This window comes from Phocoena phocoena, chromosome 2, assembly GCF_963924675.1.
Source record: "Phocoena phocoena chromosome 2, mPhoPho1.1, whole genome shotgun sequence".
Classification (NCBI taxonomy): domain Eukaryota; kingdom Metazoa; phylum Chordata; class Mammalia; order Artiodactyla; family Phocoenidae; genus Phocoena; species Phocoena phocoena.
Window position 1 is genome coordinate 95,816,898 of NC_089220.1, and position 119,979 is coordinate 95,936,876.

Genomic DNA, 119,979 nt, shown 5'->3' on the forward strand with positions numbered 1-119,979 from the left:
TCTGATGCCATAGACAAAGCTTTGTTAGTTATATAAATGGGGCTGTTAGCTACTTGCTTTTTCACCTAACTTTATTGTGTTAGTGCTTACAGACCTATCTGTTTTTTGGTAACAGCTTCAGTATTATTTTATCCTATGGAGTAATGGAGTATCATAATCTAATAAACCAACCTCCTACTGTTGGATATATAGGATATCACCAGTTTTCACTTCCAAAATAATGCTTCATTGACCCAATTAAAAATGGGCAAAAGTACCCTCAGACTTTGCTGGTGGGAATGTAAAATGGTGCATCCTCTGTGGAAGACAGTTTGACAGTTACACAAAAAGTTAAATAGAGTTGTTACCAAATGACCAAGCAAATTCACTCCTGGATATATCATACGTTCACATAAAAATTTATACACGAATATTTGTAGCAGCATGTAACACAAAAAGTGGAAACAACTAAGATATCCATCAACTGAGGTATGGATAAAGAAAATGTGGTCTCTTCATACAGTAGACTCTTCTTTGGCAATAACAAATGATGAAGTTCTGATATGTGCTATATCATGGAAGAACCTTGAAAATTTTATGCTAAGTGAAATAAGCCAGACACAAAAAGCCACAAATTGTGATTCCATTTATACGATAAGCCCGGGACAGGCAAATCCATAGAGACAGAAAGTAGATTAGAGGTCACCAATAGGTGGGGGAGAGGGGGTTGGGAGCGACTGCTTAATGAATAAGGGATTTATTTTTGGGGTGATGGAAATGTTCTGCAATTAGATAATGTACATTCTTGTGAATATACTAAAACCTCTGAAATGTATGCTATAAAAGAGAGTTTTATATTGTGTGCAATCATATCTCAACACAAATTATTTTTTAAGTGCGCAAAAGACTTGGACACTTCACAAGTGCAGATATTCATATGGTCAATAAACAGATAAAGAGGTGCTCAACATCATTAGGCATCAAAGAAATGCAAGTTAAAACCACACCGTGAATCCACCACTTACCCACCAGAATACCTAACAGTAAAAAAGACTGATGATGTGAAACGTGGGTGAGAATGTAAAGAACTGGACCTCCTCTGCTGGTGGGAGGATAAATTGGTACAACCACATTGGAAAACTGGTTGATAGGACCTACTATAGCTACACATACATATTAATTCTATTCCTTGATATATACTCAACAGAAATGCATACTTGTATCCTCAAAAAAACCCCATGAACAAGAATGTCACAGCAGATTTATTCATAATAGCCCCAAACTGGAAAAACCCAAATGTTCATCAATATACACTAGACACATAAATTGTGATATGTTTAAGTAATAAAAAAGAATAAACTGCCGATACATATGGCAGTAAATGGATGAATCTCCCAGGCTTAACTAAAATTATGTAATGTTTAGTGTCCGAAACCTCTGTCTATTCCATAAGCTGCATTCTAAGGTTTACATTAACATGTGAAATGTTACGTGGGTCAGTTTTTTTAATATCCTTTTTTTGGGGGGCTGCATTGAGCGGCAGGTGGGATCTTACCCCAACCAGGGATCGAACCCCGTGTCCCCTGCAGTGGGAGTGCAGTCTTAACCACTGGACTGCCAGGGAAGTCCCATGCGGGTCAATTTTTAACAGATTAAATAATTGTAAATATGCTTAATTTTCCCCTGATGCCAATACTAAATATATTTTGAAAACAAAGCACCTATTTCAAAAGATATGCGTGTGTATTGTGGAAAAATTAGAACGTACAGACTAACTACCATACCACCCCTCACCCATACTCTTTACCACACAGAAAGACCACAGTCAACACCTTGGTATGCACACACCTGAACACTTTTCTGAGCATTTAAGGAAGCCTGAGTATTCTAATTTAATGTTAACACATACATACCTTCCAGGGACTCAACACATGGAACCGATCAGCAGAACGGTGAGAAGTTAGAGCTGTAGCTCCAAGTGCTAAGGCAATTACATCCCGTCTAACTAATCTCCTTACCTGGGCTTGACAGCTCGGCTGCTCCCTTCCTTCCCACCTGCAGCTCCGTGTTCACGTCTGAAGCACGCACTGCAGTTTGCATCACTCACTCACCCCTTGAACCTTCTGACCATCCATGCTGCCAGGTGCCCTCAGAACCCCCGTTGACCAGTTTCTAGGGCTCAGTTCTCTGCCCTTTGCAGGAAACAGAGTTCAGCAGGGTTGGCCCCTGTAAATTCAGACCCCGCTTTACTGAGCAACCCTGACATTCACCTGTAACTGAAGGTTATCAGCAGCTCCTGCCTCTTCACAATCCTCACCCCACCAGCACCTCATTGTTTTGGCCACTCTTGCTACATTCAGCTTCGTAGAGCTGATCAAGACTGTGGGGTGAGGGCTCCCCTGCCCCCTTCTCCATGCATAAACTTTTCAGGCTCTGCAGGTCCCTCCGTCTCCAAACAGGATCTACTCCTTCCCAGGACTGAACCCTCACGAGCCCTGCTGCCTCCAGTAGGACTCTGCTCCTGCAGTTCCACTCGCCACGTCAGGATGCCCACAGGGTAGTGGAGGGAATGGCCAGCCTTACTGTCTTATAGCCTAGGATAAATGCTGTAAGACAGACAGGAGCCCTGAGTTACGGGTGCCAAAAAGGAAGGGTGATGGTCTCTTTGTGGCATAGGGGAGACCAGGAAGGGGCATGGAGAAGGCAGTCCGTGTGGACCAAAACCCAGCCAGCTGTCCACCAAGTAGCCCCTCATTCTGGCACAGTCTGGGAGCCCCATGCAGACAGAGCCTGAGCCAGGGCTGAGAGCATATTTACTTCCTCTCTAAAAAATTTTATATATGTTTTATGAGATATTATGTGATGCTTATTTTTTTTTTTTTTTTGCGGTACGCGGGCCTCTCACTGTTGTGGCCTCTCCCGTTGCAGAGCACAGGCTCTGGACGCGCAGGCTCAGCGGCCACAGCTCATGGGCCCAGCCGCTCTGCGGCATGTGGGATCCTCCCAGACCAGGGCACAAACTCGTGTCCCCCGCATCGGCAGGCGGACTCTCAACCACTGCGCCACCAGGGAAGCCCTTATGAGATATTATGAATCTATAAAGATTCTAGCATCTTCAAGTATGACCCTTAAAGAAAGGCATAAGACTTGTACACTTAAAATAAGTGTAATCTCCTAGCAATTAAAAGAATCTGACCCAATTCATTTGGTAATTTATTTTGATTAAAATGTCACAAACTTCTACTTCTTATTTCTTCATATACAATGTATCTAAATGAACTAAATTCAATCATTTGTAATACGAAAAGACATTACATATTAGTAGGGTGATGTTGCTTCATAATCATGTATTATTTCCACTCCTAAGATACATGCCCATGTTACAGAATCACAGCTATGGCCTGTGACTTTGGGGTGATGCAGAAGAGGCCACAGGCCCGGAGTGCTTATCAAATGATGTTTTATGCTCTGAAAGGAAGAAAGGAGAAAACTTGGGGGGAACGATAGTTCCCACAAAACTTGGGAAAGAGATTTCTCAAAAGGAGGAACTGACAAAATTCTTCCATTATTCTTATGAGAAGATCTTAAAACAGATTTGAATGCTGGTAAGATAGAGAAAATCAACTACGTTGCCTTTTCAAACTTATTTTTTTAAGTTATTGTATGAAAGATATTAAACAATGAAAAATTATGGCAAATATGCTGGCAGATAAAGTTTAAAGAAATCTTCTGGAGGATGAGATGATAAATGGCGTGGAAATTAAGCTTGAATGATATATTAGTTTTTGTGGTTTTTTAGTATATTTATTTATTGCATTTTTTTATTTTTGGCTGTGCTGCGTCTTTGTTGCTACGTGCGGGCTTTCTCTAGTTGCAGTGAGTGGGGGCTACTCTTTGTTGCAGTGCGTGGGCTTCTCATTGTGGTGGCTAAACTCGTTGTGGAGCACAGGCTCTAGGTGCGTGGGCTTCAGTAGTTGCGGCACGCGGGCTCAGTAGTTGTGGCTCACGGGCACTACAGCGCAGGCTCAGTAGATGTGGCACACGGGCTTAGTTGCTCTGCGGCATGTGGGCTCTTCCTGGACCAGGGATCGAACCCGTGTCCTCTGCATTGGCAGGCAGATTCTCAACCACTGCACCACCAGGGAAGCCCTGATATATTCGTTTTAAATGGATATATACATAAAAATACTTCTATGATTCATTTCAGATTGAATATTCTCTTAAAAATTAGAGGGGCCTGAAATAAATATTTTTTTACGCAGGAGCGTTCTTAGTAAAAAGAGTTGGTAAAACACTTCTGCCCCCATCAGGCAGGCATGGGGTGAGAGGACTTTGACAGGCCGCCATGGCCAAATGGGATTATTTGGAAGACTCAGCCCTAGAACCCATTTGTGGCTTCATAAATGTATCTGGGCTTCACACGAACTTTAGAAAACTTAGGATAAACTGTGTCCCTGGGTCTCACTCCCTCTGGGTGGACCGCTGTCACAAAACAGATCTAGACAAGAGGCACCTGGCAGAAAATACGAGACTTGCAGGAATTCTAGTAAAAGCCGGCTGAGATTCCAAAGGTAGCATTGGCCTTTCCAACCTCAGCTGGCGTGTGTTCTTACAAGATGACAGTGGCAGCACCATCACCACGAGCAAGAGCAGATGTGGCCCATTTGGGAGAATTCTTATTTTCTTCCTTAAATCACATTCCAAAGCATTTCCAGTTCCAATTAATAAGCCACATCCCTCTATGTGACCTTCATTTAGCTTTTGAAAGAAAAGTGCATTTATTCTCTTTTTTCCTGCTATAATCTATTGAGAAAGCCTAGTTTGAAACTGCTGGGGATCTGGATCATTTCCAGAGCATGTGGAGAGGGGGTAAAAGGAAATGTGACTTGAAAGAGATACTTGGTATCCAACATCAGGTGTGATGAATCCTCTCGGCTACTGAGGAGAGCCTGAAATGAAAACCAGAGGAAAAATGAGTAAGGAAACCAGGGCACTCTGCTTTATGGCTGTCTGGAAGTCAAGAGCAAGGAAAACACAACTCTATCTCCAGTGAAAAACTCGTTTCAAAATCATGTGAGATAACACACAAAACGGCTTTTCAACAGCACAGCTCCAAGGTGAAATGGTTTATCCAGGTCTTCCAGATCAGCTCTCATCAATACTCAACTTGCTCTGTTTCACTTCAGAAGTTAATTTCCCACAGGATGGACTGACTGTAAATCGATCTACTTTCTATTCTCACCTATACTCATGGCATAATTCTAAGACCAAACATGAGTGGAGCTCAGTATTAAATTTTTATTGCATTAATATTTCTTTTTAGTTCAGTGGTTTGCAAACCTTTTTGGTTTCCGGACCCCTTTATACTCTTAAATTACCAAGGACGCCAAACAGCTTTTGTGCATGTAGTTTTAACTACTGATATCTATCATATTAGTAATTAAAACAATAATTTTAAATATTTATTAATTCATTAAAATAACAAGCCCAATACATGTTAACATATTTTTATTGAAAAACTATATTTTTGAAAACTCAAAAAACTAGTGAGAAGTGGTATTGTTTCATAATTTTGTAACTCTTTTAAATGTATGACTTAATATGACAGGTGGAATCTTGTATCTGCTTCTGCATTCACCTCTAGTGCTATGTTATTTTGGTTGAAATGTATGAAGAAAAGTCTGCCTCATACAGGTATGTATTTGGAAAAAGGCAGACTTTGCAGACTCCCTGAAACCATCTCAAGAATCACCCTCCCCAAGGACCCTTGAACCAAACTTTGAGAACTGCTGCCCTAGTTCATTGGGCAAGAAACTTCAGGGATTAAAATAAGAAAAAATGGGCACACAGGTTCTCTCTTTCCATTCAGCCTCTGCTCCCTTGCATTTACTCAAAGACTGATGAGAAACAAGACATGCTGAAGGAACACAGAATGTGAGTCACGGTTTTGGTGTTTTTGTTCCCTTCCCACCCGGGGAGAAAATGGGTTCTGAAAACAGGGAATTTGACAGGGAGAATTCCTGTTGCTTTTCCTGGGTGCCTTTCCTTTGTATATTTGGTACATGTACTTTAATCCTGAATTTCTATAATGGTAATTAAACAACACTGTCTTATACTAAAAATTAAAAGACACATCCTTAAGGATCTCACCTGTACTTTGCGAACAAAGGATGGAGTCACTCTTTTCTCGAAGTCATCTATAGGTGTGTATGAGTTAAGGATCTTTATGATCTGCAAACAGTACATAACATGGTGTGAGGCCACAGAAGAGGACAACTCTGTCCATGAAATAATGGTTCCAGTGGTCTGGGAACAGTCGGGAACCAAAAGTGGTTCTTTCAGACTATAATCTGGCTCTAGGAACCATGTGTTATTTTTTTCCAAAAGAGAAAACAAGCTGAGAAGAGCATAGAAGGCAGCAAGGACATCCTATAATTAGATGACCTTAAGAGAATTCCCCATTTCCAGCCTCCTTCCCTGCTCCCACCCCCTCTCCCCACAGATACACATATGTGAGTATACCGGGCAGGGAATGTGTCATATGCATTTTTATGTTTTTAAGGCCTAGAGTTAGTATTTAATAAATGCTGTTAGATAAGAGGGCAGCCCATGGGAGATACGTATGCTCCCCAAAGAGCACAGAGAGGTGCAGATGCACCCCACAGCTGGCTAAGCCAGGAAAGGCAATGCCAATTACATGATCTGTGGGTGAAGATCAGGGAGACACTCAGCAAGCCTGGTCACCTGCACAGCAGACAGGGAGGTACAGCGTTCGTAGATTTCCTTGGCATCGCTGTCTGTGGTCTTCTTGACCTGAAGCAACCAGGCTGCCTGAGAGAGAGCTTCCAAGGTTTCCCTGGCCAAGCTGTTCTGCAAATTCTTATCTTTAAGCCATTCTTCTAAGTAGCTGATGTTGCACCTGGAGTAAATGCCAGAGGAGCAGAGAAGAGGGGTGACCCGCTTAGAACACTTTAGGGGAGGGTGCCGAATCCAGAGCTCACTGAGATCCTTAAGACTACATACAGCCCAGCAGTTTCTTTATTTGTAACAAGACGGGGGTGGGCCAGATGATCAGCTCTCACGATCCATGGTTCTAAGGATCACGATGGTCTAGGGTGAGGGACCATAAGAGCAGTAAACTTTGGAGAAAATCTCAGCAAAGAACAGTGACTACAATAATTTATAATCTATTAAAGTACCCTTAATAATAGGTTTGAAAATATATTAAAGGAAAAAATCATAGTGGTATTTGAAGAGAAGACTTACATTGGTATAAAAATTGTTTGATCTCTTTTCGCAAATTAGCAGAAAATTTTCAATTGGTAGAGGCTTTCTTTTAGTCCACTGGGGTTTTTATTCTTGTTTCTGTCACTGATTATCATAGGTTTATGAGTTAAGAGCCATGGGTTTTAATCCCACCAATCCGTTGTGTGAGCCTGGAGAGTTACTCAACCTCTCTTGGTAAATCAGAGTGTTGAGAACACTCATACATTGCTAGTGGGAATGTAAATGGTACAGCTGCTAAGGAAAGCAGTTAGGCAGTTCCTCAAAATGTTAAACATAAAACTACCTTCTGACCTAGCAACTCCACTTCTAGGTACTTACTAAAGAGAACTGAAAACATGTCCACACAAAAAATCATACACAGATGTTCACGGCACCGTTAATCATTATAGCCAAAAAAAGAAAACAACCCAAATGTCCACCAGTTGATGGATAGATAAACAAATTGTGGTCTATCCATACAATAGGATGTTATTCCGCAATAAAAAGGAGTGAGGTACTGCCACATGCTACCACAGGGGGGAGCTGTGAAAACGTTATGCTAAGGGAAAGAAGCCAGTCACAAAAGACAACATATTTATGATTCCATTTATTTTAAAAATGTCCAGAAGAGGCAAATCTATAGAGTAAGAAAACATATTTGTTGTTGGTTAGGTTGAGGGGGAGGGGACTCCCCAGTGGGACTTGGGTAGGGGATACGAGTGGCTGCTATTGGGTGTAAGGTTTCTTTCTGGAGTGATAAAACTGTTCTAAAATTACATGATGGTGATGGCTGCATAACTCTGTAAATATACCAAACACCACTGAATATACACTTTAGATGAGTGAACTCTATGGCATGTAAATTATATATCAATGAAGCTGTTTAAAAAAATTGAGTGTTGAACTAGGTGATCTCTAAGGTCGGTTCCAGCTCTGACCTTCCAGATTAGCAGCTCCCCATGGGTTATAGCATTGGGACAATAATGCTGAATTACTGTATTCTATAGGGATGTAATGAGTGTGAGGTAACATCTCTTGCACTGGTTATGCCCCCTTTTTTTGCATTGTCAATTTTGTCCCACTAGTTCTTATTACAATAGATTCCTAATGGGAATCCACTGAATTTTGAGCATGTTAATCCTCCCGCTCTAAACTCTGTGCTGGAGTTCTGGTTCTTGGTAAGATGGAGCGAGCACTCCATTTTGTTTCTCCCACTGAATGCAGCTATAAAACCTGGATGGAATGCCTGGAACAGCTATTTGAGGACTCTGAAAAGTAAACAGTAGCAGGTGGACTGGGAGAGAAGACCAGAATTTGAAGTATCTCCAAACTGACAATGAGTTTACCAGTATCTTTCCCTCTGCTATTCATTGGCCTGAACTCAAAGCAGCCTGAAACTCAGTACTGGGCATGGGTGCCAACAAAGAGCTCCAGGAGGAGCCCTCTAGTTCTGGCTCGCGATGCTGGAAAGGGGTGTCCTAATGCTCTGAGAGAGGGTGGAAATTCTGTTTTTCTTTTTCCTCCTTTTCCTTTCTTTTTCTTCATTCTCTCATGTGCAAGCCCCAAACAGTCCTATGGTTGTGGCAACAGAGTCCAGTAGGAAATTAAAACTGAGAGAGGGGAACTTTCTTCAGTTGGAGGAGTTGTGGCTCAAGAGGATGGCGTGAACTCTCCTTGCTCTTCCTCTCACCACTTGACCCCAGGTGGGGACATTTGCTGGAAGTGTGCCACACAGTGAGTTAAGTGAAGCCCCAGTTTTCTGTCTGGAGGACCAAAGAGGGGATCCCCAGGTATCTGGAAAGTACCAGGGGTACTGTGGAGAGGAGGAGCTTGGGAAAGTGACCCTCAAAGTTATTTATGAATTCTTGGACACACCCCAGAGCCCAGGGATGGATCTGACCCTCAAGAGCACACATAAACTTTGAGGACTAAACTATAGGACTGCACACCACCCAAGTTTCAGTCTGGCCGCTGTGTGTCACACATAAGACAAAACCAGGGCTTCCCTGGTGGCGCAGTGGTAGAGAGTCCGCCTGCCGATGCAGGGGACAGGGGTTTGTGCCCCGGTCCAGGAAGATCCCATATGCCGCAGAGCGGCTGGGCCCGTGAGCCAAGGCCACTGAGCCTGCAAGTCCGGAGACTGTGCTCCGCAATGGGAGAGGCCACAACAGTGAGAGGCCTGCGTACTGCCAAAAAAAAAAAAAAAAGAAAAAAAAGACAAAACCAAATAGCGTTACAAAGGCTTTGAAGACAGAACTGACATAGGAACCACAACCTGCAGAGCCTGAACCCAAGTGAGCTGATTATCAGATAAAAGTATCAACATTCTCCATAGGATTTAAAGACTCAGTGTCTCATAATATAATAATAAAAAGTGTCCAGAATACAATTCAAAATTACTTGGCATACAAAAACCAGGAAAATCTTAAGTCACATTAAACAAGGCAATTAATAGTATCAACTCTGAGATGACACAGATGTTAGAATCATATGATAAAGACTTTAAAGAAGCTATCACAAAAATGCTCCAAAAAGTAAGGACAAACTATCTTGAAATACATGAAAAAATAGAAAGCTTCAGAAAAGAAACAGAAGATGTTTCAAAAAAATGGAAATTTACAACTGAAAAATAACTGAAACAAAAGAACTCACTGAATAGGCTCAATAGCAGAATATAGATGGCAGAGAAAAGAGTCAGTGAACTTCAAGGGATCAATAAAGACTATCCAATCTGAAAAGTACAAAGAACAGAACTTTAGGGATAACAAAATAATGAAAGGTCTAACATTTGTGTCATTGAAATTCCAGAAGGAAAGGAGAAAGTGTGATGCAGACAAAACATTTGAAGAAATGGCTGAAAATGCCACATTTGGTGAGATCCACAAACCTACAGAGTCAAGAAGTTCAGAGAAGCTCAAAGAGACTAAACCCAAAGAAATCCACACCCAGATGCATCATAATCAAACTGTGGTAAACTAAACACAAAGAAAAAAAAAAACTTGGAGCTCAGAGAAAAACTATGCATTATTTATAGGGAAATAATAATTCAAATGACTGTGCATTTCTCATCAGAAACCATGGAAGCCAGAAACAGTGGAACACTTTTACACTGATGAAAGAAAGGACTGTCAACCCAGACATTGGTAGCTTATAAAAATATGCTTTAGGAATGAAGGTGAAATGAAGGTATTTTCAGAGGAAAGAAAGCTAAGAGAATTTATCGTCAGTGAACCTGCTCTAAAAGGACTACTAAAATAATTTCCTCAGGCAAAAGGAAAATGAAATCGAAATGAGATTTGGGGGGAAAATGAGACTTGAAACATTAGAAATGAAAGAATAACAGAAATGATAAGTACCTGGGTAAATACAATAGACCATTCTTCTATTAAGTCCTTTAAAATATGTTGGATGGTTTAAAACAAAAATTATAACATTGTCTGGCAGAGTTTTTGATGTATGTAAATATAATATATAAGACAACAAGCGAAGAGGGGAAAGGGGCCTATGTAATGGTAAGGTTTCTACATTCCACTTAATGTGATAAGATACTGATTCTAAAATGACTGAAAAAGGTAAGTATGTATACTGTAATTACTACAGCAGCCATTAAAAAAGATACAAAGAGATAGTGAAAAAATAGATAAATTTAAAAGGGGTACCAGAAATGTTCAAAGAACCCAAAAGAAGACAGAAACTGGAAAGCAGAGAAATAAAAACCAGAAGGAACAAACAGAAAATAACAAAATGGTAGACTTAAATCTGAGTATACCAATAATTACATTAAATTTAAATGGTCTAAAACTCCAATTAAGAAGCACAGATTGTCAGACTGGATGAAAAAATAAAACAAAAAACTGGACCCAAATATATGCTGCCTACAAGAAACTCACTTCAGATATGATACAGATAGGTTAAAAGTAAAAGGATGGAAAAAAAATATACTATGAAAACACTGATCCAAATAAAAAGTAGACCTTCAGACAAAGTAGACTTCAAAGCAGAGAAAATTACCAGGGAGGGACAAAGAGAGACCCCAAATAACAACAGGAGGGCTAACTCACCAAGAAGACTAACAATTCTTAGTGTGTATGCACCTAAAAACAGAGCTTCAGAATACATAAAGCAAAACCTGACAGAGTGAAAGAAGAAATAGACAACTCCATAATTATAGTTAGAGACTTCAACATTCCTCTCAATAATCAGTAGAACTAATAGACAGAAAATCAGCAAGGATATAGAAGAAATGAAAAACGCCATCAACAAACTGGGTCTGATCTACATTTATAGAACATTGTACCCAGCAAAAACAGAATATACATTCTTTTCAACCCACTGCATGGGGAAGAGTCACAAAAATAGACCTGGGTCACAAAAGCAAATATTAACAAATTTAAAAATAACTGAAATCATACAAAGTTTGTTTTCTTCAATGTAAAAATATTTATAAGTTTTTTTTTTTTTTTTTTTTAGGCCATGCCATGCAGCAAGTGGGATCTTAGCAGTTCTCCTATCAGGGATCAAACTCATACCCCCTACAATGGGAGTGTGAAGACTTAACCACTGGACTGCCAGGGAAGTCCCAAAATATTTATGTTTGTATTTTAAAAATAAACCTGGGAAAGTCTTGGGCAAAGTGGGATGGTTGGTAATTCTAATATCACAATCTATGGTATATGTTAACCTGGATGTACCTTGAGATTTTTTTAAAAACTGTGGTAGAAAATGCATTACATAAAATTACCATCTGAACTACTATAAGTGTATAGTATAGTAGTGTTAACTATATGCACCATGTTGTATAACAGATTCCCAGAACATTTTCACTTTGTAAAACTGAAATTGTACATCCATTGAATGAACAACAACTCCCTTTTTCTCTCTCTCCTCAGCCCCAGGCAACCACCATTCTACCTTCTGTTTCTAAGAGTTTGACTGACAAAGTATGTTCTTCAAGCACAATGAAATTAAACTAAAAATCAATAATAGAAAGGTAACAAGAAAGTCTCTAAACACTTGGAAATTAAACAACACACTTCTAAATAATCCATGGGTCAAAGAGTAAGACTCGAGGGAAATTAGAAAATATTTTGAACTGAACAAAAATGAAAATATATCAAAATTTGTGTGATAGAGTTAAAGTAGTGCTTAGAAAGAAATGTATAGCATTAAATGCTTATGTTAGAAAAGAAAGGTCTCAGAGCCAATAATCCAGGCTTCTACTTTAGGAACCTAGAAGAAGAAGAGAAAAATAAATGCAAAGTAGGCAGAAGGAATGAAATCATAAAGACAGTAACAGAAATCAATTAAATTAAAAAAAGAAAAGATAAAAATCAGTGAAACCAAACTGATACACCTCTAGCAAGACTGACCAAGGAAAAGAGAAGTCACAGATTACCCACAGAGGAGTGGAAGAGGGGATATCACTACAAATTTTGCAGAAATTAAAAGAATAACAGGGAATATTCTGAACAGCTCTATACACATAAACGCAACTTTGATGAAATGGACCACTTCCTTGAAAACCAAAAACTACCAAAACTCATCCAAGATGAAATATATAACCTGAATATTCCTACAACTATTAAAGAAATTGAATTCATAGTTTAAAGCCTTCTGAAAAAAGAAAAAAAAATCTGTTGTGGCTGCCACTCCTGAGGGACTAAAGCATGCATTTCTCATGCTGGCATTCTGCTTTGTCTTTCTAACCCATCTTTCTAGGTCCTCCCATCACTCCTGGTGCTCCTTTCAAAGGGAGCTGGTTTTCCTTCACTGAGGCCTGTGTTCGTTCCTCTGGTTCTGGGTCAGCTGGAATCCTACTTGTCCTTCAAGACCCAAGTCAATGCCTTTCGTACTCCCCCCAGATTCCCTCAGGCCATCAAGCAATGTTTGTAGTTGGGCCACATTATTCTGGTTCCTAACAACTGTCTCCGTCTCCAGGACCCCTACCTAGGTTCTTATCAAAGATCCCTGGGCAAAACAGCCACAGTGGAACTTGCAGCAAAAATGCTATTGTGAAGATGGTGAGATAAAGTTGCACATGAGATAATATTTTTACAATTCATGACTAGGCACAAAAAAGAATTACATACTAGGAAAATCTTTATATCTTCCCAGGAACTGGTCTGCCTCTCCAAGCCAGATGAGACCAGAGAGCTATGACATTTGGCTTTTTCTCCTGGCAGTCAGAAAGCCTAGAGCCAGTTTTCAAGCTACTCTGTCTACTGTTTATGTTTTTCTTTTCTGTGGTTTTGATTTTCCACTTGTGTTCATGTTTTGTTATTGTGTTCCTTGTGTTGTCATGGTAAAGTCACTGTAAATCCTGGTGCGCCTTGTTTATGGCAGGAGCTGAGTCAATATCTGAATGAATGAATGCCTCTTAAATGCATGTGCTACTTACTCAGACCAACACACTGGAAAGTCAGTACTTCTCTAATAGCACTTTCAATTGGTGAGAGGAGAAAATACTGAGCACCTATGGGGACAGATGTTCACTCAACTTGGGGACCTACTGATGGAATGAGAGTTGTTTAGCAAAGACTCTGAGGTTTATGGCTCATGAGGTTTATGGCTTTACTTTAAATAGGCCTGAATCCTACCTCAGAGGGCTACAGGGCATCTGCTCAGTGCTCGGGAAATAAACAGAAGTCTTTCCTCTCTCAATGAAGAGGAAAAAAAGCCCAGTCCTCCTGAATACTCCCTCACATCTGAAAACCACAACCTGGTATCATGAGAATTTGCCACAATGATTTGTAGGGATGTCCACCTCTAATGCTAAAAAGATGTAATGGATGCCTCTTGTTTATTTCTTGGCTTAATAAACTTTTTTGGGTCACTTTTCATTGTATCACTGCCATCATCACCATCCCAGTTTCTCCTATCACCTACAGGTGTCAAATCCCTGCACATATTATAAAAATCTTAAATATCTATCCCATATTATATGCTTTCTAATAATGTGACAGTGTTAATTCAAACAATAGCTAATGGTCTGTGTTTCCTTGCTTTAGAGACAAAGAGAAGTCAACACACCTCAAAACTGGATGACCATGTCCGCAGGATGAACTCCCAGTGCTTGGCCTGGCATTCCAGACCCTCCCAGTCTGGGTCTAACTTACCACTCTACTGCGGACCTGTTGTTCCCGACACAAACCTCCGCTTAATCTAGACGGAGCTATTTACTCCTGCCTGAGGACGGGTCCTCACTCAGTTCTACCACTGTGCCTTTGCCCACTCATTGCCGTGCCTGAAATGTTCTCCCATTTTTAATCACTCACACACAGTTTTCAGGCTTCTTTAACTTTTCTGTCCACGATAATCTCTCCTCTCTGAAGCACTTCCCTCACCACTTGTTTGTGACTTAATTATAGTGGTTTTGAATCATCATTTAGCTTCTCAATGGCAGGGATCAAATCACCCCTTCCTCTGTTTCCTGTGTCCCCCACCAGCAGTGCTAGTCACAGAAGTGGTGGTCAATAAATACTGGTTGAGTATATGATAACCACAGAGGGCCAGAATTTAAAATACACTATTACTAGTTCTTAGTAGAAGACATTCTGCCAGACTGTCAAGGTAGCGTGGGGTGGAGTGATGGGAAGAGGGCCTGGCATCAGATGGCTGACATTTCCAAGGTTCTAAGAGTCATCTTGCACACCCTCCAGCAGTGCAGCTCTTGTGGAGGGAGGGCAGAGTGTGTGGCCTTGGACTTTAAGAGCATCCTTTCTGGCCAGCCTCTCCAGGATTAGTGGTGCTTTATGGGTCTTACCTTATCTGCATCCCTTTTCTGCAAGAGCACATGTCCTTGCGCAGGAAGAGGCTGTTCAGGGTGACCGCCCCAATCAAGAAGAAGAGCTGCTTCACTGCCTGCCTCACGATCTCAGGGTCCAGGCCGTTCTGGCACATGGTACTGTAAAAGTAGCTCAGCTGCTGCAAGATGGAGGTCATTGTGTAGGCATCCGTGTCATCTATGCTGGATGACCGCTTCCGGAAGCCTGTGGGCTTCAGGCTGGAAATGCCCTGCAGACTCTCATACTCCAGCATGCCTGGCACTATGGAGAAAAACGGGAAGATTTTCTTGCACACACAGTGGGGACACCCAGAGAACATTTCCACTGCTCTCATGTGTCTGTTTCAGGAGGTGGGACATTTTCCACACGAGTTAGTGTGGATATAGCTGTGATAGAGGAAGTAAAAGAATGGAGGGTTGGGGAGCACCAAGATGTAAGGGGTGGATGGGGATGGACCGTCACCTACAGCAGGGCAACAGCTCCTCTTCTTTCAACTTCACAGGACAGAGAGCTGGTTAGCGTGACAACCCACGGTCTGGAACTACTTAAAGCCTAAAGTATTTAAATTTCAGAAAATTGAAGAAAGTATACAAGAATTTGAGTGAGGCTTTAGAATTTCAAAAATACTTGGCTAAGAACCAGGATTAGCCATATAAGTAGCAGCAGTTCTCCCAAGTCTTTCCCTTCGGGATGGATCCCCCCTACAGAAATAGAACTATGACCTGTGTACTTTTATATATGTAATCATTTTAGCAATCAAAGAATTAAAAATTGGACATTTACATCAGTAAATCTTCTTGTTTTAAAATTATGTTCTTTGGAATTACACATGCCGTGCACCAGATTTATTTTTTTAAGGTCTCAATGTCATTAAAAATATTTCTTGGTCATCGATTCTTTTCTTACCTATTATTGGTTGAATGTTATTTTCCATTATAATAATGAACTGATGATATATTCGAATAGCCACATCACTAAGAATCTGTCTGTATTCTGAAAGGTCAAAATTGTTCAAGCAATTCTTATTCTGACGCAGATTGTTATTCTTCATGAATTCCTGGAAGTAATTTTGAATATAAATATTAGAATAGGCCTACTGGGGGACAAGGGGAAGATGGCGGAAGAGTAAGACGCGGAGATCACCTTCCTCCCCACAGTTACACCAGAAACACATCTACACGTGGAACAACTCCTACAGAACACCTATTGAACGCTGGCAGAAGACCTCACACCTCCCAAAAGGCAAGAAGCTCCCCACGTACCTGGGTAGGGCAAAAGAAAAAAGAATAAACAGACAAAAGGATAGGGACGGGACCTGCACCAGTGGGAGGGAGCTGTGAAGGAGAAAAGGTTTCCACACACTAGGAAGCCCCTTCACGGGTGGAGACTGCGGGTGACAGAGGGGAGGCGCTTCGAAGCTGCGGAGGAGAGCACAGCAACAGGGGTGCGGAGGGTAAAGCAGAGAGATTCCCACACAGAGGATCGGTGCCGACCAGCACTCACCAGCCCGAGAGGCTTGTCTGCTCCCCCGCCGGGGTGGGCGGGGCTGGGAGTTGAGGCTCGGGCTTCGGTCGGATCGCAGGGAGAGGACTGGGGTTGGCGGCATGAACACAGCCTGCAGGGGGTTAGTGCACCACGGCTAGGCTAGCCGGGAGGGAGTCCGGGGAAAAGTCTGGACCTGCCGAAGAGGCAAGAGACTTTTTCTTCCCTCTTTGTTTCCTGGTGCTCGAGGAGAGGGGATTAAGAGCGCTGCTTAAAGGAACTCCAGAGACTGGCGTGAGCTGTGGCTATAAGCGTGGACCGCAGAGACGGGCATGAGACGCTAAGGCTGCTGCTGCCGCCACCAACAAGCCTGTGTGCAAGCACAGGTCCTTATCCACACCCCCCTTCCGGGGAGCCTGTGCAGCCCGCCACTGCCAGGGTCCCGGGATCCAGGGACAACTTCCCCAGGAGAACGCACAACGTGCCTCAGGCTGGTTCAACATCACACTGGCCTCGGCCCCCACAGGCTCGCCCAGCATCTGTACCCCTCCCTCCCCCCGGCCTGAGTGAGCCAGAGACCCCGAATCAGCGGCTCCTTTAACCCCGTGCTGTCTGAGCGAAGAACAGACGCCCTTCTCCGACCTACATGCAGAGGCGGGGCCAAATGCAAAGCTGAGCCCCGGGAGCTGTGAGAACAAAGAAGAGAAAGGGAAATCTCTACCAGCAGCCTCAGAAACAGCGGATTAAAGCTCCACAATCAACTTGATGTACCCTGCATCTGTGGAATACCTGAATAGACAACGAATCATCCCAAATTGAGGAGGTGGACTTTGAGAGCAAGATTTATGATGATTTCCCCTTTTCCTCTTTTTGTGAGTGTGTATGTGTATGCTTCTGTGTGAGACTTTGTATAGCTTTGCTTCCACCTTTTTCCTGGGGTTTTATCTGTCCGTTTTTTTCTTTAAAAAAATTTAGTTTTTTAATAATTATTTTTTATTTTAATAATTTTATTTTATTTTATCTTACTTTATTTTATCTTATCTTCTTTCTTCCCTCCCTCCCTCCCTCCCTTCCTTCTACTTTTTCTCCCTTTTATTCTGAGCCATGTGGATGAAAGGCTCTTGGTGCTGTAACCAGGAGTCAGTGCTGTGCCTCTGAGGTGGGAGAGCCAACGTCAGGACACTAGTCCACAAGAGACCTCCCAGCTCCACATAATATCAAACGGTGAAAATCTCGCAATGAGATCTCCATCTCAACACCAACACCCAGCTTCACTCAACGACCAGCAAGCTACAGTGCTGGACACCCTATGCCAAACAATTAGCAAAACAGGACACAACCACACCCATTAGCAGAGAGGCTGCCTAAAATCATAATAAGTCCACAGACACCCCAAAACACACCACCAGACGTGGACCTGCCCACCAGAAAGACAAGATCCAGCTTCATCCACCAGAGCATAGGCACTAGTCCCCTCCACAAGGAAGCCTACACAACCCACTGAACCAACTTTAGCCACTGGGGACAGACACCAAAAACAACAGGAACTACGAACCTGCAGCCTGCAAAAAGGAGACCCCAAACACAGTAAGATAAGCAAAATAAGAAGACAGAAAAACACACAGCAGATGAAGGAGCAAGATAAAAACCCACCAGACCTAACAAATGAAGAGGAAATAGGCAGTCTACCTGAAAAAGAATTCAGAATAATAATAGTAAAGATGATCCAAAATCTTGGAAATAGAATAGAGAAAATGCAAGAAACATTTAACAAGGACCTAGAAGAATTAAAGAGCAAACAAACAGAGATGAACAACACAATAAATGAAATTAAAAATACTCTACATGAGATCAATAGCAGAATAACAGAGGCAGAAGAACGGATAAATGACCTGGAAGATAAAATAGTGGAAATAACTACTGCAGAGCAGAATAAAGAAAAAAGAATGAAAAGAACTGAGGACAGTTTCAGAGACCTATGGGACAACATTAAATGCATCAACATTCGAATTATAGGGGTTCCAGAAGAAGAAGGGAAAAAGAAAAGAACTGAGAAAATATTTGAAGAGATTATAGTTGAAAACTTCCCTAATATGGGAAAGGAAATAGTTAATCAAGTCCAGGAAGCAAAGAGAATCCCATACAGGATAAATCCAAGGAGAAATACACCAAGACACATATTAATCAAACTGTCAAAAATTAAATACAAAGAAAACATATTAAAAGCAGCAAGGGAAAAACAACAAATAACACACAAGGGAACCCCCATAAAGTTAACAGCTGATCTTTCAGCAGAAACTCTGCAAGCCAAAAGGGACTGGCAGGACATATTTAAAGTGATGAAGGAGAAAAACCTACAACCAAGATTACTCTACCCAGCAAGGATCTCATTCAGATTTGATGGAGAAATTAAAAACTTTACAGACAAGCAAAAGCTGAGAGAGTTCAGCACCACCAAACCAGCTTTACAACAAATGATAAAGGAACTTCTCTAGGCAAGAAACACAAAAGAAGGAAAAGACCTACAATAACAAACCCAAAACCATTAAGAAAGTGGGAATAGGAACTTATATATCGATAATTACCTTAAATGTAAATAGACTAAATGCTCCCACCAAAAGACACAGATTGGCTGAATGGATACAAAAAGAAGACCTATATATGCTGTCTACAAGAGACCAACTTCAGACCTAGAGACATATACAAACTGAAAGTGAGGGGATGGAAAAAGATATTCCATGCAAATGGAAACCAAAAGAAAGCTGGAGTAGCAATTCTCATATCAGACAAAATAGACGTTAAAATAAAGACAACTAGAAGAGACAAAGAAGGACACTACATAATGATCAAGGGATCGATGCAAGAAGAAGATATAACAATTTTAAGTATTTATGCACCCAACATAGGAGCACCTCAATACATAAGGCAAATACTAACAGCCATAAAAGGGGAAATCGACAGTAACACATTCATAGTAGGGGACTTTAACACCCCACTTTCACCAATGGACATATCATCCAAAATGAAAATATATAAGGAAACACAAGCTTTAAATGATACATTAAACAAGATGGACTTAATTGATATTTATAGGACATTCCATCCAAAACCAACAGAATACACATTTTTCTCAAGTGCTCATGGAACATTCTCCAGGAGAGATCATATCTTGGGTCACAAATCAAGCCTTGGTAAATTTAAGAAAATTGAAATTGTATCAAGTATCTTTTCCAACCACAACGCTATGAGACTAGATATCAATTACAGGAAAAGATCTGTAAAAAATACAAACACATGGAGGCTAAACAATACACTACTTAATAACGAAGTGATCACTAAAGAAATCCAGGAGGAAATTAAAAAATACCTAGAAACAAATGACAATGGAGACATGACGACCCAAAACCTATGGGATGCAGCAAAAGCAGTTCTAAGAGGGAAGTTTATAGCAATACAATTCTACCTTAAGAAACAGAAAACATCTCGAATAAACAACCTAAACTTGCACCTAAAGCATTTAGAGAAAGAAGAACAAAAAACCCCCTAATTTTGCAGAAGGAAAGAAATCATAAAGATCAGATCAGAAATAAATGAAAAAGAAATGAAGGAAATGATAGCAAAGATCAATAAAACTAAAAGCTGGTTCTTTCAGAAGATAAAACTGATAAACCATTAGCCAGGCTCATTAAGAAAAAATGGGAAAAGACTGAAATCAATAGAATTAGAAATGAAAAAGGAGCAGTAACAACTGACACTGCAGAAATACAAAAGATCATGAGAGATTACTACAAGCAGCTCTATGCCAATTAAATGGACAACTGGAAGAAATGGACAAAACCTTAGAAATGCACAACCTGCTGAGACTGAATCAGGAAGAAACAGAAAATATGAACAGACCAATCACAAACACTGAAATTGAAACTGTGATTAAAAATCTTCCAACAAACAAAAGCCCAGGACCAGATGGCTTCACAGGCGAATTCTATCAAACATTTAGAGAAGAGCTAACACCTATCCTTCTCAAACTCTTCCAAAATATAGCAGAGGGAGGAACACTCCCAAACTCATTCTATGAGGCCACCATCACCTTGATACCAAAACCAGAAAAGGATGTCACAAAGAAAGAAAACTGCAGGCCAATATCACTGATGAACATAGATACAAAAATCCTCAACAAAATACTAGCAAACAGAATCCAACAGCACATTAAAAGGATCATACACCATGATCAAGTGGGGTTTATTCCAGGAATGCAAGGATTCTTCAATATATGCAAATCAATCAATGTGATACACCACTTTAACAAATTGAAGGAGAAAAACCATATGATCATCTGAATAGATGCAGAGAAAGCTTTCAACAAAATTCAACACCCATTTATGATAAAAACCCTGCAGAAAGTAGGCATAGAGGGAACTTACCTCAACATAATAAAGGCCATATAGGACAAACCCACAGCCAACATCATTTTCAATGGTGAAAACTGAAACCATTTCCTCTAAGATCAGGAACAAGACAAGGTTGCCCACTCTCACCACTCTTATTCAACATAGTTTTGGAAGTTTTAGCCACAGCAGTCAGAGAAGAAAAGGAAATAAAAGGAATCCAAATCGGAAAAGAAGAAGTAAAGCTGTCACTGTTTGCAGATGACATGATACTATACATAGAGAATCCTGAAGATGGTACCAGAAAACTACTAGAGCTAATCAATAAATTTGGGAAAGTAGCATGATACAAAATTAATGCACAGAAATCTCTGGCATTCCTATATACTAATGATGAAAAATCTGAAAGTGAAATCAAGAAAACACTCCCATTTACCATTGCAACAAAAAGAATAAAATATCTAGGTATCAACCTACCTAAGGAGACAAAAGACCTGTATGCAGAAAATTATAAGACACTGATGAAAGAAATTAAAGATGACACAAACAGATGGAGAGATATACCATGTTCTTGGATTGGAAGAATCAACATTGTGAAAATGACTCTACTACCCAAAGCAATGTACAGATTCAATGCAATCTCTATCAAACTACCACTGGCATTTTTCACAGAACTAGAACCAAAAATTTCACAATTTGTATGGAAACACAAAGACCCCGAATAGCCAAAGCAATCTTGAGAACGAAAAACAGAACTAGAGAAATCAGGCTCCCTGACTTCAGACTATACTACAAAGCTACAGTAATCAAGACAGTATGGTACTGGCACAAAAACAGAAATATAGATCAGGGCTTCCCTGGTGGCGCAGTGGTTGAGAGTCCGCCTGCCAATGCAGGGGACATGGGTTCGTGCCCCGGTCCGGGGATATCCCACATGCCGTGGAGCAGCTGGGCCTGTGAGCCATGGCTGCTGAGCCTGCGCATCCGGAGCCTGTGCTCTGCAACGGGAGAGGCCACAACAGTGAGAGGCCCACGTACCGCAAAAAAAAAAAAAAAAAGAAATATAGATCAGTGGAAAAGGATAAAAAGCCCAGAGATAAACCCACGCACATATGGTCACCTTATCTTTGATAAAGGAGTCAGGAATGTACAGTGGAGAAAGGACAGCCTCTTCAATAAGTGGTGCTGGTAAAACTGGACAGGTACATGTAAAAGTATGAGATTAGGGCTTCCCTGGTGGCGCAGTGGTTGAGAGTCCACCTGCCGATGCAGGGGATGTGGGTTCGTGTCCCGGTCTGGGAAGATCCCACATGCCACAGAGCGGCTAGGCCCATGAGCCATGGCCGCTGAGCCCGTGCGTCCGGAGCTTGTGCTCCACAACGGGAGAGGCCACAACAGTGAGAGGCCTGCGTACCACCAAAAAAAAAAAAAAAAAAAAAAATTATGAGATTAGATCACTCCCTAATACCATACACAAAAATAAGCACAAAATGGATTAAAGACCTAAATGTAAGGCCAGAAACTATCAAACTCTTAGAGGAAAGCAGGCAGAACACTCTATAACATAAATCACAGCAAGATCCTTTTTAACCCAGCTCCTAGAGAAATGGAAATAAAAACAAAAATAAACAAATGGGACCTAATGAAACTTCTAAGCTTTTGCACAGCAAAAGAAGCCATAAATGAGACCAAAAGACAACCCTCAGAATGGGAGAAAATATTTGCAAATGAAGCAACTGACAAAGGATTAATCTCCAAGATTTATAAGCAGCTCATGCAGCTCAATAATTAAAGAACAAACAAACCAATCCAAAAATGGGCAGAAGACGTAAATAGACATTTCTCTAAAGAAGATATACAGACTGCCAACAAACGAAAGAATGCTCAACGTCATTAATCATTAGAGAAATGCAAATCAAAACTACAATGAGATATCATCTCACACCAGTCAGCATGGCCATCATCAGAAAATCTAGAAACAGTAAATGCTGGAGAGGGTGTGGAGAAAAGGGAACACTCTTCCACTGCTGGTGGGTATCTGAATTGGTACAGCCATCATGGAGAACAGTATGGAGGTTCTTTATAAAACTACAAATAGAACTACCATAAGACCCAGCAATCCCACTACTGGGCATATACCCTAAGAAAACCATAATTCAAAAAGAGTCATGTACCAAAATGTTCATTGCAGCTCTATTTACAATAGCCCGGAGATGGAATCAACCTAAGTATCCATCATCGGATGAATGGACAAAGAAGATGTGGCCCATATATACAATGGAATATTACTCAGCCATAAAAAGAAATGAAATTGAGCTATTTGTAATTAGGTGGATGGACCTAGAGTCTGTCATACAGAGTGAAGTAAGTCAGAAAGAGAAAGACAAATACCGTATGCTAACACATATATATGGAATTTAAGGAAAAAAATGTCATGAAGAACCTAGGGGTAAGACAGGAATAAAGACACAGACCTACTAGAGAATGGAGTTGAGGATATGGGAAAGGGGAAGGGTAAGCTGTGAGAAAGTGAGAGAGTGACATGGACATATATACACTACCAAATGTAAAATCGATAGCTAGTGGGAAGCAGCCGCATAGCACAGGGAGACCAGCTCGGTGCTTTGTGACCACCTAGAGGGGTGGGATAGGGAGGGTGGGAGGGAGGGAGACGCAAGACGGAAGAGATATGGGAACATATGTATATGTATAACTGATTCACTTTGTTATAAAGCAGAAACTAACACTCCCTTGTAAAGCAATTATACTCCAATAAAGATGTAAAAAAAAAAAAAGAATAATGTAGACATGTAGAAAATTAAAATACTATCTCTTCTAATGATATTATCATAAGCTTCTACTATAACTCCTATACTTTAAAACTTAATGTCTGATTTGTATCGAATGATTTCTCGATGTTTGTGGTAGCATTTATTTTCTATAACTTACTACACTTGACGCTTAAATGACATGGGTTTGAACTACACGGCTCTACTTACATGCGGATGTTTTCACTAAATATGTACTATAGTACCACATGATCCACAGGTGATTCAATCTGTGGATGGGTCAACTGTAAACATTACCGTCCTGTTTATTTCCCTGACAAATATGTGCCTCCAGAGCTACACTTCATTGGAAAACAACTCCCATGGAAGCTCACAGAAAAAACTGCAAAGCACCCAAGGAAATGAACTGCTGTAAGAAGTTGGTAGGTGAATAAGTGAGATTCATAACTTTATAATTAGAGTATAGACCAATCTGAAATATTTTAAAATGTGGGTTCTGGGCTGAGTATTTGTCCCCCGCTTCAAATTTATATATTGAAGCCCTAACCTCCAGGGTGGCTATATTTGGAGATGGGGTCTCTAAGGAAGTTACTAAAGTTAAATGAAGTAATAGGGTGGGGTCCTGATCTGATAGGATTAGTGTTCTTACAGAAGGAGACAGCAGAGAGCTCAATCTCTCCTTCTACCCCATGCACTGAGGAAAGGCCATGTGACTACATAGTGAGAAGGTGGCTGTCTGCAAGCCCAGAAGTGAGCTCTCACCAGTGAACCAACCATGCCTGCACCCTGATCTTGGGCTTCTGTCCTCCAGAACTATGAGAAAATAAATTTCTGTTGTTTAGGCCACCTAGTCTGTGCTAGCAGACCAAGCAGACTAATACAATATGTTTAGCATGTTCAAAGAGATAAAAGAGAAAAAAAACCATTAAGAATAGGACATTATAAAAGGCAGAGGTGGAAAAGAACCATTGAAATTTTAGAAATAAAAATACAGTAATTAAAAACCACTCAGACAGGGACAAGAACTTTGTATACATGGCAGAAGGGGGTAAAGAAAGGATTTTTAAAAATGGTGTTGAATAATGCCTCCCATTAAAGCCTCACAGAGGCCAGTTTGTCTTAAATGGGCTGGTCTTCCCCCCTCCCCCTAACATTCCTTTTGGTTAGGGATTGGATTTTCTTTACTTATTTCTCCTTTTATTCAATAGTACCAGTAGGATTATTTTTATATTTTATTTTACTTTCTCTCCATTGGGACAACTGGCTATCCACATGGAAGAAGATAGGAGATCATTACCTCACATGTCAACTTGGGATAAATAATCATACCAATTTTGGATAAAAGCATAATTATGAACTCTAAATTTGAATTATCAGTTTAGAAGAAAGAATAACTTCATGATCTCAGGGTAGGGAAGAATTTCTTGAACAAGACATTAAATCAGGTATCATAAAAGAACAGGACTGACAGGTTTAAGTACATCAGAATTCAAAAATTATGTCTGACAAAGGACTCCATAAGGAAAAGTGGAAGATAAGCCACAATCTACCCATAATATGTAAAGAACTCTTGCAAATCAATAAGAAAAAAATCACCCTTGAGGAAAATGGAGAACAGATGTGAGTAGGCAATTTAAAAGGCAACCCAAACTGACTAGTAAGCACATGAAATGATGCTTGACCTCACTAGTGATCAAGTAATTACAATTTAAGTCAACAAAGTATCATCTTATGCCATGAGACTAATAAATAATAAAATGTCTGTCAATACCTACTGTTGGTAAAGGTATGAGACACTGGAACCTTTACATACTACTGGTAGGACTATAAAGTGGTATAACCATTTTGCAGAGCAGTGAAAACCCTGAAAGCCATTTTTGCTATTTTAGGTCAATGAAATATTGCTCTGTGAGTACCTGGAGGTGAAGAGCTTCTTTATGATGTCAGGCCCTTGAAAGCAGAGTCAGAATGGCAAAGGATTTGCAGATTATGGAGGAACAATCAGAATCTCATAGTGAGAACAGCTATGAAGAAAATAGGCATGTTGAACTAACAGCTGTATTTTAGAGTGATAACACTAAAAACTTCAGAATTTTACAACCAAAAGGAAAATGAGAAATCACAGAATCTACCTCATGAATTTTAAGTCAAGAAAACGGAGGCTTAGTACCATGCCTGAGGTCTATACTTCTTTCTAGAAGTCTTTTTGCCTGTGACTTCCATTCAGCTGGTGATGTGAAGCTGGTCTCCTGGGTAAGGGGGGAGTAAGAAAGCCAGGTGGAGCAAAAGCTGCCCCTGGAGCTGGGCATCCCAATTCCTAACTCCTATGGTGAGTTCTGGCTCATGAGGAGGTAGGAGACTGGCAGTCGGCATAGAACACAGAGTGGGCAGGCAATCCTACCTCTTCTCCACTGTACTGCTTCAAGCAATTGAGGAAATGACAAGTATTGGAAAGCCAAAAGGACAGCATCTCAAAGTCTTCTAAATGTTCCTTTAAAAAAAAAACAATAAGAAAAGACAAAGTTGGATTTTGGTGTTGGATTTGGTACCTCTGAGCCAAGAACAGACATATCTTACCTGTTTGGTTAGCTGGTGGCTTTTGACCAAAAATAATTCCTTTTTTATTCATTAAAGACTTTATTAAATTTATACTATAAAAATAAGCTCTTATATTTATTTAGCACGTTATGGTTTGCAAAGTATTTCTGTACAGGTTATATCACCTGTTATGATCCTTGAAGCAGGCACTGCAGGAATGCCTGAGAAATGCCTCAGTCCTTGCCCTCCAAAGTTCACATTCTGACTGGTAAGACAGACATGACGTACATAGGACACAGTTAAACAGGCGGCCAACAGCCTATGTGATGGGCATAGACTGTGCTACAAAAGCTCAGAGGATGCAGAGATGATGTGGAACGTGGACAGCTGAGCAAACCTCAGGAGAGAGGTGGGAGGATGTCCTCCTTGAAGGAAAGGGGTGGACAGACAAGAGCTCAGCATCGAGGACTCTGTTGGCAAGAACACCCCCGCTTATGGGGCAGGAAGGAGAGGAATGAGCAAAGGAAGGAGAGGTAATAAAGACCAGAGAGATAAAAGGAAAACTGGGAAAGTCCTGGGATTTGAAAGACAATGTCAGAGCGTTTCAAGGAGATGGTGCTACTGTTCAGTCCACTTAAAGAGAATAAAAATTAAGAAAATACCATTGGATTTAGCAAGCGGAATTACTTGTGATCTTTCTGTGGAGTAATGGGGGTAGAAGCCAGATTGCAAGGGGTGAAAAAAAAAGGCACGGTGGCCAAGGGGGTATGTGGACCAAGTGAGGGTTGCTTTACTGTGCTGTGCACTGGAGGGGGAGGGGTGGGAAGCCACTGAAGAAGCTGAGATGGTAGATGCTGGCAAGGAAGGATTTACACTCCTCATGCCATGTGTCTTTCAGTTTCTAAGTATTTAAGCATTCCAGAGCAGCACGATGGGGCAGATACTGTGTGCCCATGACCTGGAACGTAGTGCAAGTGTACCCTGAGAAAACCCAACTTATGAAAATACGGACAGGGAAAGCATGAATTTATGGAAGTCTCTTCTAAGAACACAGTGGTAGCTCCTGTGAAGACAGTGACCATAAAGCACCCAGCACCAAGTCAATGTCAGTTTTCTATTCCTAACTCCTGATGAATAATGAATTCTTAGTATAAAATTTGGTGGGAGGGGGGATGGGGGGAAGAATTATCCATGCCCTGATGCACTCAGTTTTTATTCTTCCCTTTTCCTAGAGTATTTAAAATAGGATTTAATTGCTCATGACTTTTCCAGAACACATATTTTACTAAAAGTGAGATAGGACTTCCCCAACTAAAAAAAATTACATATATCTCAAAATCAAACATTACTTCCCATTTGGAAGGGGAATGAAGAATAATGGATCTATATTTTACTGGTCCCTTACATATAGGTTATCTTTGTTTCTGGGCTGAGAATAAAAGTACATACTGTGGTTTTATAAGGGAGAATTACATAAATGCCAAGGGAAGAGATGAGTAATTTTTCAGTCCTACCCATTCCTTGGCATTCACACTTGTTATCTGGATAGACACATACTCCTTGCAGCCAGCCCCTCTTTGCAGCCCCGGGGGACGGAAGTGGTGGGGTGGTGGCTACCAGGTTGTAGTTTTGCAGGTAAGGATTTGGGGTCCACTGGCAGATCCCCACCCTTAGGGCTCTCTGACCTAAGTTGTCTTTTTCTAACAGCTAGGATTCTTTTCCTGATTTGGCCTCTGACTGGTTTGAGAAATCATGTGGTTGACCAAAGACTGGAGGTGAAGGATGGGAAAAGTACAGGCATCTGGTCATTCCCACAGGTGTTCCTAAAGTAGCCATGATACCAAGGGCCATGTCAAAGGTAGTTCCTACCTTAACCACCTGCTTGATACCATTAATGGTGCTGTTCATGAGGGACTTGAGCATGTTGGCGTCATTCAGAGAGTCTGCGTAGCGTACACACATGAACAGGATGTGAGCTGGCAGCCCGGGGATCATGTTCACCACCACACCGCGGGGCTTCAGGTCTGGAGCAGAGAGAGTCAGCGAGGATTACAGCTGATGATCAGCTCTCCCGATAAGGAACCTATAATGATGGGGCAGGGGTTGTCTGCTTTTCTGTACTTGATGCAGTGCCTGAATGCATAGGGGTGTCTTTTCCCTTTGAGGAGTTCAGGCTGACGGTTTTCTTGGCAAAAATATACATGCAGGTGCCACCTGCTTCTCTTACTTCTCATTTGCAAAGTACCTTCTCTTTTCTAAGGTTGAATAAAGGACAGAATTTCTTATCTCCAAGGTAACAGAGGAACCCCAGTTCCATGCACCCTCACTTCAGCCTCTATGATGAGGATGGAATATGACCTCAGCAATCACATGCATCTGCCTTGAATAGAGAAAATAGGTACACAGCAGTCCTGCAGAGGAGGACCAGCTGGTCTTGAGGAGAGGAGAATGGCTGGAAGGCAGAGTGGGAATGAAGGGAAGATAGAAACTTTATAGAACAAGTTAAAATAAGCAAACACAGGGCTTCCCTGGTGGCGCAGTGGTTGAGAGTCCGCCTGCTGATGCAGGAGACACGGGTTCATGCCCCGGTCCGGGAAGATCCCACATGCCACGGAGCAGCTGGGCCCGTGAGTCATGGCCGCTGAGCCTGCGCTCCGCAACGGGAGAGGCCACAACAGTGAGAGGCCCGTGGTGACAGGGGAACAAAGAGGCCCCACAGCTGTGCACCAGTCAGGGTGGAAAGGAAAGGGTAGGGGTGCTCATGTCCTCTGAGGGGAGTCAATTAGGACATGAGGAGTAAGGCTACATATGGGCTTTCTGCTTTGAGATGTTACAACCCACTGATAGGGAGGCAGCTTTTATCCTTTTCCGTGGAAAACCATGTGGTTTTCATGGTGAAGACAGTCTAGTAAGATTGTTTCTAAGACCACCAACCCTAGAGTATGCCCACTGGGAGATTCCTGTAACAGGTGTGGCTGGAAAGCCTCCACCGTACTGCCTTCAAATAAATTTCTCAGCAGACGTCAGATGGAACGAAGGAAACACAATTACTTTTCCATGGCTCCTGTGCTGAGACACAAAGATGAGGAGATGTGTCTTCTACCCTGACCATGTGATGAGACTTGGGAAGAGGTTAGGGCAGCACTTCTCAACTGAAGGCAAGGTATCCCCAGAGGGCATCTGGCAATGTCTGGAGGCATTTCTTATTGTCGTGGCTAGGGGTTGCTACTGGCTTCTACAGAATAGAAGCCGACGACACTGCTCAATATTCTACAGTGCAAAGCCCCTCCCCACCCCAAACAAAGAATTACGTGGTCAACAGTGGTGAGGCTGAGAAGAAGCAGTGGAGGAAGAAGAGGAAATACCCCTGCCCAAGACTGTAGCAATGGCTGATGCTCAAGTTCTCAAAGATAGAGCGAAAATTCAGAGTTCCAGGTTTCACTACCAAGAATGAGGTTTTGGATGAGCTTGGCCTCATCTTCTCTCTTGTATTCCAGCATTCCAAGGTACTCCTTGGGTCCTGAGGACAGGTGCACATCATTGGCTGTAGGCAGAGGCAAACAATCAACTAAATACACAAAAACAACTTTCACCAGCGTTATCATGAGACTACTCTGTCTCTTTCCGTCCCATACTGGCTGGTTTGCCCATAAACTCCTGATAAATGCAAACTTTATTAAATCCTGAAGAATTTCTTCTGGTAGTGAATCTTATCTGTGAGGATATCAATGAGTACAGCTGCTGGTATATATCCTCATGAGTACCTGGTATATATCGAGCACAGTGGGGATATGAAAATGATCCAAGATGATGCTCTTGCCTTCAGGACACTGACATTACAGTTAAAGAAACGAGATTCACAAAACATGTGGTGTGCAAAACACCAAACTGCATGATCCCAAGGTGGCTGGCCTAGCTTCCTATGTGCCATCACAAGGTGCCACAAACTCAGTAGCGTAAAGCACAATTTTTAAAAATATATAATTAAAAAGGTTTCACATTTCTGGAGGTCATAGACTGAAATAGATCTTACACTGCTAAAATCAAAGTGTCAGCAGAGCTGTGTTCCTTCTGGAGGCTCTAGGGGAGAACCCATTTCTTGCCTTTTCCAGCTTCTAGAGGCTGCCCACATGATTTGGCTTGGGGCCACATCACCCTGACCTCTGCTTCTATCACCACATCTTCCTCTCTCTGCTTATATTGTCATATCACCTTCTCTCACCTTGTCACTCCTGCCTCTCTTATAAGGTCTTTTGTGATTATTGTGCATTGAATCCACCTGGATAATCCAGGCGACTCTTCCCAACTCAAGAGCCTTCACTTAATCACACCTGCAAAATCCCTTCTGCCATGTAAGGTAACATATTCACAGGCTCTGGGGATTGGGACATGGACATTTTTGGGTGGGCCACAGTCTGCCCTCTGGTCCCCAAAGATTCATGTCCATTCTGAGAGGAGGAGATGTACACAGAAGCATAGGTTAGAGAGTCAGAAAGACTTTAAAGATGCCACGCTGCTGAATTCAAAGATGGTGGAAGAAGCCCACAAGTCAGTAAAAGTGGGTGGCTTCTAGAAGAAGGAAAAGGCAAGAGAACAGAATCTCCCCCTAAAGCCTACAGAAGCCCTGCTGACATGTTGACTTTAACCCTGTGAAGACCATTTTGAACTTCTGACCTCTAGAACTGTAAGACTTGTGTTTTATTAAGCCACTAATTTTATGGTGATCTGTTAGGCAGCCATAGGAAATAAATACAGGGGACATAAGACATTACACAGAGGTAGGTTGGAACTGTTGAAAAATTCTCCTTGAAGGAGGCAGCACTCCAGCTGGGCCAAGAAAAGTGAGTAGGCTCTGATGGATGAAAAAGATAATCCAGGTAAAGAGTTAACAGAACTCTCTTCTACTGCGTGAGAGTCTGTCCTGTTGACTTACTAGCTCTGTTCCCTTGGAGACTGATAAAGGTAGAATGTTAACTGTTTTACTAAGCAACCTACTTATGCTAAGAATAACCTCTGATTGCTGAACTGCATCTGGACTGGGAAGAACAATAAATGAAGCAGAAATACATGATAAGAACATCATACTTTGGGTATTCTTAAGTGTGGTCACTTGTACCCGACCATACTCCTTGGGAGCTAGTGCCACCTATGGAGTGTCCAAAAGGTACTGGCTTCCTGACCACAGCCCTGTGAATGAGCTTGGAGACAGACACTCCAGCCCCAGCTAAGCCTTCAGATGACTGCATCCCTGCTGATGACTTCACTGCAACTCAGAGCGAGGACCACCCAGCTAAGCCACTTATGGATTCTTGACCTTCAGAACTGTGTTTTTCTTTTACATCTTTATTGGAGTATAATTGCTTTACAACGGTGTGTTAGTTTCTGCTTTATAACAAAGTGAATCAGCTATACGTATACATATGTTTCCACATCTCTTCCCTCTTGCATCTCCCTCACTCCCACCCTCCCTATCCCACCCCTCTAGGTGGTCACAAAGCACCGAGCTAATCTCCCTGTGCTATGTGGCTGCTTCCCTCTAGCTATCTATTTTACGTTTGGTAGTGTATATATGTCCATGCCACTCTCTCACTTTGTCCCAGCTTCCCCTTCCCCTTCCACATGTCCTTAAGTCCATTCTCTACATCTGCGTCTTTATTCCTGCTAAATTTTGGGATAGTTTGTTATATGATGATAGATACATGATACAGGAAGGAAAGCTGATGTATTCCACTTTAGACACACTGGGTTGGAGGTGATAATAGAAAGGTGAAGGAGTAGTCTTAAGAGGCAAAAAGGGACTGGGACTCAGGAAAAGTGAGGAATGGCAGGTGGATTTTGGAAGTCCTTATGTAGCGATGGCAGTTCCTTCATTCATTCCAACAATGGGGACACCACTGGGCAATGGGAAGGACAGACATGGTCTCTGCCCTCATGAGGGCAGACTGACCTTTATCATTAATTACTGAAGCGGAAAGATCCTCATTTTGGTTTTGGACATATTAAATGTGAGGTGAGAGCTGAATAAATAATAGTAAAGGAGCTCTTCAAAGAAAGGAATATAGTAAAAAGAACAGAGAACTGAAGATACAGCCTTAGTGATAACGGTTGGGAGGAAGAAGCAATACTGAACAAAAGAGTAAAGGGAGTTAGAAGAGAGAAGTCAGAAAAGTTCAGTGACACAGAAGCGGATGAAGGGAGAGAGAACTTCAAGATGGCAGAGAAGTAAGACGTGATCACCTTCCTCCCCACAAATACACCAGAAATACATCTACATGTGGAACAACTCCTACAGAACACCTACTGAATGCTGGCAGAAGACCTCAGACTTTCCAAAAGATACATATATAAATTTTTTCCTTTTTCTCTTTTTGTGAGTGTGTATGTGTATGCTTCTTTGTGTGATTTTGTCTGTATAGCTTTGCTTTTACCATTTGTCCTAGTATTCTGTCTGTCCATTTTTGTTTTTGTTTTTTTGTATAGTTTTTAGAGCTTGTTATCATTGCTGGATTTGGTTTTTTTTGGTTTTTTTTTTTGCAGTACGCGGCCCTCTCACTGTTGTGGCCTCTCCCATTGCGGAGCACAGGCTCCGGACGCGCAGGCTCAGCAGCCATGGCTCACGAGCCCAGCCGCTCTGCACATGTGGGATCTTCCTGGAGTGGGGCACGAACCCGTGTCCCCTGCATCGGCAGGCAGACTCTCAACCACTGCACCACCAGGGAAGCCCTGTATTTGTTTTTTGGTTTGGTTGCTCTCTTCTTTCTTTCTTTTTTTTTAAATTACTTTTTAATTTTTAAAAATTTTTAATAATTTATTTTAATTTTTTATTTTAATAACTTTTTTTTCTTTCTTTCTTTTGTTCTCCCTTTTCTTCTGAGCCGTGTGGCTGACAGCATCTTGGTGCTCCAGCCAGGTGTAAGGCCTGTGCCTCTGAGGTGGGATAGCCGAGTTTAGGACACTGGTCCACCAGATACTTCCCGTCTCCATGTAATATCAAACGGCGAAAGATCTCCGAGAGATCTCCATCTCAACGCTAAGACCCAGCTCCATTCAACAACCAGCAAGCTACAGTGCTGGACAACCTATGCCAAACAACTAGCAAGACAGGAACACAACCCCACCCATTAGCAGAGAGGCTGCCTAAAATCATAATAAGGTCTCAGGTACCCTAAAACATACCACTGGACGCAGTCCTGCCCACCAGAAAGACAAGATCCAGCCTCATCCACCATAACACAGGCACCAATCCCTTCCACCAGGAAGCCTACACAACCCACTGAACCAACCTTACCCACTGGGGGCAGACATCGAAAACAACATGAACTATGAACCTGCAGCCTGTGAAAAGGAGACCCCAAACACAGTAAGTAAGTTAAGCAAAATGAGAAGACAGAGAAACACACAGCAGATGAAGGAGTAAGGTAAAAACCCACCAGACCAAACAAATGAAGAGGAAACAGGCAGTCTACCTGAAAAAGAATTCAGAGTAATGATAGTAAAGATGATCCAAAATCTTGGAAATAGAATGGAGAAAATACAAGAAACGTTTAACAAGGACCTAGAAGAACTAAAGCAAACAATGATGAACAACACAATAAATGAAATTAACAATTCTCTAGAAGGAATCAATAGCAGAATAACTGAGGCAGAAGAATGGATAAGTGACCTGGAAGATAAAATAGTGGAAATAACTGCTGCAGAGCAGAATAAAGAATGAAAAGAACTGAGGACAGTCTCAGAGACCTCTGGGACAACATCAAACATACCATCATTTGAATTATAGGGGTCTCAGAAGAAAAAAAGAAAAAGAAAGGGACTGAGAAAATACTTGAAGAGATTATAGTTGAAAACTTCCCTAATATGGGAAAGGAAATAGTCAATCAAGTCCAGGAGGCACAGAGAGTCCCATGCAGGACACATCCAAGGAGAAACATGCTAGGACACATATTAATCAAACTTTCAAAAACTAACATCAAAGAAAAAATATTAAAAGCAGCAAGGGAAAAACAACAAATAACATACAAGGGAATCCCCATAAGGTTAACAGCTGATCTTTCAGCAGAAACTCTGCAAGCCAGAGGGAGTGGCAGGACATATTTAAAGTGATGAAAGGGAAAACCCTACAACCAAGATTACTCTACCCAGCAAGGATCTCATTCAGATTCGACAGAAAAATTGAAACCTTTACAGACAAGCAAAAGCTAAGAGAATTCATCACCACCAAACCAGCTTTACAACAAAGGCTAAAGGAACTTATCTAGGCAGGAAACACAAGAGAACGAAAAGACCTAAAATAACAAACCCAAAACAATTAAGAAAATGGTAATAGGAACATACATACTGATAACTACCTTAAATGTAAATGGATTAAATGCACCAACCAAAAGACATAGACTGGCTGAATGGATACAATAACAGGACCCGTATATATGCTGTCTACAAGAGACCCACTTCAGACCTAGGGACACATACAGACTGAAAGTGAGGGGATGGAAAAAGTTATTCCATGCAAATGGAAAGCAAAAGAAAGCTGGAGTAGCAATTCTCATATCTGACAAAATAGACTTTAAAACAAAGACTATTATAAGAGACAAAGAAGGACACTACGTAATGATGAAGGGATCAATCAAAGAAGAAGACATAACAATTGTGAACATTTATGCACCCAACATAGGAGCACCTCAATACATAAGGCAACTGCTAACAGCCATAAAAGGGGAAATTGACAGTAACACAATCATAGTAGGGAACTTCAACACCCCGCTTTCACCAATGGACAGATCATCCAAAATGAAAATAAATAAGGAAACACAAGCTTTAAATGATGCATTAAACACGATGGACTTAATTGATATTTATAGGACATTCCATCCAAAAAAACCAGAATACACTTTCTTCTCAAGTGCTCATAGAACATTCTCCAGGATAGATCGTATCTTGGGTCACAAATGAAGCTCTGGTAAATTTAAGAAAATTGAAATTGTATCAAGTATCTTAACCAACCATGACTATCAATTACAGGGAAAAAATCTGTAAAAAATACAAACACATGGAGGCTAAACAACAAACTACTAAATAACCAAGAGATCACTGAAGAAGTCAAAGAGGAAATCAAAAAATACCTAGAAACAAATGACAATGAAAACACAATGACCCATAACCTATGGGATGCAGCAAAGGCAGTTCTAAGAGGGAAGTTTATAGCTATACAATCCTACCTTAAGAAATAAGAAACATCTCAAATAAACAACCCAACCTTACAACTAAAGCAATTAGAGAAAGAAGAACAAAAAAAACCCAAAGTTAGTAGAAGGAAAGAAATCATAAAGATCAGATCAGAAATAAATGAAAAAGAAATGAAGGAAACAACAGCAAAGATCAATAAACTAAAAGCTGGTTCTTTGAGAAGATAAACAAAATTGATAAACCATTAGCTAGAATCATCAAGGAAAAAAGGGAGAAGACCCAAATCAATAGAATTAGAAATGAAAAAGCAGAAGTAACAACTGACACTGCAAAAATACAAAGGACCATGAGAGATTACTACAAGCAACTGTATACCAATAAAATGGACAACCTGGAATAAATGGACAAATTCTTAGAAAGGCACAACCTTCCGAGACTGAACCAGGAAGAAATAGAAAATATAAACAGACCAGTCACAAACACTGAAGTTGAGACTGTGATTAAAAATCTTCCAATAAACAAAAGCCCAGGACCACATGGCTTCACAGGTGAATTCTATCAAATATTTAGAGAAGAGCTAACACCCGTCCTTCTCAAACTCTTCCAAAATATAGAAGAGGGAGGAACACTCCCAAACACATCCTACGAGGCCACCATCACCCTGATACAAAAACCAGACAAAGATGTCACAAAGAAAGAAAACTACAGGCCAATATCACTGATGAACATAGATGCAAAAATTCTCAGCAAAATACTAGCAAACAGAATTCAACAGCACATTAAAAGGATCATACACCATGATCAAGTGGGGTTTATCCCAGGAATGCAAGCATTCTTCAAAATATGCAAATCAATCAATACGATAAACCATATTAACAAATTGAAGGAGAAAAACTATATGATCATCTCAATAGATGCAGAAAAAACTTTCAACAAAATTCAACACCCATTTATGATAAAAACCCTGCAGAAAGTAGGCATAGAGGGAACTTACCTCAACATAATAAAGGCCATGTATGACAAACCCACAGCCAACATCATTTTCAATGGTGAAAAACTGAAACCATTTCCTCTAAGATCAGGAACAAGACAAGGTTGCCCACTCTCACCACTCTTATTCAACATAGTTTTGGAAGTTTTAGCCACAGCAATCAGAGAAGAAAAAGAAATAAAAGGAATCCAAATCAGAAAAGAAGAAGTAAAACTGTCACTGTTTGCAGATGACATGATACTATACATAGAGAATCCTAAAGATGGTACCAGAAAACTACTAGAGCTAATCAATGAATTTGGGAAAGTAGCAGGATACAAAATTAATGCACAGAAATCTCTGGCATTCTTATACACTAATTATGAAAAATCTGAAGGAGAAATTAAGGAAACACTCCCACTTACCACTGCAACAAAAAGAATAAAATATCTAGGTATAAACCTACCTAAGGAGACAAAAGACCTGTGTGCAGAAAATTATAAGACACTGATGAAAGAAATTAAAGATGACACAAACAGATGGAGAGATATACCATGTTCTTGGATTGGAAGAATCAACTCTGTGAAAATGACTCTACTACCCAAAGCAATCTACAGATTCAACGCAATCCCTATCAAACTACCAATGGCATTTTTCACAGAACTAGAACAACAAATTTCACAATTTGTATGGAGACACAAAAGACCCTGAATAGCCAAAGCAATCTTGAGAAAGAAAAATGGAGCTGGAGGAATCAGCCTCTCAGACTTCAGACTATACTACTTAAAGCTACAGTAATCAAGACAGTATGGTACTGGCACAAAAACAGGAATATAGATCAATGGAACAGGATAGAAAGCCCAGAGATAAGCCCACGCACATATTGTCACATTATTTTTGATAAAGGAGGCAAGAATATATGATGGAGAAAAGACAGCCTCTTCAATAAGTGGTGCTGGGAAAACTGGACAGCTACACGTAAAAGAATGAAATTAGGACACTCCCTAAAACCATACACAAAAATAAACTCAAAATAGATTAAAGACCTAAATGTAAGGCCAGACACTATCAAACTCTTAGAGGAAAACACAGGCAGAACACTCTATGACATAAATCACAGCAAGATCCTTTTTCACCCATCTCCTAGAGATATGGAAATAAAAACAAACAAATGGGACCTAATGAAACTTAAAAGCTTTTGCACAGCAAAGGAAATCATAAACAAGACCAAAAGACAACCCTCAGAATGGGAGAAAATATTTGCAAATGAAGCAACTGACAAAGGATTAGTCTCCAAAATTTACAAGCAGCTCACACAGCTCAATAACAAAAAAACAAACAACCCAATCCAAAAATGGGCAGAAGACCCAAACAGACATTTCTCCAAAGAAGATATACAGATTGCCAACAAATACATGAAAGAATGCTCAACATCATTAATCATTGGAGAAATGCAAATCAAAACTACAATGAGATATCACCTCACACCGGTCAGAATGGCCATCATCAGAAAGTCTAGAAACAATAAATGATGGAGAGGGTGTGAAGAAAAGGGAACACTCTTGCACTGTTGGTGGGAATGTAAATTGATACAGCCACTATGGAGATCAGTATGGAGGTTCCTTAAAAAACTAAAAATAGAACTACCACGTGACCCAGCAATCCCACTACTGAGCATATACCCTAAGAAAACCATAATTCAAAAAGAGTCATGTACCAAAATGTTCATTGCAGCTCTATTTACAATAGCCAGGACATGGAGGCAACCTAGGTGTCCATCATTGGATGAATGGATAAAGATGTGGCACACGTATACAATGGAATATTACTCAGCCATGAAAAGAAATGAAATTGAGATATTTGTAGTGAGGTGGATGGACCTAGAGTCTGTCATACAGAGTGACGTAAGTCAGAAAGGAAAAACAAATACCATATGCTAACACATATATATGGAATCTAAGAGAAAAAAAAAAAGGTCATTAAGAACCTAGGGGTAAGATGGGAATAAACATACAGACCTACTAGAGAATGGACTTGAGGATATGGGGAGGGAGAAGGGTAAGCTGTGACAAAGTGAGAGTGGCATGGACATATATACACTACCAAACGTAAGACAGATAGCTAGTGGGAAGCAGCCGCATAGCACAGGGAGATCAGCTCGGCGGTGTGGGGGTGGGTGGGATAGGGAGGGTGGGAGGGAGGGAGATGCAAGAGGGAAGAGATATGGGAACATATGTATATGTATAACTGATTCACTTTGTTATAAAGCAGAAACTAACACACCATTGTAAAGCAATTATACTATACTCCAATGAAGATGTTAAAAAAAAAAAAAAAGAGCCATGTACCACAATGTTCATTGCAGCTCTATTTACAATAGCCAGGACATGGAAGCAACCTAAGTGCCCATCAGCAGATGAATGGACAAAGAAGATGTGGCACATATATACAATGGAATATTACTCAGCCATAAAAAGAAACAAAATTGAGTTATCTGTAGTGAGGTGGATGGACGTAGATTCTGTCATACAGAGTGAAGTAAGTCAGAAAGAGAAAAACAAATACCGTGTGCTAACACATATATATGGAATCTAATAAAGAAAAAACAAATGGTTCTGAAGAACCTAGGGGCAGGACAGGAATAAAGATGCAGATGGAGAGAATGGACTTGAGGACATGCAGAAGGGGAAGGGTAAGCTGGGACAAAGTGAGAGAGTGGCATGGACATATATACACTACCGAATGTAAAATAGCTAGCTAGTGGGCAGCAGCCACATAGCACAGGGAGATCAGCTCAGTGCTTTGTGACCACCTAGAAGGGTGAGATAGGGAGGGTGGGAGGGAGACGCAAGAGGGAGGGGATATGGGGATATATGTATAGCTGATTCACTTTGTTATACAGCAGAAACTAACACACCATTGTAAGGCAACTGTACTCCAATAAAGATGTAAAAAAAAAAAAAGAAGCGTGTGAAGGAAAGAAAGGCAGAGGGTCCTTTTCCCAGGAGCTCATGAGGACACTCAGTATGCAGTTCAATCCATGTTTAGGACTGCTGTCCAGCTTCTTAGTTGTCTACTTCTTTTTTCTAATAGAAACTGGGATATTGATTCTATGTCACTGAGAGAGGAAATAAATTTTAAAGCCATTAAATTTGAAACTTTTTCACAGTTTCATTTTTACAAGGAGAGAGCTAACAGAGAAAGAGGTTAAAAGTAGTCATTCCAGGGTGTCCCTTACTATTGCATGAGCATATCTGGTATCATCTGAGAGGTGGTGAGCTATCTTCCTGCCTTGAAGGATCCTTCCATTAGCCCATCACTGAGCCCCAAATCCACCAGTTGAGACCCATTCCTTTGGTTTTCAAATTCTTTGGACCACATCAGGAAATAACATGTCAACACATGTGGACCTTAGCTGAAAGTTCAAAAAATAGGAAACTGAATGCTATTTTTCCTACCTTTTTCAATTGTCTTGGTTAGAGTCTTCACTCGATCTTGTAACTTTTTAATCACTCTGTCCTTCATGTCTAACACTTCTTCAAGATCCTACAGAAATCAAAAGAAACAAGGACATGAGCTCCGAAGCATCTTAACCTATTTTTTTAAATTTATTTATTTATTTTTGGCTGTGCTGGGTCTTCATTTCTGTGCGAGGGCATTCTCTAGTTGCGGCAAGCCGGGACCACTCTTCATCACGGTGCGCGGGCCTCTCACTATCGCAGCCTCTCTTGTTGCGGAGCACAGGCTCCAGACGCGCAGGCTCAGTAGTTGTGGCTCACGGGCCTAGTTCCTCCGCGGCATGTGGGATCTTCCCAGACCAGGGCTCGAACCTGTGTCCCCTGCACTGGCAGGCAGATTCTCAACCACTGCACCACCAACGAAGCCCCTTAACCTATTTTTTGATAATAGCTTTACTGAACTATAATTCACATACCAAACAGTTCACCCATTTGAAGTGTACACTCAATGGTTTTTAATATACTCAGTTGTGCAACCATCACTACCATCTAATTCCAGAATACTTTCATCACATCAGAAAGAAATACGTAACTTTTAGCTGGCACCCCTTTGTCCTCCTATTCCTTTCTAGCCCTTGGCAACCACTAATCTACCTTCTGTGTCTACATATTTGCCTGTTCTGGACATCTAATATACATGGAATCATACAATATGTGGCCTTTCATGTTTGGCTTCTTTCAGTTGGCATAATGTTTTCAAGGTTCATCCATGCTGTAGCAGGTATCAGTACCTCACTCCTTTTCGTGGCTGAATAACATCCTATTGTACGGATAGACCACAGTTAACTTGATCTAATTTTCCCTTAATAAATTAATGCCCATTGTAGAGAATTTAAAAATATGCATGTGTGCAGATGGGCTCTCTGGATGTCAGAAGCTGCAGGTGGAGAAACATCAGAGATTTGGGTCCTGGCTTTGCGTCTCCTTCCTGATAAGGGGGTGGCCCAGCCTATGCTGAATTTGGCTCAAGAACCAGGAGAGTCTTGGATGCCTACAAATATTTCCTATAAAGGGCAGAGAGTGTTTAGGTTCTTCCTGAATTCCAAGGGCTCTGACACAGAAAGGATTCAGGCTTCTCTGCTCCAGCAATGCCTACCACGCAGTCAGTCACTGCAGCTTGGGCTCTCGGGTGACTCTCAGAGCCAAGGGAAGTTGTGCTGTGTCTACTCAGTGGCCACCTGTCCCCACTACAGTTCTGTGTCTCTGTTAGACACATGAGGAACTTTATCTGGCCTTACAGGTGGGGAGGTGGGTACAGTTTCTTCCTTTCTATTTCAGCCTATTTTATAATATATCTAATAATAAAAAAGTTACCCATCAATCCTGGAGAACTTGGAGGAAATATCACTGTTCACATTTTGATTTATTTCATTCTTATTTTCCCCCTCATATGGCACATATACAGTGTATAAAATTGGGTCATACTGCATGTAAAGTTTTACATCCTATGTTTCTCTCTCATTATACTGCAGGTATTTCCCTCCGCCATTGATAATATACCAAACTGTCATTTTAATGGCTAAGTCATATGATACATAATCACTTAATCTACCCACTACTGTTGGACATCCTTTCATTTACTTATTTTTTCTGTGACTAATAACACTATTAGTCTCATTTGTGGGCAAAATCGCCACCTAAGATACAGAAATTATATTCTTTTGTTGCATATTCATCTATTCACTTGTAACACTGAGGCTACTGACTGGTTCAGGAATAGTGTGTTAAAACGAACACGGAGATATGACTGGTCCCCAGCTCCATGCACTGGGGAAGAAACAGGTCCAGCCCTTCCCTGCCTGGGAGGAGAGCCATACACACGAGGTGGGGGGCCCCTGAGGAGGGGCGCTGAGTGGGACCTCACTCCTCCCGCAGCATCAGAAACAAACTCACACAAATCCCACACAACTCAGGGATTGACAACACCCAGAGCTACATGCTCACAGCTGAGTGAAGGCTCACACAGGACAAGCTGTGCAACACACATGATCACCCACCTACCCTCTCCCTCACCACTGGCTCCTGCTGGGACCCCAGGGACACACACGCAGGCACAGCAGCAGAAGGTGGGACAGCCTCTCTCATTTAGCAGGCAGTTTCTCATCCAGTGTGATTTGAGAAACTTATTCTCTGAGAAAGGTGTACGCCCCCTCAAAAAAGATGGTCATCATCCAGGTGCCCTGACTGGAATGTGTTACTTCCTATTAAATGTTAAACTCTGTGGATTCCTCTTCAAACTTAAATCCTGACATGGCAAAATGTGACTTTACCCTATCATGTATTTTTCTTGTGAGATAGGAAATGGGGGACCCTGACAGGGAGCAGGGCCTGTGGACATGTGCAGGCTGACCAATGCCTGGGTGAGCCCTCCCCTGGTCATGGTCTTGGAGGTTGCCAGGCCAGGAAGGGGCCTGTGAGCATCCACCACCCAGGAAAGCACCCAGTCTGCTACTTCGGTGCTTCTCATTCTTGTGGGTTTCACACACCAATAAAATTTCAAAAGAATTGCTGGAAGCTGACAGAGTTGCCAAATATCATTTTGACAAGGGCATTGACAATCTGATGAAGATTTTCACAAGTTAAAAAGTTAGTCATCGGCTTCCCTGGTGGCGCAGTGGTTGAGAGTCCGCCTGCCGATGCGGGAGACATGGGTTCGTGCCCCGGTCCAGGAAGATCCCACATGCCGCGGAGCGGCCGGGCCCGTGAGCCATGGCCGTTGAGCCTGCCCGTCCGGAGCCTGTGCTCCGCAACGGGAGAGGCTGCAACAGTGAGAGGTCCGCGAACCGCAAAAAAAAAAGTTAGTCATCTACTATCATGATCATTGCATAGAAGAACATTTTGACTCTGAAAACTGCAGGAAGGGCACACACCCCCATAAGCAAGCAGAGGCCTTTGCTGGGGTAAGCTCTGCTCAGAGAAGGTCACACATCAGCCTATCACCCTCAAGGTGCTCTGGGCCAGGGCATCGTCATCTCATGGGTGCCGTCCATGGGACAATGCTCAGGTCCTCACCACCCGTCCTCTCTCAGCCGTCGTCAATCCCCAGGCTCCCCTGAGGCAGCTGTAACCTCAGAGACCACCTGTCCTTTGAGATAAGGAAACAGACTGCTCTGGTGGGAGGCAGATGCTGCTCATCGGATGCTTTAGGTGGCCTGACCCCCTTCAGTGATGCCTGCTTATGCAGGCATCACTTATCAACAAGTGACAAAACTCCTCACCCCGTGCTCCACAGTGAGGCGAGATGCTTCCTGCCGGAAACTACTCTTGACTTCACTTTCAGTTTCAAATTGTTTCCTCAAGTGCTCGCTGGCCTCCTGCATTTCTTGAATCTTATCCATCAGCTTCTCTTTCTCTTTGGTATGCATTTCATTTGGGGCTCCTATGGTTCTGAGAAAAGGATTAGGAAATTTTGGTATCAGTTTGACCGTCATGGAAATGTCTCTCATTGTCACATCAAGCAGTGATATTTCCAAAGATGGCAAAATACTTTGGCCACTTTATGTGTAAAGCAAGTGGTACCTGAATAGGGGAGTGCTCAAAGTGGGAGGAAGAGATCAGGGTTCGTGGGGTATAAAAGTCCACGTCTGCTCCAGTCTCCTTAACCTGATAAGAAGTTCCTGTCCCCACCTGTCTACACCCTTTGACTCCTCCCACAGGACGTCCATACCCACTTATACCGTTATGACCAAAAGCTCGATAATTATCTCCTTTGTGAAAAGACTGGGAACAGGTACTCCAAAACCCAGCGATCAGAGAGAGAAGAAAAACCCATCCAAAGAATTCCAAAATGGTGCTCACCACTTTCCTACTGTTTCGGGCCCTCATTTGGCCCCAATCCTACCAAAGAAGTCACATGATGAAAAATGCTCTCTGGGACATAGAGTGTCCATTTACTGTTTTTAAAATCAAGTATCTCAAGGATTTTTAAATTGGAATGGAACACTGATGACAAATTTGACATCTATTCCTCCGATGATTTAAATAATAATATGGGAGTCAATTTTAATCTGATGAGGATGACTTAGAAATGACTGTGAATAAAATTCACAGTGAAGAAGTCAGGGTAACTGACTTCTCTGAAGATTATAAAGTTTTACAAAATATTTTTACCATACAAAACTGCAATCTAATCTAAGTTATAAAAATATTATTTGATATAAGCAATGTTTTGTGGTATGGGAAAACATTAGGATATAAAATGGTACCTTACTAATGAGTGTGAGACTCTAAAACTGTAATTCTAACTTGAGTTATGTATAAATAAGTAAATCTATATTTTATTACAAAAGCACTGAATTAAAATAGCTTCAAAAACATTTTTAGAAAAGGGAACCCTCTTGCACTGTTGGTGTGAATGTAAATTGATACAACCACTATGGAGAACAGTATGGAGGTTCCTTAAAAAACTAAAAATAGAATTACCATATGACCCAGCAATCCCACTACTGGGCATATACCCTGAGAAAACCATAATTCAAAAGGAGTCATGTACCACAATGTTCATTGCAGCTCTATTTACAATAGCCAGGACATGGAAGCAACCTAAGTGTCCATCGACAGATGAATGGATAAAGAAGATGTGGCACATATATACAATGGAATATTACTCAGCCATAAAAAGAAATGAAATTGAGTTATTTGTAGTGAGGTGGATGGACCTAGAGTCTGTCATACAGAGTGAAGTCAGTCAGAAAGAGAAAAAGAAATACCGTATGCTAACGCATATATATGGAATCTAAAAAAAAAATGGTTCTGATGAACCTAGGGGCAGGACAGGAATAAAGACGTAGATGTAGAGAATGGACTTGAGGACATGAGGAGGGGGAAGGGTAAGCTGGGACAAAGTGAGAGAGTAGCATTGACATATATACACTACCAACTGTAAAACAGATAGCTAGTGGGAAGTAGCCGCATAGCACAGGGAGATCAGCTGGGTGCTTTGTGACCACCTAGAGGGGTGGGATAGGGTGGGTGGGAGGGAGAAGCAAGAGGGAGGAGATATGAGGATATATGTACACATGCATCTGATTCACTTTGTTATACAGCAGAAACTAACACACCACTGTAAAGCAATTATACCCCAATAAAGATGTTAAAAAAAAAAACCCAAAAAACAAAAAATCCCATCATTTTAAAAAAAGTATCTCAACAAGCTGGTGGCAAAACATTTTCCTCACAAGGCTCTACCAGGCCCTCTGTTGGTCAGGATGTAACCTGGGGGGTTTATCGATGAAGATTCTCTATCAACATGGATTTTAAGCCTTACCCTAAGTGGTCTGCTGAGAGAGAAACTGTTCTCTTTCACATGATCTTATGTTATCAATTTTTTCTGAAGACATGATTCATGTGTATGGCATAATGTTCTAGGGGTATAAAAGTCTACACAGTGAAAAGTAAATGTCCTCCCTCCCCTATGCACCAGCCACCCAGTTACCCTCCCTGCAGGCAACCAATGTTTTGTTTCATTTCTCATACACCCTCCCAGAGAAGGGTGTGTGTGTGTGTGTGTGTGTACACAAGTATTTCTTTTCTTCACACTTGAATGCTAACAAATTATATCTCTTAATTAACACCTTGCTTTTTTGGTTTAATAACCTTTCTTTGGTATCACCCACAATTTCAGAAAAGAAAAGCATTACATGAAGGTGAACCTGAGGTACATGCACAATGATACTTACTTTCTTTGCGTTCCTTCCTCTTCCTGATTGTGATTCAACTGTTTAGACAACTCTTCCAGTTGCCCTATAATGAGAAGAACTATCAGTCCTTTGGTGGCCATGTCACTGCATTCTGATTTGGGTTTGGTCGTATTTTCATATTTTCAGATATCGGGGTTCTAAACTGTACCCAGCTACAGATTAGGTTTTATGTGGTCTCAACAGCGTTTAAAAACTTTTCAAGCCATTATTTAAAAATTGTGATATTTCACATAAAAACCTGGATTTCTGGTTTTTCTTTAAAAATAGGAATATCAAGCAATACTGGGGCCCGAATTCTTACTTGCCAACAATCAATGGACCCTGGAGGCAGCTGCCGCCTTTAAATGCCTACGAACTTTAATGTACTATCCACCCAGCCCACTTCTCACTTTTCCTTTTTTTTTTTTTTTCAGTACGCGGGCCTCTCATTGTTGTGGCCTCTCCCGTTGCAGAGCACAGGCTCCGGACACGCAGGCTCAGCGGCCGTGGCTCACGGGTCAAGCCGCTCCGCGGCATGTGGGATCTTCCCGGACCGGGGCACGAACCCGCGTCCCCTGCACCGGCAGGCGGACTCTCAACCACTGTGCCACCAGGGAAGCCCCCACTTCTCACATTTATGTCACCTGCCTGGCTCCATGGAGAATCAGTTTGATGATGATTTTTTTGGTCATTTCCTGGATACAGGAAACCATTTTCTAAAAGCAGCTTCATGAGGGTTCCAGTTACCTTTCATGTTTTCAGCTTGTTCATTCAGGCGGATTTCAAGATCTTGCTTCTGTTTCTCCAGTTCTGCAATTTGCTGTTTAAAGTCTGGGATCATCTTTAGAGAAGAATTAGAAATATTAGAATACTTTCACGTATAAACTTTAAAATCTCAGAGCTGCTCAGAAGCAAACTAAACCGTCTAGGTCATTAACCTCATGGAACACACGTCTAGTATAGTTGTGTAAGAGGGCTAGCCAAAGCATAGACTGGATTTATGGAATGTTTGCTTTTTTTTTTTTAACCTCAAGACCTATATAGTCACGAGAAATACCAGCATGCTCAGGGTGAGCGGTTCTCACATAGCTACAACCCTCCACATCTCCAAGGTCTCCTGGAGAGAAGGAAGTGTACATCTGGGAGGGCATACGGGAATTCTCCGCTGAGTTGAGGGAGGGATGATGTGATGAAATGGCAGCCAGTCTCTTTGGCCCAGGCCCAGAGACATTATCTCCTCATCTAGAAACAGGAGAATCATCTCAAAGGGGTCCTACCGTGCCCTCTGAATTCCAGGCTGTGCACGGCTCTGTTATCAGAGGTCTGGAATGATCCAATGTTTCATAATCCTCTGTCTTTGTCTAGCTAATATTTGTTTAAATGTCCATCATTTCCACCCCAGTCATGTACGGAGAGTTTTTCTATTGTGCGAGTTTATGAAAACACCCCTGCCTCTGAAGTCCGAATGAAAAATACTTGTTTGACTGTGCAATTGGATTTCACTGCAAATTCCTCATAAAAGCGTCACCCAAGGAATAAACAAAGACGTGCAGGTCCTTAACTACCGTTCCATATGTCTGCTGTGCCCAGGGTCACATATGCGCACGTGTTTACACAGCACTGAGATTTCCTAATGCTTCTAGGCTATAGGGGGAGGAGGAGGGACCAGTAAAGAAGTTAGAGAAGCAGCAGCCAGCAGGCGGGATGAGAAGCCTGGGAGACCACAGTGTCCTGGAAGCCAGCAGAACAGAAAGGAGGGAGAGGGAGTCATTAACGCCACCAAGTGCTGCTGAGAGACTTAGACGAGGGTGGAAAGGAACCCTCTGTGCTCAGCCCCAGGCAGATTCAGTTAGTGGGAGAGGCAGCCCACAGAACGGGGTGGCCACAGAGTAAATGGGAGGTGAGTGGAGAAATCACAGCCAGGTGGCAAGGAGAAGTGTGGCCAAGCCCCCCAGAGAAATGGGGCGGTGGCTGCAAGGGGTGTGGGGTTAAGAAAGGATTGTTTTTGTTGAGAAGGTTCCTAAGGTATTTCTTCATGCCAGTAGACATGAGTGAGAAGAAAGGATGAGACAAACGGCAGTGGGGAAGAACAGGCATCACGGAAGAAGGAAGCTGTTGAAACAGTGAGATGAAGGGCATGAGCAGGGCGACTGACCTTCTGAATGCACACCCCTCTCAAGAGGTACCTTTTTACCTTAATGCTTTTTGTTACTTGCCAAGGGGTTAGGGCTAGATTTAAAATGGATAGATTTAAGAGCACACACATCACAGAATCTGGACCTATCCTACGGTAAACCCTCTTAAAATGCTTTCCAGCCTGGGGTAATTTTATAGTTTTATCTTCTGAACCAGCTATTTCACTCCTGGGAAATGTAATCTGTTTTACAGCTGAGACACTGAATTTTACTCCACTAATGCATAACATCTCCAGAATAATGGCCATGACTGGGGCCCGCGGCTGAGACCATACCATGTTTTCCGATGTTAGCCTGGTGACTTCATGACGGATACTTTCATTGATGTCATTCTCTTCTCTAAATAATTTCTGCAGGTGGTTGATTTCCTGACTTAGATGCACCACTTTGAAGTTCAGAGCTTCAATCTCCTTTTCGTAGCAGTCCTTCTGGGACTGGAGATGGCTCTCCAAAATGCTGTTAGAGGAGGGGTCAAGAAGTTAACTGCAGTCTTTATTCTGCTGATGACTCTGAGTGTGTACTTCTTTTTTTTTTTTTTTTTTTTTTTTTTTTTGTGGTACGTGGGCCTCTCACTGTTGTGGCCTCTCCCGTTGCGGAGCACAGGCTCCGGACGCTCAGGCTCAGCGGCCATGGCTCACGGGCCCAGCCGCTACGCGGCATGTGGGATCTTCCCGGACCGGGGCACGAACCCGTGTCCCCTGCATCGGCAGGCGGACTCTCAACCACTGCGCCACCAGGGAAGCCCTGAGTGTGTACTTCTGCAGCAGTTATGAAAACCCACAATTAAGAGCCAGGCGCTAAGCACATAAAGTTTACCTGTGTACACAAGGTTACAAGCTATGGAATTAGGAACATAAAATTATAAACTCCTTCTAGCTGGTTAGGAAGTGTTATGTGGTGTTAACATGCAGTTAATGATAAGAAATTTTATTTTGGACATTAAAATTATATTTTTACTCTAATAATTAAAAAAATACGTTCTGTGTGATGCAACAATGATAAAGAGACATTTTATTATACATTTTTCAAAACCCATAGAATGTACAACACCAAGAGTAAACCCTAGGGTAAACGACTGACTCTGGGTGATAATGATATGTCAGCATAGGTTCATCAGTTTCAAAAGATGTACCCTCTAGTGAGAGATGTTGATAATGGCTGTGCATGTGTAGGGGTAGGAGGTATATGAGAAACCTCTGTACTTTCTGTTCGGTTTGCTGTGAACCTAAAACTGCTCTAAAAATACTTTACTAATTTTTAAAAAAGCAAACGCCTTAAATTTAAACATATCTATAGGGACTTCCCTGGTGGCGCAGTGGTTAAGAATCCGCCTGCCAATGCAGGGGACACGGGTTCGAGCCCTGGTCCGGGAAGATCTCATGTGCCGCGGAGCAACTAAGCCCGTACACCACAACTACTGAGGCCACGTGCCACAACTACTGAAGCCCATGTGCCTAGAACCCATGCTCCGTAACAAGAGAAGCCACTGCAATGAGAAGCCCGCGCACCGCAATGAAGAGTAGCCCCCGCTCGCCACAACTAGAGAAAGCCTGTGCACAGCAACGAAGACCCAACACAGCCAAAAATAAAATAAAATAAATAAATAAATAAACATATTTATATATCTATAGCAACACTGGCTAACTTATTTGATATAGTCAGTTTTCATTGTACAGGTTATGGGTTTTATTATTTGGCCAGTTATCCCACAAAGAGATTGTTCTTCATTATTAAACTAATTTACTCAATCTTCAAAGAAATATTTCCAGGGATTATTAGACCATTCTACTATAAGGAATTTACTTCGTCTATCAAATCTATGAAAGATAAACTTTTGAGTTTCCAATAGTACATTATCTCTGAAAAATCACAAAGAAACTGAGGGAAATTTCTCACCGTGTTGCTTTCTTTAGTCCTTCATAAGCAAACCAAAGTTCTCCATCTTCATTTAAATGTTCCAAATCTTCCAGAGAGAGCCTGCAACAATGAGGAGGGTAAGAAAATCATCTCTTTCATGTGTTACCTTTTTTTAAATGCTTGATAATGCAAAAATGATTACCTGCTTCTTACATCTTCAGTGTCGTAGCTCTCAAGAAGTTGTTTGGTGATTTCTGACACCTTTTCTGAGAGAAAAAGGCACAACTGGTATAAATTACATTTTTGCCTAATTTCTCTTTTCCCATTTCCTTTTTAAGGACCCAGTTCTCTAGCCCTTCAGACTCTCCAGCTAACCATCTCATCAGCTGACTAACTTACCAGCTATCCAACCAACCAACTAACTAACCAGCCTCAGACCAATCAAAGGACACACTGCCTTAACAGTGACACCTATGATAAATTCAGCCTGCACCCCAATGGACTCAGTGACTCATATTTTCGTTACCTCTCATTTCCCGTTTCTGGGACTGCACATGTTTTTCCACTTCTATCTTCTGTGTCTGAAGTAGCTCTATCTCCTTTTCAAACTCAGAGATTGTCTGAATCCCAGCAATGATGGAACCAGGTGAAGAAAAAACAGCTATCATGATTTACATCAGACAAAGGGAACACTATTACTGTATTATTTATCTGTGCAAGTTGTCCTAAGTGCAGTTTCTCCGTTAAAATCTTGTTAAACCATCGCTGCCCATAAGGCTTGGCCTTAAAACCTTGTTTAACTATCTAAAATACTGTGCTTCCCAGATGTACTTGGTTGTAGCAATAGAATTAGCTTCCCTACTATAAAAAGGGAAAAAATAAGTACTTACTGCAAGTTTGGGGAGGGGTGGGAGAGGGGAAGGAGCTGCGAGAAATCAAGCACAGGGGATAAGTGCTCTCTCACTGTAGGATGAAATCTTGGATGCAAGGAAGTGGGCCAAGTCAAGGGTCTGGGCTCCAGCTACGTTTAGACGTGGCCCAGCGGCAGGGGCAGGCCATGCCCTGGAGGTCTAGGAGTTGGCAGTGAGGGCATGACCCGGGTCCAAGAGGGGCAGCTCTGGTTGTGGGGAAGAGGCTGTATTCTGCCTCTACTCACATGTGAGCTCAGGTTTGTCTTCTGCAGCTATGGGAGCTGTTCAGAGGTGAGTAACCCTTCCTGGATATTTTCTCAGTCAGTCTAAGTGTTTAAAGGTTAAAGCTCTTGTTTCCACAGGAGGTGAAAAGGGAGATCAAGTTGGCATTTACTGATCATTTTACATACACGACCTCATCCTTGTAACAGGTCTATAAGGTGACTAGAATGACCTTTTATAGATCAGAAAACTGAAGCTGCATAAGCGTTACATGGCACATTCAGGGTCACATGGACAGCTGACAGGGGACCCAGGACTATCCACCCTCAAGCCCGACTCTTGGTAACGTTTCAGTAAATGTTCCAAGTCATAACTGTATTTACTTACAGGCTTATTATAACATGTATCATGATGACAACGGGTTTATTTTCTTTGAAAATCAGATTAATCTCCTTAATATACCACACTGGAGAGTGTGGATCATAGTTTTAGCTACCAAAGAGGAAACAAGTGACGAATATTGGTGCCGTACTCCAAGGGCAGCCACGTGATTTCCCAAGATATAGACTGCAGCCAGGTGACGTGACTCCCAGATGGACATCAGTCTTATGTGGCTGCTAAGAATGCAGGACTCATAGGCATATGTGGTCCTTGCAGATTCCACAGTCCAATCTACTACTTTCAAATAATAGGAGACTAGGGCCCAGAGAATATTGGCAGTTCCGCTAAGAAATTCAGAGGCAACCCAGGTACGATTCCATGACACATCTTCTAAACTATGCACGGGTACTCCTTGGTGAGTACAGAGGACATCTGTGTAACCATAACAATTTTCTACTAACATGTGTCTCACATATCTAGTGGAAGCTTAAAAGCTTTCCAACCTTACACTAAAATGGTCTGCCTTGAAGAAGGGAGGGAAAAACGGGTCTGTATTTTCCAATGGGGAAGGAATTTAGTTAAAACCTTGATCGTCCAGGCATGGACCATTGCTTGTGTAGATTATCTGATAACACTTTAAAATGGAAGATTCTGATATGGTCATTTAATTTTAGTATCGGTATTACCAGATAAACAACATGATGGATTATGTAACAGGGTTTCACATCAATTTATAATTTCATATGGAAGTATTCTCTGGGTCAACGTGCTTGAACAACTTTATGTAAATGTAATTTTTACAAAGTTAGAAAGCTGACTTTTAAAACATAAAAAACCAGTATTGCTAAGTCAAAGGCAGCGGGGCGGGGGGCGGGTTATACTTGGAAGAATTGGAGGAACCGGGGTCCTTTGGCTTTCTGCCCTCACATGGGTACTGTCAGCTGACCCTGCAGGGATGTGAAGTTCCTCCCGCTCCTGCAGGTCAGACGAGTCAGCCAAAGAGCTTGTGGGGGGTGAGCAGCTCCTACCTTTGCCTGCTTGCTCAGCCGGGCCACCTCCCCTCTCAGGCCATCAGAGGCGACCCGCTCTCCCTCCAGCTGATGCTGCAGTTGCACCTTCTCATCTTTGAGAGCTTTCATTTCTTCTTTCAAAAACCGGATCTGCTTCTCATAGTCTTGCGTTTTCAGTTCAAAACTTTTTTCAAGAAGTCTAAGCAGCAAAAGAAAATTCTGAACCGTCTCTAAAGGCTTTACCCTGAAGTCGAACTACAGATCATTTGGAAAATAAGAGGCTCTTCCTTCCGAAAGGAAGAGCCAAGTTAAGACCTATTGTGAGGACAACGGTCTTCTGTTTAGCAGACTGCTTTCTGTCCCCTTAGGGTAAGGCAGCTTCTTCTTACACCTTCGGATCAGAGAAGTGTGGCTCTACAGGGGTCACTCCGAGGACGCGCAGGAGAGGGAGGCTAAACGTAAAGACTCAACGCTTGTTGGGGGTCGTGTATCCCCCAAGCCGCCCCGGTTCCACGTGGTCCCCTAAAGGGGCCACTTCACTCAGAAAGGACCGTGGCACATTCTGCTAAGTCCTGTCCCCTGCCTCGAACCAAGGATCCTTGGAGCAGTTTGGCTTAGTCCTAAACAAGTTAATACTTAGGCCTAAACCAGTTAAACGGTTATTAAATTAATAGCCATTTAATATGTGAAAGGGTTCAGCTCTTCAATCATTTTAGAATAAACTGCAGCAAACCCAGTGCCCAAAAGGCCACAGAAAGCCAATTCCTTGTACAATGACTGCTCAGTTGAGCCCAAGAAAAATAACCGAAGAGATATACAGAGCCTAGACCAGCCCCACATAGCTCACAGGGGCCCAGTCGGAATTGAAGCCATCCTAGGAGCTCTGTGAGTTTAAGAAATCATCTTCCCACTCGCTGGGCTGTCAACTCAGTCCATTTTATGACTTGCTTTTGTAGCACAAAGGGGAAAATCCTGAGGAAGAGAGTCATATTCCCAATAGGTTTTTGTTTCATTTCTTCTTACAGGTATTAACAAACTTTTAAACTTTGTTTTCAGATTAAAAAAAAAAAAAAACTACAGTGCTCCTAAGAGGTCAGGAGAATACATTTGAATAAGCAAATTGCAACCAGAAATCTTATGTAAAGAGAATCTCAGACGTGTAGCCTAAACTGACCAGAAGTATGCCCACTGACTGTGGCACCTCTGAGCCTCTCAAGGGTTGTGACAGGACCAAGTCTTCCCCAGTCAGCTGACCGGGGACCAAAAGGAGCTGCAGGTGAGGACTGATGAGGACTGCAAAGGGGTCAAAATGACTTGGCCTCAGGCTGGCTCTCCAAGCCCCTGCTTGAAATGATCACTCCTGAGTGGCCCCAGAACACCAGCAGATGCCAATAGCTGAGCTCCTCTATCCTAGAGTTTAGAGTTCACTGAAAAACAGACTTTTCAAGGTAAAGAGTTAACTGTCCCTATTTAAAAACTGATGTAAGTATGGCCCAGCAATTGCAGTCCTAGGTATATATCCGAAGAAAATGAAAACACTAATTCACAAGGATACATGCACCCCAATGTTCACAGCAGCACTATTTACAATAGCCAAGATATGGAAGCTTCCTAAGTGGCCATCAACAGATGAATGGATAAAGAAGATGTGGCATACGTATACAACGGAATATTACTCAGCCATAAAAAAAGAAAAGTTTCCATTTGCAACAACATGGATGAAACTGGGGGGTATAATACCTTAGTGAAATAAGTCAGACAGAGAAAGACAAATACTGTGTGTTATCACTTATATGTGGAATCTAAAAAATAAAACAAATGAATGAATGTAGCAAAACAGAAACAGACTCACAGAGAACAAACTAGTGGCTACCAGTGGGGAGAGGGAAGGTGGAGGGGCAAGAAAGGCATACGGGATTAAGAGGTACAAACTACTATGTATAAAATAAATAAGCTAAAAGGATATATTATATAACACAGGGAATATTAGCTAATATCTTATAATAACTATAAGTGGAGTACAAGGTATAAAAAGTTTGAATCACTATGTTGTACACATGAAACTAATATAACACTATAAATCAACGATACATCAAAAAAAACAACAACAAACAAAACCGATGTAGGATCATGAAACACTCTATGTATCTGTTAACTCTTGGAGATTTTCAGTGACACTCCCTCCCCTAACTGCCTCTTCATCCAGACCCAGGTTCTCCTGCTAACTAACTTCACAGGGAAGCTGTATATCCTGCCACCCAGGCAGCCCTGTGCCTTCTAGCCTTGGACAGAGATATGCAAGAATGTTCCATATCTCCCCAACACCCTGCCATGAATCCCTACCTGGAGATCTAAAAGCCTGTGAGTTGACTTCTTAAGAGAGGGGGGCACAGACTGGAGCCTCTAGACCTTAGCGAAGGATTTGATACTGAGACAGGAAAGGCAGAGCTGGTACAGTACAAGCTCATGGGGACCTGTCTTAATTTGTGTGAGGTGGGTTACACACATTACTACCTGAGACAAGAGTCAAGTTTACAGATACAATGTGGGGGGTGAGGGGAAGGAAGGGAGGTTTATTTAAGAGGCACTAATTTTCATCCTTGGACTTGATGGAAGATGAAGAGGTGGCAGTCTCTTAACTTCTCACTGTCTTGGCAATAAAGGTCCACTGTGCCCACAACTCCAGAACCTGTGCAGTGTCTGAGAGGTGCACACTGGGCACTTAGCTCTCTCAAAGCTCAATCTCTCACTTCCTAAAAATATTCACACCCTGCTCTCCTGTATCTGTGATCTGCTACCTGCAAGCTGAGACGCAAAACAGAAAAGAGCAGAGAGAGAAAAAAGCAGTGGCTTTAAGACAAATGAGATTTCATACATTCTCTGTCGTTCTTCTTTCTGCACATCATCAAAGAGCTGCTTGGTGAGGTTGTCCATTTTTTCTGTGAAAGAGAATGTATACTCTTTGAAATATGTCCACAAAGCAATGCCTTGATTGTTTCATGTCACATTTAAGAAAGTGAGAATAATCATGTGATATTTATGATTAATGGGACTTAAGATAAGAGTATAAATGACATTTTTTATAAGTTAGAAATAGATAAGGGGGTTTCAAAATAATAACCCTCACAAATTTGTTATGTTGGAATCTATGAATAGTTTCAGAGTACTTTTATTGGTCTGAATACCATTTGCTTTATTAAAATAGATATGTTGGCTTTGAGACAATAAATATTATTATTAAAAAAAAAACAGGGCTTCCCTGGTGGCGCAGTGGATGAGAGTCCGCCTGCCGATGCAGGGGACGCGGGTTCGTGCCCCAGTCCGGGAGGATCCCACGTGCCGCGGAGCGGCTGGGCCCGTAAGCCATGGTCGCTGGGCCTGCGCGTCTGGAGCCTGTGCTCCGCAACGGGAGAGGCCACAACAGTGAGAGGCCCGTGTACCGCAAAAAAGAAATAAATAAATAAAATAAACAGAAACCCTTTGGGAAGAAGATGATCAATTTATGACAGGGGTTCTCAATCTCAGCACTATTGATGCTTCGGGCTAGATAAATCTTTGCTGTGGAGAGGGGGCCATCCTGCTCACTGTAGGATGTTGACTGGCATCCCTGGCTTCTACCCACTGGAGGTCAGTAGCACCTCTGCTCTAGCTGTGACACCAAAAATGTCTCCAGACATTGCCAAATGTCCCCTGGCGGAGGGTGGGGTGGGTGGGAACCAAAGGGCCTTGGTGGAGAATCATTCATTCATGATAACCAAGAAAATAATAAAGTGTCTGTCTTCACCTGGGGAAGAGGAAGTCTAAAAGGCCACTGTTGCATTTAAATACAATACAAGAATCCAACACAAAGTGTAGGTTAAGTGGGCACCTGACCACTGGGAAACAATCACTGGGGTTCAAGACAGTCTCTGGTTAGGAGAGCTCCACATTCCCAATGTGTCCACACACAACAGGTGCCCTTCAGAATGGGCACAGGATTAACAGATGCAGCCCATCAAAGCCTGACAGCCCGATATGTGCTTAGCTGATACCTCTTCCCTGAGTTCTACCTCATTTCTGAGTCCTGCCCCAGAGGGGAGCCCAGGGATGAGGTGAAAACAGTAATCCTCCACATGTCTTTGTTTAAAGAAAAAAAAAAAGCCAACAGTTTAATAGTTTGTCCAATGCAGTGTAAAATGTCCCTGAATCAAAATGACTGCTTCAGAATGTCATGAGTCATCCAGAAAATACTAGGGAAAATGCTTAAGCTTTAATTTAGAAGATACCGTATTTGGTATAATTTCAGTGTTTAATTCATTCACAGAATTGACTTCAATTCCGGTGTTTACCATCTTGGGCTATTTGCAAATGGGCTAAAGAGCCTGTCCGAATGGGACTTTCTTCCCCAAAGCAATGAGATTTTGCCCAAGGTGGAATCTCAAAAAGGGGAAACAGCATTCGATGATATCCTTGAGTCCCACGTCACAAGAGTTAAGTGGAAGTTGGTGCTTTCGTAAAACTCAGTTTGCCATGTGTAGGGAGACCCACAGGATAAACAGTTTATAAACATGGGGTGTGAACGCTTTCAGGCACTTTTTAGAAGGAGTTATAAAATTACCCACCCAAACATGTCAATGCTGTCAAATATATAATTTTCAGGACATACTTGTGGGAATTTAAAATTTTTTGTGGGAAATTCCACTTAAAGAAGTTAGAAAGAGGAACAAACACTCAAGAGGAATGGATTGTAATTAAAAAGCCCTTCCCTAATTCGAGTTCAAGGTTTACTCACAGACCTCTAACCTCTTCCTGTCCATCACTGCCACGTATGTGGGCCCCAGCACCCACATCATCAGCCCTTAGAGACAGGGTGCAGGGCACACAGTATGTGCAGCAGGAGGTCATGCCCATCCTGGGCATCACCTGAACACCCTGCCTGCTCTGCTGGCCAGGTCTCAGGATGTTTACTTCCTCCTCCCGACATGTGCTTCTCCTGCACTCTGACCTGAACCCCAGGGCTTAGTGCTGCTCCAGATGCTGGCACATCCCCCAACAGCTGGGCCTAAGGTGTGTGCTAGATCCCCAGGCCTGAACCCTTGCGCCCTTGCCCCCATGCTGGAGCTTAAGGAATAGCTCCTGGACACGACAGATAATCCAGCGTGGTGATTTAAACTACCTGGTGAGGAACCACTAGGCTCACGTTCCTGCTGCCTTTTCTGGGATTTAGCAAGGGCTCGCAATTAGAATTTGAGTCGGACAAGTACAGATGGACAGAGCTAGGCTAAGGATGGCTGCTCCACACTCCAAAGGAAAGTGTTACTGCTGGTCCCAAGGGCCTGCATCTGACAGCTCAGGGCTGATGTAGCTCAGTGCTAAGCGGGGCCCTTTGTTCAGGGCCAGGACAGTGGCAGAGGACCTGGGTACCACTTAGACTAAGTAACCTGGACAGAGCTGAAATCTGAGTGCAGATGCTTGGTAAGCCACAAACATTATCCCAACACTGCCCTGGACAATGCATCAGGATGACTACAAGGTTTAAAAAAATACAGACTCTGGGGCTTCCCTGGTGGCGCAGTGGTTGAGAGTCCGCCTGCTGATGCAGGGGACACGGGTTCGTGCCCGGGCCCAGGAAGATCCCACATGCTGCGGAGCAGCTGGGCCCGTGAGCCACGGCCACTGAGCCTGCGCGTCTGGAGCCTGTGCTCCGCAACGGGAGAGGCCACAACAGTGAGAGGCCCGCGTACCGCAAAAAAAAAAAAAAAAAATACAGACTCTGAACCATACCTGCCACCACCACCCACTACACTCCCCCACCCCATCTTCTGAAATCACAGCTCCAGGCTGATGGCCCACCCATCGGTACTTTGTAAATGGCCCAGGAGGTTCTGAGACAGGGACGGCTGTGCTCCGACAAAAGATGGAAATAAACCGGATAAATCTGTAGGGTACAGTTGCCACGATTTAAATAAAGTTATTCTCTGTGGAGTGAAAGTTTTCTCATTATGCCAGAGCCTCCTGGTCCAGCCTGAAACTCAGTTCCCACCCAGTACCTATTTCCTGAATGAATGGACTTGTGAACGGGTGAATGTGTGTCGGGTCACCTTGGGCTTTACCTTTCAACTCGTCAGTCTTCTCTTGAAGCTTCAGCTGTATTTGTTCTTTTTCTATTTCCAATTCTGAATTACACTTCTGAAGCTTTGCCAATTTCTAGCAAAGGGAAGAAAAAAATGCTTTTTTGAAAACCTCACTTTGAGTTTTGTCCCCACTGCCTGTATATTTTTAAATTAGTATTTTTTGGTCTCGGCTCCCATCCATAGGTAACAGCCGGCACCAGCCCACTGCAAGACGCTGCGTTTAGCTCCACGTGCAAGGGCTCCATGTGACTTCAACAGACACTAGTTCCCAGCCTCGCCCAGAAATGGCTGAAATCAAGGAGAAAGAACCAAATCCAAGGTTTTCCCAAAGTCAAGGAAACTTCTCTGTCTTTTTCTTGGCCAGGGTATTTATATACTTAATATAAGAAATTTATGATATAAAGTGGATTCACACTTTGAGACTCAGAAAGGATGTGTGATCACGACCTAAGTTCTCTTGTAAAGTGCTTGCTGGGCTGGCAGCTGGGGGCCCCTGGGTGCTGACGGCTGGTGACTGGCAGTGAGGGGGATGCCAGCAGCCGTGTTGGTGCAGCCAGGCATCTGGTCGCGGGGAGGGCAGAGGGATGCCCTGGGCTGCCACTACGGTGGGTGCTGTGGCACTTCAGAAGGTGCAGAACGGACGGTAATAAAGACCACCTGCTTAGAAAACAGCAGTTCACGCTTTCACGGGGCTCTATGACAGTCACTTGGTTAAATTATTTTATCTGACAATTTTATCTTCACAATAATTCTGTCAGTCCCTTTTTGTTATTCCCATTTTACATATGAGGAAACCAAAATTCAGAGAGGGTGAGTGACTTGTCCAAGGTTGCCCAGAGAAGATGTGAGCCTGGGATATCTGGGTTTTACGTCTACTGCTCTTTTTACTACACCACAGAGATGAAAACCTGCCCATGCTTTGCACTGCTGCTCTGGGGACGATGCTTCCAGGATGCACACCAGGTGGACAAGTGACAGGAGATCAAGGTCATGCTGGAAGAGAGGGAAGCATCTGACCAGGGTTCTTTCTCAGGCCTTTCATCACTTCACAAACGTGGAAAGGAAGAGGAAACCTTATATTGTGCTTCTTGAAGCATTAGCCTCCTCTTCTGCCCCCACCCGGACTCTAGGCCTCAGATCTCTCCTCCCCTAAAATGGAGGCTCTCTTCCGTAATGGAAGCCAATGGCAAAATCTGATTTGCTCTGCAGAAGCCTGCTCTGTGGGAAAATGCTGCACTGTGATCTCTTTCACGGCACGACTCACAACCTATGCCCATAGTCACTTCCAGCACAGACCTCTTCCACGGAAGCCTTGTATCTCTTCCCCTTCTCCTCATAATTCTGCCTGTGGGTGGCTGCTCTGTCCAGCTCTGATTCCAGTTTCTGAATCTTCTCCATGTCACCGGCCTGAAGAGCAGCCAGGCTGGTCAGCTTTTCCACCAGCCCATGGTTCTCTCTGTTCTAGAGGAAAGAAACATCCTATACTTAGGGGTTTATCCAAAATAAAGAAGCTGTTCCATTTGCTCCTCACAAGTTCTCATCTAAATCGGAGGTTTCTTTACACTGTCCACAGTTATCATTACAATGGCATGTATGAGCACCTTCAACCTAGTCAAGATAGGGACGCAGAGCTAGTCAGGCAAATGCCTTCCTGAGTGGGTGGCTCTTTTAGTCCAACCGTGGAGCTCCAGGACAGCCCTAATGTGGTGGGCTGAGCTGTGTCCCCTCCATCCCCCCAAATCCACATGCTGAAGTGCTAACCACCAGTACCTCAGAACGTCAGTGTATTTAGAGATTGGGTCTTTAAAGATGTAATTAAGGTAAAACGAGGTCATACAGGTGGGCCCTAATCCAGTATGACTGCTGTCCTTATGAGACGAGATTAGGACCCAGACACGCACAGGGAGAAGAAGACCACATGTAAGCCAAGGAGAAACCCCTCGGAAGAGACCAGCGCTGCCAACACCTTGATGCTGGACTTTCAGCCTCCAGCACTGTGAGAAAATAAATGTCTGTTGTTTAAGCCGCCCAGTCTGTGCTGGCTTGTTATGGCAGCCCTAAGCGCATGAACACCTAGAAAGGAGCTCAGGGAGTGCGGACACTCCCACGGGCCCTGCTCCCACTTGGCCAGGGCTGTTTTTCAATGCTGTTCTCCACAAGCTATATAACATGCAGGCCTGCTGCACAACAGCACAAGGAGGGGAAACTTTATCAAAACCCTTATGCCCTTATGCAGGGTGCAACCTACACAACCATATGTATCAGCCCTTCACAGTGCGCTTCTGTTTCCTAGCTCAGTTGGTCCACGTAAACTGTTTGAACCTCCTAACAAGGGCATAAATCTTAACAGTGTTGACAAAAAAAATAATAATTAATCAATATTCAATTTAAAAAAGAAATAAAGTATTTTATTCGAGCCAACCTGAGGATTATAACCCAGGAGACAATCTTTCAGAAAGCTCTGAGCACTGTTCCGCCTGTTACAGGTCAAAGCACAGTTATGTAAGTTTTTAAGACAAAGGGCTATACGTCAAAGTAATATATTGACAGTTTACGTAGTCCAACAACACAAGTAGTGGATCACTGTGACCCTTTACAGGATTAAGGAAGGAAAGTTATCTCGTAAGCAGCTACCTTGCTGGCACCAGGAGGAAACTGCTTTTATGGGGAGGAGGGGGTGGGTAGGCTTTCCTGTGTCTTCTAAGAGGATCTAGTTAACATATAACGCAGACGCACAACGCACGCTAAAGGGAACAAGGTTGTGGCTCAAATGGCAGAGAAAATTTTATGTTCAATTTTTCCTGTCCTGCCTTAAAATAATTTCATCCACAGCATAGCTAGGGAACTGGCCCAGAACAAAATATATCTGTTAGAAAAAGTAAATATGAAAGATGCATTGGGAACACCTACCTGGTCTTCTAGCTTTTTCTGCAAACGCTGAACTCTGTAAGTAAGCTGAATGTTGAGCACAAATCGTCGGATATTTTGGAATCTGCGTCTGGCCAGCCACGCCCGGGCATACTTCTGAAGGATCACAGCCTTGTGTTCCTCCAGCATCTTTAAAAGAAGATTTTGTGAAATGCAAACTGGGTCTCTACTGTTTTACTCATCAACTCTTCCAATGTTGGGAGATAAAACTACCAAAGTATTCCTACTGGGTAAAATATGAATTTCTTGTAATCAACCCACAGAGCACTATTACCTATCTTTTTTCAGATTCTTTTTTACATTGTAAATGACAATTATTTACATTGTAAATAATTGTAATTATTTACAATGCTGTGTTAGTTTCAAGTGTATAGCAAAGTGATTCAGTTATACCTATATATATATTCTTTTTCAGATTCTTTTTCCATTATAGGTTATTAAAAGATAAGAGTATATAGTTCCCTGTGCTATACAGTAAGTTCTTGTTGTTTATCTATTTTATATATAGTAGTGTGTATATGTTAATCCCAAACTCTTAATTTATCTATCTACCTCCCGCTATCCCCTTTGGTAACTAACCCTAAGTTTGTTTTCTATGTCTGTGAGTCTATTTCTGTTTTGTAAATAAGTTCATTTGTATCATTTTTAAAGACTCCACATATAACTGAAGTCATATGATATTTGTCTTTCTCTGACTTACTTCATTTAATATGATAATCTAGAGGTCCATCCATGTTGCTGCAAATGGCATTACTGCATTCTTTTTTATGGCTAATATTCCATTGTATATATACATATATACATACACACACACACACACACACACACACACATATATACACACATACCACATCTTCTTTATCCATTCCTCTGCTGATGGACATTTAGGTTGCTTCCAATGGCTTAGCTACTATAAACAGCACTGCTATGAACATAGGGGTGCATGTATCTTTTCGAATTAGAGTTTTCTCTGGATATATGCCCAGGAGTGGGATTGAAGGATCATATGATAACTCTATTTTTAATTTTTTAAGGAACCTCCATACTGTTCTCCATAGTGGCTGCACCAATTTACATTCCCACAAACAGTGTAGGAGGGCTCCTTTTTCTCCATATCCTCTACAGCATTTATTATTTGTAGACTTTTTGATGATGGCCATTCTGACGGGTGTGAGGTGGTACCTCATTGTAGCTTTGATTTGCATTTCTCTAATAATGAGCGATGTTGAGCATCTTTTCACGTGCCTACTGGCCATCTGCATGTCTTCTGTGGCGAAATGTCGATCTGGGTCTTCTGCCCAAGTTTTGGTTGGGCTGGTTTTTTGATATTAAGCTGTACGAGTTCTTTTGTATATTTTGGAAATTAATCCCTCATCAGTAGCATCGTTTGCAAATGTTCTCCTCCCTAGACTTTTGAAACAATAACCAAATCCCACCTGTGGTGGACATGTACGAACAGACATTCACATCCCAGAAAGCCGCACCTTTCGATACCTCCTCCTCGCCAGGAATCCTCGGGTGTAGGCCTGGATGGTGATGGTGGCCACACGAATCAGTTGGTACAAACTGCGGACAAGATACGCACGACAGTACTTCTGAATGATTATGGCTGCCCATGCTTCTTTTAAGGCTGTGGCGGTAACAGCTTTCCTTGGTTTAAAAGAATGTAGAGTAAATCTGTTACCCACAGGGCATTGACACCTACTCCAGAGGGTTACAAATGGCCCATGACTGATTTCACGTTACAAAGGCAGAGTTTAACAGCTGCGTGAGAAACCACATGACCCCAGAAGCCCAAATATTTGGCCCTTACAGAAGAAGTTTTTCGAAGGACCTATCTGAAGGACTGGGGGTGAACACAAAGTTCTTACCTTCAATGTTTGCAGCCTCATGAAACAGAAGGACTTAGAAATGGTCAAGTGGGATAAGAAAAAAAGTAAAATAACTACTGAAAGATCTGTGAGAGAGATCTTATTGAAATATCATTCTGCTTAGGAAGAGCGGAGATGTCAGCCAGCCTTAATGGAAAAGTAGGATTTCTGTAGACATTGAAGGCTGGAAAAGGCATTTCAGACTAAGGGACCAGTGAAGGCATGAAGGCCTAACAGTGCCTGAAATATTCAGAAAAAGGGAATTTGTCTGGAATTGCTAGAATATAAGACACATGGAGAAAATTGGTAGTCTGTGAGGTGAGAAAGATAGATGGGGACAATTTGTTATTAATATATATATATATATATATATATATATATATATATATATATATGTATAGACCACCTACTGTGTGACAATCACTGTGCTGGGTCTTACGGATGGATGCAGTGGGAACCAGACAAGTATGGTCCCTGTCCTCACAGAGTTTCCATGCTTATAACAGCATCCAGGCCATGGGGGGACATGAATACCACGTTGAAACCTGAGTGCTCTTCTGTGGGAAACAGGGGCCACTGGAGGCATTCACGGCAGGAGCAGGGCAGGCCCTGCTTTAGGAAGATGGGAGAGAAAGGCAGCAGGTGGAGGGCTGTGCTGTACAGTGAAAGGCAAACAATGATGAAGGCCTCGTCCAGGGCACGGGCACAGGAATGAAATGAACGGGACAGACACAAGAGGCAAGCGGGGAACAGAATCCCAGGCCACGGTGATTCCCAAATGGAAAGGGAGCATGAGTTTGGGGAAGAAGCTAATTCTGGAGTTTCCTGCCCTGGAGACTGCTGCTATTAACTGACACCAGAGGCTCAGGAGGGCAAGGCTGGCTGTGTTTCTGTGTAAGATGGTTGCCTGGGAGGAGAGTGGGCTGGGGTGGGGGTAGGGTGGTGGAATGGCGAGTCCAGTTTGGGGTGTGCCGAGATGAAGGCTGTGGTGTGTCAGCCACGTGCAGAAGCCCAGATGCTGCTGGAGGTCAGGCTCAAGCTTGGGACAAGGGAGGCTGAGCCACACAGCCTGACCCTTAAACACCTGTGCCCTCAACTACCCTCAGAGCAAGCGAAGGAGGGAGGCAGGGCAGACACAGAACCACAAAATGCTGTCCAGGAGGGATGCCCGTCTTGCTGGCCAGGCCAGCATGGCCTCCTGGGAGCACTCAAGGAGGGGCGGGGTGGGCGTGGCCGGCGGAACTGCCCTCCACTCAGGCAGCACCACCCAGGGGCTTAGTGCCTGCGGGCAGAGCCTTGCCATGGTCCCCTCAGGCATGGTTTGCCCCACCACCTGCAAGGTAGGCTGGTCACTGGTGTCTTTACTCTAAGGCTTCACTTGAACCTTGATCACCTTAGGTGCTTTCGGTTCCCATGGACCAGCGGTCCAGCCCCTCTACCTGGTCTCACCAGGAATTCTGACCCTCTTCAGCAGCATGCTGATCAGCGCTTCCCCTCTTCAGGGTCCTGGTTGTCACCTCTGCCACGTGGGGACAGCAGGCAGTCAGCACCACCTGCCCCCGAGGACACAGCCATCTCACCTGGAGGCTCACGGCCACCTCGGGGGACGCATCTGCACCTGGGTCCCAGGAGAAAGGAGGCCCCGCCCCCCGAGGTGACGGCGAAGAAAGCCAAATGATGGCACACGTCTTCTTGGTTCCAACATACCTCACGGTTTGCTGACCCCGGAAGTACTGCTGGATGATCAGGGCCGCTCGTCTCTCTCGGAGGAATTTTTTTCTCTGGAGCCAGCCACGGATGTGCTTTTGTATCACAACACAACCCTGCCTCAGTTTATCCAACCGGAGTTTCTCTAAATAAGCCACTTGCCCTGCTCTGAAGAAAATTTTGGTTTTACCAAACTGGTACTGATTAGAATCCTGGAAGAGAAAAATGACATAATCAGAAACAAAATCTTTCAGATTTTCTATAGTACTTGGAAAAGATGTTGAGAGATCCAAACGTGCCACCAACATTGTTATTCTGACATCTCTTTGACATAAAGCAGAAAAGCTCTGATTATGACCTAGAAGTTTATATTCTGCCTTGTTTGTTTAAAGCTTCTTTCTGGGGAAGAAATGGACTTGAGGGTGAGGCATCTGTCTGTGGGGTGGGAAGGGGTGTGTGCATTGTTGGCTGGGCTGCCGGGGAGCTCCAGCCTTTCATAGGTGGTTTCCACAGAAGAGCAGAGGCACCTGGAAAGGCTTGGTTTCTGTCTTCCTTTGGCTTCTCTTCACCACCCCCTTCCTGGCCATCATAACTTCCCCCCTTCTTTTCCATCACAAGTCATGGCTTCAGCAAACCTCTAAGCCCACACTGAGGGCCATGCCTGGAATCCCCGGCTCAGCCACCGTCTAGCTGACTGTGTAACATAAGCCTGGCCCGCAGAAGCTCCCTAGGCTGTGGGAGAACACAGCAGGACAGGAGGGCACGGTGGCGGTGGAGGCCAGGGTTTGAATTCGGGTCCCTCAAGGTGACTCCTGCTGTCAGGAGATGATGCCCCATGAGTAGGTCTGCTCTGATCTCCTTAGCACACAGACGCGCGGGGCATGTTTCCTTTCTGCTTAGGCATTCACGACAGTTACAGTCCTGAGACAGAGGCAGAGATGAGGACAGTGTTTGCGAGCCCGTGGTTCCAGGAGAGAGCAGGACTGACCTGGATGAGCCTGTGTAAAATCACTTTGCACACCTCCTTTTTATCGCTGAATGAAAGCTCCTGCTTGGTCATGAGGATCCCAAAGCGGCTGTAGAACTCGATGTACGTCCACCTGGAAAGTCAAGGCAGACCTAAGGAGCCGGGCCGGAGGAAACGCATGCTGCCTGTGGACCCCAAGGGCGTACCTGCCACTGTTCTGGGGACAATGACCCTGACCTTTGACCCACTGCCCACAAACCTCACCTGAGCACACCTGGGTGGTTTTGCTCCCTGGATGCCTCCTGTTAACGTTCCGCTCCGACAGCTGTCTCCCCCTCCAGCTCCCTTTCTCAGGGGCACTGGGGAGGCAGCGGGCGACCCTCACTAGTGCGGAGATGAGGGTGGGGTGTGAGGGTGGGGACGGTGGTCTCTGTCTCACATGGTGCTCGTTCATCTGGCCTTCCCACAGCACAGCGGGACACCTTATGAACACATCTGATGAAAATGCGGCAGCCCCTCCCTTGGATCTCAGCACAGACCTGAAGTTGGGCACTTTTCCCCCCCAAACAAGGAACTGACAACGTACCTAGAAGGGTAGCTCTGCGCACTAATGCGAATGGTTTCTAAAACGCCACAGGCTCGCAGCTGCTGAACAATTCTTCTGGAGTCAAACCTGAAAGAAGACGACCTGATCATGTGTTAAGCCATCACAGTTGATAAACAGGCCCATGAACGGTGTAGCGGACCTGCCCCAACTGTGAGCTCCTGGGCAGCAGGATCTGCCTGTGTAATCCCCGAGCCCAGCAGATACTTAATAAATACATGTTGCACGTCAAACGAAGATAGCACCTCTGTGAAACAGTTCAGAAAGCTTCACTGAGGACACGGGGAAAGGAGCAGCTGATTCTGACTGAGGGAGGCAACAGCGAGAAGCCTTGTGGGGAAACGGCCTTTGGGCTGAGCTTGGAATGACAACCAGAGTGGAAGAAATGTCCAAGCTCACCCGTCCCAGTGCCTACTTGTTGCTGAGTTCCCTTTATAAGACACCCCACAGGTGGCCCTCTGGCTTAGGCCTGACCCTCTGAGGACACACAGACACAGTCACCACCTCCAGACGGACCACTCCCTTAGACACCTCTCAGCTTGAGTCAGCTAAGAGGGTCTCTATAACTTCCACTCGTGGGTCTGGGCCTTTTCCCTGGGGCCCCAGACAACAAGTCTAAGTAAGGCCTCATGGCATGTTTGAAGACAAAACTTCAGACCCCTCTACAGCATCTCTCCTGCAAACACATACAAATTCTTACCATCGAGGAAAATGTTCTGGCTTTCTTAGTTGAGTAAGCTTTAGCTGTAGAAAAATTCTTTCAAATCTAACCCTTTTGCTTAATCCCGGAGATGAGACGGCTTAGCCAGAGGGGTTGTGTAAACATTATATGTAGAGGGCAGGCTTGTTTTGAATCATTTAAAAACCGAGAAACAGTAAAGTTCACGACAATTGCAAGCAAATTCTCCAACATCACGACAGAAACTGTTTCCTCGGTGTTTCTTCCCCACTCTGTTGCAGAAGAACACTTACTCAAAGGGCAATTTCTCATCATTTGGTTTGATGCATCGAACGTAGTGGGGCATGGTGGCATTGAGGGTCTCCATGAGCAAGTACAGAGAGCTGCGGAACTAGGAAACAAGGTCAGGTGACAAACATCGTGCTGAAATTTAATGCTTAGATCCGGGTTAAAAGGAAAAAAAAAAAAGGTCCAACCTTACTGTAAAGCAATTATACTCCAATAGAGATGTTTAAAAAAAAAAAAGGTCCAACCTTGATAAGTTACTCAAGAAGAGGAAAAGTTAACTTCATGCATAAACATCTATTATGAAAGGTTTTAGTCTGTGACTGGGTTTATCAGCACATCCTGCTCTTGTGGACAGAACAGTTCTCCGTCCAATACTCCCAAACAGCAAAGGACTTTAGTGACTCGGGTTACTGTGCAAACATATGGTTTGCTCAGATGTGTGTAGCCTTAGAGGTCGAGGCACTATGATGATTAAGTACTACTTTTCTTTGCGTTTTCATTTATATTAACAGATTTGAAGAAACCCAGTGCCCGTGTCCAGGCCCGGAATGGGTCCCACTCATCCCTGGCTCCCTGCCCTCAGCCCCCTCGCCCTCAGAAAACTCTCTCAGTACCTTGCTCCCCACGGTGCTCCGGAAATGCTTGTTGTTCGGCTTGACGACTGGCTTTGCAGATTTAACTGTGATCGCTGAACCGAAAGGTGAAGAAGGAACCGGATTTTCTTGAAAAAAGTTGGCACAAAGATGAAACTGGGAAGAACAAAGAGGGTTTCAATGTCAAAAGTATTCGCCCACAGTCCTTAGCTGGAACAATCAAGGAAATGGTCACAACAACCACGTCTAAACCAGTAGGGGGGTAAAGGAACGATCTTGGCCAAATCTCAGTTCCACAGGGGGGTCGTCCGCACTCGGGATGACTGACGGTTTCTTTGCCAGGAACGGGAGCAGAAGGGAAAGCTTGTGAATGTCTGTATGTGGGTATCACTCCAAGTGTCAGAACAGGAGAAGCATTTATTCTTCCTCCCTCTGCACCTTGGATCACGTTGCTTCTGCACTTGGAATCTCCTCCCTCCTAACCCCATGTTCTCATCCCTGCAGATCCAAACCCTACCCATTACTCAAGGTGCTATAATAATATTTTCTAGCCCCACCCCCTTCACAATAACTTCCATGGTGTCCCAGCGCGAATTAATCCCAACTTCCTCTGAGTTACCTTCATCTTTGATCTGTACCTCTTTTAAGACACTCACTACTTTCTACCTTGCATCACTTATTTCTTTCAATGTCTTATCTTCCCTCTTGGAGAAGACCTCGTATTTTCTTCTTTTAAATCAGACATTGAGAATCTTCTTTGGGGGAGAATTCCCGCCTGATTCATCCTGTAGCCCCCGTGGAACAAGTGAATCTGAAATTCCCAGGCCTCTGACAGCTTGCGGGCTTAGTGCAGAGACCCATCTGTGCTTCACCACGATCTGTGTCCCTCTTCCAGACTGGACCCCAGGTAAACAATGGGTGAAATACGTCAACTAATTTTGTACGCAGATACAGGTTATTTCTACCCTGAATTCTCTGTCATAAATCAATTTTAATAACTGAAGTTGCCATGGCCTGTGATTTACTTCTGACCATTAGTGGGAAGTGCTCAGGCTCATTTGGGAAATTGTCAAAATTCTCGAGCATCTGGTGCTCTGTGATGACCTAGATGGGTGGGATGGGTGGGGAGGGAGGTCCAAGAGGGAGGGGATATATGTACACTTACAGCTGATTCACTTCACTGTACAGCAGAAACTAACACCACGTTGTAAAGCAATTAAATTACACTGCGATAAAATAACATTTAAGAAAAGAGAAAAAAATACTTGAGCATCAGCAAAGGACTGGGGACGTTCTAAAAGAAGGAAAATAAATATGATAACCAAATCTTCACAAAAAATGAAGGACTGTGTATGAAATATCCTTTTTCTCAAATTTTAAGAACTTGAATTCTTAAAATTCTTAAATTGAAAGAAATGTTTAAGGAGGAAAAGAAAAAGCCAGAAGTCACTCTTACGGTGACACTTCATCATACGGAACCGTGGATTCAAGGAGCTCACGTATGCAGAGCAGCACTCCATCTTGCTTTGGTTTTCCTTGAGCACTTACTTGGCGCTACCTACCATTGCTTGCTTTCATGTGTAAGGTATGCTGCTCCCTCTGGGATGCGAGCTCCATGAGGGCAGGAACCCTGTCTGCCCTGTTCACTGCTGTATCCCCAGAATCTAGGACAGTGCTTGGCACATGATAAGTGCTTTATAAGTGAGCGAATGACCAAAATGTGAAATGTGATTCTTTAAATGATTGTATTATCTGTCCTTCGTCTCTGTCATCTGCATATTTGATTTCTGATTTTGCATAGAGTGGAAATGTGCATGCTTTCAGAAGCTAGAAACATATTTTAGTGCCAATTCCGAAACAGTCATTTTTTGTATGTAGGAGCTACAATTCGCTGCTACAAGACAGTTAACACACACACACACACACACACACACACACACTTCTTACTCTTTCCTGATACACATCTAGATCCACGTCAAGTACACAATGAATATAACATTAACTACAAACCTTGCTGGCTCGCAGGATTTCAACCAGCATGTCATAGACGGTGTCTCTGTTCTTCTCAAGGAAACCTTCACATTTATACTCTACCTATGCAAAGAAAGGAATTAGTTCCAAAGAGGCAAACGCAGACAGCGTCTAAGTACCACAGTTTTCTTTTTAAAGAAAGATTAATGAAGGGGCTATAAAGGCAATGTTTTAAAAAGAGATTCAGTTTGTTTGTCACAGCAATGCCATTACAGAAAGCTTAGGAAGCTGGGAATATGTCATCTGATGCAAAGCGCCAGGCTCTCCCGCTGCCTGGACTTCTCACTGGCCGCTGGTCACTCTACACTCACCCATTAGTTCCCACTGGCCCCAGGTGACTGTTTTTTCCCTGTAACATGTGCAGCTAATACAGGAAGACCTGGCTTAGGGTTCCCTTTGCCTTTGAAGCCACCAGGAGGAGGAAAAAAGCTCAGTGGTGCCCTTTGAGTCAGACAGAAATGTTTTCCTGAATCAGCATTAATGTGGTAGAAAGGAAAGAAGAATTGACCAGCTGATCACAAAACCTTCCAGGACCACAAAACTCTTAGAGTCAGGTTTAGAGTGGGTCAGTGTTTGCCCTGATTGAACTTGGCTTAGAAAAACCCTCTATGCAGCCCTTTCTGATTCATAAGGCTTCTCAGATCCCTCAAACAACATATCCAGGGTGGCTGCTTAAACATTCAAATCTCTGGTTAATCACAAAGCTACAGTCATCAAAACAGTATGGTACTGGCATAAAGACAGACACAGACACATAAATCAACAGAACAGAACAGAGAGCCCAGAAAAGAACCCACTCTTTTATGGGCAATTAATCTACGACAAAGGAGGCAACAGTATATAGTGGGGAAAAGACAGCCTCTTCAATAAGTGGTGCCAGGAAAGCTAGACAGCTACACGAAAAGAATCAAACTGGACTACTCCCACACTATGCACAAAAATAAATTTCAGGGACTTCCCTGGTGGCGCAGTGGTTAAGACTCCGTGCTCCCAACACAGGGGGCCTGGGCTCAACCCCTGGTCAGGGAACTAGATCCCACACGCATGCTGCAACTAACAGTTCGCATGCCACAACTAAGGAGCCGGCCTGCCACAACTAAGACCTGGCACAGCCAAATAAATAAATATTGAAGAGTTAAATGTGACCGCCTTTTAGTGCCTGGAGTTTTTCAGATAGGCTCCTGAAGAGACGCACATGAAATGAGTGATGATATATCAAGTTATATTTTCTAGTTGCTGTCCTTTATAATTCCACAGTTGTGATCCCAAGGGAAAAAAAAGGATCAGACTTCATGTAAAGCACATATGGGATTTACTTCAAGAGACCATCTCTATAGTACATGGTGTCTGTACGTTTAATTCTTGTCACCTGGCACTTCCAAGAAGACCCTCTTAGGGCTTCCCTGGTGGCGCAGTGGTTGAGAGTCCACCTGCCGATGCAGGGGACACGGGTTTGTGCCCCGGTCCGGGAAGGTCCCACATGCTGCGGAGCGGCTGGGCCCGTGAGCCATGGCCGCTGAGTCTGCACGTCCGGAGCCTGTGCTCCGCAACGGGAGAGGCCACAACAGTGAGAGGCCCGCGTACACCAAAAAAAAAAAAAAGAAAACCCTCTTAAAAGAACTAACAGTGTGGCATTTTGCGTGCACTGTGGATGGATGAGAAGAAACCATACATACTGTAGGGTCAGCTTAGGTTCTCAATTTCACTAACCAAGGAAATAAAATTGTTTTGAGAGCGAGGCAGCTGTGCTTAGATGCAGAAAATCAGCACACTTTGCCATGGTCCCCAGTGCCCCCAACAGAGGCACTCAGGTACCCGCTACCCTGTCCCTGCAAACAGTCTCCTGGGCTTGGGAAGGCTCTATATTTGTTACACCTTTGCTCGTTTATACTGGTGGCTCACACACCAGCCTGGAAGAATTTATGCAACAGTCCATGTGCTGTACTCACAAGGGCGTGTTTCCAGACAGGATTAAAGAGTTAAATGTAAGACCTGAAATCATAAAACTTCTAAAAGAAAACACAGGCAGTACCATGCTCTTTGACATCAGTCTTAGTAATACTTTTTCATAAATGTCCCCTCAGGCAAGGGAAACGAAAGCAAAAATAAACAAATGGGACTGCATCAAACTAAAAAGCTTTTGTACAGTGAAGGAAACTATCAACAAAACGAAAAGGCCACGTATTGAATGAGAGAAGTTATTTGCAAATGATATATCTAATAAGGGTTTTAATATCCAAAATATATTAAGAACTCCTACAACTCATCTCCAAACAAGAAACAATCCTATTAAAAAATGGACAGAGGATTTGAATAAACATTTTTCCAAAGAAGACAGATAGCCAACAGGCACATGAAAAGATGCTCAACATCATTAATCATCAGGCAAATGCAAACCAAAACCACAATGAGATATCACCTCACACCTGTCCGAATGGATAAAGTCAACAAGACCACACATAACAAGTATTGGTGAGGGTGTGGAGAAAAGGGGACCCTCGTCCACTGTTGATGGGAATGTAAATTGGTGCAGCCACTATGGAAAACAGTACAGAGAGTCCTCAAAAATAGAACTAACATTTGATCCAGCAATTCCACTCCTGGGTATATATCTGAAGAAAACAAAAACACGAATTCAAAAAGATACATGCACCCCTAGGTCCTCTGCAGCGCTGTTTACAATAGCCAAATCTCTGGACTATATATTTTTAAATGTGATATATATTCTTCATAAATAAAAAAATAAAAATTTACAAACTGTGAACAAACAGGCTTTCAGGGGTGCTGGAATATGGAGGCAGAGAGGGTGTTCAGGGACCCCTGGGTAGGAAAGTGTCCTTCCTGGTGCACAGTTCGGGTTATGAACCAGGAACACTGGCTGTCTGGAAACACGCCCTTGTGAGTACAGCACATGGACTGTTGTATAAATTCTTCCAGGCTAGTGTGTGAGCCACCAGTATAAATGAAAAAAGGTGTAACAAATATAGAGCCTTCCCAATCCCAGGAGACTGTTGGCAGGGACAGGGTAGCCGGTACCTGAGTGCCTCTGTTGGGGGCACTGGGGACCATGGCAAAGTGTGCTGATTTTCTGCATCTAAGCACAGCTGCCTCGCTCTCAAAACAATTTTATTTCCTTGGTTAGTGAAATTGAGAACCTAAGCTGACCCTACAGTGTGTATGGTTTCTTCTCACCCATCCATAGTACACGCAAAATGCCACACTGTTAGTTCTTTTAAGAGGGTCTTCTTGGAAGTGCCAGGTGACAAGAATTAAACGTACAGACACCATGTACTATAGAGAGGGTCTCTTGAAGTAAATCCCATACGTGCTTTACATGAAGTCTGATCCTTTTTTTTCCCTTGGGATCACAACTGTGGAATTATAAAGGACAGCAACTAGAAAATATAACTTGATATATCATCACTCATTTCATGTGCGTCTCTTCAGAAGCCTATCTGAAAAACTCCAAGCACTAAAAGGCGGTCACCTTTAACTCTGCTCCTCTGGCCCACAAAGGTTATTATAGCTGTCTGGCTGGCTGTCCCTCCACTGCCCCCGTGGACACTCAGGCACAACCAGCAGACTGACCCACAGCAATAGCCTCTAGGACAGGCAAGCACAGGCTGTCCCCAGGTGCTGGCCAAGCCACTGGAGTAACACCCAACCCGGCAATAACACAGAGGGCAGGAGTTTCCTTACGGAAGGAAAGCAAGATGAGAAAGCATGTTTAGGGCAGGTGGTTATGGTACATTTTCTTTTTTTTTTTCCTTCCATTTCCTAAGCTTTCTGTAATTTGATTAAAAAAAATTTTTTTTACTAAACATCTTTTTCATAAGAAATTGGAGACATATAAAGAAAATAAAGATCACTTAGAAAACCCATCATCTTGAGTCAGTCTCTGTTACCAATGTAAAAATATATTATGACAATAAGAAAGGAAAGGGTCAACAAAAAGATATTCCTTTCAATGTAGGAAACAACTATGCTGTCTTGATTATAGCAATATCACGGAGAAAATAAACTGATGAAAGGTTAATGAACTCACAATAAGCCCCAAATCAGAAATGAGGTCCATTGGCAACACGTTTATCTTTAAGGCAGTATGACTGAAACGCATATATTTTGTGATAAAGACAAATTAAGAACTGTTATGCTCACACGCTCGCGCATACACACAGGTATCCTTCATCAAAGCTACGTGCTAAGCGTGATGGTTCTGACCAGCAACGGCCCTGGCCTGCTTGCTCCTCCCAGGAGACAGCTGTGGGCCAGGGGCAGACAGCACTGCTCCAAACTCTCACTGTACCTTATCAGCAAAGTGCTGGATGATAAAGGATGTGTTTGACATTCTGGGTTTTTCAAACAAAGAGTTCTTGTTGACAAAATTATTATACAGCTTTTGAAGCCAGTTTTCATCAGTCCCATGTGGTAACTGGAAGAGAAAAGCAAATCAAATAGCAAGTATGGAAACAGAGGGGAGGAAAAGCACTAATTCTAAGAAACCAAGATGAGCCTGCACCTCAGAGTGAACTGTTCTACACGAGAGGCTCCTGTTTCAAATGCAACTCTAGGCATACATCTGTCTTTGATCTTATTCTTTAGAGTGGTATTTAAATGGACATATCAATGCTCTTTTATTTTTATTTATTTATTTATTTATTTATTTATTTATTTTGCGGTACGCGGGCCTCTCACTGCTGTGGCCTCTCCCGTTGCGGAGCACAGGCTCCGGACGCGCAGGCTCAGCGGCCATGGCTCACGGGCCCAGCCGTTCCGCGGCACGTGGGATCTTCCCGGACCGGGGCACGATCCCGTGTCCCCTGCATCGGCAGGCGGACTCTCAACCACTGCGCCACCAGGGAAGCCCATCAATGCTCTTTTAGAAGAACAAAATGTTATTGATGAAAAGGAAACGGTCACATAATGACGTAAGAATGAAGGATTTTATTTCTGCAAAATTGGCAGTATTTTAACATTTCTTCCCCCCAAAATTATGTGAACATGATTTTTATTCTTGGTTGAATGGGGGAAGATTGGAACCCAAATGTAGTCCTCCCCACCCCCTGCCTCAAGAAGAAAGCTGTTCTTTTGTTTTACTGCCTAGTTAATAACTACCTCCTTGAACTAAGATCTTACCTACTTAAACTAAGCTAGTTGCAAAACTTGTTCTTGATACTGCTGATTGTGAAGCTACCAATTATATTCAGCCTGAACTCTGTGAATCTAATACTCCATATAGGGAATAACTCTGTAGAGTGGGTACAAATACTCCTAGAGGTTACCTTGGCCTCTGCACCCTGCCCCCAGTAGATCAGTCCAGAATGTTTGGCCCTGATGCCTGTCTTTTAATCTTACATCACTGAAGGGGCTAAAGCGTAGGTGGCACCAGAAAGGCTAATCTGTGAGAAGAACCATGGAATTGAGAATTCTAGGGAGAAAATACCAGTAAGTTTTCAACGTTACAAGCATTTGGGGCTGGGGGTGGTAAAAATAAATCTTTGGAAAAGAAACAAGATGTGTGTTTAAATGTTAAAATATAACCTTTAAACCAAAAGAATGAATACTGTCCTAGGGATTATTTTTTCCTGTGGCCTGACAAAGGACACTGCTAGGCTGACTCACTGTGAAGTTGTTCCTCCCAGAGGGTAATAATAATAGGAAAATTCCTAGAGACTCTTTTGTCAATTGTATGATGTTGGGTTTTCAGCTGTACCTCCCAGTGGGTGACTCATGGAATCAGGAAGTAAGAGAAAACTCAGTTCCTATTAGTCATTAACAACTGGTGTATAGTCACTTGTTGTTTCCATGTCCACTCTATATATACACCTAGCGACAGCTTCAAAGGGCTCCTCCCTGCTGGACATGACCTAAGAGGTCATGCATGTTACCCAAGGGTGGGCTACACCTGCTGAGGGCGGGAGGCTCCCTGGACCCTCTGGGGTTCCTGCTATGGACTGCTGTCTCAGTATTAACATCCAACCAAATAGTAAAACGTCAGGAATTTACATGTACATTAAAAAAAAACCCATTTTGCAATATGCTCATCGATTACTACTCAGAAGTTAAAAACAACAATTATTTTAAAAAGTTACCAAGCATTCTTCATCCAGTAACTCCAAAATACCCATTTTGGCTTCAATCAGGTCAATAACTGGTTGGTTGTCATAAAAATCTATCAGAGTCCAAGGAATATCTTCCTTCATATACTCTTCTTGTTCAAGTTTAAAGACATGCTGGAAATCCGGAAGTCAACATAGAAAGTAAAAGAGAACGTTAGAGTGTGCTTCTGAAGAACAGGACATAAACGTTTGGAAAATGTAGATATATGACTGATTTGAATGTTTATGGAAGACCCTGAGATGCACGCCACCCTCCTTACCCACGATCAGTGCTGCTGAGGTCCTAACGTGGGTGTAGCTGTCATCTTCCAGCCCACTCGCAGGGGGTCCCCACATCCTGGGGTGTAAGGCCTGAGCCAGCCTGCCACCTGTAGCACTCAGGGTTGTCCTGGAGCCCCTTCCTGCTCAGTCACTGCTGCTGTCCAAGGCAGACCCAGCCTCTTTGGCCGGGTGGGAACCAGCCCACCTGAGAATGTTGGCTCTGGGGCCAGTATGAGAAGCTAAGAACTTGGAGAGCTTTGTACACTACTTGTTCGGGCCATGAGGGTACCAGGGAGGCCTCCCAGAGGGCTGGCTCAGGCTCATCCTGGCCGCAGGTGGCAGAAGGGGGAAGGGCTACGAGGAGAAAGGGGCCCACAGGAGAATCCCAGTGGGAATTGCACAGAAGCCCAATAGGTGGTTGAGAACTGAACGGCGCCCGTACAGGCCAGAGAGACAGCGCAACAGTGATGGGGGAGGGCAATGGATGGGACTGCAAAGGACAGCAGAGGGGAGATCACACCAGCCCCCTGTGTACCCCCAGAGAATCTCAGACCTGTGGCCTTTTCCTAGGGAGAGTGAGGACCCACGGAGTTCACGATGAGACCTAAGTTCTGGAAAGATAACTTGGTTTGGGGGTGGGGATGGCTTTGAAGAGGGCAGGACTGGAGGCAGAAAGGCCCGTCAGGACTCAGCCCAGGGTTCTGTGGAGGCCAGACACTGTGCAAGGAAGGTGGGCAAGAGCGACGAGGCTGGGATGAACGTGAGGCTCAGGACACTGGGTCAGCAGTGGTGCTTTAATCGCAAGAGGGAGCGTAGGAGGCAAGGAGCCAGGAAGGGAAGGTGGCAGGTTCACTTTGTCACTGCTGAACTCCCAGAGGCCACCCAGATGCAGGGGTCCAGCAGCGGCCAGACTTACGGGACTGGAGCTAGGAGAGGGCTCACTAAGGCTTTTATGTTGATATTTTAAGGTTTTACCTCTTCCAGGAGGATCTGCACATTGATAGAAGACTCAACCCCACACCCCCCCAAAATAAGTGGGGCAGGGGAGAAGGAGGATGAAGTGGAAGAGGAGGAAAAAGCAGAATAAAAAAAGAGGAAAATGGAATTGCAGCCTCTGACATGCTATTTTCAGGAGGTGTCTTGCACATGTTATTCTGAGGTTGAGGTGAACGTGTATGTCGGGGAGCAAGACGGCACTGGCGTCCCGGGAGGGGCAGGATCTACAGACACAGCTCGACCTCAGGTGAGTTATGCTGCACAGACACCTGGAATAAATCATCTTGGTTTCAGTTATTAAATGCTAAACTTCCAGGGAATCCTTGAGAATGTTAACAGAATACACATTTGCAACAGGGTGAAATCTTATGCTCATACATGACTTAATTCTGGAGCAAGGACTAGCAAAGCAAAAAAACATTTGCTGGGTATGATTCAACGTTAGGTCTTCTCCTTACGAGGATACTAGGCAGATACTACGGACCTGTTTTCAAAATAAGAAAAATGAGGCTCAGAGAACCCAAGGTCCCAGAGGAAGGAGGTGGTAGAGCTGAGACTCAAACCCAGTTCAGTTTGAGCAAAAGCCCATGCTCTCCGTGATGTCACACTGTCTTCTCATGAGTTTTGTGGGAGAAGCTGAATTTCAAACGACAAGCAGTTCTCCAGGTGAAGATGAAGGGATGGGGAAAGGACAGGGGCAGGTGGGTTGTGGCAGAGAGAGCAGCAGGTGCAGATACTGAGGCTTGCAAAGACTGGAGCCTTCAGGAAACTAAGTGGTTTGGTCTGGCTGCAGCGGGGGTGGCCTGTGTCCAAGAATGGCAGGTGATGAACTCAAACAGAAGTGGGCAAGTGGCTCCACAAAGATGAAACAGGAAGGGAAGGTGCAGTTTCAAGATATGGCCACAAGATGGTGCAGTGACCCAGCATGTGAGTGATCCAGCAAGATGTGAAGAGGGAAAGAACCAGACTGAGCCTCTCTCCATGGTCTGTCTCTGTCTCTCTGTCTCTCTGTCTCTCTGTCTCTCTCTCTCACACTCTCACACACACACACACACACACACACACACACACACACACACACACACACGGCTGAGAGCTAGTTTCAAGGCAGAAAAGTCACTTACCAGGTTAAACTGCTGTTGCAGCTTTTCATTAGCATAATTGATGCAAAACTGTTCAAAGCTGTTCGCATCAAAGGTTTCAAAACTGAAATACAGTTTAAACAAGTTAAGATATAACTTGAAGGATATATTCATTCATTTATAGGTTAGCATTTTTTCACAGATTTTACAGTTTAAAAGTTTTCTATGTTTTCTGCAAGTTTTAAATATGCCTCAAAGCTTCTGGTTTAAATATCCTAGCATTCAGTTTATAAGTCACCTTTTTCCAGGCTGCCCCAGGAAGGCATCTTGTGTGTACAGAACACCTACCTGAGGCAGCCATTAAAATAGGCATGGTACAATATGGCCTATCATTTAACCCACACCATAACACTGTCATCAGCACTATTATGCTCACTTTATAAGACTGAGAAGTTGAAACATTTGTCCGAGGACAAACAGTGTCAGACGGAGCTGTGAGCTGACCTGACTGTAACACTTACGTTTCCAGTGAAAGAGCAATGCTGCTTCCTGTTGCCCCACTCTTTGCTGCATGCAGAGGCAGCACGGTTTTGCCTCCCAAGGGGTGCTTTCACAGTCCTTGGAGGAAAAGGGCAAGGCCATCTAATACCCATAGCCCAGCAGACCCCTTTAGGTCCAAGGCGGACAGCCCCACCTCCATTTACAGACTTTCAGTGTCTGTCTCTGGAGCTGCAAACTCACAAGCTGAGAGGAGACCAGTAGATGACAGAATGGCGGGGCAGGCTGGAACTGTGCGGGGCCCATGATAACCAGGATTGCCCAACGGGCAGGTACTACTCAGCTCCAGCCAGCTGTGGCCATGGATTAATGCAGGTCAGGATGTGAGGTCACCTGATTCTCAAGAGAATCCAGAACCCTGATTTTATGTGAATCACCCCACTCTACGATGTGGGCTGAACAAAACTGGGGCACCCAATTCACCACCTGTCCAGATGAGTGCTCCTGCCAGAAGGAGGCTGAATACTTTAGGTGTTAGCATTGATGCTCATCACCTCACTTAACCCAACACCGCCCTAAGTGAAGAGCTGCCCTGACCCCACTGTTACACACGAGGGTCAGAAGAGATGGTGACCATTGCAATGTGGTGCCAGACATGCAATTCGACCCCAGCTCTTGGTGCCTCTAAAGTCTTAGTTCTATTTTTTTTTTTGCGGTACGCGGGCCTCTCACTGTTGTGGCCTCTCCCGTGGCGGAGCACAGGCTCCGGACACGCAGGCTCCGCAGCATGTGGGATCTTCCCGGCCCGGGGCACGAACCTGTGTCCCCTACATCGGCAGGCGGACTCTCAACCACCACCAGGGAAGCCCCCTAAAGGCTTTGTTCTTAATCGCTCTAATCCCGAGAGGTTCCTGCCAGCTTCAGCCATGGGTCCCCGGGGAATCTCACTTGACTGAGCCCGTATGGCTCAGTTTAGAACTCCTGGGGAGGTTAAGGGCACGGACTGTCCTCTGGGCAGCTGCAGGGTGACCTGGAACAGGAGAAGAACCCGCAGTCCTGACAGCCCCATTCCACACGCGCCCTGGGTGGTCCAGAGGCTCTGCCGGCCTGGACATTGCAGACAGGCCACGGCTGGGCCTGGAGGGGAGACAAAAGGGCCTCATCGCGCCCTGCAGCCCGCAGCTGGGGCCAAAGGCTGGGCTTCCTAGGGCAGGGGTGGAATGTCAAACATCAATGACTGTTTTCCTGTTCACATTTGAACAATCCTTATGGTTCTTAAAATATCTTCACGATTTCTTCCATTTGACCTTTGTAATAACCCTGTCAGAGAGGTCCCCTCCGAAACTGAGGTTCAGAGAGGTTCTGTGACTTTCTGGGGGCCACACAACAGGTGTGGTGCCGTGCTCACTCCCTGCGGTCTGACTCCAAGCCCCAGGCCTTTCCAACTCTGAGTCTAGAGAACATAAATACCCGACTGGCTGGGGAACCACAAGCCTCCATGTTTTTCCAAGCTGAAATCTCAACGCTCATAGCTTTGGCTTTCATCGCCTTCACAGAGGGTAACTTTCCTTTTCAGGCTGTCTTATTTCCAGGTCACCCTGAGCTCAGTCCTCTCAACAGCTGCAGGTGTGCATGCACGAGGGCTCACCTAGACATAAGCATACTGGAGAAAGGTGTGAAAGGATCCGCCCCAGACAGTAACACTCTTACTTAAAGAGGAGAGCTTATTTTTTTGGAGGGATGAAATGAATTCATGGGTGGCAGTGAGCATGTTACTTTTTAAATATCCAAGGAGGAATTTAATTTTAAAATATAAATTTAAAATCTACTCTAACAAGTTCTTAAAAATTTACAATTACTCCTGTCAAAGATTTGCCCACTTAGCCAAAAATTCAACTTCCTTATGACAGCGGTCTATCAGCCTGTGGATCTGACGCCGGCCTGCCATTCTCCTGACTCACAGCTCCCTGTTCTCAGCTGCCCCCTCTTTTCTTCCTGCCCTGCTAACCTGCAGCACATCCATCTACTTATTCCCTGCCCAGAAATCATCCCAACCCCTAAGTATCTGCCTGCCCCCGCCACTAAAATTTAAGTCCCTAGAGGTCAGAAGCCATGTCTATTTTCTTGAACAATCACACCTGACATAGTTCCTGGCACATGCCTATTTGTTCTTGAATGAAATAATATATTCTTAAAATAAAGGGCTACTGGGGCTTCCCTGGTGGCGCGGCGGTTGAGAGTCCGCCTGCCGATGCAGGGAACATGGGTTCGCGCCCCGGTCCGGGAAGATCCCACATGCCGCGGAGTGGCTGGGCCCTGAGCCATGGCCGCTGAGCCTGCGCTCCGCAACGGGAGAGCCCACAACAGTGAGAGTCCCGTGTACCGCAAAATAAATAAATAAAGGCTATTTACTTTAAAGACATTTTAAAAACACAGAAAAGAATAGAAAATATATAACAGTCACATTTCCACCACAATGAGAGAGACTATTGTTAAGCAGGGCTATTCCCATTTAGAAGTCTGCTTAAATGATTATTGGCTGCTCAAATCCTTTTTTTTTTTGAACGGACAAGGTAAATAATTTACTAGACTACCCCAGCAATGTATCACTAATTTATAACTGTTGACAGATACTATTAATTGGGGGTCATATGTATAGTATTAACTTAGAATCTAAGTTAAACAAGGAACTCCCCTGAGGCACAGCCTCACATTAAAGAGCTGTGGGAAAAGCGATTTCTCTCTATATGCGTAAAAGTTCAGCGGCCCCTTCTGCCTGCCCTCCCAGCAGGCCAGCCGGCTCTCCCCTCCAAATGGGAAGGGGAGGGAGAGCTGCTTTTCCCGGGGTGTGGGGGGATACTCCCCAATCTCGGTGGAATACTCCGTGATGCCTTCCCTGGGACCATCTGCCCCTCCTCCCCCTGAGAAACCAGGGTGGGTCCTGGGAGGGGGAAGGGGTTGGGCGCTGAAGGCCAGTTGCTAACAAACAAAAGCCCGGGTGCTAACTCCCCTCACGCTGGCCAGGCCTCACTCACTCTTCCTGGCTGTTCTACGAGTGTCTTTAGCACAAGTCTGACCTGGAAAAGCAGGACTGGGCAATGAAAAGAAGCAAGAAAAAAACCCCAGTGTGGGAACTTGGTCCCCCAAATGTATTAGAATTCTTGGAGGGACTTTCCTGGTGGCGCAGTGGTTAAGAAGCCACCTGCCAATGCAGGGGACGAGGGTTCGAGCCCTGGTAAGGGAAGATCCCACATGCAGCAGAGCAACTAAGGCCATGTGCCACAACTACTGAGCCTGCGCTCTAGAGCCCGCAAGCCACAGCTACTGAGCCCACATGCCACAACTACAGAAGCCTGTGCGCCTAGAGTCTGTGCTCCACAACAGAGAGGAGCCCCCGCTCGCCACAACTAGAGAAAGCCTGCGTGCAGCAGCGAAGACCCAACACAGCCAAAAATAAATAAATAAATAAATTTATTAGAAAAAAGGATTCTTGGAGAATGGGGCAAACACATGACCCTCATGATCCAAGAATGGAAGAAGATTTTAGGTGTGAGGAGGCTGGTTGGTAAAAGGCCTGGGTTTGAGTCTACCTCTGGCAGTGTGAGTGTGGGCAAGGTGCAGGACCGCTGGGGATGTTATTTTCACCCTACGAAACGGGAAAGGTATGTCAGGGCTCTACACCTCACAGGGCCTCTATAGGGAAACAGAAGTGGGTGAGAGCCTCATACAGTGCTGGGTTTTCACACCCGCAGAGCAACTGTGAAAGAGTCTTCCTAAGGCTTAGTTGTTTCACCTGTAAAACGAGGGTAATTATAAGGTTGTTTGAGGAATAAGAAGGTGCACGGAGACCACTCAGCATGGTAGCTGGCATGTGGCTCTGGAAGTTGGCCATTATTGATGTAGAATTTATTTAATACACCCTAGAAAAAAGACACTGTAGCCCAGGAGACTGTATTTAACATCCATATATATGCAAAAAAAAGAGAACACCATCTTTCTTTTTTTTTTTTTTTTTTTTTGCCGTACGTGGGCCTCTCACTGTTGCGGGCTCTCCCGCTGTGGAGCACAGGCTCCGGCTGTGCAGGCTCAGCGGCCATGGCTCACGGGCCCAGCCGCTCTACGGCATGTGGGATCCTCCCGGACAGGGGCCCGAACCTGTGTCCCCTGCATCGGCAGGCAGACTCTCAACCACTGCGCCACCAGGGAAGCCCTGAACACCATCTTTCTGATCATGTGAAACACAAAAGAGCAACCAGAACAAAATGACATAAAAATAACAGGCATTCGACATTAAAATGAGGAAAGACGGGCTCATTGAAGAGACTCTTACCCATAAATGTCCAAAACACCAATAAAAGTGTGCTGCTTGCCTGAAAACTGCAAGGCTTGGTTAATTCTCTCCACAATGAAGTCAAACAGCTGAGCGTAGATCTTTTTGGCCAGCGCGTCCCTGGCGTTGATGGCCTGGGACCTGGTCATGGGTTTCACCACCGTCTCGGAGTTTGTGATGATCTTGCGATTACACAGCCACTGAGCGACTCTGACACTCTCCAGGCCCAGGAGCTCACAGAACACCTCCAGGTGACTGCCGTCCTCCTTCAAAAGCAAGACACAAGCCCCGTCAGGGCCATCGGGCCATCTAAACCAGCAGTGGCCCACTCAGCCAGGTCCCTCGGCCTCTGCGTGACCAGGCCTCAGGACACAGAGCCAGGTCTGGGAGTGAAGCAGGAGGACCTGCAGTGGCACTCAGCCCGCACCTGGTCCCTGGCAGGGCACCGCTGTGGTGATGCCAGGCAGCCCTGGGCTTGGTCCCACCTGGATTTTCGTTCTGGCCAAAGACTGTCAGTAGTGATTTAGGCCACAGAAGCAATCCTCTCCCCTCTCCTGTGCATGTGGACACAGCCTTGAAGCCTCTCTTCCCTTTGCATCACATCCAGGCCACCTGTCAGAGCCTACACTCACCCTGTCCCTCCTTGTGTTGTTGGGATTTGCCCGGGGGGTCTGGCCCAGGAGGTACCTAGGTGTCATTGTCAGAGAGAACATGGTGGGCTCCCTGGATTAAAGTAGCTTCCCAGCCAACTTGAGGGCTGTGGTGGGGACTCTTCCCGGACATACAAAGTGAATCTTATTTCTCTCCCAAGCCTGGGCAGCAGAGCTGCCCCACTGGCCAGCAGGCAAGGAGAGTTCTCAGGCAGCATGGACTAGGGGTCCTTGTCACTAGGCAAGGAGATGTGATCCCATGTGACTGCACACCATCATTCCTCTCGGGAAGGGGAACTTGAGGCAGGCTGATCTGTAGACACCATCTCAGCCAATCGGGAAAACCACATGATTGCACTTAAAAAGCGTCAGAAGGCTTCCCTGGTGGCGCAGTGGTTGAGAGTCCACCTGCCGATGCAGGGGACACGGGTTCGTGCCCCGGTCTGGGAGGATCCCACATGCCGCAGAGCGACTGGGCCCGTGAGCCATGGAGGCTGAGCCTGCACGTCTGGAGCCTGTGCTCCGCAACGGGAAAGGCCACAGCAGTGAGAGGCCCACGTACAGCAAAAAAAAAAAAAAAAAGCATTAGATTACAGTGGAGATAACAACCTAAAAAGTCCTGCAGCCAACCCACATCCCTTCTGACCAAGACCACAATAATATGAAGCCTGTCTTTAATGTGCCTGATTCCCTCACTGGGGGAGGGGACTGGCAGAGCCATTGGTTTCCTTCCTTCTAAGCAGGAACCAAACCTTCTGAGTTAAAAACATTCAGCTACAGGTGCAGCTACCGGGAGAAATGCAAAGGGGCAGCAAGTTTTAAAAAAGTAAGCTGGCTTCATCCGATTGAATTTGCCCAATATTTCAAGTTCTTGATGCAAATGACTGAAAATTACAGGACTGATAATTTTCTACAAAGATTTGACATCTCTTTTGTGGAATCTGTCTCCTAAGATTGATAGACAAAGGATTTTTAGTCTATCAATTTTAACTCCTCCTCCAAAATACTACCTTCACAACAAACTTCACAGGACAGAGTTCAAAGCAAGGGCATTTGTTGGGTGGAAGTCATGGGAGTTTCAGAAGAAAAAGTGCAGCAGCCCATTTCTGGGGTAAATGAGCCAGGATCCAGAGGGAGAACCACACCTACACACATTCCAGGCCTACCATCACCTTTCTCCGAACTTCCCATTCCTTTGTGAACGGACTGACTCTGTCAGGGCTGGATATTGGTGGCGATGGGGGCAGGGTGCTTAGTGTAGGACTCTGAGGAAAGGGAGGAGAATTACTTCCTGGTCATAGGGCAGCAGGCCAAAAACACACCCTCCATTTCTGCTCAGCGCTCTCTCCCCTTAAACCGCAGGTCCCAGAGCTGAGAAATTACCAGGTGTACAAAATTAACAATTGTTCCCATCTGTTGTTTTGGGGACATGAAAGTAGATATTGTTATGGACTGAATGTTTGTTTCAGTCAAATGAAAAACTCATATGTTGAAGCCCTAACCTCCAATGTGATGGTATTTGGAAGTGGGGTCTTTAGGAGGTAATTAGGTTTAGATGAGGTCATGCGGAAGGGGCCCTCTTGATAGGATTAGTGTCCTTATAAGAAAAGAGACTAGAGCTTGCTATCTCTCTCTCTCTCTCTGCTGTGTGAGGACGCAGCAAGAAGGCAGCTGTCTGCAAGCTAGGAAGAGGGCCCTCACCAAGAGTTCAACCATGCTGGCACCTTGATCTTGGACTTTCAGCCTCCAGGACTGTGAGAAAATAAATTTCTGTTATTGAGCCACCCAGCCTGTGGTATTTTGTTATGGCAACCAGAGATGACTAAGACACAAATGTTAATACAAAGCTTTAACGATAGGAAGATTTTGCACTTCAGAGAAACATTTTTAACTGTGTGACTGTCCTCTTTACATGGATATTGTTGAGAATAAGCAAACACATACCCCACCAAGAATCACCACTCAAAACATTTGTTGCTAAAGAGACACACACATAAACTTATCTTGTGTCCATTAAATATAAGAAATCCATCACAAGACTTACATGGGAATATATTTCCATAGAGAGCACCACTGGTGTTTGAATCAGGCATGTGTCGGGAGGTAGGAGGTGTCCTTTCTACTAAAACTGTCCAGTGCCCTTAAGGCCCTGCATGATCTGCACATTTCCCTCCTGCCTACCCCCCATTTTCTGGCCTCATCTACCACCCCTCCTTTCTCTCACTCCTTCCTGCATTTACCAACCTTTTGGCTATTTTTTCCAATAACACTTCCTGCCTTAGGGCCTTTGCACCTGCTGTTCCCTCTACTTCAAATGTTCTTCCTCGAAGTGTGTGTGTGAGGTGACACAATTCACTTCCTTATGGAATTAGAAAGGCTTTCTCTGAATGCCAGATACAAAAGGCACAGCCCTGCCCCACCCCTACTCTGCTTCATTTTCCTTTTTAATGGCTATCGCCAGCTGCCAGAGCCTGTAACTGTTTATTGTGTCTCCTCCTCCTCCACTTCCTTCCCCCAGATCATAAGCTTCATGAAGGCCTTCTGATCTTGTTTTGTTCACTGCTGTTTCTCCAGAGCCTATAACAGTGTCTGGCACAGAGTAGGCACGCAGTAAAAATTTGTTGAATAAAAGAAAAACAGAGAATGCATTTCCCCCTTCTCTACTGTTGCAAGGGGAAGAAGCTTTACTTTTTGAAGGTAACCCATGGAAACTCCTACCTTCCTTGTTCCTGTTAAACTGGTCTCCCCAGTAGGCCCAATGTGCCTGGTGCTAAAATGCAAAAGCAGGGTAACCATGAGAGGTTTCTACTGATAATCCTCCCAACACAGGAAGGGTGAAGCAAACACATATCTTACACTGACCGCCGATCTCTCGTTGCCCACTGCTATGATCTGCACATTGCCCAGATGTAGGATGGCTGCCAGGATCTTAAAAACATCCATCTGAAACTCTTCCTTGAAACCTGAAAACAAAATTTTTCCCAAATTAGGAATACTGCATTTCTTCTCTTGCTCAGTTACTAGTAAGATAAACACCTGAATTCTCTCATGACACTCTAGTACCATCAGTGCCAAGAGCTGGGACAGGGAACAATGAGTAGACCCCAGGGAAAATCCAGTTCACTGTCTTTCTAGTTTGACGTGTGCAGACACACAATGTGAGCTGTACAACCCACCAGGTTTCCCTTTTGCTGTGGCTGCTAGGAAGTTCAACACAGAAATTAGTATCTGAGTAACCACTTCATGTCGGGTTCCTGGGAGAACCAGCTCTCATTCATTCTGTGTGCTGTGCTTTCTTGTTAATTTTTTTTTTTTTTCTTTTTTGCTCATAAGCTCTCTGGATGCTTTTTATGATGGATGCTGGATGGATTTCATTTGCCCCTCCAGCTCTGCACCCTGCTCTCTGCCCCAGGGGACTGGCCTGTTTGGACCAAGGCAACGGGTTCTGGTGGGGTTTGACCAGTGGGGACCCTGGCAGGAGATCAGAGAGCAGGAGGAGACAGGTGCTGGGTACATCTCCCCATCTCTTTCCCTGCAAAGTTGCCTCAGCCTGGCTGTGTTGCCAACTGACAGAACGTTACTGTTCCGAGTCAGCACTGACTTTCCCCACCCTTCCCTTCAGGCTCTGTGCCTGAACAGAAAGCGCTGCTGTTTCCAGGTCCCTACTGCTCCTCAGAGCCCCCTTAGCCCCACACAGTTTGTAGTTGCTCCCTTCATAAATAAGCCCTCCTCCTTTCATCCTATTTGAATGTGCCCCATGTTTCCTCGATGGGACCCCGACCAATGTATGTGGAATATCACTCGTGAATGAAAAATGTTGCCTGCCATATCATCAAACAATGGATGCTGTGGCCATCAGACCATCAGCCACTATCGCTGCCCACAATGGTGCACCCTGAAGGGATTCCGGATGGAGAAAAGCAGGATACGGGTCCTAGATAGCTAAGGTGCGTATCAAAGGAATGATTTCAATGAACCCAGACTCTTGAATCTTCCCATAAATAGAAAAGTGCTAAATTCCTTAATTTGAGATGTCTGGTTTTCTTTAATTAACCGTAATCTTTTGATGTTCTGACTTAAAACTCCTACATATCCTGGCTCCTCCCTTACCTCTTGGGAGCAGTCCCTCAGAGCTAGCTGAGAGGCTGTGTGCCAGGCTTAAGTCCTCAGTTTTGTCCTCCAAATAAAACATAATTCTCAACTTTTAGGTTGTGCATTTTTTCCAGTTAACAGGAGACCCTCGACTCCTCCAGCAAAAGAGCAGCAGGTCCTAAATGCCCCGTAAGAGCCACTGCAGCCACCTTCTGCTTCTGACTTGAGGACATCTGGACTATCTCAATGGCAGCTAGGTCACGTTCTTAAATAATTTCCAAACCTGGAGAGACTTCTCTCTACTAAGATCACACAAAATCAAAGTCATAAAAGATTTCAAACCTATGGGACCTAATGAAACTTAAAAGCTTTTGCACAGCAAAGGAAACCATAAACAAGACGAAAAGACAACCCTCAGAATGGGAGAAAAGATTTGCAAACAAAGCAACTGACAAAGGATTAATCTCCAAAATATACAAGCAGCTTATGCAGCTCAATATCAAAAAAAAAAAAAAACCCAATCAAAATATGGGTGGAAGACCTAAATAGACATTTCTCCAACGAAGACATAGAGATGGCCAACAAACACATGAAAAGATGTTCAACATCACTAATTATTAGAGAAATGCAAATCAAAACTACAATGAGGTATCACCTAACACCACTCAGAGTGGCCATCACCAAAAAAATCTATGAACAATAAATGCTGGAGAGGGTGTGGAGAAAAGGGAACCCTCTTGCACTGTTGGTGGGAATGTAAATTGATACAGCCACTATGGAGAACAGTATGGAGGTTCCTTAAAAACCTAAAACTAGAACTACCATATGACCCAGCAATCCCACTACTGAGCATATACTCAGAGAGAACCATTAACTCAAAAAGACACATGCACCCCAATGTTCATTGCAGCACTATTTACAATAGCCAGGACACGGAAGCAACCTAAATGTCCATCAACAGAGGAATGGATAAAGAAGATGTGGCACATATATACAATGTAATATTACTCAGCCATACAAAGGAATGAAATTGGGTCATTTGTAGAGACGGGGATGGACCTAGAGATTGTCATACAGAGTGACGTAAGTCAGAAAGAGAAACACAAATATCGTATATTAACACATACGTGTGGAATCTGAACAAATCGGTATAGACAAGCTTATCTACAAAATGGAAATAGAGACACAGACATAGAGAACAAATGTATGGATACCAAGGAGGAAAGGGCGGGGCGGGGGAGATGAATTGGGAGATTGGGATTGACACATATACACTATTGATACTATGTATAAAATACATAACTAATGAGAACCTACTGTATAGCTCAGGGAACTCTACTCAGTGCTGTGTGGTGACCTAAATGGGAAGAAAATCCAAAAAAAGAGGGGATATATGTATACGTATAGCTGATTCACTTTGCTGTAGAGTAGAAACTAACACAACATTGTAAAACAACTATACCCCAATAAAAATTTAAAAAAAAAATTTCAAACCAAAATTACATGGAAGCCTCCAGTTCAATCTGAGTCCAGGCGTTTGCAGCTGTTCCATTTCGCGCTAATGCCTACATCTGAAGGACAGACGATTCTAACAGAAATAAACCCCTGAGCATCACCATGATAAATGACAGGTAAGTGATGAAGAAAAGCAACTAAATATACAAAGTTTGGGAATCTGCTCTGGCACTCCCAGTCTCTGTATGATCCATTGCTTACTTACCCCATGCTTTCCAAAACTGACAAAAGTGAAATAACAACTGCAAAGCAATGATGTCAAAGAAAGAACTTAAGACCTCACTTAAGTAATTACTTTTAGTAAGATAAAATCACTGCAAAAGCGCCACTGGCCTGAGGTAGATTTCAACGAGAAACATAGTGGTCAAGTTTCTTGAGCCTGAGGTCCAGGATAGGTCTGTTTCCAGAGTATTCTTTCTGTCAGAGATCTTAATGGCTAGGCAAAGATCAAAGGATGAATTAAATGAGAGTCAGCAGAAGAACAAAGGAAATGAGCTCTTGATCAAAATGCACCCCCATTCTGCTTCCTCAGTGGGTAAATTGTGGCTAGCTAAAGTACCTGTGATATTGTGATTTAAACTAAGTAGTATATACTTGGGCTTCATCCAGTTTCTTAACACACAGAACTTCTAAAACCAGGGGAACTTCCTAACTTCTGAGAGAGATTAAGATGTCTTTTGTTGTTAATGAGGCAATTTTGGAATGCCCCTAGGTCATGTGAGGATGGGGGCTGGTTGCCAGGGGAATCGACCCTGTGATTGAGAGTTGGAACTTTCAGTCTCAGCCCTCAAACTCCAGGGAGCAGAGAGGGGCTAGAAGTTGAACTGTCAATGGCCAATGATTTAATCAACGGTGCCTATGTAATGAAGTCTCCATAAAAACCCAAAAGCACGAGGTTTGCAAGCCCCCAGGTGAATGCGTGGGGATTGTGGAGAATGACACACTCAGACAGCATGGAAGCTCTGTGCTCCTTCCCACATACTTGCCCCTGTGTATCTGTTCCAAATGACTGTTCCTGAGTTCTATCCTTTTATAATAAATTGATGATCTAGTAAGTAAAATGTTTCTCTGAGTTCTGTGAGCTGTTCTAGCAAATTAACTGAATCCAAGGAGGTGGTTGTGGGAACCTGTGATTACAGCCATTCGGTTACAATCACAGGTGACAACCTGATCTGAAGCGGGGTGGGCTGGGGGCAGTCCTGTGGAACTGAGCCCTCAACCTGTGGGATCTGAGGCTTTCTCCAGGTAGATAGTGTCAGAATTGAGGCGAATTGTAGGACACACAGCTGGTGTCCAGAGAATCACTTGGTGTGGGGACCCCCCTCCCCTCCCCTCCCCCCCCAGCACACACTGGAATTGGGTCTCAGAACCATTTTAGTACCTCAGAAGCAGAGCCAGAAGGGAAAGCAAATGAAGCTCTGCAGCTGCCATTATCCTTAGTACTTTCTACATATCACCTCGTCTAATGCTTACAACAACTATATAAAGTACTAGTACTGTTCCCATTTTACAGAGGGGGAAACTAAGGCATAGAAGGGTTAGGGAACCTGCCAAAGTTACAATCACACCGGGTATATCATGGCTAACCAGTGTACCGCCAGTGACCACTGCAGTGTGAGAAAAGACCTGCGGAGTCATGAAGCTGCCTTAGCTCACCCCAGGGTGTATAAAAGCGATGGTTCCCTATGACCCTGCACCAGGCAAAGAAGTCTGAGCAGATCCCAGAAGTCTGCTTACTGGGCGTGTTGTGAAGTGGATTTGTGTACTGAACTAGATGACCTCACTGCTAACCTTGTCTGTTTCTCCAAACTGTCTCCAGAGCAAACCACAGCAATGGACAAATCAACCAACAAGTACGTGTTTAGCAATTACATTTAAAAAAGGTATCTGCCCGAATGTATGATTCGTGTTGGGCAGTCTGCCCTTGAGGGGGTCTCTGTCTAAGATGATAACACTGAGACACAAACAAGAGGACAAAGCCAATGGCACAAGCAGTATACACGAGATATTCACATTGCTGGAGACATGCTATTGGATAGAACTTTCCTTGGGGATGAAATGTTCTTTATCTGTGCTGAACAATATGGCAGCTATTAGCTACATATGGTTATGAGCATTTGAAACATGTCTAGTGCAACTGAGAAATGAATTTTAAAATTTATTTCATTTTAATTAATGTAAACAGTCACTTGTGGCTAGTAGTTAACTGTGTTGGGCAACGCAGGTTTAGAGACCATGAAATCAACACACAGCATGAGATTATTGGCTGTGGGGGTCACTGGATGATGGCAATCTCAAAGTTATAGTGAGTTCCACGCATGAATCTACCCCACAGCAGCAAACAGACCTCCGAAGCCTGCTCAAACTTCTTTGCCTGGCCAGGGGTCCTCAGGGGACATCCATGTTTAAACGCACTGGGGTTGAAGCTTAGCTTCATGACTCCACCCACGAATCTTTTCACAAATTGCAAGAAAACTATAAGGAACCCATCAACTATGCTCACTCTATCACCTAGGACAAGGGTCAGCAAACGTTTCCTTATTAGGCTTTGCAGGCTATAGAGTCTATGGCACAAGTACTCAACTCTGCCACCATAGCATGAAAACGGCCATAGATCATACTTAAATGAGCGTGGCTGTGTTCCAATAAAACTTTATTTACAAAAACAGGCTGCAATCTGCCAACCTCTGGCCTAGGACATTTTTTAGTGATTCATACTTTGAGGTCATGCTTTTATTAAATGTGTACTGATCTCTCATTCTGATAGAGCACGCCACAGTTCATAAACCAAGAGACGTTATCTCTTAACCCTCACAACATCCCCAACAGCTACTGTGCTGGCTACTCTCCAAAGACGACCCCCAATGCATTACCCTCCCATTGTTCATGCCCTGTGTAGTTTTCTCCCCGTGGGTCAAAGGTCTGAGCTGGCCCTATGCCTTGCTTTTGATTATTAGCACACAGCAGCAGTGATGCTGCACTGCTTCCGAGGCTGGTTCATAAAAAAACCTGCAGAGTCCACGTGAGCCTGTTGGAACTAGCTCTGGGAGAAGCTAGCCACATGTGACCGGCATGCTGTGAGGAAGGCCACGTGGAGGAAGAGAAATGCCCACCCAGCCCTCAGTAGTTCTAGCCATCCCAGCCCATGTGACAGAAGAAGCCCTCAGTTGATCCAGCCCTTGCCACCATCATACGAGAATCCCCAAGTAAGAAGTGCCCAGGTGAGCCCAGTAAGCCTGGAATCACAAGAGATAATAATAAATTGCCATTTTAAGAAAGATAAAGTTCTTGTTCTTAGAGGACTCATAGCCATGTCCGATGCATGCATGTGGAGCAACATTAAGAGCTGCATATTTCTCTACAAAGATTTTCTTTTGTTCAGTTTAAGTGAACTTTGCAAAATTAAATTTTGTAGCAAAAAAAAGATCTGATCTTTTTAAAATTAGAAGTTTTGTTAGAACGGCTGATTAGGGTAGAAATTGAATGCTAGTTCATAAATTCCTGATGGAAAGGAAGAAGCCCAAAGTTAGACACTTTTTATTTGAAAGGTCTATCTTGAGGTTTTCACACAGTTCACATATTAGAATGAGAAGCTTCTACATGATTATTTCTTCTCTTTTAGGTATATCATTGTTCTCAAATATTCTCATTCAGATTTAGTAGGTCTGGGGTGATATCTAGATATTAGAATTAAAAAAAAAATCTTCTCGGGTGATCTGACATTCTAGTATTCAGAACCACTGGCAATAAGTCACTGTTTCTCAAAGAGTTATACTCTTAGTTAAGATCATTTATTTACTTTTTAATAAAATTAATTATTTTTATTGCTTCTTCAAGGATATTCTTTTTTCCTTTTTTTTTTTTTAATAGGGGTATGGTTGTTTTACAATGTTGTGTTAGTTTCTACTGTACACTGAAGTGGAGCTCCCTGTGCTATACAGCAGGTTCTCATTAGTTATCTATTATACATATTAGTGTATATGTGTCAATTCCAATCTCCCAATTCATCCCACCCTCCCAAGAATATTCTTAAGTAAAACTTTTTTTTTTTTTTTTTGCGGTACGCGGGCCTCTCACTGTTGTGGCCTCTCCCGTTGCGGAGCACAGGCTCCAGACGCGCAGGCTCAGTGGCCATGACTCACGGGCCTAGCTGCTCCGCGGCATGCGGGATCTTCCCAGACCGGGGCACGAACCCGTGTCCCCTGCATCGGCAGGTGGACTCTCAACCACTGCACCACCAAGGAAGCCCAGTAAAACTTTTTTTTACTGTGAGCCCATGGAGGTGAAGAATACTTTGACCACTGCTATAATTTGGTGCCCCTTCCATAAGGTTTCTCTTTTTTTTAAGGATTTTATTTATTTATTTTTTTGGTTGTCTTGGGTCTTAGTTGCAGCACACAGGATCTTCGTTGAGGCATCGGGGATCTTTTGTTGTGGCAAGCAGGCTCTTCATAGCGGCATGAGGGCTTCTCTCTAGTTGTGGCATGCAGGTTTTCTCTTCTCTAGTTGTGGCACGCAGGCTCCAGGGTGTGTGGGCTCTGTAGTTGTGCACCCGGGTTCCAGAGTGCATGGGCTCTGTAGTTGTGGAGCGCAGCTTCAGAGCATGTGGGCTCTGTAGTTTGCAGCACTCAGGCTCTCTAGTTGAGGCACATGAGCTCAGTAGTTGTGGCACAAAGGCTTAGTTGCCTGGTGGAATGTGGGATTTTAGTTCCCTGACTAGGGATCGACCCCGTGTCCCCTGCATTGCAAGGTGGATTCTTTACCACTGGACCACCAGGGAAGTCCCTGCCATAGGGTTTTTAAAATTATTTATTTATTCATTCATTCATTTTTATTGGAGTATAGCTGCTTTACAATGTTGTGTTAGTTTCTGCTCTACAACGATGTGAATCAGCTATATGTATACATATATCCCCTCCCTCTCACCCCCTCTTCAATCCCACCCATCTAGATCATCATAGAGCACAGAGTTGATTTCTATATCTTTTAAGGGAAAAGCACCTTTTTGACCGCTTGGTCTCCAAATATGTTTTTTGATTGGCTCATCTTAAAATTAGAATTTATTAGGTGTCTTCAGAACACATGCATGCTGGGCATCCCAGCCTTTTTGGAGAAAATGGCCACTCCTGGGATAGGATGCTTTCACTTACCCAGTAGTGTGAAGGTCTTCTGAGTCTCTATCATGTTGGCTCTGTCATTCACGCCCTCAATGATGGTACTGCCCCCCATTCTCGTATAATTAAATTCTTCTGCACTCCCTGAAATCAAAAGTCAGGCTGTGATATCTGTGACACAGAAATTTGAACGTACATGTACATCAGAAGCGAGAAGGAAAGTTCACACTTAATGTGCTATCTTAAGCACTTCACAAATGTCTTTCCACTTATTCCTTAGAATTCTACGGTGCTCACTCAGTAGCTGAGGCTCAGAAAAGTGAAGTGGCCTGCTCATGGACCCACAGCTGACCGCAGGGCAAGAATTAAAACACCGGCCTGACTCCAGAGCGCATGGTTTTTGCTCCCATACCTAATAACTTTATACAGCATTACTGAGGTTTACTGAACGTACGATTAACTGTAGAAAACTTGATAAGTTTTGATAAACATATACCGGTATAAAAACATCACTATGGCCAAGATAATAACCATATATGCATCTAATATTTGAATAGTAGGGGAGCCTTCAGAAAGCTCTTCCATGTTCGCTCTTCACATTCTATTTGGCAGACAAGGCATGGATATTATCATTCTACGAAATCTGAAGAAACTTAGATTCTACAAGTGCAAGTAAGTTCTCCAGGATTAGGGAGTGTGCATTCAACTCCGAGACACTAGACAATTCTGTCTACCGACATGGCACAAACGACCAAGACAGGAGAGCCAAGATACCACCGGAGTCGGGCCATTTGCATGATCCGACAAATAGCTCATTAACTATGGTTACAATTAATAATGATTTTGAGTCATCAAGGAAATTCAAATTATGATAGAGGTACTCTGTCTCAGAAGACATGGAAATATGTCATAGCTGTTAGAAAAATGACCATCCAAGAAGTTCAGATTAAAAGAAAAGTTTGGGGACTTAGATCAGTAAGTCCCAGTGGTCAGAAGGCCTTCTTCAGGTAGCTCTAGCTGGATGGACGACAATCACTCTGGAGCTTTGAAAAGAACCCTGGAGTTGAAGGGGTCCCCTATTCCTGGACTCCCTTTGCCCCTAACTAATCTATTTCCTTAGTTAAATGCATCATTTCCACCCCTGGAACCCAAGGATCTTATGTTTTTGGACAGAATACTTTTTTTTTTTTAAGTGACGATATTATAAGATGAAATTAACCTAGAATTTAAATTCCTACATAAAAAAGAGACTCTTCCACACACCATGCATTACGTACCCAATTTAAGATGTTTAAATTCCGACTGCTGTGCAGACGCACAAAGCTGATAGAAAATGTGGTAATTTCGCTCATTTTCTGACTGTAAAATAAAGAAAAGCCCTGAAATTACACAGGCCCTTTACAAATGAAAATGTGAGGTTTTCAACAAGAGGGTCTTAGATGGCTAATCTGGATTGACAGTTCTGCTCTCACGGACACGGACATCTACGTGTGTTTTTGCTGTGACCCAACTTCTTGCCTCCACTGGCTCACAGAGGGAGAACTGGTGGCCCAAGATCACCTTCCAAATAACCACCACAGAGAAAATGTTATTAAACGAAACATTCTACGAAATGGAAATAATGTAGTTAGTACCAGGTGAAACTTTAAAGAAACTCCCTGCAATACAAGGTTTACTGTTACTCTCCTTCTGGGCCAAAACGATGAGAATTTTCTCCATTTTATGGACAGAAGCCTTTTTCTTAAACCCCGCCTCTCTAGATCTGATCCCATTCCCTTCCTGATACAAAAGCCAGTCTAACAGCTTTGTCTATTTCAAGTAGTCTTTGTGTTCTAGAAAGATAAACTTGATTTTTAAATGCTAAGGACTTACGTGCCTAAAACTGAAAGTCATAAACTTTTCCCTCAACCATATAATTCCACTAATACTGCACCTACTCATCAATTTTCATTTTTAAGAAATAGGAAAAAAAAAAAGAAATAGAAAATAAAATAACCCAAACTGCAAACGAAATATAGGAAAACTGTATTCTTCAAGTCACAGAACAATGTAGGTTGTCGAATGAATATATGAATGTGAACCATACTACAAAAGTTGGGGAAAAGGAAATTTAATATTTTTATCCTTACTTGAAAGACAACTCTGGATTTCTCCAGCAGGTAAGTTCTCATGTTGGCTCCTATAATTTGATTTCTCTCATCAAAACTGATTTCTGTGTATTTCCCAAACCGACTGCTGTTGTCATTGCGGGTGGTCTTGGCATTTCCAACAGCCTACAAAACATAGTAACAACATTAAAAAAACCTTTGCATCAATATTATTGGAGCAGTTACAGTAAATTCCAGTCCTGTATGCTGGGGAAAAGTCTGATTATAGGGGGCAGCCGGGAGGCAGGGGCTCGCAAGGAATAAGACACATCCTTAGGTCTCCTCAGTCTCACCTCTAAGGCTCTCCTCAATCTTACTGGTAGACACTGAGCGGGATGAGAAAACACACGGGTTCTGATGTTTCAAGGCCCCAGGTTCCTTTTTTTACTATCTGTGTGATGCTAGAAAAGTTATTCCATCTTTCCAAGTCTCAATTTCTCTAGCTGTAATATGGGGAAGGATGCATCTTACAGAGTTGGGAGAATTAAATGAGATAATATACAGTGCCTCAACTCATCTATGCCTAAAATATTAGAGATGCTCAATTCAAAGTCTACATCCTCCACCCAACCTTTATTTCTGTCCTTATCCCTTACCACTTCCCTACTCGAACTTTCTACTCAACCAAAAAACTGCCTTCCTCCATCCCTCCCACACTGAGCATGATTGTTTCTTTTTTACTTCTGCCACTGAATTCTGTCTCTCCTCTTGCCCACCCTGCTCTCCCTTCCTGGGCACCTTCTATCTGGAAGTACCCTTCCTATGCACACACGTCGCATTCCTGTCCAGGCCGTCATGCTTTTGGACAACATGTATTTATTTACTGGCAGGCAAAGGTAAACCAAAGTAGACATGGTCCTGCCTTCATGGAGCTTACAATAGCAGGTGAGACCAACCCTAAACAAATAACCACACGATATCATCCACTGGGCATTTAACAGGGTAGTGCTTCTTGACAACCTTTTTACTGCCATCTTGGATCATGATTTATCTTTCTATTAAAATTTAAAATATGTTATGTTAGAGGAGTCTTAAAACTTGGGGATTGGACCTTATTTTCATTACTTCCTGTATTATTTCGGCACAGTGGCTTAAACAAAATAGGTGGTCTGATAAATATTCATGGAGGATTTTGATTCAAGAAAACAGGGAGAAAGGGTCTAGGAATCTAACGTTCTTGATTATTTGCTATGCTTCCAAATAAATCCAAATCAATCCTCTTCCCAATTTGCAAGGCAGCCAGAGTTGGCCTCTGGGCCCTCTCGTAAGCTGTCAGATGCCCCTTCTTCCTTGAAGGTTGTCTCCTTACCACTGGGTGCCATCATGGTTGGCCTTGCCCACATATCTGAGCCAGTCAGTGGTGTGCTAATGAATCACTCTCGGGGAGGGAAGGAGGAACAGCCTGGATATGTGACATTTGCCAATTTGTAAGGTGTAAATACTTCCACCATGACTGATTTCAAACTACCAAAGGTTTAACAATAACTTGCAAAAGAATTCTTGATTGTTTAACAATCAGCTCATGAAAGTTGGTGCTGGTTTGGCTGGAGAACACCACTGGTCTTGGTGTACCAGTTGTCTCTGTGGTTGAGGAAATTTCCCCTGGGATATAAATGTAAACAGGGGACTCCTGAAATCCTGATGGTAGAATTTCTAGCCCAGCAGGTAGAGGAGAGAGGCCTTGGAAGCAGTAATCTATGCCCCAATCTCCTTCAAATCCCACCGGGGAACAGACTTCCTTGCTCCTTCCCTGCCCTCACCTCTTTGGTTTTTAAAGGAAGGGAACTCAAGTTAACAAGGACAACATACAGGCATACCTTGAAGATATGGTGGGTTTAGTTCCAGACCACCGCAATAGAGCAAATGTCACAATAAAGCAAGTCACACAAATTCTTTGGTTTCCCAGGGCATACAAAAGTTATGTTTACACTATACTGTAGTCTATTAAGAGTGAAACAGCATTATGTCTAAAAAAACAATGTACACACCTTAATTTTAAATATTTTATTGCTAAAAAATGCTAACCACCATCTGACCCTTCAGCAAGTCAGAATCTTTTTGCTGGAGGAGGGTTTGAAATACTGCGAGAGTTACCAAAACGTGACACAGAGACAAAAGTGAGCAAATGCTGTTGGAAAAATGCGCTGATAGACTTGTTCGATGCAGTATTGCCATAAACCTTTAACTAGTTAAAAAAGAAAAGAAAAAAAGCAATATCTGCAAAGCGAGGTATGCCTGTATACACGAACCAGCCCACTTCTCCATACACGCCTCTGCCTCTGTCCTCACTCCCCACCCCCACCGGGTACACACCTCAGTTATGGGGTTCGACGCCAGAACCTTGTCTTCCACGCGAGCATTAGTGCTGGACTTGCTGACGGTGGCGAAGTACCTCATGGCATAGCGAGCAGATACTGTCTTTCCAGCACCCGACTCCCCGCTTACAATTATTGACTGATTTTTATTATTTCTAAAGCAAATAAATAAAAGGATTCTTAAAAATATTCATTTCTTCCTATTAGGCAATATATACTCATCAAAAAAAATGCAGATAAGCCCGAAGAAGGGACTTTATCCCTTGAAAGTAACTCTTTTTAACGCACCAGTGAATTTCCTTCTAGTCTTTTTCTCTGTGATCCTGCTGAACACACAGCTTTGTTTCGTGTTGTGTCCCCTGTGCTGAGAGTCCCCAAGAGCAATCCCAGACCAGTGATCCACTAGCGGGACTCCCAGGACTCAGCACACATTCGCACTCATGGCTAAGATTTATTACACCAGAAGGATACAAAGCAAATCAGCAAAGGGAAAAGGCATACAGGGCCAAGTCCAGAGGAGGCCAGGTGTAAACTTCCAAGAGCCTTCTCCCAGTGGAGTCACACAGGATGCACTTACTGCCTCCAGCAATGAATTACGACAACACACGGGAAACACTGTCTACCAGGGAAGCTCAATAGACACTCAGTGTCCAGGGTTTTTACTGGGGGCCGGTCGCACAGGCATCCTCTGCTATCACACACCAAAATTCCAGATGCCCAGAAGGAAAGCAGATATTCAGCAGGACCACATTGTTCACACAAACAGTTTAGGTGCAGTGAGCCACTCTTAGCAATTAGGAAATGCTGAGGACCTTCCTGAAATCCGAGTTCCCAGAGGTTGGCCACAGGTCAAACCTGCAAGCAGGTTTCTAAAGATAGCAGTCTCAAGCCTATGTCAACTCCTTTCTGTATATCCCCACTTAAATATAAAACCATTTTAAAGACATCACTTGGAGAGAAATTACTTGAAATGTGCTTGGGAACACGTGTGCTCCATAAGCCAACATGCTCTGTTACACAACCTAGAGATCTTAAAAAATGCATTAAACTTTTTGTGTCATGAGATCATGATGGCAGAACCTTATTATAGTGCTGTCCTAGCACCACTTACGTGCCAGGTGCTTGGTGAAAACTTTACAGGGATTCTCATTTAAGCCTCACAAAAATCCTATGCCACACACTGTGTATCCATTTTACAGATGAGTAGAACAGTGACTCAGCGAGGCACAGAACACACAACCTTCCTGTGAACACTGGAGCGGACCTTAGAGAGAGAGCTCCTGGCCTCAGGAGCCTGGCCTGAGGAAGCCAAGATGCTCAGGAGGTGAACGACACTCCCAGCGCCCCTCAGCTGCATGGAGTGGGACTGGGGTTACTAAAGCTGGGCTCTCCGGACTCCTAGTCTAGCATCAGCAAGTCCAGTGAGAGCCTGCCTTAGGTTCGGTTCTGCTATTACAGGTAGACAGACCTCCAGGGGAAACTGGCTCTTCAAGCTTGAAGCTGGCTCAGTCCTGCAGCTCGAACGAGCTCATGCTACTGACACCCAGGAGCAGTCCCGGCCTGTCAGGCTCTGAGCCACACCGACTCTAATCTTGCAGATGCCCTGGAGACCTGCAGGGGCCAGGGTAAATCCCAGAACCACGGGTGTTTTAGCACCGGAAAGAACCTTGCTGTGGCAGAAGCCAAGGTAATTGGCAACTTTTTTTGGAACCTCCAGGATCTTTCATTTTCTGGTACCATCGGGCTTGGCTGCCCTCTGCTCATGAGCCTCCACACTACCCGCAGGGCTTAGGAAAGGGGGGAGACTTTTACGTCATTCGTCACAGCACCAGAGTGGGGACGGCAGGTTCGGGTCCAGCTGGCGTCCTCTGAGCCTGGCTGGGCTCCCAGCCTCTGATGTGTATACAAAAGAGAGGGAGTCACACAATCTGCTGTGGGCTGACAGGTGCACGAGGCATGGAGGGCACCTGCTGAGACTGAGGACGTGGGGTTCAGGTGTCCCAGGTTACTGGCTTTTAATCAGTAATTCTCTACCCAACATTCATCCTCCCCTGCTTCTTAGGGACTAGGCCCCAATTCTTAGTGGACATGTTGCTGTGTATATGAAAGACTACATATCCCAGCCTCCCCTGTGGCTAGGCATGGTCATGTGAGTAGGACCTGACCAATGAACTATGAGCAGAAGTGCTCTGTGGGGGCTTCTGGGAGGGCTCCTTAACCAGGAGGGGCACACCCTTCCCCTGGGACACTCTGTAGCCTAGAAAAGAGAGAAAGAAGGCTGAGTACTTGCTTGGCCCTGAAGCCAAGGATCCCGCGCCAAGGACTGGGAAGCTAGAAGGCACTGATCCTTGATGACTTGGTAGAGGTGGTGTGCTAGCCCTGGACTGCCCATCAGACTTCTCTGCAGGAGAGAATCATGCATTTCTACCTTGTATAAGCCACCATTGTTTTTTCCTGGTTATAAGCAGAGCTTGGAATGGGTGCTCTCTGAGCATCCAGCTCACAGATGAGGATCCTGAAGCTGAGGGAGATCAGGGATGTGCCCAGGGTTATGAAGTAAACGTAGCAGACCCAGGTCCTGTGTCTCGGGTTTTATCTGTGAAATAAGGTCATGATGGCGGTTCAACAGACTTCACAGAGGTGTTCTAAGACTCAAAGGAGACCACTGCCTGTGAAAGCTCTTTTGCAAACTGTAAGGATCTACAAAGATCCTTTTACAGATCAGGATGTTGAAGCCAAAACAGGATAGTTACGGGGAAAAGAAATTACACATGGAGTCTAGAAGTCTGAGCACAAATCCCAGCTCTGCCTTTCTCTTGCTGGGTGACCTTGGGTGGATGGCTTCACATCTCAGTTGTCTGACTACTGCTCAGGCATCCTCATCACACACTCTTGGGAGGGCACTCAAGATGATGTGTGAGAGTGTGTGCACAGTGCCTGGTCCACGGGAGGCTTTTCATAAAAGCCTCCTTGTTTGCTAGCAAAACAATAACTTCACAGGCCATACAAAAAACAAGTGGCAAAATTAGAATAAAACCCCCAATCTCCTACAGCTAAAACCTGTGCTCATCTATCATTAGTCTGCTGCCATGGGTGGGTAAAAATGCTTAAGCATCTCACAGTGAAGAATAAATCAGTTTTCTTCCAACCAAACACACTGCAAGAAAAGCATCGGCTACTCCCAGATCGGTAGGACTGACTTGACTACCTAGAAGGGGCAAAATCAGGAAACTTGGTTTAGACAGTAATAGAGCAAACAGTCATCTGCTACTTGGTACAGTCAGTCTACTCTACCAAGCACCCCCACCGGTCTGATTGATGGTCACTTTTAACGACCATCAATGTGAAGGCCCAGCAAATGCAGGAGCACCGGGAGAGCAAGAGGAAGCCCTGCCTGGCAGGAGGCTACCTGGCCATCTGCTTGTATGCCTCTTCTGCCACAGCAAATATGTGCGGGTCCATATCGCCCATGTTCTGCCCGCTGTAGGCGTGGATGATGGCATCTCCATATATCGGCAGCTGCTTGTAAGGATTCATGGCCACCAGGATGATTCCTGAGGAAAGATGTCAGACGCAGTGATGGGATTCTTAGTGTCACCTCTTTCTCCAAGTTCTTTTGAGAAACCGCAGCTCTGTCACTTATTAAATCTCCTGTGTGACTCTGGGCAGGTCACTTAATGCTCCGAATCTCAGTTCCCTGCTGAGGTCACCTACATTTCTAGGCTACTCTGAAGGTTAGGTGAGATGACAGGTGGCAATGCCCTAAAACTGAGAGGCTCTTACAATTCTCAGTGTAAACATAATGATAATACCACTGCCCAAAATAAGTAATAAACTTATCATATCCAATGAGAAACTCACACACAAGCTTTAACCACGTATATTTTTCTTGGTAGTCCAATCTTAGTTTTTGTTGAAGACTCTCCCCACCTAGATACTTCGCTTTATAACAAACTCTAAGATCAGATGTGTGTACCTTTTAGATAGAAATCTGGGCAAATTTTTAGGTGTGATTACACATTTTGACAGAGTCAACATTTCTAATATAAACATAATATAAAACATAATCAGGATGCTCTAGACAACGAGCATTAAGTTTCAGTGTCATTCCTGCGCTCCTAGAATTGCTCTCCTTACCACTGTAGGTGTAAATGAGTTTGGATTCTGCAAAGCGGATTCTGAGATTGTGGAGCACAGCGGGCTCGTGGAGATAGCTGAGGGCCGTGAGGTCATTCTCACCCACGAGGACGTCAGGATTCCGAAGTGGAGGCAGAGATTCTGGATCAACGGAATAATCCAGCTCCTGTGGACAAAGATGAAATTAAAGTTCTGGAAGTAAAAGTTTTTTGGTGTTTCTGCTGAATCACTGTCCTCTTTCCTATCTACCCCACTTTGGAGTGACCCCTGACACTCTAAAAAAACAAATTTATGTATAGCAGCGAGAAAATAACCTTCGTGGCTGACTTTTGGGAGCCAGGTGATCAAGGTATCGGCTGTGTGCCCTAGGGTGTGTCACTCACCTTCTCTGGCCCTCCCTTCTCTCATCTGTGAAAAGCCTGGCTGGACCAGATCAGGGGTCCTCAGAGCTACAGAGGCCTCAATGAGGCGTGGCAGGGAAGTTACATGGTCAGGGACCTGGGCATCCCATCCCAATGCTACCACAGGGGCTCTACTTGCATGCGGTTTAGTTGCTGGTGCCATGAAAGTTTTCATTTGGAAACAGGATTCTGTTGCTAAAGTGACTCAACGATCTAAGGTCCCTTGAAGCTCTAAGGTTGCCGAATCTCTGTTGGAAGTTGACATTCGTGGTGGTGACAAGCATCTAAAGGAGTCTGCGTGGGATGATGGTCTCTCTGTGAGAGGGCCCCCTATACAGGTGGCTCCTGTCTGCAGCCACCTGTGTTCCCAAGGGCTGCAGGGCTGCCTATTTCTATGATTCTCAGCCCTGGGCTGAGTAACTGGCCCAGGATGGCCTGTCATCTGCTAGATTTCACCAATGTATATTCTGAAAGTAGCTGTCTGAGCAGAATAAAGGCAAGGTCAGCATGCCTTGCAGGCTTTGCAGATGTCAGAGCATTAAGGGACCTTATTACCACCTGTTCTACCTCCCTTCACTTTCACTTCACAGCTTGGGGAAGTGACTTGAGCAAGGACACCCAGCAGGCTGGTTTCCCTTCTACCGCCCAAGCTGCCTTCCTTTCCATACCTGGTCCTGGACAGCTGCACAAAGTGACCCAGCTGTCCCTTAGCAAGAGCCCACTCTGCAGGCCCTGTGCCAAGGACTCAGCACTGGTTTTTCATCTGATCCTCAAAACTGCTATCTAAGGAGGGCATGACATCCCTAACTATGCGTTAAGGAGACAGATTCAGAGAAGTTAAGCTCCTTGTTGAAGGTCACACAGTTCATATGGGTCTGGCTGACTCTGAAGCCTGCGTCATGATGCCTGGTCAACACTGACAGGCGTTTGGTTTGTTAGCTGGTTGGACTGTTTTCCATAAGGAGAGCAGCTCAGGGCAATCCGGGACAACTGGGCATGGATCCTCACAGCAGCTGCCTGCTCATTATCAATGCAATTATATTTATGGACCTGCCCCAAGCAGGATATTTTTAACCTACACACTTTTGAGAATAAGATAAAGTGCTGCTCACACATAATTTATACTTACCCTGAGTTTTTCGGGGTTTTTTTTTTGCGGTACACGGGCCTCTCACTGTTGTGGCCTCTCCCGCTGAGGAGCACAGGCTCCAGACACACAGGCTCAGCGGCCACGGCTCACGGGCGCAGCCGCTCCGCGGCATGTGGGATCTTCCCAGATTGGGGCACGAACCCGCGTCCCCTGCATCGGCAGGCGGACTCTCAACCACCGGGGAAGCCCTCCATTATGTTTTAAATCAACAACCTCCTTTTTCCAGTTCAGCCATTGTGTGTGTGTGTGTGTGTGTGTGTGTGTGTGTGTGTCTTATGTGTGAAAGAAACAGAAGGAGAGAGAGAGAAAGACAAATAGAACAGACAGTCTTTGGGGGAGGGGAGAAAATATGAATGTGAAGAACATGAGCTCGACAGCTGGAAACAGAGGTGATATCTTCTTACATAAAGCAGGCTTTGTCCTTCATGGTATAGATAAAGGGTTAAGTTAAAAAGCAACAGATGAATGGATAAAGAAGATGTGGCACATATATACAATGGAATATTACTCAGCCATAAAAAGAAACGAGATTGAGTTATTTGTAGTGAGGTGGATGGACCCAGAGTCTGTCATACAGAGTGAAGTAAGTCAGAAAGAGAAAAACAGATACCATATGTTAACATGTATATATGGAATCTAAAAAAGAAAAAAGTTTATTAAGAACCTAGGGGCAGGACAGGAATAAAGATGCAGATGGAGAGAATGGACTTGAGGACACGGGGAGGGGGAAGGGTAAGCTGGGACGAAGTGAGAGAGTGGCATGGACATATATACACTACCAAATGTAAAATAGATAGCTAGTGGGAAGCAGCCTCATAGCACAGGGAGATCAGCTCAGTGATTTGTGTCCACCTAGAGGGGTGGGATAGGGAGGGTGGGAGGGAGACACAAGAGGGAGGGGATATGGGGATATATGCATATGTATAGCTGATCCACTTTGTTATACAACAGAAACTAACACACCATGGTAAAGCAATTATACTCCAATAAAGATGTTAAAAAAAAAAAAAGCAGCCTGGCCACCTGCCATCTTACCTGCCTCTCCCCCTCCTCTGAGCAGCTCATTCAGGGCCAGGAATGTCGCCTCCTGAAGCCCTGCTCATATTACTAAAGCAGCAAACTGCCACTGCAGCTGCTGCCCTGAGATTTTTCTCCCCAAAGCCACCTGATCCCTAATCAGAACCTTGACTGCACTGGAGATACTCAATAAATGCCCCCAAGGAGTTTCTGATGGGAAGGGAAAGGCTAAATGGAAATAGCAGCTCCTCTGCCTCCCCCTTTGCATTTACACACGCTCCCAGGGATTATCTCATCTGATCTTCAGCCGCCCTGTGATATGCTGTTTGTTACTAACTCCATCTGACATGTGAGGAAGCCGAGGGGCTCACTGTCACAGACTTAGTGGGATCCGAACCCAGACAGTCTGCCACAGACTGGGAAGGATTTGAACTCAGATAGTCTGATTCTAGAGGATGTGCTCTTAACTGCTATGTTTATCTCCCTTCCCAGGATCTGAGGAGATGACTCCAAATCCAGGACAGTCTGATTGGCAGTAATATGTCCTGTCTCTGCAGAGACCATTTCCATGCCTTGGAAATTCCAGCATTTTAATATTCATGTGAAATTCCCAGGACTAACTCTGACATCCAGATGGATCATGAATCCTTTGTCCAATTCTGCATCCAGATACTTGATTCTAAAAACCTAAGGTCAGCCTAGCTATGGATCCAGTGGGATGTCATTACAACTATGGGGGGAAAGGACGACTCATCATGGAAACTTAAAGCGGAGATAAAATCCGTAGAAACTGGTAATCGAAAGCCATGACCAGCCTTTGAGAGGAACTCTTCACAAGCATGCTCTACCATGGGGACAACTGCCCAACCTCCTGGTCATCCTTTGCCTCTCCCTTGCCACACCGGCACCACAGAGCTTCCTCATAATGTCCTACCCAGCTGGGCTTCCTGTCCCCTTGTCCCATCTCCCATCACTCCTCCAACTGCCCTGTTACACTCCCTCCTGGAGGTCCCAATTCTTACCTGTTTCTATCCATCCTTAGACTGACTCTCCATTCTCCCACACCTCCCTCTCCCTTCCTGTTTTTTTTTTTTTTTTTTTTTTTTTGCGGTACACGGACCTCTCACCGTTACGGTCTCTCCCGTTGCGGAGCACAGTCTCCGGACGCGCAGGCTCAGTGGCCATGGCTCACGGGCCCAGCCACTCCACGGCATGTGGGATCTTCCCAGCCCGGGGCACGAACCTGCGTCCCCTGCATCGGCAGGCGGACTCTCAACCACTGCGCCACCAGGGAAGCCCTCCCTTCCTGTTTTCTATCTCCCTTCTTCTATGTCTCTTCCTCTTCCCATCTTGATGTTTTTCTCTACCAGTTTACGTCTTGGGCTCAAACTACTTCCTCTCCAAGTTTCTCATCTTCACCCAGTCTCTGTGCTGAGACCCATAAAACCAAAATGGTGATCATTTTTCAGCATTCTCCCAACATTGCTGAATCCCCAGGAAGGCAGCACAGAGCACAGACCTGTCCACTGCATCTCATTCCAGAGAGAGGCCCAGCTGACGCAGGACACTTTATGTCTTCATTAGGGTAGTGGGGGGTGGAGGCAGGGAGGTGGGGAGGGCTACAAACACACGGGTGGATCCACAGCACCAGCTGGCCATGTTAGGTGCCCCCTCATGTGCCCTCTGCCGAAGGTGCTCCCCTCCCACACACACCCTACAGTTTCTCCTTTATACATCATGGTAGTTATGATCGAGGACCCTCACCGTTCCATCCTCCAGCAGGAGACGCAGGACTTTGGCACCAACTCTATAGTCCTTTGCTATTTCGGCAGACTTCCAAACTTCTTCAGGATCAGGAATCCAAACCCTGTTGTACTGATCAACAGAAGAAGAAAGGCTTAATTTCAGCACTTTAAAAGCAAAACACAAATCGTTAGATGATTAGACTCAGGGAGATTTCTTTCTGTCCACTAACGTCAGTAAACTCATTAAGAATACTTTTACCTAATTTTTGCTTGTGAGGTAATCGTTAGTGTATCTGCAATGCACCAGCCTAGCTGCTTCATTTCACAGGTAATAGAATTCCCAAAGCCTCTTAAATACATATTGAAAAAGGAAAGCCTGGGAGTGGAAAGGAAATCTGTGAGTGAGCACTGTCTACAAGAGCTGGAGCAGAGGGATGTGGTTCACCACTGATGAACTATGGGGCTCTGGGCCAGACACTTAACTTCTTGTGCTCGTTTTTCTCATCTATAAAATGGGCACAACAATACCTACTCAATACTTTAAGGTTTGCTGGGAGGTTAAACTGGACGGAGTAGCTGACAGCACTTTGCAAAATGCTGTGGAAGTAGTGTTACAGCAGTGTTATCACAGTCTTATCACACTGGTCAGCAGCCAAGGATTCCCACCGTGGGAAACGTGGAAGTCCCGAGCTCAATGTCCCACCTGGCTCAGCGCCGATGTGCAAGTCCTTAAGCAGAACTGCATTGCTATGTACTGAATTATCCCCTCAAAATTCATATGTTGAAGCCCTAACCCCCAATGTGAATACATTTGGAGATAAGGTCTTTAAGAGGCAATTAAGGTTAAGTGAGGTCATAAGGCCCCGATCCGATAAGATTAGTGTCCTTATAAGAAGAGATACCAGGGAGCTTGCATGCACACTCGCTCTCCACCTGCACGCACAGAAGAAAGGCCATGGGAGTTCAGTGAGAAAACAGCTGTCTGCACCCAAGGGGAGAAGCCCTCACCAGACCAACCCTGCCAACACCTTGATCTTGGACTGCCCAGCCTCCAGAACTGTGAGAAAATACACGTCCGTTGTTTAAGCACCCAGTCTGTGGTATGCTGTTATGGCAGCTCAAGCCGACCAAGACACACATCTAATATTCACACTCACACACTGGGAAGGGGGCAGGCTCACTCTCCAGAAGTCACCAGTGGCACCTGAATGCAGCTTGAGGTAAACACAAAGTGACTACCATGTCTCTACACTGCAGCTGCCACAGGGCCCCGTGAGTCATTCTTCTCTCATCACGCATCACGCACTGACTACTCTTGCTTTCACCCAGACCCCACATTTCATGTTCTCCTGTGGTCATCTATTTGTTTGTTTGTTCATTCACTCTTTCGTTCATCCATCCATCCATCCATCCATCCATCCAACACCTGGGCACCTCCTGGGACTTTCCTGGTGACGTAATGTTTAAGAATCCACCTACCAGTGCAGGGGACGTGGGTTCGAGCTCTGGTCTGGGAAGATCCCACGTGCCGAGGAGCAACTAAGCTCATGTGCCACAACCAGACTCAGGGAGAGTCTCTGTTGCACTGCAACGAAGAGTAGCCCCTGCTCGCTGCAACTAGAGAAAGCCCATGCACGGCGACGAAGACCCAACGCAGCCAATAAATAAATAAATATAAATAAATAAACCTAAAAAATTAAAAGAAAAAACACCTGGGCATCTCTTATGTATGCGTCTGGCACAGTGCTGGATTACCAAGAAAGAAAGGCATCTCCTCTTAATCATCATGGTCTTCCTACTAACTCAGCCAATCTCTAACCTGGAGCTGCAAGTGCATTATGTGTATATTTGCAACTCTCTACTCACATATCGGTGGTTTCTATCAATGCGGGCACCCCTACAGGATACCCTGATGTCCTGGGACATAACCAGGCCAAAAGGAACAAGAATTGGGAAGCACTCACATGGAGATATGACGTAGCACCCAGGAAAGCTCCTGAATCCAAAGGCTCAATAGCTTGGGATCCCAGATCTAGATGAAGCCTAAGAAGCCATGCAGCGTCTAACCCTCGTTTCCCAGAGAAAACTGGCCTCAGGGACTCCAAGTCCTCCAAGAGCAGAGCTGACATGAGCACCCAGTTCAGGCTGGCGCCTACAGTGGCATCTCCTTTCCACCTCCTTACATTCACAGGCCAAAGGAATATTGGTCCTCTGGCATTGTCCCTCAATGGGACAAATGGACCTTCTGAAGGTAATTGTCGAGTGTGTAAACTCCTGTAGCAGGGAATGTTTGTGCCTTTAGGAGAGAATGCTGCACTTATTTATTTATTTTATTTGTTTAGGCTGCGTTGGGTCTTCACGCGGGCTTTCTCTAGTTGCAGCGAGCAGGGGCTACTCTTCATTGCAGCGTGCAGGCTTCTCATTGAGGTGGCTTCTCTTGTTGTGGCGCACGGGCATAGCTGCTCCACAGCATGTGGGATCTTCCCGGCCCAGGGCTTGAACCCATGGCCCCTGCATTGGCAGGCGGATTCTTAACCACTGCGCCACCAGGGAAGCCCAAGAATGCTGCATTTTGCCTAAGTGCCTGCCATCCTTCTGAGTACAGTTCCTGGGCACTGAATTGGCACCAGGCATCATCCTGGACTCTGGGGATAGTCACAAACAAGACACTGCCCTTTGTGAATATCTGCTTCTTAACAGCTGAGAGGGCAAACATCATGACCAAATGACGACCTGGATATGAGCCAGCTGAACACGTGGCTTGTGGACTGCTGGGGCCTTTCCACTGTGAGGAAATCTTCCCTTGGGTTGAGAGACCGCACCTTCAGGAGTTTTCAGTTACAAAAAAATTCTGGGCAATAATTATGACATTCTACTTTTCTTCTTTATAGTTTTATGTACTTTCTATAATCTGCATATTTTACTTTTATAATCAGAATATGCCATCTTTAAAGGCAAATATCAAAATATATGTTCACAAAAAGACTTGTACGTGAACGTTCATAGTAACTTTCTTCATAATGGCTAAAAACTAGAAACAGACCCTATGTCCACTAACATGAGAGTAAATTAAAAAAAACATAAAACTGTGGTATACTCATACAATGGAATACTACTTACCAATAAGAAGAATCAACTACGGATACAAGCAAGAACATGAATGAATCTCCAAAGTATTAGGCTGAGTTAAAGAATCTGTACACAAACGAGTACAATTCTGTATGAGTCCTTTAAATGAAGTACTAGAACAGGTAAAACAAATACAACGTGGGGAAAAGAATCAGAACAGTAGTTGCCTCTGGGGGTAGGAGGGTCTGGGGAGGGAATCTTGTGGGGCGATGGCAACATTCTATACCTTGAAGGGGTCTGGGTTACATAGGTGTTAAGCCCTTTTTCAAACCTCAGAGAACGCACACTTAAGATTTGTACCTTTCACTGTCTGGAAATTTTATAAAAAGAACTAAACAACAACGGAACTCTTAACAATACGCATACTACTATTTAGGAGGACATGTACTGATATATGCGATTACCCTAAAACACTTCAAAAAATAAGATGGGCTGAGGACTGAAGTATAAAAAGATGGATAGACATGTGATATAACAAATATGGTAAAATATTCATGCTAGAATCTAGGTGGTGGGACAGATACTCACCGTAGAATTTTTTCAACTTTTTTGTATACTTTAAATTTTCATAATAAGATGTTGAAGGAAACAAAGAATAAGTATAAAACAAAGTTTGGGGTGTCAGGACTAAACTAGGACAAAGTTGGTTGAGGAGCACATTTATTAAACTACTAGTTAATATAAGCTGCCTCACTTATCAAACAAAAGATATATGTGTATCATTGGTTGAATATCAATCATGACTCCCTAAGTTATTTGGGTTTGCTTTAATTCTTGACAGCTAGCTAAGAGCAGAAGTTTGCTGAAATGTGGCACGGGATGAGTGATACTTGTGAGAGACAGAGGGAGGGAAAGGGAAAGAGAGAGAAAATGGAAGAATGACCTGGCGGGCAATGACACACACTCAGAGACACGCGCCCATGCAAATAGGTGGAGAGAAGCCTCACAAGCACACAGACACACACACCCAAACTCCACACACACTTGTTGCCATGGACGACTATCTTCCATGTCAGGTCTGCTCTTGAAAGTATTTATTGCGAACCTCATAAAGCTGAAATCATTAATACTTTTTTATAGGATAATATTTTTATGATAATTGGGAATATCTCATTTATCAAGAATTGGCCACTACAGAATTTTATAGCTGAAAGGGTCCCAGGAGACTGTCTACTCCAAGCTGTCAAAGTTCTTTTCAAAGCTTGCTTCAAATGAAATGGTGGTAGCCCACCATGTTCTGCAGCTGAGGTGTCTCAGGCCCTTCCATGGAAACCTGAGGCTCTGAGAAGGGATGCAAGTCACTAAGCTAACCCAAGGCCTTTGTTTTCCTGATCCCCAAACTCAAGCCCAGAGAGGTCAATAACTCACCAAATACCACACAGAGAATCTCAAAGGCCAGGACTCCACGTAACCAGAGCTTGGGACTCCTTCTTTGAACTACTTGTTAATTAAATGAGTCTGGCTCTGAAAATAATCCTGAACTCTCAACGGCAGCCATCTACTTGAGAGTGCACAGGCTGGTCTGTTTCAGCTAAAAGCAGCCTTAAATGCATTAGGACGTATGGAACCAAAGGTCTGCTTCTCTTCTGGCGTGAACACAAATGGCTTCCTCAGCCCCGGATTCCCCCGGCTGCGCACACCCCGCCAGGCCTGATGCCTCTGCCGGCAAGGCTGTCGGCCATTTAGGGCCCCGCAGCTGAGACCCAGCCTGGTAAGTAAACATGCCCAAGGTTTACCTGGTTCCACCTCAGTTACACCCATTCGGTCCCTCCCTTCTGCCTCACATTCCTCAACCCACAAGGCAATGCTTCAAACCGGAGAGAGAGCTAACTGCAGTGTCTGGACAAAGGACATGAGGTCATAGGACCTCCCCAGGGTGGCTCCTTCCTGTGGGGCAGGGGCCTCCTGACTCAGGTCACTTGCCAAGCCCTCCGGGGGCTGCCTGCAGCAGGGCCAGGAGAGCAGCGAGGCCTGCCACCCACGCCTGTCCTGGGAATCTTCCCCTGTGGAGGGAGATCAGGGTGCATCCACATCCGGGAAGGCTCCGGAATGAGGCAAAGGCTTCAAGAGGAAGGGCCACGTCCTCAGGAACAGGCCAAACCCACCCACCCCACATGCTCAGATACAACCAGAGTGGCATCTTCTCATGTCTCCCGTCTATTTGAGGGGTCTACCGGCATCAGCCACAGAAATGGCTTGGAGACTTTACATGGCGTATGGGATGACAGGGGTTTTCTCCTAGCCACACTCTGGACTGGAAGGGAGTCTCCACGTTCTCCGTCAGCCAGGCCAGGGCAGCGACACCACGCTCCCTCTCTTCTCTTCACTCGTTCCTCCAGGCCTTCCCAGCTCCCCAGCCTCCTCCCGTGTCTCCCTAAATCCCTCCCGGCCTCTCCTCATGACGGGCTGTTTCTGGAGCGTTTCACCCTTTCCCGCAGCTTCCACGACTGCCCTGGCAACTGTGCACCACTGAGGCCTCCAGCCCAGATCTCTCAGTGGGTCTAGACCACATTTCCAACTGTCTCCCAGACGTCAGCCCCTAAATGTCCTCTGACAGTCACAAATCCCAAGCTTGAGTGATCATTACGCCTGCCCCACACACAACCTTCCTCCTCAGTTCCCCCACCCGTCACATCAGAAACCTGGGACAGCGCTGGACACCCTCTCCCTCCTTCCCTTAGCCCCCAACAATCAAATGGTTATCAGGTGCTAGGACGCCTATACGTAAACAGGTCTCACCTGTCTGCCCCATCCACCCGCAATGCCATGGCCATCAATCAGCTCTCCCTATGCTGTGCCCACCAATCTTCTCTTGATGGGTACCGCAACCTGCGGAGTGCTTCCTCAACCAGGCTGAGTACCGGTTTCTGTGGAGAGACAGATTCCTTTACCCACACCTGAATCAGAATTTCCGTGGGTGGGGCCCAGCAAGATGAAAGTTCCCCTTGATGGATTCTGATGAACATCCAGGCCTGGGAACCACGGTCCTGGCCAGTTTTCCTACTCAGGCCTCACCTTCTTTTCAATCCACCCTCTGCCTGCTGCCACCCAAACCACCAGCAGTTTCTAGAACATGCCAAGCTCTTCCTGGCTCTCTGCTCTGCACTTCTGTTCCTTCCACTCGCAGTGCCACCCCTCCTCTCCCCATCTGTGAGCAAACTGCTCTGAGCAGTCAAGAGTCAGCTCAGCATTCCCACCTGCGGTACTTTCCCCACCACCCTCCCCCCCCCCCCCCCAAGGCAGGACTGGATGCTCCCTCCCCAGCTTTCAGGTAGCTTCCCATCTCGCCCACTGGCATGTGAGCTTCAAGAGCCTTGTCTTTGTGCCCTGGAACTCAATACAACGATTTCCCCATGGCTAGCACTCCATAAAAACATCTACTGAACAAAAACTCAAATTCCAAGTAGTCTGCACCAATCAACCTGGTATTTTAGTCTTTAGGTCCCTTTTTTTACTCTTTTGAACTATCCGTATATAATACAATAGAAAAACCTAATTTTCCAGGGTGGTTAATGTCACATAGAAATCTAAAAGCTGCTTAGAATAGCTAATGGAAAGTTATTAAACTGAGCTTTGACCTTATTTGAGACAGAGGCCCTGGACTGCATTTCTCTTGACCTTGCATATCGGAGTTTCCACAGAATTTCTGTGAAGATGTCTTGTGAGTTCCTCAAGCACAAGGAAGAGAAAGAGATGGGTGAACGATAATATGATTTGTGAATCTGTGGCTAAAACCTGAGTTCTGGTTAATTAGAAAGGTCTTTAGAGGCATGCTATACAGCTCTACCGCCTCACCCTCCATTCATCACTTTCACCAGTATCTTAGATAAAAAACCAGAACACATGTATATCAAATATGCAGATAAAATGATCAGCCAAAGATGATCAAGATACAAAAAGGTTTTAAAAAAGCTTCAAAAAGGTTTTGACAAGCTGCAGAACATTAAACACTAAACAACAAGACGGAAAATTTAAAAGGAATAAATGTGAAGTCCAATAGTTAGGTACCAAAAATTAACTGTATTACAATAGCATCAATATAAAAAGCAACTAACTTTTATTAAGCCTTATGTGTCAGATAATTGTGCTAAGGATTTTCCACAGGTAATTTAATCCTTACAATGACTGGTAAGACTTAAATCCATTCTACGGGTGTGGAAACTCAAGAGAAATTAAGTAACTTGCTCAATGTCATCCAGTTAGCAGAACCAAGACTTAGCCCCAGCCACCATGCATGTGCATTCCAGGGGCAGCATGTAGCAGCTCTGCTTAAAACAAACAGAACACTGACTTAATGCTCGCCTGCACTAAGGGCAGCTCACAGGAGGCTGCAGCCCCACGAGTTCCACGGTACTCTGGCTGAGCAGACCAGATCTAGAGAATAGTGCCACAAAGATGGGCATCAAGGAATTGAAATTCACCCAGAGGGTGGTGGCCTTGATGGTGAAGGGTCTGGAATGATGCTGTAAGAGAAAAAGTTGGTGCTATCATCACTCTCCTCAAGCTCTCAGTCCTGCCCACAGCTCATTCTAAAGAGCTCCATGTCTTTCAACTCCTGCCACCCAGCCTCAGGTCCACCATTACCTTCTGAAGCTATTCCATGCCTGGTGCCTTTCTTACATCTTCAGATTCCAGTCCTCCACCAGTTCCATCCCTTCAGACTGTGACCATGCCCAGCTGTCCCCTCTCTCCCGCACGGTTCTACTAAAAGAGAAGCAATGCCAAGGACTTCCTGGTGGCCAAATCCCATGACACTTCCTCAGCCTTCATCCTCCTTGACTTCTCTGCAGCTATAGAACTGACTGCTGAATTGTTATTGATACACATGGTCTTCTTACTTTGCATATTTTATATGTTTATGATCACAGAGCAGATGCATTTTTGTGCCATCATTTTCCACGTAACATAAACGTTTTCCCATGTTGTTATGAACTCTTCACAGTAGCATTTTTTATGGCTTCATACTATTCTATTCTTCAATCTATAATTCACATAACTCTAGCCCTCTTCCTGGACAGTGGGGTTGGTTCCATTTTAGTTATTAGAAGGAATAATCTGATAAATAACCAGATGTTGGAGGAGGCAGCTATGAAATGAATGGACTTTCCAAAAATCCTCTGTGTGTTGGGGGAAAGGTCAGATCCCTTGAAGAGAAGGAAGATGATAAGGTCGTTGAATAAGGTGGTGAGAGTAGGAGGTATCGAGAAGATAGGTTTTTAATCCTAGCTCATCGCTTCTATGTAACCTTAGGCAACTTACTTAACCTGAGCCATTTGTAAAAATGGAATAGCAATAACTAACACATGGCATTGTTTATTCAGATTAAATGAAAGACGTTCTGCGGATAAAGTTCACAGAGTTCTGAGGATGGCATCTGGCACATAAGAAGTACTCAATGACTATAAGATAAAAGTAACTATCATCAACATCATCATCGTCATGACCATAGCTCTTTCTGAAAGCAAAAAAACTCATTCATTCACGCGTGCACACATCAAACATTTACTGAGTCTCTACTGCTCCCTGTTCTCTAGAAACCCTTGGTCAATAGGGGAGACAGAGTTAAGGAGCTGTTACAAGTCATCATGAAAAGTGCCTGGATGGAGGGGCTGGCTGCAAAGATTTCTCAGAAGAGGCACTGCTCAACAATGTGACCGACAAGGGGTTAATATCTAAAATACACAAACAGCTCATACAACTCAATATAAAACAAACAAACAACCCAATCAAAAAATGGGCAGAAGACCTCAACAGACATTTCTCCAAAGAAGACAAACCGATGGCCAATGGGCACACGAAAAGATGCTCGACACTGCTAATGACTAGCAATTAATTAATAATTATTAATTAATTATTAGAGAAATGCAAATCAAAACCATAACGAGGTATCACCTCATACTGACCAGAATGGCCGTCATCTAAAAGTCTACAACTGGGACTTCCCTGGTGGCACAGTGGTTAAGAATCCACCTGCCAATGCAGGGGACACGGGTTCAAGCCCTGGTCTGGGAAGATCCCACATGCCGCGGAGCAACTAAGGCCGTGCTCCACAAATGCTGAAGCCCACATGCCTAGAGCCCGTGCTCCACAACAAAAGAAGCCACTGCAGTGAGAAGCCCACGCACAACAAGGAAGAGTAGCCCCCTCTTGCCGCAACTAGAGAAGGACCGCGTGCAGCAACAAAGACCCAACACAGCCAAAAATAAATAAATAAATTTATCTATTAAAAGAAAATAGTCTACAGCTCATAAGTGCTGGAGAGGGTGTGGAGGAAAAAACCTTCCTACACTGTTGGTGGGAATGTAAATTGACGCAGCCACTATGGAAAACAGTATGGAGGTTCCTTAGAGCTACCGTATGATCCAGCAATCCCACTCCTGGGCATATATCCAGAAAAGATGAAAACTCTAATTCGAAAAGATACAGGTACCCCAATGTTCATAGCAGCACTAGTTACAATAGCCAAGACATGGAAAGTGCCCATCAACAAACGACTGGTTTAAGAAGATGTGAGATATATATATATATATATCTCACACAAAATGGACTGTGTATATATATAGATATAGATATTACTCAGCAGTAAAAAAGAATGAAATATTGCCATTTGCAGCAACATGGATGGACCTAGAGATTATCATAGTAAGTCAGAGAAAGACAAATATTATATATCATTTATATGTAGAATATAAAACATAATACAAATGAATTTATATACAAAACAGAAATAGACTCACATAGTAAACAAACTTATGGTTACAAAGGGGAAAAGGAGCGGGGGAGGGAGAGATAGATAAACTAAGAGTATGGGATTAACAGATACAAACTACTATACATAAGATAGACAAGCAAAAAGGATTTCCTGTATAACACAGGGAAGTGTATTCAATATCTTGTATTAACCTATCATGGAAAATAATATGAATAACTTTGCTGTATACCTGAAACTAACACAACATTGTAAATCAACTATACTTTGATTTAAAAAATAGGAAAGAAGAAGAGGCACTGCTCACACTGAATCTGAAAGGTGCAGGCACCGGTGAGCAGAACAGACAGAGAGTGGTGACACTGCGGGAATGCACTGCAGGATGGCAAGAAGTTGGGCAGAGGGTGAGCCAAGGTAGGAGCTGGCAGGCAGCGGGGGAAGATAGAGAGGCGGGGCCTTGCGGCTGCTCAGTGAGTCTGAAAGTGACAGGGGCCTCCAGAGGGGCTCAATTAGAGGATGGCCGGACCGGTTTTTCTCAGAGAGATTTCAAACAGTGGCACTGCTGAACAGCAGCAAATGCTCTGAACGTTTCTAAGGCACGCTGCCAAAGAGCTTTTGAAAAGGGGTGGGTCGTTTCACACTTCAACTGGCAGCAACTACTCTCAACCCACTTCCTCCGGAGTGTCCCCTTTCTCAGAACCTCTCTTCCTGTGCTTCCCGTGCCAGGCCTCCCGTGTCCCCCTCCCTGTGACGGCTCCATCTGCGGCCCCTCTGCCTCCTTTCCTCCCTGAACAGATGCATCCCCAGTGTCCTGTCTTAGCCCTCTTCTCTCCCTTGATGAGGCCCTCATGCCTGGGCTTCAATCACCACCTACGGGGAAAACTCCTGGCCCATCTTCTATACCAACCTCCAACCACTCAGGGCACTCTCCCTTGGAAGCCCCTTCCCCACATCAACCCCCGCAGGTACAAACCTTGCCTCATGACTTCCCTAACGTCTCCTCCTCCTGAAGTCCCTGTGTCAACAGCACCAGCCTGCTTCGATCTTTCAGACTCTAACCTCATGTCAGCCTTGGGTCATCCCTCTTCCTCACACGCCCCAGTGCCGTCTCCCATTCTCACCTACCTCTCCATGCTCTCTGCGAGCTCCTTCCATCCTCCACGTCTAACACTGCAGCCCTAATTTTTTCCCCCATGCACTTAGGATGACCTGAGAATTCAGCTACCTGGCTCCAGCCTCTCTCCCATGGGCACAGAATCTCATGGTCACCGCTGGCATATCTGACTTACACCACCCTGGATCCTGTCATCCCCATTCAAAATATTCAATGGAATATAAAGCCCTGACCTAACTCTTTGGCTGCCATGACTCTCCCCTGCTAAGCCCCATCCCCCAGCAGGCTCCTCCATGCCTTCCAGGCCTCAGCAGATTGAATTACTTGACATTTCTCATTTCTCACTCATCAGAAAACTCCCTGAGGCAAGACTAACCTTCCCCAAGCATAATGTTTTATATACAAAAAGGGCTAAACAAATGTTTTATGGGAGATAATATGCCTGTCTTCAGTGCAGGAAGGGAAATTAGTCAGGGGCCAGGCAGGTAACAGCAGTGTAAAGTGGGTGAGTGGGGCAGCGGGCAGATCATAGGGCGGGTCTGGATGTCACACAGGAACTGGCTGTCACACACAGATCCCTGATTGGACAGCCCACCCATCACCCTGCTACAGGGTGACTACTTGCCTCTGAGTGCAGCAATGGGTTTCAGGTTGTTTTAAAACATTATGTGGCTAAGATTGTGCAGGGAAACAGAGCACTCCTGTGGGTTCACTGTGGCCAAGGTTCCCCCGTCACACACTTTGACTTAGACTAATGGCTAGATCTGCAGACTCGCGAGTGTGGGAGGGAGTGGTAGGGAAGCAAGGGAGAGAGCTTAAGATTTTTGTGTCAGTTTAAGGAAGAACTCTTTAACAAAGAAGTTCTCTAAAACCTAAACAGGTAGCTACACAAATGGGGGAGCTTCCCACCTCTGGAACTGACAAAGTGGAGGCTGATCAACCACTGGGAAGGGAGGTGCCTGGACACAGGTGCTTACTTGGACACAAAGTGGGTAGAGATGGCCATCAAGGCTTCTTCTGGCTCTGCGATTCTCAGTCTTTGTCCATCCAAGCTCACCTCTAGAAAACTCTTCCATATTAATTTTCCTACATTGTGCCTGGTACCTAGTTGGTATTTAATAAATATTTGTGGCATGAGTCACTTTATGATAGGGGTATTCACACTTGTGTCTTTTTGCTTCAGGAAAAATTGTTACTTAGAATGGATTAATCAGCATTTTCCTCCAACCTCCAAAGTATCTTCCAAGAATAGGTTTTTTTCAAGTATTTTTTTTTAGCTCCAGTAAGCTGAAGATCTAAGAAGCACTGCTGGATATTTGATGTCTCACATTCTCACTGGTAAAACTATTCTACCACTGCCATTTAGAACTCTAGTTAATAGAGGGGGAAATACTGTTTGGTTAGTTTGTATTTGTACTGTTAACCAATTAAACAAAGTAGAAGAAAAAACGCTTACTTAAACCATTGAAACAAATTATTTACAGCCATGGTATATATCTACAGCAAAACTGTCTCTTTATTATAAAGCT

General features: G+C 44.1%; 1 protein-coding gene across 1 annotated transcript; it reads right to left on the reverse strand.

Moving 5' to 3' along the window:
- Nucleotides 1-4,775: 4,775 nt before the first annotated feature.
- Nucleotides 4,776-112,388, reverse strand: MYO5C (myosin VC). The gene is made up of 41 exons (XM_065871728.1): nt 112,196-112,388; nt 107,518-107,663; nt 103,186-103,351; nt 102,458-102,602; nt 99,047-99,203; nt 96,716-96,859; nt 95,864-95,945; nt 94,623-94,730; nt 86,722-86,828; nt 83,216-83,481; nt 78,430-78,511; nt 76,022-76,162; nt 74,236-74,361; nt 69,909-69,992; nt 67,920-68,054; nt 67,311-67,408; nt 66,321-66,407; nt 65,756-65,867; nt 64,768-64,979; nt 62,674-62,839; nt 61,172-61,318; nt 59,558-59,722; nt 58,241-58,334; nt 55,024-55,087; nt 52,167-52,347; nt 50,151-50,244; nt 49,827-49,890; nt 49,664-49,744; nt 48,043-48,223; nt 46,320-46,413; nt 45,573-45,636; nt 43,113-43,281; nt 39,835-39,922; nt 29,669-29,767; nt 28,093-28,247; nt 26,087-26,176; nt 15,936-16,086; nt 15,008-15,290; nt 6,724-6,898; nt 6,130-6,210; nt 4,776-4,928 (listed from the first exon to the last, which is right to left on the reverse strand). The coding sequence occupies exons 1-41, from the start codon at nt 112,386-112,388 to the stop codon at nt 4,776-4,778; spliced, it is 5,430 nt and encodes a 1,809-aa protein (XP_065727800.1).
- Nucleotides 112,389-119,979: the final 7,591 nt, after the last annotated feature.

What these genes read in the sequence shown, in the direction of transcription:
- MYO5C (XM_065871728.1), bottom strand. Translation starts at nt 112,388, where the DNA reads ATGGGTGTAACTGAGGTGGAACCAGGTAAACCTTGGGCATGTTTACTT. An exon ending in AGAAGAGAAGCAGACCTTTG is followed by an intron (nt 107,664 to 112,195) that starts GTTCCATACGTC and finishes TTGCTTTTAAAG; the next exon opens with TGCTGAAATTAAGCCTTTCT. An exon ending in AGAAAAAGCTAGAAGACCAG is followed by an intron (nt 59,723 to 61,171) that starts GTAGGTGTTCCC and finishes TCTTTCCTCTAG; the next exon opens with AACAGAGAGAACCATGGGCT.